The sequence below is a fragment of the Petromyzon marinus genome, unplaced genomic scaffold (genome assembly GCF_048934315.1).
Source record: "Petromyzon marinus isolate PM22_M1 ecotype Great Lakes invasive population unplaced genomic scaffold, UKy_Petmar_22M1.pri1.0 PM_G_Scaffold_11, whole genome shotgun sequence".
NCBI classification, from domain to species: Eukaryota; Metazoa; Chordata; class Hyperoartia; order Petromyzontiformes; family Petromyzontidae; genus Petromyzon; species Petromyzon marinus.
In genome coordinates this window covers 4,712,458-4,856,636 of record NW_027422662.1, presented here as the reverse complement: position 1 = coordinate 4,856,636, position 144,179 = coordinate 4,712,458, and the positions used below count along the sequence as shown (strand labels likewise).

Genomic DNA, 144,179 nt, shown 5'->3' with positions numbered 1-144,179 from the left:
GTGTATGTATACACACAGTGTGCGGGTTGACTGAATGAGGCGGTGTCCAGGTCTGGCTCAGGTGTCACTCGCCACTTGACGGTTAGCCGTGATGGAGACTCAAATTCGGGCGGTGGAGTTCATCGCGCACCGCGCTCACCGCGGCGACAACCGCTCCACCCCACGCGTTATGGAAAGCAACCCAAATAACGCGACTTGACATCCAGATTAAAATTTTCACCGAAAACTTTCGCGGCTGCAGGAATTACATTATTCCTCATTTGCCGTCTGCGTCTACGTGACTTTACCGAAAGAACCGAGAATATCGATGTGAAACACAACACACGATTCGCAATAGCTAAATGGTTTGCGCCTCGGTACATGCTAATTTGTGTCCCATTGTCTCTGAAACCCAGTCCCTCCATTTCTGGCTATTTAAGGCCTCGGTACAGAGCTGCTTCACCTCTTAACTGTGTGCGTGTCTCCCCCCATAGGTCTCTCTACGGTATGTATTCTATCACTATCTTAAATTTCACGCTCAACTTACAATTTAACAATCTTTGAAATAGCGTATTCAACTAGACCATGCACTAATTGTGTTTTAACCGACCGTCTGTGTTGCTTTACATAGTTTCCAAATTTTGCTAAACCCTGTTTGATTTAGTGTGATGCTCCATCTCTCTGTATCCCCTGGTATATCTGTGTCAATTCCCTCTACTTAAGGTCTGTATATATATCTGCGGTTATGTGTTTCCTCTACCTGATGATGATTGCTCGTGTTGCGATCGAAACGTCGTATGTTATGTATTTCATTTTTTCTTATTTCTACGTGACTTTACCGAAAAAAACAAAGATTAATTCAGTGGATGTGTGTTCGATGCGACGGCGGTGTTGGCGCGTAGGGGGCTGCGTATTTGTGGAACGTCGTCGGTTCAGACTCAGAGTTTGCTGCCAGCGGCGGAGACCGCTGTGGCTCGCAGCTGTGGGCTTGTCGGAGCAAACCCCAAACTTGAGGGGGCTTGCCCCACTTCCTCCTCCCTCGGTGGCCGTACCAGACGAGAGCCGCTGACTTCTTTGCCAATGGAACCCATTTCAAAGCGTCTCTTCTTCTGCTGCTGCTGCTGCTCACCCAAGCATTGCCGCCACCCTTCCCAGATCGGTAGCTGCGAGCTCGTCGTGAAGATCCCTCATTGCTGCGACGCGAAAGACGACCACGATTACAAACAGCGTCTTACAACGACAATGCAACTGAAGATGTGGACAGCGGCGACTGGACGCATTGGCAGCTCAGGATGCGGCACGGGAGAGTTTGATGTGTGCACGACTGTGTCTCGCGTTATATATTAATACACACGCCTACTCGGGATGTGTGTTTTAAGAGAAAAGGGCCTTTGTGGTGCTCGGTTTTTTTGTTATTGCCTCTGACGGATTATGGCCCAAGTCGACCTTCGACTTTCATTTGAATGTTCAACCTCTTGACCCCGAGGAACACAATACGCAGTTAATACCGCTCAGCTTGTACAACAATAGCCTCGCATTTACAGTTGTGTTTGATCAACCTCTTGACCCCGAGTAAGACTATACACAGTTAATCCCGCTCAGCTTAAACAACAATAGCCTCGCATTTACAGTTGTGTTTGATCAACCTCTTGACCCCCAGTAAGACTATACACAGTTAATACCGCTCAGATTGTACAACAATAGCCTCGCTTTTACAGTTGTGTTTGATCAACCTCTTGACCCCGAGTAAGACTATACGCAGTTAATCCCGCTCAGCTTATACAACAACACCTCGCTTTTACAGTTGTATTTGATCAACCTCTTGACCCCGAGTAAGACTATACGCAGTTAATACCGCTCAGCTTGTACAACAATAGCCTCGCATTTACAGTTGTGTTTGATCAACCTCTTGACCCCGAGTAAGACTATACACAGTTAATCCCGCTCAGCTTAAACAACAATAGCCTCGCATTTACAGTTGTGTTTGATCAACCTCTTGACCCCGAGTAAGACTATACACAGTTAATCCCGCTCAGCTTAAACAACAATAGCTTCGCATTTACAGTTGTGTTTGATCAACCTCTTGACCCCCAGTACGACTATACACAGTTAATACCGCTCAGCTTGTACAACAATAGCCTCGCTTTTACAGTTGTGTTTGATCAACCTCTTGACCCCGAGTAAGACTATACGCAGTTAATCCCGCTCAGCTTATACAACAACACCTCGCTTTTACAGTTGTATTTGATCAACCTCTTGACCCCGAGTAAGACTATATGCAGTTAATACCGCTCAGCTTGTACAACAATAGCCTCGCATTTACAGTTGTGTTTGATCAACCTCTTGACCCCGAGTAAGACTATACACAGTTAATCCCGCTCATCTTAAACAACAATAGCCTCGCATTTACAGTTGTGTTTGATCAACCTCTTGACCCCGAGTAAGACTATACACAGTTAATCCCGCTCAGCTTAAACAACAATAGCTTCACATTTACAGTTGTGTTTGATCAACCTCTTGACCCCCAGTAAGACTATACACAGTTAATACCGCTCAGCTTGTACAACAATAGCCTCGCTTTTACAGTTGTGTTTGATCAACCTCTTGACCCCGAGTAAGACTATACGCAGTTAATCCCGCTCAGCTTAAACAACAATAGCCTCGCATTTACAGTTGTGTTTGATCAACCTCTTGACCCCCAGTAAGACTATACACAGTTAATACCGCTCAGATTGTACAACAATAGCCTCGCTTTTACAGTTGTGTTTGATCAACCTCTTGACCCCGAGTAAGACTATACGCAGTTAATCCCGCTCAGCTTATACAACAACACCTCGCTTTTACAGTTGTATTTGATCAACCTCTTGACCCCGAGTAAGACTATACGCAGTTAATACCGCTCAGCTTGTACAACAATAGCCTCGCATTTACAGTTGTGTTTGATCAACCTCTTGACCCCGAGTAAGACTATACACAGTTAATCCCGCTCAGCTTAAACAACAATAGCCTCGCATTTACAGTTGTGTTTGATCAACCTCTTGACCCCGAGTAAGACTATACACAGTTAATCCCGCCCAGCTTAAACAACAATAGCTTCGCATTTACAGTTGTGTTTGATCAACCTCTTGACCCCCAGTAAGACTATACACAGTTAATACCGCTCAGCTTGTACAACAATAGCCTCGCTTTTACAGTTGTGTTTGATCAACCTCTTGACCCCGAGTAAGACTATACGCAGTTAATCCCGCTCAGCTTATACAACAACACCTCGCTTTTACAGTTGTATTTGATCAACCTCTTGACCCCGAGTAAGACTATATGCAGTTAATACCGCTCAGCTTGTACAACAATAGCCTCGCATTTACAGTTGTGTTTGATCAACCTCTTGACCCCGAGTAAGACTATACACAGTTAATCCCGCTCATCTTAAACAACAATAGCCTCGCATTTACAGTTGTGTTTGATCAACCTCTTGACCCCGAGTAAGACTATACACAGTTAATCCCGCTCAGCTTAAACAACAATAGCTTCACATTTACAGTTGTGTTTGATCAACCTCTTGACCCCCAGTAAGACTATACACAGTTAATACCGCTCAGCTTGTACAACAATAGCCTCGCTTTTACAGTTGTGTTTGATCAACCTCTTGACCCCGAGTAAGACTATACGCAGTTAATCCCGCTCAGCTTATACAACAACACCTCGCTTTTACAGTTGTATTTGATCAACCTCTTGACCCCGAGTAAGACTATACGCAGTTAATACCGCTCAGCTTATAGAACACCTCGCTTTTACAGTTGTATTTGATCAACCTCTGCGCACCTTATTCGTACGTAAATGGAATTGTAAATCCACATGAGGCAGGTAGGACTTGTGACAGCCTTTATTATGAACGAGCTTTACTACCCGGCTTCGCCCGAGACTTGGATTATCGTCTTGGATTAATTTAATATTCCCTTTTATTTCAGTGGAAAACCCTGAAAAAACATTGATGCCTGCAAGAAAGAAAAACATCCTAAACAAATCAATTTAACTAAATCGGATGTCTTTCACTCAAGGAAATTGAACCTTAACCAGGCAACTCGGAAGGGGAATGACGTGGCGAGCTGAAAATTGTCGCGTTCCCTTAGAAATTCCAGACGGCGTAAGCTGTGCAAATTTCATGACGATTTAAAGCTTTCGTGACTGCAAGGATTCATCTTCTTTGGTTCTTTCGGTAAAGTCACCACGTAGAATGAGAATAAAATAATAAAAAAAATAACAATAAAATTCTCACGACGTTTCGGCCACAACACAAGTGGCCCTCTTCAGGTGAAAGGAACAGACCTGTCGTCCGACCTGAAGAGGGCCACTTGTGTTGTGGCCGAAACGTCGTGAGAATTTTATTGCGTTATTTTATTAATTTATTAATTTATTATCATTCTACGCGGTGACTTTACCGAAAGAACCAAAGAAGAAATTTCATGATGTCGGAGTGTCAGCGTTCGAGAGTTTTTGCCGCTTCGCACAAACAGATGAATCTTTATTTTATTTCATGCAGGGCCACCACCTTGTGCCACACAGGGGCAGCTGCTACTTGGGGATGCTCTTCGAGCGTCTCAGACGAGATACAAAACTCCGAGTTGCTGAGGCGATTTATCAAGCACCGTGTAAAAGCAATTATCATGATAACATAGTGAATGCTTGGGGGCGTATTGGCTCTTGCTCCTGGTCAGAGATCTCCCCAACCCACAGGTCCACAAAGACTGGCCGCTCGCTCTTACTCTGCAGGTTGAACCTGTCTCAAGCTCTAGATTTAAAGCTTTCGTTACTGCTAGGATTCATACTCTTTGGTTCTATTGGGTAAAGTCACGTAGGTGAAAATAAAATAACAAAAAATCACGACGTTTCAGCCACAACACAAGCAGCCTTCATCAGGTGAAGGGACGAGACTGTCTGAAGGACAGCGCTGGAGTGGAAGAAGCCACGCTTAGATCACGACCTTTAAGCTATGTGAGAAGAAAAAGATCACGCGCCTTGACAAAGGAATTAGCATATAATTTAGCATTGAAATGGCTCATTGAAATAGCTAAGTTAAAGTATACACATCCGCAGAGGTACCCCTTGACAAAGGAATTAGCGCTGGAATGGAAACCCACCCACACAGATTCCTACTTGAAATCTGATTCCCACCACCACCCAGCCCAAAAGAATTCTCTCATCAAAACTTTATACCATAGGGCTCATTGCATTTCGGACCAACACCACCTGACCAGTGAATTAAAACATGTACACCTGGCCCTCAAAAGGAATGGTTACTCTGACCGTACCATCCGCCAAGCTGTCTCTCCCTCCATACAGAAACAACCACTTGATACTCCGGTCAAAACCATCACACTTCCATATATAGCAGGTGTTACTAAAAAGATTTCCAAAATTCTAAACAAACACAAGATCCAGGTCCGGTTCAATACAGTACACAAAATTCGTGATCTGAGCCCATCCGTGAAGGATGTCATTCCTGATTTACAGTACCTCGGGGTTTACAAATTGAGTTGTACCTGTGGTGATTGCTAAATCGGTGAGACAAAGCGACATGTCTCTGACCGAATTCGCGAGCACAAATCAGATTTGAAACACGGCAAAACGAATTCTTCTGCCGTGGCTGATCACTGTTACAACGCTGTGGGGGATCACGATATAATTTTCTCCGATACCAAGGTTCTTTGCAAACCCACGGGCTTTTATCAGAGAATTGTTCATGAAGCAATTCAGATCTACAAACACAGACACAATTTCAACCGAGAGGATGTTTCAAATTAAGCAACCATTGGAAAGATGTTCTAAATCGAACTAAACATTAAACTAATTTCAATGGTACAGTATATTTTTCAAGTAGTGGTACCCCAAACTTTCGCAGCTCTTATAAATTCCCCCTTTTCACACCATCAATAGGTAAACTCCCCCCCCCCCCCCCGCGCCAAACTGCAAGTCCACCGGCACGTACACCACCTCTTTCCTAAAATCCGCCAATCAAATGCACATTTTTATGCTAATTTTTTTGTCAGAACACCTTGTTTGCTCGCACACAGTTTAAAGGTCCGATGTCTGAGCGTGGTTGTGTTCCGCTAAATTTTCCTGTTTGATGAGTACTAGGTGCCTCGGTGAATGTATATGCTCTAACTTTAACATAGCTATTTCTGTGACCAGTTACAAGCTAATCACTCAGCTATTTCAATGCTAAATTCGATGCTAATTCCTTTGTCAAGGGGTACCTCTGCGGATGTGTATACTTTAACTTAGCTATTTCAATGAGCCATTTCAATGCTGAATTATATGCTAATTCCTTTGTCAAGGCGCGTGGTCTTTTTCTTCTCACACAGCTTAAAGGTCGTGATCTAAGCGTGGCTTCTTCCACTCCAGCACTAATTCCTTTGTCAAGGGGTACCTCTGCGGATGTGTATACTTTAACTTAGCTATTTCAATGAGCCATTTCAATGCTAAATTATATGCTAATTCCTTTGTCAAGGCGTGTGGTCTTTTTCTTCTCACACAGCTTAAAGGTCGTGATCTAAGCGTGGCTTCTTCCACTCCAGCGCTGTCCTCCAGACAGTCTCGTCCCTTCACCTGATGAAGGCCGCTTGTGTTGTGGCCGAAACGTCGTGATTTTTTGTTATTTTATTTTCACCTACGTGACTTTACCCAATAGAACCAAAGAGTATGGATCCTAGCAGTCACGAAAGCTTTAAATCTAGAACTGCCCCATAGACTCAGCACTGTCCCATAGACTCAGCACTGTCCCATAGACTCAGAACTGCCCATAGACTCAACACTGCCCATAGACTCAACACTGCCCATAGACTCTACACTGCCCATAGACTCAACAGTGCACCATAGACTCAACACTGCCCATAGACTCAACACTGCACCATCGACTCAACACTGCACCATAGACTCAACACTGAACCATAGACTCGACACTGCACCATAGACTCAACACTACCCATAGACTCAACACTACCCATAGACTCAACACTGCCCATAGACTCAACACTGCACCATAGACTCAACACTGCCCATAGACTCAACACTACCCATAGACTCAACACTGCACCATAGACTCAACACTGCCCATAGACTCAACACTGCCCATAGACTCTACACTGCCCATAGACTCAACACTGCCCATAGACTTAACACTGTACCATAGACTCAACACTGCACCATAGACTCAACACTGCCCATAGACTCAACACTGCACCATAGACTCAACACTGCCCATAGACTCAACACTACCCATAGACCCAACATTGCACCATAGACTTAACGCTGCCCATAGACTCAACACTGCCCATAGACTAAACACTGCCCATAGACTCTACACTGCCCATAGACTCAACACTGCACCATAGACTCAACACTGCCCATAGACTCAACACTGCACCATAGACTCAACACTGCACCATAGACTCAACACTGCCCATAGACTCAACACTGCCCATAGACTCAACACTGCACCATAGACTCAACACTGCCCATAGACTCAACAATACCCATAGACTCAACACTGCACCATAGACTCAACACTGCCCATAGACTCAACACTGCACCATAGACTCAACACTGCCCATAGACTCAACACTGCCCATAGACTCAACACTGTACCATAGACTCAACACTGCACCATAGACTCAGCACTGCCCATAGACTCAACACTGCCCATAGACTCAACACTGCACCATAGACTCAACACTGCCCATAGACTCAACACTGCACCATAGACTCAACACTGCCCATAGATTCAACACTGCACCATAGACTCAACACTGCCCATAGACTCAACACTGCCCATAGACTCAACACTGTATCATAGACTCAACACTGCACCATAGACTCAGCACTGCCCATAGACTCAACACTGCCCATATACTCAACACTGCACCATAGACTCAACACTGGTCATAGACTCAACACTGCCCATAGACTCAACACTGCACCATAGACTCAACACTGCACCATAGACCCAACACTCATAGTTCATAGTTCATTTATTTGGTATAGCCCTGTGAGCCATTCGGCTCTTGAATTGGGTGCAACCGCAACAAACAAAAAACATGAACAAGAAAACATCTTAAAGTGACTTTGTGTGACTGTGCAAACAGAAAATACAGGAAAAAAATATCAAAATATTCCTGAAATAGCACCGTACACCAATGCTGTGTGCAAAAATCCCAGTGGGATGCAAGCCAAATAACAACAACAACCACAAGACAACTAAGATTAAGGCCATCAGTCTAACTCCGTACTACAATAAACATTAACATGGCCAAAACAAAAAAACTTTTCGAAATCACCAAAATAAAAGCCATAAATCCAATGTAACAGTGATCATATGTAACAGTGATCATAGGGACTGTGACCGAATTTTTTACAATAAACTACATAAATAAATTATAACACCAAAATCTAGAGCCATATTTTAGGCCACTGAATAGCAGTGGCAGCTAGGGTTGTACAACTCCTCTAGAGCAGTTTTGAGTGAAGATCTCATAGGTAGTGATTCAAGTTGCAGTTTATTGACAATAGCATTCCAGACCCTGGGGGCATCAATAGCAAAGGCCCTTCATCCAGTTTTTGTACGGCAATAGGGAATGGGAAGCTGGTAAATGAGCGAAGACCTGAGGTCAAATTTGTTCTTTGAAACAGAGAGGAGATCCAGTAGGTAGTCTGCGGAATGTTTTGTAAGTACATCGTGAATAAATAAGATCTGGTGCACAAGCCGTCGAACATTAAGATATGTTAAGTTTGACCCAATGTAGAGATCACAGTGGTGAGTCCTATATGGGCAGTTCAATGCAAATCTTAAGGCCGAGTGATAGATGGAATCAAGCTTCTTCAGTACAGTACTTGGGGCTGATTTATACACGATGTCACAGTAGTCAAGTAGAGGCAGTATGGTAGCTTTTATCAATTCCAAACGGAACATTGGGGGGAAGCAATGCTTGTGTCAATACAGAAAAACATTTTTTGTCTTTTTACCAATATAATCAATGTGATTTTCAAAATTAAGTTTTGAATCCAGGATGACCCCAAGATACTTATAGATCTTAACTTGCTCTATTGGATAATTATTCAAGGAATGTAATTGGGGAAAAATAACTTCCTGCTTTAGTTCCGGTGAAAAGCATAGCACCTTGGTTTTGGAGGTATTCAAGACTAGTTTAAGAGAAACTAGCTGATGTTGTAGTTTGTTGAAATCACCCTGGAACTTAGCAATCACGTCATCTGGAGAGCGGCCAGCAATAATCAGTATCGTGTGATCTGCAAAAAGATTTACCCTGGAATGATCCAGGTCAGTGCCCAAGACATTGACATAAAGAGAGAACAAGAGGGGGCCGAAGATGGAACCCTGTGAAACCCCTTTTGTTATCTTAACACTGTTTGACCTCCAACCATCTGTGAATACAGTTTGTGTGCCAGAAAGGAGGTAATTTTTTAACCATTGTACTGTGTTCTCGGAAAAACCGAGGCAACTTAGTTTACTAAGCAGGGTGTTGTGGTCTACTGTATCAAAAGCTTTGGACAGGTCAAGAAAAAGACAGGCACAGTACTGCTTATTATCAAGGCTGTTGTGAATTTTATTCAAAGAGTCTAATGCAGCAGATGTGGTGCTGTATTTTTTTCGGAACATGGATTGTTTTAGATGTAGTAGATTTTTGGTGGACAGGAAACTGATAATTTGGTAGTTCAATAATTTTTCAAAAATTTTCATCAATGAGGACAAAATTGAGATAGGTCGGTAGTTATTGGGATCATCTTCAGGGCCCCCTTTGTAAAGTGGACGGACATAGGAATCTTTCCATTCTAGAGGAACTGATGCTTATTTGATGGACAGGTTGAAAATATGGGCTATAGGTTTGTATATTAGGTGACCAACATTTAGTTGAGCAAATACGGGAAAAACTATCTGCTCCGGTAGAGGAGGACCCTCGTGGGTTAGATCATGTCTCTGAGAGATGTTAACTACCTCGCCTGGTATACAGGAGGTCGTGGGTTAGATCATGTCTCTGAGAGATGTTAACTACCTCGGCACCCCTCGGCACCCCTCGGCACCGCCCCTGGACCCGCCCCTCGGCACCCCTCGGCACCGCCCCTGGACCCGCCCCTGGACCCGCCCCTCGGCACCCCTCGGCACCGCCCCTGGACCCGCCCCTCGGCACCCCTCGGCACCGCCCCTGGACCCGCCCCTGGACCCGCCCCTCGGCACCCCTCGGCACCGCCCCTGGACCCGCCCCTCGGCACCCCTCGGCACCGCCTCTGGACCCACCCCTCGACACCGCCCCTGGACCCACCCCTCGGCACCGTCCCTGGACCCGCCCCTCGGCACCCCTCGGCACCACCCCTGGACCCGCTCCTCGGCACCCCTCGGCACCGCCCCTGGACCCGCCCCTCGGCACCGCTCGGCACCCCTCGGCACCGCCGCTGGACCCGCCCCTCGGCACCCCTCGGCACCGCCCCTGGACCCGCCCCTCGGCACCCCTCGGCACCGCCCCTGGACCCCCCCCTCGGCACCCCTCGACACCGCCCCTGGACCCGCCCCTCGGCACCCCTCGGCACCGCCCTTGGACCCGCCCCTCGGCACCCCTCGGCACCGCCCCTGGACCCGCCCCTCGGCACCCCTCGGCACCGGCCCTGGACCCGCCCCTCGGCACCCCTCGGCACCGCCCCTGGACCCGCCCTCGGCACCCCTCGGCACCGCCCCTGGACCGGCCCCTCGGCACCCGTCGGCACCGCCCCTGGACCCGCCCCTCGGCACCCCTCGGCACCGCCCCTGGACCCGCCCCTCGGCACCCCTCGGCACCGCCCCTGGACCCGCCCCTCGGCACCGCTCGGCACCCCTCGGCACCGCCGCTGGACCTGCCCCTCGGCACCCCTCGGCACCGCCCCTGGACCCACCCCTCGGCACCCCTATGCACCGCTCCTGGACCCACCCCTTGGCACCCCTCGGCACCGCCCCTGGACCCACCCCTCGGCACCCCTCGGCACCGCCCCTGGACCCACCTCTGGACCCACCCCTCGGCACCCCTCGGAACCGCCCCTGGACCCACCCCTCGGCACCACCCCTGGACTCACCTTTCGGCACCGCCCCTGGAGCCACCCCTCGGCACCCCTTGGCACCGCCCCTGGACCCATCCCTCGGCACCCCTCGGCACCGCCTCTGGACCCACCCCTCGACACCGCCCCTGGACCCACCCCTCGGCACCGTCCCTGGACCCGCCCCTCGGCACCCCTCGGCACCGCCCCTGGACCCGCCCCTCGGCACCCCTCGGCACCGCCCCTGGACCCGCCCCTCGGCACCGCTCGGCACCCCTCGGCACCGCCGCTGGACCCGCCCCTCGGCACCCCTCGGCACCGCCCCTGGACCCGCCCCTCGGCACCCCTCGGCACCGCCCCTGGACCCGCCCCTCGGCACCCCTCGACACCGCCCCTGGACCCGCCCCTCGGCACCCCTCGGCACCGCCCTTGGACCCGCCCCTCGGCACCCCTCGGCACCGCCCCTGGACCCCCCCCTCGGCACCCCTCGACACCGCCCCTGGACCCGCCCCTCGGCACCCCTCGGCACCGCCCTTGGACCCGCCCCTCGGCACCCCTCGGCACCGCCCCTGGACCCGCCCCTCGGCACCCCTCGGCACCGGCCCTGGACCTGCCCCTCGGCACCCCTCGGCATCGCCCCTGGACCCGCCCCTCGGCACCCCTCGGCACCGCCCCTGGACCCGCCCCTCGGCACCCCTCGGCACCGCCCCTGGACCGGCCCCTCGGCACCCGTCGGCACCGCCCCTGGACCCGCCCCTCGGCACCCCTCGGCACCGCCCCTGGACGCGCCCCTCGGCACCCCTCGGCACCGCCACCGGACCCGCCCATCGGCACCGCTCGGCACCCCTCGGCAACGCCGCTGGACCCGCCCCTCGGCACCCCTCGGCACAACCCCTGGACCCACCCCTCGGCACCGCCCCTGGACCCACCCCTCGGCACCCCTCGACACCGCCCCTGGACCCACCCCTCGGCACCCCTCGGCACCGCCCCTGGACCCACCCCTTGGCACCCCTCGGCACTGCCCCTGGACCCACCCCTCGGCACCCCTCGGCACCGTCCCTGGACCCACTCCTCGGCACCCCTCGGCACCGCCCCTGGACCCACCCCTCGGCACCCCTCGGCAGCGCCCCTGGACCCACCCCTCGGCACCCCTCGGCACCTATCGGCACCGCCCCTGGACCCAGCCCTTGGCACCCCTCGGCACCGCCCCTGGACCCACCCCTCGGCACCCCTCGGCACCGCCCCTGGACCCACCCCTCGGCACCCCTCGGCACCGCCCCTGGACCCACCCCTCGGCACCCCTTGGCACCGCCCCTGGACCCACCCCTCGGCACCTCTCGGCACCGCCCCTGGATCCACCCCTCGGCACCCCTCGGCACCGCCCCTGGACCCACCCCTCGGCACCCCTCGACACCGCCCCTGGACCCACCCCTCGGCACCCATCGGCACCGCCCCTGGACCCACCCCTCGGCACCCCTCGGCACCGCCCCTGGACCCACCCCTCGGCACCCCTCGGCACCGCCCCTGGACCTACCCCCCGGCACCCCTCGGCACCGCCCCTGTGACAATTCTATTTAATTACGTTTATTTAAAGTTGCGCATTTTTACGTGACGTCACATTTCTCAAACCCCCCTCCTCCCGCCACCTCGTCACACATCGTCACAAATGTCTGACCCCCCTCCCCCCCCCCATAGGTGCGTGACGTCATTTATGGACGGCCCCTGAACTTGACTTTCTAACATCGGAGGAAGCCCCCCAAACTCAATTGGGTAGCGCTCTAATCCCGTCGTCTGAAACGTGCCGCTGTTTTGCCGCTTGCACGAAGCTGGCCCGTGGTGAACACCTTGGCTGGACTCACCCACAGCAACATTTGGGCTACTCGTGCTGCTAGTGGGGCAACGAGAAAAAGCATGTTGGCGCCAACAAAGTTACAGGCCATTGGCATGTTTGTACATGATGTGTATTTATTTTAAAAAAAAAAAATTAATATATCGTCGTAGGAAGGAGATATCACTTGATTAAAAACATTGCTCACGTATGTCTGGTAAGTACGATGACGATGTACGGTGGCAGTTCAGTACTATGTTCTTGTATATATGGCTTCTGGTTCATGTATATATGGCTTCTGGTTCATGTATATATGGCTTCTGGTTCATGTATATATGGCTTCTGGTTCATGTATATATGGCTTCTGGTTCATGTATATATGGCTTCTGGATCATGTATATATGGCTTCTGGTTCATGTATATATGGCTTCTGGTTCATGTATATATATGGCTTCTGGTTCATGTATATATGGCTTCTGGTTCATGTATATATATGGCTTCTGGTTCATGTATATATATGGCTTCTGGTTCATGTATATATGGCTTCTGGTTCATGTATATATGGCTTCTGGTTCATGTCTATATGGCTTCTGGTTCATGTCTATATGGCTTCTGGTTCATGTCTATATGGCTTCTGGTTCATGTATATATGGCTTCTGGTTCATGTATATATGGCTTCTGGTTCATGTGTATATGGCTTCTGGTTCATGTTTATATGGCTTCTGGTTCATGTCTATATGGCTTCTGGTTCATGTCTATATGGCTTCTGGTTCATGTATATATGGCTTCTGGTTCATGTATATATGGCTTCTGGTTCATGTCTAGATGGCTTCTGGTTCATGTTTATATGGCTTCTGGTTCATGTATATATGGCTTCTGGTTCACGTATATATGGCTTCTGGTTCATGTATTTATGGCTTCTGGTTCATGTATATAAGGCTTCTGGTTCATGTATATATGGCTTCTGGTTCATGTATATATGGCTTCTGGTTCATGTATATATGGCTTCTGGTTAATGTATATATGGCTTCTGGTTCATGTATATATGGCTTCTGGTTCATGTATATATGGCTTCTGGTTCATGTATATATGGCTTCTGGATCATGTACATATGGCTGTGGAAGATTTGCGGGCGTGCTTAGACTGTACTGACTGGGATATGTTCACGACTGCTACCAATAGTCTGGATGAACTCACAGAGGCTGTGACGTCCTACATCAGCTTCTGTGAGGACTGCTGTATCCCAACACGTACCAGGGTGAACTTTAACAACAATAAGCCCTGGTTCTCAGCAAAGCTCAGAAGGTTGAGGTTGGAGAAGGAGGAAGCGTTTAGGAGTGGAGATAGAGACAGATTCAAGGAGTCGAAGAACAGGTTTAGCAAAGCGGTGAGAGAGGCTAAACGACTGTACTCAGAGAGACTAAAACACCAGTTCTCTACAAACGACGCTGCTTCTGTCTGGAGAGGGCTCAGGCAGATCACCAACTACAAACCCAGAGCCCCCCACACCACTAACGACTCCCGCCTAGCCAACGACCTGAACGAGTTCTACTGTAGATTTGAAAGACAATTGGACTGTCCTGAACCACCCCTTCCAACCCAAGAGGCCCCATCCCCCACCAATACTACAGTGACGACTATCTCCTTTCAGGAGGGAGAAGTTAATAGACTTTTCAAGAGGCAGAATCCACGCAAAGCAGCCGGGCCGGACTCTGTCTCTCCAGCCACCCTCAGGCACTGCGCTGACCAGCTGTCTCCGGTGTTCACCAACATCTTTAACACCTCCCTGGAGACATGCCATGTACCAGCCTGTCTCAAGTCCTCCACCATCATCCCTGTGCCCAAAAAGCTAAGGCCAACAGGACTAAATGATTACAGACCGGTCGCCCTTACATCTGTGGTAATGAAGTCTTTTGAGCGCCTGGTCCTGGCACACCTCAAAGCCATCACAGACCCTCTCCTGGACCCCCTTCAGTTTGCCTACAGAGCCAACAGGTCTGTGGACGATGCAGTTAACATGGCCCTCCACTTCACCCTACAGCATCTGGACGCCCCAGCATCCTACGCCAGGATCCTGTTTGTGGACTTCAGCTCTGCCTTCAACACCATCATCCCTGCCCTGCTTCAGGACAAGCTCTACCAGCTGAACGTGCCATACACCACCGGTAAATGGATCACAGACTTCCTGACTGACAGGAGGCAGTGCGTTAAGCTGGGAACACAAGTCTCTGGCTCCAGGTCCATCAGCACCGGAACTCCTCAGGGCTGCGTCCTTTCCCCTCTGCTCTTCTCCCTGTATACCAACAGCTGCACCTCCAATCATCTGTCCGTCAAACTATTGAAGTTTGCGGATGACACCACCCTCATTGGGCTGATCTCTGGTGGGGATGAGTCTGACTATAGGTGGGAAGCTGACAATCTGGTGACCTGGTGTAGCCAGAACAACTTAGAGCTAAATGCTCTAAAGACAGTTGAGATGGTTGTGGACTTCAGGAAGAATACAGCACCACTCACCCCCATCACCCTGTTAGACTCCCCAGTCAAAATTGTAGAGTCCTTCCGCTTCCTGGGCACTATTCTCTCCCGGGACCTCAAGTGGGAATTGAACATCAGCTCCCTCACCAAGAAAGCTCAACAGAGGATGTACTTTCTACGGCAGCTGAAGAAATTCAACCTGCCAAAGACAATGATGGTGCAATTCTATACAGCGATCATTGAATCCATCCTCACCTCCTCCATAACCGTCTGGTACGCTGCTGCCACTGCCAAGGACAAGAGCAGACTGCAGCGTATCATCCACACTGCTGAGAAGGTAATTGCCTGCAATCTACCGACCCTCGAGGACCTGCACACGACAAGGTCTATGAGGCGAGCGAGGAAGATTATGGCCGATTTCTCCCACCCTGGACACTCTCTGTTTCAGCTACTCCCCTCCGGCAGAAGGCTTCGGTCCATCAGGACCAAAACCTCACGCCATAAAAACAGTTTCTTCCCATCTGCTGCTGGCCTGTTAAACAAGGCCAAGGGCTAACACTGTTTTTAACATTTGATCTACATAACGACACGTTGCTGATATTAACTATGTTTCCCTATTTGTATTTTTAAATTATATCTTAAAGCTATTTTATATTCGATATTTATTTAATTTTATATATTTCAGCCCCTTAATGTTAGACTTTTAACCCTTATTATAGTAAGACTTGTTTAAAACTTATTTAAGATTTTAGATTCCTATATGTTGAATGTATGCACCATCCTGCCAAAGTAAATTCCGTGTCGGTGTGAACTTACATGGCGAATAAAACCCTTTCTGATTCTGATTCTGGTTCATGTATTTATGACTTCTGGTTCATGTATATATGGCTTCTGGTTCATGTATATATTTCTTCTGGTTCATGTATATATGGCTTCTGGTTCATGTATATATGGCTTCTGGTTCATGTATATATGGCTTCTGGATCATGCAGAAACGGCGCATGGTGCCTTCGAGTACTCTAACACGGTAATATGTCACTGCCTTGTGTACTGTATGAAGCACGTGGTTTTTATCCCATGTGGTTTTTAGTAAATGGTTCGCAGAAGCGATTGGTGGCGCGTGGCTGCACGTGCGCGTGGGATGAGGCTGTTGGTGGTACAGTTTTGAGGGGTGTGACCCCCGTTCAAGAGATAACTATACCATCTCCTTCCTCGCCCCAAGCCACGGCTAAACAACGAGTCGAGCCAGAGTCACGATCCAGACTTGGTCCTGTCACGCACCTCTCAGGGCGAAGTTGCACCACAGGTGAGCCTCGGTGCTGTAATCAAACCCTAGCTGCCACTGCTATTCAGTGGCCTAAAATATGGCTCTAGATTTTGGTGTTATAATTTATTTACGTAGTTCATTGTTAAAAATTCGGTCACAGTCCCTATGATCACTGTTACATTGGATTTTTGGCTTTTATTTTGGTGATTTCGAAAAGTTTTTTTTGTTTTGGCATGTTTTTGTTTATTGTAGTACAGAGTTAGACTGATGGCTTTAATCTTAGTTTTCTTGTGGTTGTTGTTATTTGACTTGCATCCCACTGGGATTTTTTGCACACAGCGTTGGTGTACGGTGCTATTTCAGGAATATTTTGATATTTTGTTCCTGTATTTTCTGTTTGCACAGTCACAAAATCACTTTAAGATGTTTTCTTGTTCATGTTTTTGTTTGTTGCGGTTGCACCCGATTCAAGAGCCGAATGGCTCACAGGGCTATACCTAATAAATGAACTAACTATGAAATGAACTAAGCCCACACCACTGGCTGCATGCCCAGGGGAATGGCCAATCGTCAAGAAAAATGCTTTGGGGGGCATTGTGTTATGCTGGTGTGTTGGTTTCAGTTACATTTCTTTGGACGATTTACCATAAAAAAACCATCGTTGTGTAGACTTGCCACTCACTACCAGTCTGAACGGATTGCTCTGCTATGTTGGTCAACTTCGGTGATTTTATCTCCTGCATAACATTTCAAATGAACGTGTGTAATAAGTATGTTAAGATAAGCATTTATTCCTATGCTTATTTCATTTACTTATTTAGCATGTTGACATTTATTTACAAACAGATCTTTTTTTTTAATTAATCGACCTATTGCTTATTTGGGTTAATAGTATTTCGTTAAAAAGCATACTATTTTTTTTTGCTGTGAATCACATTTTAAATATATGTATACACAATGCTGGGTATGTTATTGTTAGAATGTTTAATAATTGCACCACACAGTGGAATGCAAACCTATAATTTGTCAATACATAAAAAAAAAATATTTGTTACAAGTTAAAACGGAATGCATTTAAGAAAAAAAACACAAATGTAGTTTGCTTGTTAATAATTAATGAATATTAATATATTTTTATTTAAAGCTTTCGTAACTGCAGGGGTTCATATTGTTGGTTCTTTCGGTAAAGTCGCCACGTAGAAGGGAAACAATAAAAAATATAAAACAACAAAATTCTCACGACGTTTCGACTGCAACCACAAGCAATCAGCATCAAGCGTGAAAAACCACAGCGGGAAAATTTTCATTTTATTGTTTCCCTTCTACGTGACTTTACCCAAAGAACCAAGAACATGAATATTAATCGTATATTAAGGACACTCTTAATAATGCAGGGATAGTAGATGAGACATCGCCCTGCATGCTAAACACCCCGTCTGTTGGGCTATGGAGACACCGAGTTAATGGAAGTACATTAAGTAGGTTCGTGACCTACTATCTATACAGATGTTTGAGTATCAACCCTCTGTGTAGTGCAATGGTAATCTCTGTGTAATGGTTTTGTTTCTCATAAGCAAGGGAACTAAGTTTAAAAAAAATTGGACAAATGTCCCGAGGCATCATTTGATAAAACACTCCATGAGTGCTGGGGTAAACGTGATGATGGGAAGGAATTTGAATGCTGACCAGTGTGAAGGAAGAAGCCGACATAGTTGTGTTGTGACTTGCAAAATGTTGGTTGAACGTTGCATGGATTAGACAAAACAGTCTGCTCAACTCAATCTTCCACATTGATGCGGAAACAGAGACAACAACACCAAGTTGGTCCTAAGTAGTTCAAGAAAAAAAACATTCAAGAGCCTTCACTTCAGTTTAATTTCGTTGTAAAGTTTAGTATTAGGTATGAGAAGAGGTTTTCCCCTTCTTTTCTGGCAACAAAAGATGCAAAGTCTATCGTGGAGGGAGGGGGAAATGGAAAGCTTGCACGCAGTGTATGCTAAGTCGATCCACGTTAAGTCCACCCACATTAAACTACTTCAATGGTACAGTATATTTTTCAAGTAGTGGTACCCCAAACTTTCGCAGCTCTTATAAATTCCCTTTTCACGCCATCAATAGGTAACCCCCCCCCCCCCCCCCGCGCCAAACGGCAAGTCCACCGGCACGTACACCACCTCTTTTCTAAAATCGGCCAATCAAATGCTAATTTTTATGCTAATTTCTTTGTCAGGACACCTTGTTTGCTCGCACACAGTTTAAAGGTCCGCGGTCTGAGCGTGGTTGTGTTTCGCTAAATTCTCCTGTTTGATTAGTACTAGGTGCCTCGGTGAATGTATATGCTCTGACTTTAACATAGCTATTTCTGTGAATAGTTACAAGCTAATCACTCAGCTATTTCAATGCTAAATTCTATGCTAATTCCTTTGTCAAGGGGTGCCTCTGCGGATGTGTATACTTTAACTTAGCTATTTCAATGAGCCATTTCAATGCTAAATTATATGCTAATTCCTTTGTCAAGGCACTTTGTTTTCTTCTCACACAGCTTAAAGGTCGTGATCTGAGCGTGGCTTTTTTCACTCCAGCGCTGTCCTCCAGACAGTCTCGTCCCTTCACCTGATGAAGGCCGCTTGTGTTGTGGCCGAAACGTCGTGATTTTTGGTATTTTATTTTTTACCTACGTGACTTTACCAATAGAACCAAAGAGTATCGATCCACGTTGTCCAGAGTGCACACATCAGGTGGGGCTTACATGGTCCACTGAATGCCAATTGTCCATGGAGTTCGCTTTAACTCTTATTAACTACACCGGGGTTTGGCTACTGTGAAAAAAAACATTTTAGAATCGCTTGGCCTGATTGGAATGGACTTAAAATCACTTAGAAAATATAATATACAGTATGCGAAGTTCCCAGCCTAAAACAATATCGTCATCTATTTGTCCGTAGACCTGAAACGCGGATTACGCACGTGGGCAGGCTCAGCATGCGCTTGTTCCGCCCTTGTTTCAATCCAGTGATGGATGAGGGTCTCCTCATGGCATTCAGGGTCGTGGGGGCTTATTTCACTTTACTTCAACGCTGTTCAGCGAATGTTGGTGAAGGCAGGGAGCATAGACGCAGGAGCATAGTGCAGCACAACACTTTTTATGCAGTTGCTAAAACGCAAACCCCCGCATGTGGGGAATATTGACGTGTAAATGCACATTCTTCCGTCTACGTGTGGAGAATATTTATAAAGATTTTTAAAAACCTGATGCTCTATCGATGATCTCCGCGGGTAGGTGTCTACCGAGTTTTGTAAGGACCCAGGTGAGGAATATTTGCGTTTGTAATCTAAAGGTCACGGACTACCACGCACCATAGGTCACCAATTATGATGCTGAAGACGTGAGTATGGTGAGCTTGACGTACTGAGCTTTTAACAATTTCTGGCAAATGTAAAACCTCAGTACGAATTTGTACGAATTTGCATGTTGACATTTCTTGACAAACAGATTTTTTTTGTTAATTAATCGACCTATTGCTTATTTTGATTAATAGTATTTCATTAAAAAAGGAAAACTTTTTGGGAAATTTTTTGTCGGCTGCGAATCACAATTTAAGTAAATACATGCATACACAATGCCGGACGTGTTATTGTAAGAACGTTAAATAATTGTGTCGTGACATGGGGGCATGTCACACCGCATGGTGCCGGGCCCGTGGCGTGTAGTTTGAACAACGTTACCGTCCTCTTGCCCCGACGTTATCTGCTCGCCACACAGAGTCGTGAGCAGCGATGACACCGGTACGGAGGGATATAAAGGGGGGCACGTCCATAAATGACGTCACACGATTTGGCCGATTTTTGACCCCCCCCCCCTCCTCGTCACACGGCGTCACAAAAAGTCAGACCCCCCTTTCAAATATGACGTCACAAAGCTCTGCCCCTCCCCCCCTAAACCATATTTTCATTTTGAAAATAAAACACGCGGCAAATCACTTTAAACTATTGTCATTGCAGTGCGTATTTAATTATTTTATGGTCTGCCTACCAACGAGACGACTTTACCGACAGAACGAAAGAGTGTGGATTCCTGTAGTCACGAACGCTTCAACTCGAGATTGTTTGCTTCAACATTCTCCCATAGAGAAGCAACTCACTCACTCAACCACCCACTCACTCACCCACCCACTCACTCACCTACCCACTCACCTCACCCACCCACTACTCACCCACTCACTCACTCACCTCACACACCCACTTACCCCACCCACCCACTACTCACTCACTCACCCACCCACTCACTCACCCACTCACTCACCCACCCACTCACCTCACCCACTCACTTAGCCCACCCACCCACTACTCACTCACCCACTCACCCACCCACTCATCCACCCACTCATCCACCCACCCACTCAACCACCCACTCACTCAACCACCCACTCACTCAACCACCCACCCACTCACCCATTCACTCACTCACCCATCCACTCAACCACTCACCCACCCACTCACTCAACCACCCACTCAACCACTCACTCACCCATCCACTAAACCACCCACTCACCCATCCACTCACTCAACCACTCACCCACTCACCCATCCACTCACCCACCCACTCAACCACCCACTCACTCAACGACCCACTCACCCATTCTCCCATGGAGAAGCAAAATGCTCCTTCGTGGAAGAAATAAAAGGTGGCCTTAGTCAATTTAAATAATCAAATAGTGAATAATGAAAATGAATCAAAAGTAGCTGTGACAATTCTATTTAATTACGTTTATTTAAAGTTGCGCATTTTTACGTGACGTCACATTTCTCAAACCCCCCTCCTCCCTCCACCTCGTCACACATCGTCACAAATGTCTGACCCCCCTCCCCCCCCCCCCCATAGGTGCGTGACGTCATTTATGGACGGCCCCTGAACTTGACTTTCCAACATCGGAGGAAGCCCCCCAAACTCAATTGGGTAGCGCTCTAATCCCGTCGTCTGAAACGTGCCGCTGTTTTGCCGCTTGCACGAAGCTGGCCCGTGGTGAACACCGTGGCTGGACTCACCCACAACAACATTTGGGCTACTCGCGCTGCTAGTGGGGCAACGAGAAAAAGCATGTTGGCGCCAACAAAGTTACAGGCCATTGGCATGTTTGTACATGATGTGTATTTATTTTAAAAAAAAATATTAATATATCGTCGTAGGAAGGAGATATCACTTGATTAAAAACATTGCTCACGTATGTCTGGTAAGTACGCTGACGATGTACGGTGGCAGTTCAGTACTATGTTCTTGTATATATGGCTTCTGGTTCATGTATATATGGCTTCTGGTTCATGTATATATGGCTTCTGGTTCATGTATATATAGCTTCTGGTTCATGTATATATGACACTTTTGTGAGGAGCAATGTGGATGAGGTTGGTCTAGTTAATTGTGTGAACGTAGCTCCTTGAATTTAAACGTGCCCCATTTGTTGCAAAGTGTAAATCTATACAATTAATTGTGCAACCGCCAAAGGTTTTTACAGTGGGGAAAATTACCGGTAAAAACGATGTTGCAGAGTTTCACCCTTACCAAACCCCAACTCCCTGGAATTTTGACAATGCAATAATCTATTTGTCGCATTTGCATTGTCTGCATTGAATTACATTTTGCCCAAGTACGCAAAATGTATCGGCGTAACATTTGCGCGCATTTCAATTCCCACTGGCGCAATTCTACGCGTGCATTTTACACGTTAGAACTGGTTACAGTAATAATAATAATAATTGCGTTACTTGCTCTCAGTATTGAAAATACAGCGACACGTTCGCCGGCGTTGTTGGCGCTTTCAGCACCAGCTCCACGCCGTGGTTCTCACGGTGAAGTCGCACGGTGGGTAGAAACACAATAATAGATCACGTGACGTTTCCATCGCAACACGAGCAAGCGTCTTGTTCTTACCTGCTGTGCGACGACGTTGCCGAAAGAACCAGACGGCATGGATTCCTGCAGTCACGAAAGCTTAAAATCAAGAGTCATTACACGCTCGTTATGGAGACGCGTGCAATGATACTATTTTGTTCAATGTTTACTTTTCTAAGGCCGCCTTTCAGAACAAATTAACTATATGGATGCCTCTAAATTAAGGGAATATATTTACGTGATCAATAACTTCCCCCCACCCCCCATAAAAAAACGGCGGCCCAAACGGATCCGTAGAATGTGGCCAAATTCCCTTTCCAGTTTACTAGACGAACAAATCTTTAATTTTTCCCGGTAATGCCGACCGAGCTAAATGACCGCTTTTTCAGAAGTTGACCGGGCGATCACAAGCGACAGTCTCAGTTCTCATCCTCCTGCTTTACGGTGACTACATCCACCAGGAGGTCGCCACCTGGAGTCGAACCCTGACCTTCACGCTCCACCGTTATCTCCTCTTCACACTCCACCATCACTCCGGGCCACGTAGCGAAGTTGTCATTTTCTTCCGGTTCTTGTTTCATGAGAGATGGGCTCATGGCAGCGGCGCTGTGGCAATCGCTTTTTGTGTGTCAATGAGTGCCGTTCCGTCCACAGGACACCGACTGTTGGGGTACCTCGACACCAAATCGGGCCGCATCTACCGCTTGCCTGTAAATTCCCCGCTTATCTTTAACTAGAATTGTTTAAAAAGACCAGTGGATACCTTCTGCGAGCACAGGCAAAGGTTTGTTAGGTATTGTGTTTACATGATGGATGTATTTGCAATGTTATAATGTGCGCCAGGTGTAAAAGTAATGCACGTTGGGCAATTATTTTTAAAAGTGCATAATTCCGGTGGCTTATCGGAAGTCAGAGCGTTCCAGACGGCGCAAGGGCCCGCCAGAAGCCGCTGATGTGAGGATGACCACCGGAGTTTGCGTGACGGTGGTTTTTTGCTCTTTGACGAGACCAGCGAGGTTACTGCGGCTAATTCGTGGCAAAGCGCTTTGCGTGTTAAATGAGTGCCGTTCCGTCCACGGGATACCGACTGTCGGGGTAACTCGACACCAAATCGGGTAGCAACTACAGCCCGCGAAACACGGAGGGGATGCCACGGAACCCCCACGCGGAGAGGCGCGCCGGCCGAGCGCTTGGTCCGGGGCCGTGCGAGCGTGGCGTGGCTGGAATCTGGGGTGACCGCTTTGTACCCACGGATAACGCTACGGGTCTTCTCGGTCGACGCTCGCATCCAACATCTATTTAACTCTTTACGCGCAATCTCTGTAAACTTATTATATATGCAGGGCTTGGTTTCTTTAGAGCGTATATGCTGTCAGTTTCCTGCCAAGTCAACTGCATTTTCATAAGTTTAGAACGGCCAGGTATAATTGTATTGGTATTAGTTTTTTTACAGGATCTGATTGGTTGTTTGTATGCACGTGGTGGATTGTAGAGAAACCTTTCCTAAACCCACTTGCTCACCCTGTGCTTGGTTGACATCTAAATTTACACCAATAAAATATACATGCAGTAAAACCTTGGATTGCGAGCATAATTCGTTCCGGAAACGTGTTTGTAATCCATCAATAAAATATACATATACTCGTATATCAAAGCACTCGTATATCAGTTGTGATCACGTGACGCTCCGCAGACAAAGCGTGTACTGTACGTACTGCTCGTATTGCAAGACCTCGCTCGTTTATCAAATTATTTACTTAAAATTTTTGCTCGTCTTGCAGACCAAGTTACTCGCAATCCAAGGTTTTACTCTGCTGTATGCAAAGGGGAGATAAAGGAGACAGTTTCTCCAACGTCAATCAGTGAAATGAACACGTGTTGCAGAGACAGCAATTCATTTGGTGGCAGATCTGGAGCAACTCTAAAGCAGTGTCTGTTGTGTCAATCAGTGGCCCCTCGCAGATAGAAAAAAAAACGAAATCCAGGCCCTCCATCGTTTCTCCAGGAATTGATCAGAGATCCCTCCAATCACAACTCAAAGCTTTTCATCACATAATAAACAAGGATCTATTTATATTCTTGGTTCTTTCGGTAAAGTCACGTATAAGGGAAACTTCTACGAGACTTTACCGAAAGACCAAGAATATGAATCCCTTCAGTCACGAAAGCTTTAAATCAAAATTTAAAGGCTCTATTTGACAATGTAAATCAAGTAGACGCCTTGTAGGTGCAATGGCCGAAGGGCTTTGTGAACCGATGTTTTTTCAGCAGCAAACTTTGGACCAATTTAGATTTTCGGATTCTCAACTGCAGGACGTGGCCCGTAAAAAAGGTCACTGGGCTAATCAATGTTATGGGGTCAGCGGCATTCTCGAGCGAACCCCGCGGATGATCGCGGTCAGTGCTCGCTGCATGTCCTCGTGAAATGTTCTCAGGCACAAATCGCCTTGCTGCTCAATCCATCAGCGAGGCGGCGGCAGTAACAGGAGCACTTCACCCCCTACACTAACAAAGGCGGAACAAAGAAGTGGCGAGTAAACTTTGTTTAAATCAAGCCGACGCTTTATTTCTATCTCACCATCGTCGTCATCATCATCAAACAGCAGCAGCGGCCAACGCAAAGATCGTGATCGCAATCATCGCGATCATTTATCAGTCGCCGTATTTCACGTGCGACTGCGGCCTCTTCTGTCAACCCGTCTGCACCGATTTGAGCAACGCGATTTTTTTTGTTGCTCCGAAGTTTTCTGATGATGATTAAAAAAATGTCCCTGGCACCCCCACCCCCACCTGACAGCGTGAACCACCACCACCACGACAAGACTGCACGGGAGCAACTCCTCAGTGCCCAGGGGCACCGTAGCACTGCGCCCTTTCACCCCGGCCGCTGTGGGCCACCCTCAGTCTGCGGGAGTGAGTAGAGACACTGGAGTGTTCTAGATTTAAAGCTTTCGTGACTGCAAGGATCCACACTCTTTGGTTCTATTGGGTAAAGTCACATAGGTAACAAAAATAAAATAACAAAAATCACGACGTTTCGGCCACAACACAAGCAGTCTCGTCCCTTCACCTGATGAAGGCCGCTTGTGTTGTGGCCGAAACGTCGTGATTTTTGTTATTTTATTTTTTACCTACGTGACTTTACCCAATAGAACCAAAGAGTTTAGAGACAGAGTGGTTCGATGTTCAATTGCAAATGCGGCCGTCATTCCTGTACAAAGTGGTGGAATGTTGACCACAATCGAAAATGAATTGGACCTTTTAATCGTCTGATTATCTTTTTAATGTAAAACAATTACAATTTTGGCATGACATCATTCACGTGTCTACATTGCTATTGTAAATAAAAGGCTACTCATCTTGTTTCAGAACAATACAGACAAGATGCAAAAAAGTGTTACCAAAACGGAATGCCGAATTTATATTCGTCGCGTTGACAGCTAACAAAATCCATTTAAGATGTTAGAGAAGTAAATTAACGTGTACAGCGGAAGAAATCTGGGATGCGAATCCCATGCGTGAAGATGAATTTCTAAATGATCTACCGTGTTCTTTCGTTGCTGTCATTCTGTCAATCGCAGGAAGCGCCTGCTACGTAAAATGAACGCGTTCGGTGGTTACACAAAACTAGTTAAACCCCACGTAAACTATTACAAACAAACTACATTCACGTCCATCACGCCGACTTTTGGTCAATGATGACCTGGACACAGGCCCAGGCACGGTCCACAAAACTACGATTCAGTTTAGCGGCAAGAGAAGCACGTGCGGGACGCGGCCTGCTCGGCATTCTGGGTAGCTGCGTGAAAAAACGAAGTTGTGCATGTCACGCGGCGGTCTCTCCGGCACTGCGAGCTCGGCTCGTGATGGTGTCACTGTAGAGAGTGGAGCGTGATGGTGTCGCCGTGGAGGAGAGTGGAGCGTGATGGTGTCGCTGTAGAGAGTGGAGCGTGAGGGTGTCACTGTAGAGAGTGGAGCGTGATGGTGTCACTGTAGAGAGTGGAGCGTGATGGTGTCACTGTAGAGAGTGGAGCGTGAGGGTGTCACTGTAGAGAGTGGAGCGTGATGGTGTCACTGTAGAGAGTGGAGCGTGATGGTGTCACTGTAGAGAGTGGAGCGTGATGGTGTCACTGTAGAGAGTGGAGCGTGATGGTGTCGCTGTAGAGAGTGGAGCGTGATGGTGTCGCTGTAGGGAGTGGAGCGTGATGGTGTCACTGTAGAGAGTGGAGAGTGATGGTGTCACTGTAGAGAGTGGAGCATGATGGTGTCGCTGTAGAGAGTGGAGCGTGAGGGTGTCGCTGTAGAGAGTGGAGCGTGATGGTGTCACTGTAGAGAGTGGAGCGTGATGGTGTCGCCGTGGAGGAGAGTGGAGCGTGATGGTGTCGCTGTAGAGAGTGGAGCGTGAGGGTGTCACTGTAGAGAGTGGAGCGTGATGGTGTCACTGTAGAGAGTGGAGCGTGATGGTGTCACTGTAGAGAGTGGAGCGTGAGGGTGTCACTGTAGAGAGTGGAGCGTGATGGTGTCACTGTAGAGAGTGGAGCGTGATGGTGTCACTGTAGAGAGTGGAGCGTGATGGTGTCACTGTAGAGAGTGGAGCGTGATGGTGTCGCTGTAGAGAGTGGAGCGTGATGGTGTCGCTGTAGGGAGTGGAGCGTGATGGTGTCACTGTAGAGAGTGGAGAGTGATGGTGTCACTGTAGAGAGTGGAGCATGATGGTGTCGCTGTAGAGAGTGGGGCGTGAGGGTGTCGCTGTAGAGAGTGGAGCGTGATGGTGTCGCTGTAGAGAGTGGAGCGTGATGGTGTCACTGTAGAGAGTGGAGCGTGATGGTGTCACTGTAGAGAGTGGAGCGTGAGGGTGTCACTGTAGAGAGTGGAGCGTGATGGTGTCGCCGTGGAGGAGAGTGGAGCGTGATGGTGTCGCTGTAGAGAGTGGAGCGTGAGGGTGTCACTGTAGAGAGTGGAGCGTGATGGTGTCACTGTAGAGAGTGGAGCGTGATGGTGTCACTGTAGAGAGTGGAGCGTGATGGTGTCACTGTAGAGAGTGGAGCGTGATGGTGTCGCTGTAGAGAGTGGAGCGTGATGGTGTCACTGTAGAGAGTGGAGCGTGATGGTGTCGCTGTAGAGAGTGGAGAGTGATGGTGTCGCTGTAGGGAGTGGAGCATGATGGTGTCGCTGTAGAGAGTGGAGCGTGTCGCTGTAGAGAGTGGAGCGTGATGGTGTCGCTGTAGAGAGTGGAGCGTGAGGGTGTCGCTGTAGAGAGTGGAGCGTGATGGTGTTACTGTAAAGAGTGGAGCGTGATGGTGTCGCTGTAGAGAGTGGAGCGTGATGGTGTCGCCGTGGAGGAGAGTGGAGCGTGATGATGTCGCTGTAGAGAGTGGAGCGTGATGGTGTCGCTGTAGAGAGTGGAGCGTGATGGTGTCGCTGTAGAGAGTGGAGCGTGGTGGTGTCGCTGTAGAGAGTGGAGCGTGAGGGTGTCACTGTAGAGAGTGGAGCGTGATGGTGTCACTGTAGAGAGTGGAGCGTGATGGTGTCGCCATGGAGGAGAGTGGAGCGTGATGGTGTCGCTGTAGAGAGTGGAGCGTGAGGGTGTCACTGTAGAGAGTGGAGCGTGATGGTGTCACTGTAGAGAGTGGAGCGTGATGGTGTCGCCATGGAGGAGAGTGGAGCGTGATGGTGTCGCTGTAGAGAGTGGAGCGTGAGGGTGTCACTGTAGAGAGTGGAGCGTGATGGTGTCGCCGTGGAGGAGAGTGGAGCGCTCGTTGATCACTGCACCGCGACACGAAGGAGATGCACCGTGCACGTTTTTCTCCGTTAGCCTGAATAACAAAAGCCAAATGCATTGGTCCGTACCAACCGTGGCCTTGAAATGCAAAATGTTATAAAGAACAGCTTTAAATTGGCATAGGAACTAGTTGCCTGTTGGTAAATATTAAGGTAACAGACAAACCCTTCAAAACGTACTAACACAAACTAATTTGTATTCAAATGTGAAATGTTGCAGGCACGTGGAATCCACGCACATTGCCTGGTCCGGAAGATGGTGTGTGTGTGTGTTGCGCTGGGGATGGTGTGTGTGTGTAGCTGGGGATAGTGAATGTGTGTAGATCTGGGGATGGTGTGTGTGTGTAGCTGGGGTTAGTGAATGTGTGTAGATCTGGGGATGGTGTGTGTGTGTGTGTAGCTGGGGATAGTGAATGTGTGTAGATCTGGGGATGGTGTGTGTGTGTAGCAGGGGATAGTGAATGTGTGTAGATCTGGGGATTGTGTGTGTGTGTAGCTGGGGTTAGTGAATGTGTGTAGATCTGGGGATGGTGTGTGTGTGTGTGTAGCTGGGGATAGTGAATGTGTGTAGATCTGGGGATGGTGTGTGTGTGTGTGTAGCTGGGGATAGTGAATGTGTGTAGATCTGGGGATGGTGTTTGTGTGTGTGTAGCTGGGGCTAGTGAATGTGTGTAGATCTGGGGATGGTGTGTGTGTGTGTAGCTGGGGTTAGTGAATGTGTGTAGATCTGGGGATGGTGTGTGTGTGTAGCTGGGATTAGTGAATGTGTGTAGATCTGGGGATGGCGTGTGTGTAGCTGGGGTTAGTGAATGTGTGTAGATCTGGGGATGGTGTGTGTGTGTAGCAGGGGTTAGTGAATGTGTGTAGATCTGGGGATGGTGTGTGTGTGTGTGTAGCTGGGGTTAGTGAATGTGTGTAGATCTGGGGATGGTGTGTGTGTGTAGCTGGGGCTAGTGAATGTGTGTAGATCTGTGGGTGGTGTGTGTGTGTGTGTAGCTGGGGTTAGTGAATGTGTGTAGATCTGGGGATGGTGTGTGTGTGTAGCTGGGGATAGTGAATGTGTGTAGATCTGGGGATGGTGTGTGTGTGTGTAGCTGGGGTTAGTGAATGTGTGTAGATCTGGGGATGGTGTGTGTGTGTGTGTAGCAGGAGTTAGTGAATGTGTGTAGATCTGGGGATGGTGTGTGTGTGTGTAGCAGGGGTTAGTGAATGTGTGTAGATCTGGGGATGGTGTGTGTGTGTGTAGCTGGGGTTAGTGAATGTGTGTAGATCTGGGGATGGTGTGTGTGTGTAGCTGGGGCTAGTGAATGTGTGTAGATCTGGGGGTGGTGTGTGTGTGTAGCTGGGGTTAGTGAATGTGTGTAGATCTGGTGGTGTGTGTGTGTGTGTGTAGCAGGGGCGGAGTCCCCGTTCAAAGCCTGAGTGCCGGAGCTTGGGGATAGTGAATGTGTGTAGATCTGGGGATGGTGTGTGTGTAGCTGGGGTTAGTGAATGTGTGTAGATCTGGGAATGGTGTGTGTGTGTGTAGCTGGGGTTAGTGAATGTGTGTAGATCTGGGGATGCTGTGTGTGTGTAGCAGGGGTTAGTGAATGTGTGTAGATCTGGTGGTGTGTGTGTGTGTAGCTGGGGTTAGTGAATGTGTGTAGATCTGGTGGTGTGTGTGTGTAGCAGGGGTTAGTGAATGTGTGTAGATCTGGTAGTGTGTGTGTGTGTAGCTGGGGATAGTGAATGTGTGTAGATCTGGTGGTGTGTGTGTGTGTAGCTGGGGTTAGTGAATGTGTGTAGATCTGGGGATGGTGTGTGTGTGTGTGTAGCAGGGGTTAGTGAATGTGTGTAGATCTGGTGGTGTGTGTGTAGCAGGGGTTAGTGAATGTGTGTAGATCTGGTGGTGTGTGTGTGTGTGTGTGTAGCTGGGGCTAGTGAATGTGTGTAGATCTGGTGGTGTGTGTGTGTGTAGCTGGGGCTAGTGAATGTGTGTAGATCTGGGGATGGTGTGTGTGTGTGTGTAGCTGGGGCTAGTGAATGTGTGTAGATCTGGTGGTGTGTGTGTGTGTAGCTGGGGTTAGTGAATGTGTGTAGATCTGGGGATGGTGTGTGTGTAGCAGGGGTTAGTGAATGTGTGTAGATCTGGTGGTGTGTGTGTGTGTGTGTAGCTGGGGTTAGTGAATGTGTGTAGATCTGGTGGTGTGTGTGTGTGTAGCTGGGGTTAGTGAATGTGTGTAGATCTGGGGATGGTGTGTGTGTGTGTGTAGCAGGGGTTAGTGAATGTGTGTAGATCTGGTGGTGTGTGTGTAGCAGGGGTTAGTGAATGTGTGTAGATCTGGTGGTGTGTGTGTGTGTGTAGCTGGGGTTAGTGAATGTGTGTAGATCTGGTGGTGTGTGTGTGTGTGTGTAGCAGGGGCGGAGTCCCCGTTCAAAGCCCGAGTGCCGGAGCCGGGACTCCTCGGCGTCGCCGCGGCCCCGGCCTGCGCTCCGTCTTGTGCAGCGGGTCGAGCTCCTTGAAGGTCGCCGCCCCCTCTGGCTCTCCTTCATCCTCATGCACCTCGTCTGATGAACACCACCAGGGCCCGGTCAACCGCCCGCAACGGGCAAAACCACAGAGCGCGTCCCGCCAACAACGCAGGGCCCGCCGATCGACGCGCCGCCGAGCACGGGGGGCCCCGCTCCTCCACCGGCCGCCTCCGCCGCGCACTCAAAATCCGACGCGGACGCCCCCGCGGGGCGGCCGAACACGAGACGGCGGAGCGAGGAATGTGGACTCAATGGGTCGTACACGGTCGCGCGTTGGCCATCTTTGTCCACGAGGGGTACGGGTGAAAGGAGAAACGCCCCCCCGTACGGCAAAACCGGTTCACGCGAGCTGACTTGGCCGACTCCAGCAGCAGACAGAGAGAGAGAGTTGACCGCCGTGAGCTCGTCACTCCGACCGGATGATTAAAAAAACGACCTCGGGGTAAAATCGAGCGACAAACCTGCGTCGGCCGCTCCGCGGGCCACGATCGACTCCAGCTCCGTGGTGCACCTGTCCAAATGCTCCACCGCCGATCGCAGCTTCTCGCCGACTGCATGGTGAAATTCCCGACACGCACGCCAACACGCAAACACGCCCAGGCGGGGGATCATCAGGGATGCTCGTGGAATCGTCCTCCGCGGAGCCTGGAAGCCCGGAACGCCGTTTTCCCATCGCGACAAACCACCAATGCACCGGAACGAGACGAATTATTTGGCGATGCTGCGCAGAGCACAGCCTAACAAAGAAAAACCTCGCGTTAGTCACGGCCTCAAAACGTATCTACGTAACGCGACGTTTCAGGCAACGGCCCTCCTTCACAGCGCTGAGAAAGCGCCGGTAGAGGTCGCGTTAACAATTGCACGTCACCCTGCTGCGCACCGTGGCAAACCGGCCGTGTGGCTCAGTGTTGGAGAGAGGGGGGGGAGGCTCGCGATGGCTGCGAGTTCAAATCCTGGTTGGCGCTTCCTCTCCTCTCCCCGCGTGAACCGCCACCTCAAGGTGCTTGCGCCGACCTCTAAGGCCTCATCATTGCAAGCCTCCTCCGCGGAGGCAGAGCCGCGCGCGATGGCCCGCTCGGTCAATCCGAGGCCTCTAAGGTTGCGTTCGCATAAGCGGAGGGGATTGCCGAGAGGCGTCAGGGTCGGGATGTAACCCGCGACCTCCTGTATGCCGGGCGAGGTAGTTCACATCTCCTAGCCACCGAGGCGCCCCATCACGAGGCACCGCGACCGGGTCTGAGTGGCATCGCGGGTTTGGTGTTGCCCTGATGCGGTACTGGAGACCCGGCACCAAGGGGTCCGTGATCCGATGTGAAGATGCGGTGCTCTCACCGTCTTCGGATTGACGACCACACGGATTAATTTGCTCTGTAAGGTTCCATCTGCCACAAGATGGGACCGCAAATCGCATTTATGTTTAGGGAGTTAATCAAGTAAACGGTGTTCAAAGTAATCTCTTTAAAAAGGAGTTAGGAGCCTTCACTCTGACAGGATACAGTTTTGATTACAAAGCGACGCTTCTCCAAGATCCATCATCAGCGGATGCGATTAATTAATAAACCGCATCCGCACAGAGCGGGGGCAGAAGCAGATACCTGATGCAGAAATGGAATATTAAAAACTCTCCTGGATGCGACTGTGGACACGTAACGACGCAATTCCCGATCATCCAACAAATACGCAGAAGACATCGTTACAGCGATACACCCGGTGTTCCTGACGCGATTGTCCGGCTTGACCCCCCATGCACGTCAAATTGTGCACGTTGCTCTGCATCCATATCGGCAGCCGTACGAATGGAAAATAAAAGATCGCCGTGATCAATCCACCGCCGAGTGAAGGCCTCCCGGGGCCACTGCCACCGCCCGCGCAATCCCGCGGTGCAACAATCTCGATCTCGTCGCTCCGGTGGACGCGACCTCTCTCTCTCTCTCGGACGCAATGTCCCTTCGCCGCTTGCTCCGTTATCGGCGTCGACCATCGGGTAACCGTCGTTCCTCCCGGTCCGTTGACGACGCGTCCTGCCCAAGCCCCCCAAGCTCGCTTCTCCTAGCAGCAGCACTTTGGATGTCTTTTGCTGGTGTTTTTTTAATACTTTGCCCAAGCTTTGATAAATACAAATACAAATTATCACTTTTGATTTAAAGCTTTCGTGATTGCAGGAATTCATATTCTTGGTTCTTTCGGTAAAGTCACCACATAGAAGGGAAAAAATAAAATAGTAAAAATATAAAACAATAAAATTCTCACGACGTTTCAACTGCAACACAAGCAATCATCGTCAGGTGTGAAAACCACAGCAAGAACATTTGAAAAAAAAAATTATTGCTGTGGTTTTCACACCTGATGATGATTGCTTCTTGTGTTGCAGTCGAAACGTCGGGAGAATTTTTTAAAAAAATATTTTTATTGTTTCCCTTCTATGTGGTGACTTTACCGAAAGAACCAATAATACAAATGATCACTTATTTATATTTAGTGAATTGCTTAACCATCTTCTCAGTGTTGCACTCCTATCGGTTTTTATTGCATTGATTGCTGTTGTAACTGGCTGACCCAGCCCCCCCCCCCCCCATTCTGGACATCCGCGGGAAAGAGCTTCACAGCTCACCGGATTCCTCCTTGCAGTCTAAATTAAGATTCCGATCGGACGCGGCGAGCAGGAAACCGAGGAGGACATCTTGGTAAAACAAATCAAGGCGAGCGGATATTTAAACCCCCGATAGCCGTGCACGCGACGAGGAGGAGCAGCGACCCTTACCATCCCAAAGCACGCCGGTGCGCTGCTCGCGCTCCAGCAGCTCCACTCGCTTCATCGCCTCCCTCAGCTCCTCCCGACGCATCTCCAACCGCGCGCCGGCGCGCCCCCGGCGGCGCGGCCCTTCCGACCGCCGGAGCCCCGCCGCCGCCTTCCGCGTCGCCGGATCTACCAGGCGACGGAACTCGACGACGTAGGCGTGATACCGCTCCGTCCCGGACGCGTGGCCCCGGGACCCGTAGTGGCCGCTCGCCGAGACGCCGGACGCGCCGGCGGCGGCGGCGGCGGCGTCGGCGTCGGCGTCCCGCTCCTCGGCGAAGCTCACGCCGCACACGCCGCAGCGCCCCTGGGTCAGCCGCGCGGGTCTGAGGACCGTCTGTCCCGTGGCTTCCTCCCTCAGCCCGGCGCTCAGGGCCACGGCAAACTGCAGGGCCCGCCGTGCCGCTCTCCACCTGCGCCGAGCCTTCAGCCGCGTCCGCTCCTCCGTCTCCCGCCGCGCGGCCAGATGACGCAGCAAGAGCAGCTCGCTCCGCTCCTCGTCCTCGTCCTCCTCCTCCTCCTCCCCCCTCTCCTCGCCGCCGTCGCCGTTCGGGAACCGCCCCGGGCTCGAAGCGGAAATCCCCGGCTCCCCCGGGTCGCGCTCAAATCGCTCGGGGAATCGGGAGGCCGACGACCCGCGGCGGAGGAAGAAGCCGCACCTCCGCGAGCTCCACACGCAGTCGTAGAGACGATCGCCATCCCTCTGCCGCAGAAGCGCGTCCAGGACAGCCGCCACGTCGCCGGGTCCTTTGGCCGCGTCGGCCGCTTCCAGGCAGCGCAGGAGACGCGGCGGCAGCCTGTCCCGCCTCTCGGGCGGAAGGCCCTCGCCGGCGTTCCTGACGGCCGCGCGGATGCGGGACTGGAGCTTCGCCCTCCTCAGGATGTGGACGTTAACGAGCATGACCAGGCACAGCACGACCAGGCGCTCCGCTGCCCCCGACTCCACGCAGGGGTCATCGCCGCAGGCGTCGAGCAGGAACTCGTTGCGCTCGCCGCACACCATGAGGGCCAAGTGGTCGACGTGCCTCAGCACTCTGTCGTGGCCGGAAGGTTGCTGCTGGCCTCTGCCGAACTCATTAATAGCCTCGAAGACGTCACGGTGATGTTTCGCCTGAAGGGGGGAACGATGAAACAATCTTGATTTTAAGCTTTCGTGGCTGCAGGAATCCACACTCCTTGATTCTTTCGGTAAAAGCCCACGTGGTAGGTAGAAAATAAGACGAAATAAAACGAATCGCGACAACAGGTGGGACAACCACAGCAAGAAAGAATTGCTGAAGTGGGCGAGAGGTCTGCCGTGACAAGAGGTCATATAGGTAAGAGAGGGGGGAGGAGAGAGAAGCGCTAGGGGAAGAGAGGACCTGAGACCGGGGGGGAAGTGGGCAGGGCTGGGAGTGGGAGGCTGGGGAAGCTGGAGATGCGGATATGAAGGCAACAACCATGAAGCAGTTAAGTTTTTTACCTGGTTAATAACATCCTTCCAATGATTGCTCAATTTGTATCCAAACCTTAACTGCTTTATGGTTGTTGCCTTCATATCCGCATCTCCAGCTTCGCCAGCCTCCCACTCCCAACTCTGCCCACTCACCCCCCCCTCTCTCTCCCCCCTTGCTCCTCCCCCCTCTCTTACCTATATAACCTCTTGTCACGGCAGGCCTCTCGCCCACTTCAGCAATTATTTCTTGCTGTGGTTGTCCCACCTGCTGACGGACGCCTGTTGTTGTTGTTGCGCACGAAACGTGATTTAATTTATTTTATTTTCTAACCACCACGTGGACTTTACCGAAAGAGCCACAGAGTGACAATTAAACGGCGTGAGAGAGCGAGCGTCCGGAGCATCGCGCTCACGTGCTCCGTCAGCGTGGGTCACGTTGCGAGAGCCGTACGATGATACAATCGCACCAAAACGCGTCGCCAACTCTGTGCCTGAGTTGCCGTGGCCAATCTCCTCGTTGAGTTTTGGGCTCGGAGGCGGTTGCTGAATTTGGTTGTTGCGGATTGTCCGTCAGCTTACCGGTGAGCCGCAACTTTAAAAGTTTGCGTGCCGCGCCCGACGTTCAATTTGTTTGGCCGTGTGCGGCGGGTGCGGTGTTTCTAATGACACGCAGTTGGCCAGATCAACAATCGATTACGATTCAATACACGCCAAGACTCCGTCCACACACACACACATACACACACACACATACACACACACACGTACACACATACACATACACACACATGCGCCTATCTGCTTGGTGCCGGCTGTTATAGCCACATCGTGGGCGCTTAAACTTTTCGATCAACGGGGACGGTTTTCTCACGATCAAATTCCGTTCATGTCGGATCATTCTCAGCAGGAGAGAGCCACCGCAACCCCCGCGTTACAGAGAGACGGACGGACGGACGGCCGGACAGAGTTGACGCACGACTAACTTTCACTCTCCGTTGGAAAAGCCTCACGGAAAAACGTCCGGGAGGTAAATATCCGCGAGGCGCCCCCCCCGGTCCGCGCGTGGCGCACCCACCCGCGGGTTGGGCGGATGCATCCAGCTCCACAGGTTCAGCGCGGCGAGGTAGCCCTGCGGCAGGCAGACCGTGTTCACGTCGGGGTGCGCGCTCGCGTGGACCGCGCAGACCAGCACCAACTGCAGCTCCGCCATCGCCGCCGCGTTGGCCACGCTGGGCGTGAGGCCGCCGCCGCCACCGCCGCCGCCGCGACGCTGCCGCCGCGTCCCAATCAGCTTGCGGAAGCGGCAGAAGGCGTGGATCGAGCCCAGCACGTCTCCCCGCGCGAACGCCTTCTCCGCCGATTCCGCGAAGAGGTTGAAAAAGCTGGCGTAGCGTCCATTGGGCAGGACGAGCATGCCGGCGGCGCCGCCCGGCCCCGACCTCTTCCGCTCGACGCGCCGGCGAAACGCTTCTTCTTCTTCTTCTTCGGCGCGCAGGAGCCTGCCGGGCTCCGTCGGAGAATTGACGGCGCGCGCCGCGCGGTACGCCTCGAGCCAAAGGTCGGTCGATTCCCTCCGGCTCTTCTCGCCGCGGGAGGCGACTTCCCGCGCCACGAGCTCGCGCATCGCGGAGCCGACGTGAGGGTTGCTCCGTATCGGCGCCAGGATGTCCCCGCAGGACGCCGGGCTCTCCGACAGCCCTCGCGGGTGGAAACGGCTGGGGAACAGCAGGGCGAGGAGGTCCTCGCAGTCAGCCAGCTCTGGCTTGGGAAGGAGCGCCTCCACAAATTTTGCCGCTTCGGGGCTCCGGGACTCCAGTTGCGGGATCGCTTCCAGGAGAATTCCGGACAGCGTCACCAGGTGAACTTTGCTCGCCACCAACTTTTTCAATTCCGCCCCGCCGGCCGCGCCGCCGTGCGTGCCGCGGCAATCTCGGAGCGGGCACGCCCCTCCCGTCGGGTGGCGCCCGCAGACCCCCGGCGTCTGGCGCGCGCGGGACTCCGCCGCCCGGGCGAGGCGCTCGCAGCGACCCAGCAGGTGCCGCGCGAGGACGCGGTCCGCCTCGGGCGTGGGCACGCGCGGCGGCTCGCCGTCGCCGTGCCTCGGGCCGCCGGGGACGTCGAGGAACCTGGAGCCCTCCTGCGTCAACACCCTGCAGGTCCCCTCGCTCCGGCTCAAGCCGTAAAACTCGCAGCTCTGCGCCAGCCACTGCTCCCGATGAGCCGCGGCCTCCCCTGATCTCGCGCCGCCGCCGAGGAAGCTCGCCACGAGCCGCAGCAGGGGCTGCAGCACCTCGAGTATGATGGGGACGACGTGCGGCGACCCCCCGCCCTCGACGTCCAGCAAAGCCGCGGTCGCTTCGGCAGCGCCCACGACCACGTCGGCCTCGAGGAAGAGCGTGATTGCTTCACGCAGGAGGTCTTCGTCGCTTTCCAACTTCCCAAGCATGTAGCAGGCTTCGGCCTTCCCGCTCACAAAGTTGTTATTCTCGCACGTTTCCCTCACGCTCTGGAGTTCTGCTTTTATTTCGCGCAAAGCTTCCTCCTCCTCCGCCTCGTCTCGTCGGCTGGCGCGTGCCCGCAACGCCCGCAACGCGGCACGGGCCTTCGCCAGGAGGCACTCGCCAGCGAATTGGCTCCCGGGCCTGGCGAGCCGCAACGCGTCGGTAATCATCCCGTGTTCTCGAAGCATCTTCCCGGCTTCTTCGACCCTGCCCCTCTGCTCGAGGAGGGCGACGGCCTGGGCCAAAAAGTCGTTCATCCTGAGGAAGGCGAGCTGCTCCTCAAAGGCGACGCGGGACAGCGAGCTCATCATCGCGCCCTCGTTGCCCCGCTCCACGTGACGCCTGGCGGCCACGAAGCGGAGCTCGCGCCACTTCCACGGGAAGTCCACGGGGGCGAGGCCTCCGTCGGGGCTCTGCTCGGCCTCACACCTGGGCGCACCGCACCGTGGCACGGGGGGGGGGGGGTCCAGAGTGACGGTGGCACCACGCCGTTCAACACTTTTAAACGTATGGCCGATCACGTTTTGATTCCATACAGCCCCTTCGCTAAGGTGCCCAATGGAGAATTGGCAATGATACATACAAGTGTTTTTTTGGGTTAGGTCGCTTAATTATAAACGTGTCCACATTAAGCCGGCCACCACCTGACACAGCCAATTGGTAATGTTTGGCACGTGAACGGAACGTGGCAATTGGTTACTAGTACAGCACACCGGTGTGTTGGGAGAGTAAATCCAAAACAACATTCATTTACAATCTGACTACGATGTTTCGCCAGCAATTACAACTAGCATCATCAGGCGACAGCCAGATTTATGGAAAAATCCTGCTGTTTCGCCTGATGATGCTAGTTGTAATTAATGGCGAAACGTCACTTGGATTGTAAATGTGGATTTACTCTCCAACACACCACCGGTGTGCTGTACTAGTAACGAATTGGCGTGTTCTGTTTAACGACACATTTATATTTACGCAATTTAACCCCAAAAAACCCCTGTATTATGAACGATATTGGTCGTGAAAGCCTACGTGTTGGAAATCGAACGGTGCGATGAGTAGCCCGTGAATATGATGAGTGCAATAAACGATGATGAAAGTGACAATCAGTAGTTGATGATGAATGAGTGTGATGAATGGGTAGGGAAGTTGGGAAGAGAGATCGTGTAAAAGATGGGGAATGGATGGGGAAGGGGAGTTGAGGGTAAGCAAGGGGATATTCGTCAGTTTTTAGAGAAGAGTGAAAAATAACGACGCTGATTGTTTGGCGATAATGCGCAAACCGTGGTTTCTCAATCATCCAGCTGTAAAAACACGCCAAACAATCTCTCAGAAACTTCACGAACTGTCTAACCGTTACAACAACTGATGCAGCGCCAAAATCGAAGCGTACCAGATCGCGCAGCGACACACGAGGACGACGACGACGGTGGGTTGTCGTACGACTTTAACATGCGAAGAGGGCAACCTGGTTGAGCGGATGAAAGTCGCGCGATTGAAATGCAACCCGGGGCACGGGCGGAGTACAAACCGTTCAATGAGCCTCGCGGCCTCGTCGTAGCACGAGCTCTTCATGTACCACCCGACTGCCTCTCGCACCTACTCGCACACCACGTGCAGCACGCGAGGTCAACACGAGGTCAACACGAGGTCAACGCCGGGTCAACACGAGGCAGTCCGACAGCGCTGCTGCTGCTGCTGTCCTCGCATTTCGACGTCATCGTTCGGTCACTGGGCGACCCATCGGCTCGCTAACACTTGAGAACCCGCATTATTCACAGGTGGCTGCAGCCCGGATTCGAATCCGGTTCTTCTCAGGGGTGGCCATCGCAGCGTTTGGGAACTCTTTGAGCCACCCGGCCACTTGGCCCCTAGCCCTGTATCATTAACGAGGCTCCAGCTCGTGCCAGGCAGCTCGGGATAGGCAACACTCGGTGAGCACGTGACACAAAGCCACGCCGTCCTTCAGGACGTGCCTCCTGCGTCGCTTGGCAATTGTCGCGATATCAATAATGGGGCAGGATCCAATGTCGTGGCTTATAATAACGGGCGACGTACTTAAGATGATGAATAACTTTTGATTTAAAGCTTTCATGACTGCAGGGATTCATATTCTTGGTTCTTTCGGTAAAGTCACCACGTAGAAAAGAAAAAATAAAATAGTAAAAATATAAAACAATAAAATTCTCACGACGTTTCGACTGCAACACAAGCAATCATCATCAGGTGTGAAAACCACAGCAATATTTTTTTTCCAAATTTTCTTGCTGTGGTTTTCACACCTGATGACGATTGCTTGCGTTGCAGTCGAAACGTCGTGAGAATTTTATTGTTTTATATTTTTATCATTTTATTGTTTCCCTTCTACGTGGTGACTTTACCAAAAGAACCAAGAATATGATGAATAACGTTTACAGGCGTGGGATGAAAGATGGTAAGGGGGGGGGGGGGGGTGGTGGTGGTGATGATGCCGGAGGCTCACCTTGCCGAGATGCTCGCACAGCCTGCCGCAGAGGGGGTAGCTCTTTGCGTTCTGCAGGCACTTGAGCGCCATGTGGGGCAGGCCACACTCGAGGTACGTTTTGGCCAGGGCAAGGTAGTCCTGGGCCTTGCTGCTCGCAACACGCGGGCAGCAGCAACAGCAGCAGAGGGGGAGCGTCGTTGCATACCGAGAAGCGGCGACGTTCTGTGGTGCTCAAGCCTGGCTCGGTATCCTTTAAAGCAGACGTGGGAAAAGTACGGCCCCCGGGCCCTATACGGCCCGTTGGGCTTTTTAATCCGGCCCGCCGAACTTGTCCAAATATTATTATTAAATTAAATTTTACCTTTCTCCTGTAATGCCCCCAGTTTCCCCATTAGATGGCGCACTTTGACCGGGAGTGTGGTGTATAGGCCCTATGTTCGTGCAATTTGTTAAACTGCCTTGCAAATAAATGCTTTGCTACCTGTTAAAGGCCAAATCCTTTCACGTAATGATTTTTAACACGTAATTTTTATTCAGTTCACACAAACACTCCATCCATCTGTTCCTGGCCCGGCCCCTCTGTCAAATTTTAGAAACCATCGTGGCCCGCGAGTCAAAAAATTTGCCCACGCCCTGCTTTAAAGTCATGGGCAGTGACAAAGGCTCGCGAGTTAGAGTTACAGTGTTAATGTGCGTCCCATTGTTTAAACAAAACTAAATATCATCGCCGGCTGTGTTCTATCAACCGTTAAATGAAGGCCTCCCCGAGCCGCCGCCATTCCTCATTGTCTAACAATTCAGCAATTAAATCAGCTTCTAGCACAAAAAGCCGGTAATCGTGGCTCCGTCTCCCACGGCGGTCGCCCTTCACCGGCGTTGCGTTCTACCCGGGACAATTTACTCTTTTCCGGTCAACTTGACGTCTCTGATTTCTGTCTCTTCTCTGATCCATGCGTTTTACCTTTTAGTCTCTCAGTGTAATTCCCCCCCCCCCCCCCACCCCCCACCCCCCACCCCCATGTACCTCTGCACACTTCTTTGCGCCTTTCGTAACAAAAAACATTTGGAGGATTGGGAAGCGTGGAACCGACTCGCGGGTGGCACGGAACCGGCTTCCCCGGGCGCTCTTCCCCCCCAGGCGCCGCCGACGCCGGCTTCCTCGCTACCGAGCGCCGACCCCCCGCCTGGCCCTCCGCGAGGGAGCGGCGCAGGTGCGGCCGTACCCGGGGCTCCATCCGCTGCTCTGCGTGCGCAGCGCCGCGTCGTGAGCCAGCGCCAGCTTCTCCTTCACCGCAACCCCACCCTTGCGGTAGCACTTGGCTGCCACCTGGACACAAAGACAAAAATCTGTCGGGGCAAGCGCTGGTTGCGAGCGCGCTACGAAGCTCCGGCACGGCGCACGAGAGGCCGGTTGCCATCGCGCCGCCGTTTCCTTATCCTGGAGGAAACTTCCTTGCGTGGAAGCAAGCGCTTCTGTTTGTTTGCCTGCGTCATCACACGTGCGCGTGTGTGTGTGTGTGTGCGTGCGATTCCTCGCGTCTTATTTTGCGTTGCAAAATATGAACGCCTCCGGTATAATGCCAGCAAGGGTAAAACCTTTTTTTTTATCATCTCAAAACTGGCAAAAGGGTCGCCGTGGAAATGTTTTAGCTCTGCTATGTTCTGAGTGGGCCACCTCTGCCAAAGGCCTTGGGTTACAAGATGTTAAATACCTCGCCTGGGTTACAGGAGGTTGTGGGTTCAATCGCGACCCTGATGCCTGGAGTTTGCATGTCTCCCTCCCTCTATCTCTCTCTCTCTCTCTATTCGTGGACGCATGGAGTTTTCTCCGGGCACTCCGATTTTTCCCTCCACGTTGATCAATGTGCGTTAACAGGATTTGGCTGCTAGATTAGCCAGCGCATTGAGCTTTGATTTGTGGCCAGGTTGCTTCCGAAAAATAGCTCTATAACTCAGTGGGCCTTGCCTGGTCAAATAAAAAAGCTCAGTTTAGTGAAATTGGTAACCGTGAATTCAATAACAAGCACTGGCAAGCGACGGCTGGACTGCCACGCTGAGGCCCAGGTGTCCAGACCGAGCTGTCTCGGCACTCACCTTCCAGCGACGATGCTTGAAAAAGAAATCTCCCTGAGCGTTCCACTCCTCCGGCGTGGAAGAGCGCACAAAGACACCATCATCCAGGCCTGCAGGGCATAAGACAAAGGTCTCCCGTATAGCCTTAACAGACTGTTGGGGAAAGTGCTGTTAAGCGAGCTAAATCTTACAATGAGAGGAGAGAGGCAGGAGAGAGCGTGGAGGGTGGTGGGGTGAGATGAGAGGGGAGAGGCGGGAGAGGACATGGAGGTGAGTATGGTGAGATGAGAGGGAGGAGAATGCATGGAGGTGAGTATGGTGAGATGAGAGGGGAGAGGCAGGAGAGGACATGGAGGTGAGTATGGTGAGATGAGAGGGAGAGGCAGGAGAGGACATGGAGGTGAGTATGGTGAGATGAGAGGGAGAGGCAGGAGAGGACATGGAGGTGAGTATGGTGAGATGAGAGGGGAGAGGCAGGAGAGGACATGGAGGTGAGTATGGTGAGATGAGAGGGGAGAGGCAGGAGAGGACATGGAGGTGAGTATGGTAAGATGAGAGGGGAGAGGCAGGAGAGGACATGGAGGTGAGTATGGTGAGATGAGAGGGGAGAGGCAGGAGAGGACATGGAGATGATTATGGTGAGATGAGAGGGAGAGGCAGGAGAGGACATGGAGGTGAGTATGGTGAGATGAGAGGGGAGAGGCAGGAGAGTGCCTGGAGGTGAGTGAGATGAGAGGGGAGAGGCAGGAGAGGACATGGAGGTGAGTATGGTGAGATGAGAGGGGAGAGGCAGGAGAATGGAGAGTGCCGTGGAGTGAGACGAGTGCTAGTCAGTGGCTGAATGGAGGCTCTTGGGACAAGCAGGATCGTGCGAGCGCCAGTTGGACGGCCGATCGGCTCGGGAGCCGGCGGAGCGTTATCGCCGAAGCGGCGACGCGACTCCGCCACCCACCCTCCTCTTCGCCCGGGGTGGCACGGACGAGCGTGACGAGGTTCCTCCCGACGAGGTAGCGGAACATGGGCGTGCGCTTCTCCTCGTGGTCATCGAACACCCACAGGTTGACCCGGGCGCGCGTCACCGCCGTGTACAGGCGCTTGAGCTCGCCGACAAGCACCTGGGGGAATGGATACGGCGCGGTGAGCCGGCGCGCCGGCGTCGCCGCGTGGCCTCGGTAAAACCCCCTTGGCAAGTGGAAACCCTGCCGCTCGGTGTAGCCGCCGCCCTCCGCAGCATGTGTGTGTGTGTGCGTGTCTGTGTGTGTGTGTCTGTGTGTGTGTGTGTCTGTGTGTGTGTCTGTGCGTGTGTCTGTGTGTGTCTGTGTGTCTGTGTGTGTGTGTCTGTGTGTCTGTGTGTGTGTGTCTGTGCGTGTGTGTCTGTGTGTCTGTGTGTGTCTGTGTGTGTGTGTGTGTCTGTGTGTGTGTGTGTCTGTGTGTGTCTGTATGTGTGTGTCTGTGTGTCTGTGTGTGTGTGTCTGTGTGTGTGTGTGTCTGTGTGTGTGTCTGTGTGTGTGTGTCTGTGCGTGTCTGTGTCTGTCTGTGTGTGTCTGTGTGTGTGTGTCTGTGTGTGTGTGTCTGTGTGTGTGTGTCTGTGTGTGTGTCTGTGTGTCTGTGTGTGTGTGTGTCTGTGTTTGTGTGTCTGTGTGTGTGTGTGTGTCTGTGTGTCTGTGTGTGTGTGTCTGTGTGTGTGTGCGAGAGACGCGCCGAGTGTGCGGAGGCGCCCGGCGCGTAGCGTCGAACGTCTTTCACGCCGTACGTAGCCAACCGACCTTCGTAGGAGGCGCATGGGATGAAGAACAACGAAACTAAACAATGCGAGAAGCGGTCCTGAAGAAGGAGGGGCGTTTCAGAGAGCTGTGGAAGCGCACCCTGAAGGCGCGCGATGCGGCGGCCGTCTTTGTTCAACGGGCCAGCCAAAGGCCGCTGCAAGGGTGGGGCGGAGTTTGCGGCGATGGTTTGCGCTCGGTGACGAGATCAGCGATGGTTTTGACACAAACCGTTCCAGCTTGCCAATTTTCACGAGGGTACAAAAAAATGAAACCCCGCGCCAATTTTCACCCCGGGGGATTCTTCAAATGCCTTTTCATCGAACAATGTCGATGACGGCAACGGTTTGCGTTTGACAGAGTGCCACCTCCCTCCTGTACGCTGGGTCGTCCCAGAGTGCTGTACACCTTACATCTATCTATATTCTTGGTTCTTTCGGTAAAGTCACCACCACGTAGAAGGGAAACAATAAAATTATAAAAAAATAATTAAAATAAAATTCTCATGACGTTTCGACTGCAGCACAAGCAATCATCATCAGGTGTGAAAACCACAGCGAGAAAATTTGAAAAAAAGTGGTGCTAACGTTAAAAATAACCGCCACTTGTTTCAAATTTTCTTGCTGTGGTTTTCACACCTGATGGTGATTGCTTGTGTTGCAGTCGAAACGTCGTGAGAAATTTATTGTTTTATTTTTTTTATTGTTTCCCTTCTACGTGGTGACTTTACCGAAAGAACCAAGAATATGAATCCCTGCAGTCACGAAAGCTTTAAATAAAAAATCTTACATCTAATCTCAGATGAGGTCAAGCGCCAATTCACAAGGTGACTCGGCACTTGACCCGCCAACAGGCATGAGTCTGCCAGTCGCGGGCGATGATTATTGCCACATGTAATCACCACTGAGTAATCGCCTGGAATATTTGCTCAATATGCTCATCAGTTCTAAGAAGCTAAGCTGGTATTTGGGCCTGGCTAGTGCTTCCACGCGTGACCGCCATGCATAACACGTGCTGGAGGCCGCAGAGCTCCGTGATGAGCAGCAGTGGGAGAGGTGTAGCAACATCAAATTGTTATACTGCGCTTCCATGCTCACACGTCTAAGCTCCCCGACTTCGTCAACCGACGTTGACCGGCGTGGTGAAGTATGGTCAAATCACCCCCCCCCCCCCACCACAGCCCGCCTGGCCAATGGGGAGGCCCTCATCCAGCAGCGGAGTGACGAGACGGACGAATGTGCGCACGGGGTTCAAGCGCTGCTCCGAAGTCGACTCGGGTTTGTGAACGTCAGGTGGAGAGGCCCTGTGGGGGGGCGAACGCTCGGCACGGTCAGCGGTGTCGGTGGAGCCGGCTTTGTGTGCGGCGGCAACGACGTCAATAACCGGACGACGCGTCCCGTTCAACCAGATCTGTTGCCGCCGTGTGAAAAATAAAGTCGCTTTTAAAAACTTCCTGTCTACCGCAAGGCACTCTGGGAATGCGCGATCTGAGAAGCGTTGCGTGACGAGGAATGTGAGAAGTGCTTTCACGTGGAGGACAGGGATGTGCGGGTGCCACAGTGGCGAGATGTTAACTATCTCGCGTGGTACAGAGAAGGTCACTGGTTCCATCCCCAAGCCTGGCACCTGTGTATTTGGAGTTTGCCTGTTTCTCCCCCGTGGGCACGTGGATTTCTCTCCGTTTCCACATTTAGAAACATGCATTTGGAGTATTTGGCTGAGGAAAAATGAAATCCACATCATAAGTTAATTCACTGAGCTATGATTTGTGGCCAGGCCACTTCTGAAAAAGAGCTGTGTAGCTCAGTGGGCCTTGCCTGGCATGATTTGCCACAAGTACTGTGTGTGGTGGTTAATGCAGACTTGATGCCTTGCAAAATGTTTCTATTTTTAAACCTCCTGTTTAATTTCCCAGAAAGGGTTAAAACCTTTTCTTATTTTTAATTATGTAAAAAAAACATCTTTAAAATATCAACGAAGGAGAGGTATCGTCCGCTTGCTTTGTGTTGTGCAGCGATAGCTGGCCAGACAAGCGAGCGACCGTTAGCGAGGAGCCGACCTTGTGGGCAATGGGGTCAAAGTTGAGAGGGCGGGAGCCGGGCAGCAGCACCTCCTCCTCCAGCAACGTCTCCTCCAGCGGCCGCGGCGAGGGCACGGTGCCGGCGTCGTCGCTGCGGGCAGGCGCCTCGTACGAGTTCACCACCCGCCACTCCTTGGTTGCCTGCGCACGGCCCCCCCCGCGGGCGTAAAGAACGCGACCGGAGCGAGGAGGGTCGGCGGGGACGCGCGCACGCCAGACGCACGAGCGAGAGAACGAGACGAGCGGAAAGAGTTGAGCCGGCGTGACCAGAAGGAGGGCGAAGACGTGCCGCCAGGGCATGATGGCCGCACCGAGGAGTCCCCTGACAAGGAGGGAAAGGTGGCAATATCGGGGACACGTGCAACGGGCACCAAGCGGAGGCCGTGGGGGGGGGGGAAGCTCGCCTCCGAGTCGGAGAAGAAGTTGTAGAGGAGAACGTCGTCAAACTCCAGCCCCTTGGCCTCGTAGACGGTGAGCACCAGGCCCAGGCTCAGCTCCTCTGGGAGCTGCTCCTTGGCTTTCTCATTACAAACCAGGATCACCTGTCGCGCGCAAGAGGCAAAGGTACCCCCTGTAGCGGCACCACGCAAGACTATTGGGGCGAGTGGCTCTGCTGAGCACGAGGGGGGTGGTGGTGGTGGCCAGCACCACGTCCGGCCGCCTTTGTTTCCCGAGCGCTGAAGTTTACACGCCGCACAAGATGGTCCTTTAAGGCTGAATCGACCAGTAATGGAACCCAGGTTTCCGGCTGATATCCACTACACCATGCGTGTTTACCTGTGTAATGACTCGCGTGTAAGGGGGCATACGTGCACACTCACAAGCAGACGATAACAATGCGCTACGTGTAGACGAGCCCTAACCTGCACCGAGCACTCCTTACGCTCGAGTACGGGCTCGGCTTGGAACTGCGAGGCTACATCTGAACACTAGCACGGTTGGTTACGTACGGAGGCGAAAGAAGTTCAACGTACGTTACATCCAGAGGTATCTCGGTAACAAATCGTTCGGGCCCATTTCTCAAACGAGGGTGCCATGCGCTTCGTACGCGAGTGGAAAGCTAAGACACGTACAAACCGCTGTTGCTAACTGGTAACTGATCCGATAACCGGCTTGAGCAACGATTACCGGTTATGAAAGTCTAGGAAACGGCAACCGATTCCAGTGGAACTTTTAAGTAACGAATGCACCGATTGGCGCACACGCGGACGTACAAACCTCACGGCGGCCTAGATCACCCCTCGGTTACATTTGTCCTAGTTACTGGGTCGAAAAGAGATAGAGGGGCAAGCCCTGCAATTGATTTATTGCTCATGCCACTTCCGGAAGAAGGGCTTCCAATAGAGGGTATCTGGCATTGTCTCCTAAGCTAACGTCTTGGAAGGAGGAGGCGTACCCTCACTTGATCCCACCACGCGTAACCTGCCAGTCGACTGCGGTGCGCCCGTGTATATTGCAGAGTGGATAGTGGGGGAGGGGAGGGATTTGAAAAACCTGCTCCATTGTTGCAGCTGCTGTGCCCCGGAATCAACGACCGCTGGATTGCAAGTCCAGCGTGCTGCCTATGACACCCACTGCGGCAGGCAGCTCCCTTCGTTGCCGAGTTTAAAAGGTTACGTTTACTGCTGCAGATATCTACACGTGCCGAAAACCGGTTCAGACCGCTTTATACCGGTTTCATACCGGTTTCCACCAGGTTGTACACGGATTACAGATGACAAAAAAAACAAAGCCGACCTCCGCCGCCCAATGGCAAACAAACCTGGTGCGCCCCGAACTCTATGGGCTGGGCGCGGCGCTGGTGGCCTCGCAGCAGGATGGCCAGGTCCTCGGAGCTGCACGAGTCGAGCAGGACGGGCAGCGGCCCCGCGAACAGCCCCTGGTCCCGTGGCAGCCAGTCCAGCGACTCGGGGAAGAAGTGCTGGAGCAGGTCCACGACGCTGGAGGCGAACGCCAGGATGCCTGGCGCGAAGGGACGCGGGGGGCACGTGGGAGAGGAAGGACCGGCGGTGGTTACGTGGGGGGGGGGGATCGTGCGGAGGCCGCGTGTTAACGGACCAAGTGTTTAAACTCGTGGTCCCGACCTGAGAAGAAGGCGCGGCTTGACTTTGCGCCGAGGTTGTCGCGTTTTTAATAGCATTACGAGAACCGGCGATACTCAGCAGCAGTAACTAATTGGCACGTTTTGATTACGTGACAAACCTTACCAATTTGCTGTGTTGGGTGGTGGTGGGTTTAATGACGCATTTTCACATTTACGCAATCTAATAATGGTTGCGAAAAGCCTCCATGTTAAACTATCTGCTGCAGGCTTCACCGTTCAATGAGCCCGACTAGTTTTGCTCCCGGCTGCATTCACGGAAGGGCGGCGGTGTACGGCAAAAAAGGGCCCTTCCCCAATAACCACAGCGGATTCATTAGATGCCGGTTCAGAGCCCGAGTCCAACCAGCTCGCTCAAGCCGACTCTGCCACACGGAGCCAAGGAGAGTCACCGAACACGGGCGGACGCCCCCCCCAACGCAAGGGCGCGTACCTCGCGCCGGGGACATCCGCAGACCCGGACCTCGGTGGCAGCGACGGCGGCTCGGCGTGCCACCCGCCTGCCCCCCCCCCCCCCGCCCAGGCGCAGGCCTGCACGTGTTCGCGGGCGCTCACCCGAGTGCGAGCGGTAGTTCTGGCAGAGCTCGTACAGACGCTTGGGCTTGCGCACGTCGATGCGCGAGCGACGCGCCGCGCCGCCGCCGCCGCTTGGCGGGAGGCTGGCGAAGTGGAAGAGCGAACGCAGCTCGCTGAAACGGAACGCCACGCCGCGCACGATGCTCTGGGCCGTGTCCCCCGTGAGGAACATGGCGTTGGGGTCGGCGCAGCAGCGCATGAGCAACGCCAGCTCGGCCTGCGCACGGGACACGGTGGAGTGGTGGTGGGTGGAGGGGGCGAAGGGGGGGCGGCGGTCGCAGGTGACGGCGCTCGGTCAGTCGGCACCTACTTTGCCGTCGTCTCTCCACCGTCAACGTCCTCCCGCTGCTGGGCAAACACCTCCCGGCGGTGTCGGCGGCTCTTCGCCGTCGCTTCTCCGAATCGCGTCGTCTGTCTACACCGCTTTCTCCTTCCTTGGAACCTCTACTCCGCCGTTAGTCTCGCCCGTCAGTCCCCCGACGTCCTAGCCGGATGTCCCGGCCCAGGGTCTATCTCAGCGTTTTTATTTTGTGGGAGACGTTTGTTCTGCTCTTTTTGATTCCCAAGTGTTGCTTCACACTTTGGCCCGTCGCTCCTGGTTATTTTCACTAATGGCGTGCTGTACACCTCCCTAACCTTGCTATTTAGTTATGGACCCGGTGAATGCTCTGTGGGTCACCGTGGTGGAATACAAGAATCCACACGTGCGCAATGCAGTTTAACACGTCACGTAGGCTTTCGCGACCAATATCATCCGTAATAGAGGTTTTTGGGTTAAATCGCGTAAATATATAAATGTGTCGTCAAAACAGCCAACTAGTAAGGATTGTCACGTAAACAGAACGTGGCCAATTCATCACTAGTACAGCACTAGTGTGTAGTGTCATGTATAGTAGTGTAGTGTATAATGTAGTGTATAGTGTAGTGTATAGTAGTGTATAGTGTAGTGTATAATGTAGTGTATAGTAGTGTAGTGTATAATGTAGTGTATAGTGTAGTGTACTAGTACAGCACACCGGTTGTGCGTTGGAGAGCCAAGCCACAACATTTACAGTCTGAGTACCGTGACGTTTCGCCAGTAATTACAATTAGCTTCATCAGGCGACAGCCAGATTTGTGGAAAAGTCTTACTGTTCCGTTCCTTATATAGAGGCATAGATGTGTTGACCACGCAGCTGGTCTCTTGCACAATTGAGGGGGGGGGGGATTACTGAGGCAACGTACATTATGCATGTGCATTATGCGAGGCCTTTGAACTTGTCCTTCCTCTTTATTATTCATTGTTTATTAAAATAGCCCTACCAATGGCAATCCCTATTGAAGTACGCTGCTCTTTGTAGGCACGCATTTAAATAACGTGTTATTTGATGATTCGCTAACCACGCAGCAATAAGGCAGTAGCGAATCATCAAGCTCGTCCCTTGGTGTGGACCAATCAGTTTCAAGGACAATTCCACATATATTATCATAGTGTGTGTTTTTTGTTTGCATTTTGACTGCAGGTATTGTGGTTAATGCAGTAACATTAATCCTTGTAAAAAGGTTTCAGTTTTGTTGCCAGAAAAAAAAGGGGAAAACCCTATTATTTTATTTTGGTACTGGCAAAGGAGGTCTAATGATGTAAATTCTGATCTCGTCCGAAATTCTTATCTAGGTACCAATTTTCATAATTTTTCAGATGCATCCAAAAATCAGGAACACATCTCCAAATGTGCCCTGAGATCTGGAGATCTGTAAAAAAAAGAGCTTTATAGTTCATATTCTTGGTTCTTTCGGTAAAGTCCTTTCATTTCGGGTCTTAATTGATTGTTCACGCTTACGGTGGCTTTCAGACCGCATCCATTATTTTCGTCTCCCCCCTCCTCTTTTCCAAACATAGATGGACTCGTCCATCTGAACAAACTTGTCAAATTGCTCTGCGTGGTGCTGACGTTAAGAAAAAAACGCCACTTTTTTCAAATTTTCTTGCTGTGGTTTTCACACCTGATGATGATTGCTTGTGTTGCAGTCGAAACGTCGTGATGGTTTTATTTTTATTATTTTATCGTTTCCCTTCAACGTGGTGACTTTATCGAAAGAACCAAGAATATGAATCCCTGCAGTCACGAAAGCTTTAAATCAAAATTTAGCTTCATAGCTCATCGGATTCCTCCAATGCAAATAAACGTTCCGATTCCGACCGACTTAACGCGTGCACCGGCACGGTTGATTTTGCACCTGCGTGAAGTCCTGGATCTCGTCCCCGTAGAGCTCATGTATTGACCAAGGCGTGACCTCGAGCCGGCAGAGGCGAGAGTAGATGTGGAACACCAGGTCCTCCTCGTCAAAGAAGCACCTCTGGGACTTGACGTGCTGGTAGGCGCGGAACAGCCGATGCACCTCGCCACGGTCCCCGGTGAAGTTTGGCGCCCGCTTCCGGCCCAGCTCCTCGTAGTGCTCCAAACCGAGGACCCCGTTGGGGCTCTGGAGGGCCTCCACGGAGCCCTTTACGAAAGACTTGATCTCCATCCACACCGTGGCAGGGTTATACGGGCTCTTCCCCTTCACCATGGCGGGCCAGATGTCGCTCGTGAACACTTCGTACGTCACGAACTTCCTGGGGTCCTCTTTTTTGGATTCGTGAAGTTTGCCGATGTCCGCCCGGTGGTCTTCCTCGTCGTCAGGATCCTCTTCCATCGCGTCTTCTGTGTCGCCGAGGCCCAAAATGTCGTCGTCCATGGACCACCCGCGGACGGCTTCCTTTAAGCTCCCGTCTCCGTTCCTGGCAAAGAACGGGTTCGCGAGCGACGCGTCGAGCAGCAGGAGGAGTTGTCGCGAGTTCAAGAAGAGCGGAAAGTTCTCGTCTTTGACGTCCTGGAGCCTGTACACGCCGCTGATGTCAACGGGCGAGTAGTGCCGGGTGCCGGCGGTAGATTTGGACAGTTCCACAAAGTTCCTTTGCGCCTCTCGAGACAGCACGTGGTTCTTGGTGACAAACAGCTGATGAAGATGTTCACAAATTGGAGCGGCACCTCCCTCAGGCTGGTGACTTGCGAGCCGTGCGGCACCGAGCTCGGCCGCAGGTTCCAAGAAATCATTTCCTCGGTCGACGTCGAAAAGCTCTGAAGCATGGAGGCAAGCTTCTCGTTCCGGCTCGCGCGTTCCCTTTCGGCCGGTATCACCCACACAGCCGTTCTTCACGGGGCAGTCAAACGCAACGTCCTCCCCGACTCCCGCGTCGTCCGGCAACGGAGGCGGCGGAAGCGCGGCCTTCGGGATCCACGGCTCTCCCCGGAGCGCGGTCGTCTGCCAATACCTGTCGAACGTGTTCCACAGCCGGTACATCAGGCACGTGGTCTTGCCGGTGCCCGAGCGGCCAACGAGGATGATGGCTTCCGAGGGCGTGGGGTTCAGGTTGATGACCGCGTGCTCCAGCTCTCCCACGCGGAACGGGTATTCGATCATCTGCTCGGGGCAGCGCAGGACGTTGAGCGCCACGGTCGTGCCGAAGGTGTGGAACTTCTCGATGTTGTACTCGTTCTCCGTCGTGCTCGCCGGAGGAAAGTAATCCCGGGCTTCCGCCGACACGGGCCGGGCACCGGCGGAGCCGCCCGCCTTGACGAAGAGCAGCGGGTACCTCCGCCGCACGTTCTGCTGCGAGGGGAACGATGCTCGCTCGATGCCCTTCAGCTTGCGGCGGAGCGAGCAGGACGTCCCACGGTCGCAGGAGGAAATGATCCTCTTTATTCTGTGGTCGAGTTGCTTGTGATCAAGGACAATGTCCCAAATGCGGATGATCTCGCTGTAGACTTCTCCAGTCGTCTCTCCTCCCGAAGCAGACTCTTCGGAGCCGGTGATTTTCTCGGGCTTGGCACTGCAACGTGGCGAAAAGTCGATCGCCAATTCCCAAAGCAGCCTGGCGGCCCTGTCTACCCTGGCCTCAAACAGCCTGATCTCGCTGGACTCGGCGACGCCTTTCACTTTCTTGATGCGGTGAAGGTGCCAGTCACCGTTGCCCAGCGAGTAAATCACCCTCACGATATTCCTCCTCGCGGCGCGCGGGAGGCTCTTGTCGTTGAGGGTTCTGAGGGCGTCGCGAGTGCACTCGATCTCCCAGGTCAGCGATTCGAAGTCAGGGCCCACCGTGCCGTCGTCACCGTCGTCGTCGCCGCCGCCGTCCCCGACACCGTCATCGTCGCGGGCGTCTTCGCCGTCGGACAAACCGTCCGCTTCGTCGGGCGCGTCCGGAGGGCCGCCGCCGCCGCCGCCGCCGGCTTGGCGTTCGGCGACGCTCGGGGGCGGCTCGGCGGCCGTCGGCGCGGGAGACGCCGGCTCCGCGGATCTCGCCGCCCGCGTCTCCGCGGGGTCGTACTCCTCGATGAGCCCTTCGATTTCTCGGGCCAAGGCGTCTCGGGCCAAACTGACCGCATCCTCCTTCGCGGCGTCCACTTTTTCCACGCCGTCGTCGTCGCCGTCGTCGTCCTCCCCCGCCTCCTCGACCGTTTCGCCCACGGGATCGGAGGCGAGCGCCTCGGGCCCGGCCGCCCTCCTGCGCTCCGGCGGGCGCCTGCGTCTCCCGCCGTCGCGTCCGCTCCCGCCGCCGCCGCCGCCGCCTTTCTGCTCGCGGGCGAGGCTGTTCCACGTCCGCACGCGGGGGTCTTTCGGCCCGACGCCCCAGAACGCGCGCCTCCCCGCCTTGTCGCGGCACGCGCCGTCGACGCGGCACGCGGCGAGCAGGCGCAGTATCTCGTCGTGGCGCTTCGAGGGCGGCGAAGAGAAGACGAGGTGCAGCAGGGAGTTGCCGCCCGCGTCCCTCGCGTTGACGTTCGGGGCTTTCTCCAAGAGCAGCTTCAGGACGCGCAGCCCCTCTTCGTCTGGCGACAGATAAAAAAAACACGGCGCAAAGCGATAAGCAGCTCCTGAGAAACGCGGCTCTCTGCGCCAATCGCCCGGAGGCGCGCCTCCCGACCCTGTCGGTTCTCGCGAGCTAAGCAGGCGCCGAGCCCGCGACGTGGCCCGGGTGGCGAACCGACGTGCCGGCCAGTTTGCCCGTAGACGGCCGCTCACCGCCACGTGGCGGAGTTAGACTGATGGCCTTAATCTTAGTTGTCTTGTGGTTGTTGTTGTTGTTATTTGACTTGCATCCCACTGGGATTTTTGCACACAGCGTTGGTGTACGGTGATATTTCAGGAATATTTTGATATTTTTGTTCCTGTATTTTCTGTTTGCACAGTCAACACAAAGTCACTTTAAGATGTTTTCTTGTTCATGTTTTTTGTTTGTTGCGGTTGCACCCGATTCAAGAGCCGAATGGCTCACAGGGCTATACCAAATAAATGAACTATGAACTATGTACTGTAATAAAGAAGTTGCCTATCCAAAGTGTCTCCAGAACCCACCACACAAAACGGCGCAAAATTAATTAAACATACGTGCAATACAATAGCACCCCTGGGTTAACACACACTCTTACGCGTTTCCCACTTGCGCACCTCGAAGAATCACCGCGCACTTCTTGCTACTTACCATCAATGCCCTTGTGAAGGATGAGGATCATCGCGGCATGCAAGGGGTTGGCGCCGATGGAGGCGGGCTTCGCGCCGTGGCTGAGGAGCCACGTGACCAAAACGGCGATCCACTTCTCTTGACCCGGGGCCAGCAGCTGTGGCAAGAGGACACTGGTCAAAAAGTACACGGGAGGGCCCTCCACACGCCAGTTCACCACGGGTCTCCTCCCTTGAAACCGTTCTCGCTTAGGTTAAGTCAAAAGTGATTTGCCTACCCCAAATTAGTTGAAGCGGTGCTCATCTGCTGTTTCACGGCCCTAGCCAGCGGTGTAAACTCTGCGTTTCTACGGTGGGAGGGCGAGTCGATCCACACGCCAACTGCCGCTGACATCCTCACAAAGTGGTTGCTCATTTTAAAGTTTTGATTTAAAGCTTTCGTGACTGCAGAGAGAGATTCATATTCTTGGTTCTTTCGGTAAAGTCACCACCACGTAGAAGGGAAACAATAAAATACGTGACTTTACCGAAAGAACCAAAGAAGATGAATCATTGCAGTCACGAAAGCTTTAAATCGAAATAAAATTCTCACGACGTTTCGACTGCAACACAAAAGCAATCATCATCAGGTGTGAAAACCACAGCAAGAATTTTTTTTTTTTCAAATTTTCTTGCTGTGGTTTTCACAGCTGATGATGATTGCTTTGTTATCAAACGGTTGAGGGGTGATGATGATGGGTGAAGTGAACTCCCAACCAGGATTAGAACTCACAGCCCTCTAACTGGGAGCCGTTTGCTCTGCCACTGAGCCACCCGGCAGGTTGCTTAGATCACAATCACCGCCTAATAAGACACGGATGAGAAACGCAGAGAGCCACTGGGAAAACACCGGAAAATAAAAGCTGGAAATTACGCAAAAAATCACAGCGAGACATCCGTTGGAATGCACCGAGAGACAGGGAGAGGGAACAACGTCGATTAGAGAATAAGCACGCGTTAGAGGCTGCTGTATATTTGACTTTTCCAAAAAAGATTTTAAAAAATGCGATCTTGTCTGTCCCTTGTAGACATTTGTGTGTTATCTTTGAGTTCCAAGAGTTAAAAAAAACAGATGCATCAAAAAATAAATTAGCACAGTAGTTGGAAATCGAACAGGCTTGGTGGCTTGGAATGATAACAAGTTCACGTGAACCTGGGAAACTCCTTCCTCGAGCACAGGCATCACCAGAGAGGCCATACCCTGCTGTTTGAACTGTGCCCAAGACAGGGAACTGGCCACACTCAGTATCTGAACATTAATTTAGAATACATCCTGGTGATTGGAGTCGAAACGTTGATAATGACAGCCACCGCATATGAATATTCTTGATCATGGTATTAAACTTAACTTTGATGAGGACATACGACTACATGGTAATGCAGCTCAGGGTAAAAAAGGTTTTGACTATTTTGCATGACCTTATGAACAATCACCGACAGGTTGAGTCAGCCTACAGTGCGAATGCACTAGTGGCCACGGAAGGTAATGACAAGGGTATCAGTTATGAGTGTGAAGGGACTGGTGGCTACAGGAGGTAATGACAGGGGTATCAGTTGTGAGTGTGAAGGGACTGGTGGCTACGGGAGGTAATGACAGGGGTATCAGTTGTGAGTGTGAAGGGACTGGTGGCTACGGGAGGTAATGACAAGGGTATCAGTTATGAGTGTGAAGGGACTGGTGGCTACAGGAGGTAATGACAGGGGTATCAGTTGTGAGTGTGAAGGGACTGGTGGCTACAGGAGGTAATGACAGGGGTATCAGTTGTGAGTGTGAAGGGACTGGTGGCTACGGGAGGTAATGACAAGGGTATCAGTTATGAGTGTGAAGGGACTGGTGGCTACAGGAGGTAATGACAGGGGTATCAGTTGTGAGTGTGAAGGGACTGGTGGCTACAGGAGGTAATGACAGGGGTATCAGTTGTGAGTGTGAAGGGACTGGTGGCTACGGGAGGTAATGACAGGGGTATCAGTTGTGAGTGTGAAGGGACTGGTGGCTACGGGAGGTAATGACAAGGGTATCAGTTATGAGTGTGAAGGGACTGGTGGCTACAGGAGGTAATGACAGGGGTATCAGTTGTGAGTGTGAAGGGACTGGTGGCTACGGGAGGTAATGACAGGGGTATCAGTTGTGAGTGTGAAGGGACTGGTGGCTACAGGAGGTAATGACAGGGGTATCAGTTGTGAGTGTGAAGGGACTGGTGGCTACGGGAGGTAATGACAGGGGTATCAGTTGTGAGTGTGAAGGGACTGGTGGCTACAGGAGGTAATGACAGGGGTATCAGTTGTGAGTGTGAAGGGACTGGTGGCTACGGGAGGTAATGACAGGGGTATCAGTTGTGAGTGTGAAGGGACTGGTGGCTACGGGAGGTAATGACAGGGGTATCAGTTATGAGTGTGAAGGGACTGGTGGCTACAGGAGGTAATGACAGGGGTATCAGTTGTGAGTGTGAAGGGACTGGTGGCTACGGGAGGTAATGACAGGGGTATCAGTTGTGAGTGTGAAGGGACTGATGGCTACAGGAGGTAATGACAGGGGTATCAGTTGTGAGTGTGAAGGGACTGGTGGCTACGGGAGGTAATGACAGGGGTATCAGTTGTGAGTGTGAAGGGACTGGTGGCTACGGGAGGTAATGGCAGGGGTATCAGTTGTGAGTGTGAAGGGACTGGTGGCTACAGGAGGTAACGACAGTGGTATCAGTTGTGAGTGTGAAGGGACTGGTGGCTACGGGAGGTAATGGCAGGGGTATCAGTTGTGAGTGTGAAGGGACTGGTGGCTACAGGAGGTAACGACAGTGGTATCAGTTGTGAGTATGAAGGGACTGGTGGCTACAGGAGATAATGACAGGGGTATCAGTTATGAGTGTGAAGGGACTGGTGGCTACGGGAGGTAATGACAGGGGTATCAGTTGTGAGTGTGAAGGGACTGGTGGCTACGGGAGGTAACGACAGTGGTATCAGTTGTGAGTGTGAAGAGACTGGTGGCTACAGGAGATAATGACAGGGGTATCAGTTATGAGTGTGAAGGGACTGGTGGCTACGGGAGGTAACGACAGGGGTATCAGTTGTGAGTGTGAAGGGACTGGTGGCTACGGGAGGTAACGACAGGGGGAGTCAGCTGTGAGTGTGAAGGGACTGGTGGCTACGGGAGGTAATGACAGGGGTATCCGTTGTGAGTGTGAAGGGACTGGTGGCTACGGGAGGTAACGACAGGGGTATCAGTTGTGAGTGTGAAGGGACTGGTGGCTACAGGAGGTAACGACAGTGGTATAAGTTGTGAGTGTGAAAGGACTGGTGGCTACAGGAGATAATGACAGGGGTATCAGTTATGAGTGTGAAGGGACTGGTGGCTACAGGAGATAATGACAGGGGTATCAGTTATGAGTGTGAAGGGACTGGTGGCTATGGGAGGTAATGACAGGGGTATCAGTTGTGAGTGTGAAGGGACTGGTGGCTACGGGAGGTAATGACAGGGGTATGACCAGAAACATTCTACGGCCACATCGCAAACTCATCGACCCACCTGAAAGAGGGAGTAGAGACTCACTAATGACGCCGGCTCCACTCCCACCACAGAATTTAGGGGTCGGAGGTCATCGGGCGTACACGCCACTATGTACATCTCCTGTTATTTGCACACCGGACACAAATAAAAACCAACATCACCCACACACGTTCCACGACAAGAGGGCTATCCCCCCCCCCCCCCCCCCAAGCATTAACGTCGGCCAGGTTAAAACCAGCACGAGTCGTTGGAAAACACCGCCGTTAATTCGAACAGGGCACGATCACTACGGGAACTGCGCGTGCATCGAACGGATCGCGCAACATTAAAACGCCGCTCGTTGAGCGTTCGCGCGCGTCTAAGACGGCGCGAACGCTGCGCGTGCCAATTCACACGCGCCAAACTGACGGCAGAACGGAGCGCCGTAAAACCCCCGTCGTTGTGCCGTACGATGCTCCAGGGTGCCCGCAAACGTCGCCTTGCTCTCAGCAGACGCGTGACACGATCCCACGAGGCCGAGCGGGAGATGCCGCCGCGCCCGTAGGGGCATCAGACACGACTGGCGTGCGCGACTCGCGGTCGGCCGCACGTGCCTTCCAGAGGCCCTGCTCTGCCATCTCGCGCAGCAGCTGTTGCCACACTTTCTCCGTGTGCAGCAGCGGTTCTTCTTGAAGCATGCGCAGAACCCCTACGAACAGGCTCTTGTTGTCGGTCTTGCCTGCGGCCAACACAGACAGAAAGGCCACCAAGTCAAGCGTGGGAGCATACGTAAAAGACAAAAACGTAGCAATGTCACACCGTAGGGTGTAAAAACGAAGGGAACATTTACGTGAAAAAAACTTACCATTTGTGTGTGCGCGTGTGTGCGCGTGTGTAAACGTGCGTCAGCTGCTGGTGAGAAAAGTGGCGTTCGTGTGCGTGTTGATCATACGTCCATGTGTGTGTCAGCTTCGAGTGAGGAATGCGGTGTTCGTGTGTGTGCGTTCCCAATGTGTACAAAATAACAACGCGCACCGTCCACTTACAGCACCTTGAGATGAAATCACATTTAGATGCACGCTACACAGATCCACATTATCTAGGAGGTGACCTCTGTGTCTAAAACCACACGTGCCTAAGAGATCAAATCACATTTAGATGCACGCTACACAGATCCACATTATCTAGGAGGTGACCTCTGTGTCTAAAACCACACGTGCCTAAGAGATCAAATCACATTTAGATGCACGCTACACAGATCCACATTATTTAGGAGGTGACCTCTGTATCTAAAACCACACGTGCCTAAGAGATGAAATCACATTTAGATGCACGCTACACAGATCCACATTATCTAGAAGGTGACCTCTGTATATAAAACCACACGTGCCTAAGAGATCAAATCACATTTAGATGCACGCTACACAGATCCACATCATCTAGGAGGTGACCTCTGTATCTAAAACCACACGTGCCTGTGTTGCGGTAAGTGTGCCCACAAACCGTATGACATTGCGCCTAATGATCCCAAGGCATACTAACGGTTCATGGCCTTGAACATTTCCATGAGGAATTCAACGGTGAGGTTGACAGTGTGGCCAGAGGAGACAAGCAGGACAGCCAGGCCATGTTGCAGCGCAGCGACCGCTTCCTTTGCCTCGCCCAGCCCAGCGAGCGCCGTGCCCAGCTGATAGTAACCCTGCACACAAAGACAAAGATCCCCCCTTGGAGCCTCAACAGACTTTTGGGGAAAGTGCTGTTTTGCAAACCACCTATGAAGACCAGCGTGGCACACGAGGGGGTGGGTGGCCAGCACCATGCTGGGCTGCCCGTGTCTCCCTAAGTTGCGATTATTTACACAATGCACCAGGTACTCATTTGAGGTCGAATCGAACTCGGCGGAAGCCTAGGAACGGTTCGGATAATGGTCACTGGTGTTGGCAATGAGTGTGGGATTGTTTCCTGAAAAAAACTTTCTATGAAATTGCAGTTCATGTGGGTAGGCAAAGAATTTACCTTGTTTTTTACTTTAAATTTTACTGTGCAACACAGTATAGTAATTAATAAATACATACACTATATAGTTTATACAGTACGGTACTGTAAATTGCTCTGTTATGCTAAATTATCACCATTTCTTGAGACTCCTGGGTAGGGCTAGGCCATTTTTCGACTTACGATGGGGGGGTCGTCGTAACGCATCTCCGTCGTGAGTCGGGGACTACCCTGTACACCGGGGCAAGGGCCCAGGACAAGTGTGGATATCTCTCACAACAGTTTTAACTGTGGGTGGACATTGAACACAGGTGGTGGGGTCGTTAAGAGCAACGCGCTAAACCGCTGAGACGCTTACTCCACACGTAACACGATCGCCTTCGCCGGGGCTGTGCCAGCCTTAGAGAAGGTGCTTGGTCGGAGCACGTGCACCAACAGCATATGCAGGTTATCTAGGAAATATTTGATACGTGTCTAGATTTGTGTCTGTCTCTGTGTGTCCCTCCCATCTCTCTCTCTCTGTGTGTGTGTGTGTGGCTGTGTTTCCCTCAACTCCCCGTCTGCGTGACATCCCACATTGCTGTTGAGCGGGCCTATCTCTCCCTGGGGGCTGTAAAACAAATTCCGTTGGGGGGGGCCACATGATGGCACAACTTCCAAATGCATTTGAAAAGCAGTTGGCAATGCCAAAAGGATTATACCAAATATGAATTAACGTAGCATCTGACCAGCGTACATATTTACACAGACGACAATTCGCGTTGTTGACTATGATGATGACTCGTGCAAAGGTGTGGCTTGCCGCCTGCAATGAATACCTTGCACCATTGCCGGTCAGCGTCGATGGACTTGCACGACATGGTCACAGCATCTTCGAATCTCCCCAACTTGACGTAAGTCATGGCCATGTTGCAGAAGAGCAGGGAAACAACTCTGCCAGGAGTCACACGTCAGCTGTCGCTTAATGCCACGACTCGGGGTTTGTTTCACTGAAATCCACTCGCAGCGATTAATGAATGAATGTCATGATTTACAGCAAAGGTCTCTAGTTTTTTTTTTAAAGGGCATTTACTGCCAATGCAACAGTTCATCCCACGAAAGCACAAACACCTCCTGGCATAGGCCTGGCCTACAAGGGGAAGCATTATCACCCGTTATTACATCTCGGACCCAGCTGATGCCTGTCTCTATGTGTAGTGGTTGGTGGCACTGTGCCATGAACTCAGTTACCCGGGTTCGATTCCCAGTCACGGCCACCACCAGTGACGATTATCTGAACCGGTCCTGGGCCTCTCCTAGGTCGACTCAGCCTCAAATGAGTACCTGGTGTGGTGTGTAGTAAACATCGCCACTGGGGAGACAAAGGCGGTCGGGCGTGGTGCTGGCCACCCACCCCCTCTTGTGCGGTGCCGGCTTCGTAGGTGCTCGCTAACAGCACTTGCCACTACAGTCTGTTAAGGCTACACGGGGGATCTTTGCCTTTGTATTTTGTCTTGCTGTCTCTCCTGTATCTCTGTATTCCTTTGTCTACCCTCGGTGCCTGTCTCTATTGGTAGTTCTCTTCACTTTAAGTTAATTTCACGAGTTATTTACTGTGGGTACTTTATTTAATGCAATTACATTGATTGTTTTTGGTCTCAGCCAAGAATGATTGGTACAAGTCTAGGCCTAGCCTAATGCATGGTAAATAAACAGTCAAAAGTGACTACTTTCTGTTAAAACAATTACTATTAAAATGTTTCGTGGTATTCCTTTGTCTACCCTCGGTGCCTGTCTCTATTGGTAGTTCTCTTCACTTTAAGTTAATTTCACGAGTTATTTACTGTGGGTACTTTATTTAATGCAATTACATTGATTGTTTTTGGTCTCAGCCAAGAATGATTGGTACAAGTCTAGGCCTAGCCTAATGCATGGTAAATAAACAGTCAAAAGTGACTACTTTCTGTTAAAACAATTACTATTAAAATGTTTCGTGGTATTCATAAACAAGACGGAAGCTTGTGTTGCCTCCGAAACGTCGCGATTTCATTTTTAGTCGTTTTCATTATTTTATTTTTTTACCTAACGTGGGACTTTACCGCAAAAAAACAAAGAGCACGAATCCTTGCAGTCACGGAAAGCTTCAAATCAAATTCTAGATTTGAAGCTTTCGTGACTGCAAGGATTCATAACTCTTTTGGTTTCATTCGGTAAAGTCGCGTAGATAAAATGAAATAAGACAAAACAATTAAATCACGGACGTTTCGGAGGCAACACGAGCTTCCGTCTTCGGGTGTAAAAGTCAACGCAGAATATCTGTGTCGGGAGCACAGTTCAGAGACGACCTGGATTATATATACACAGGTTAAGGGAGGGGCTGGGATAAGTTACCCCTTTGATAGCGATCAAAGGAGCACTTGCCCTGAAACGTGAAGCAGGCGTCTTCTTTGGTTCTATCGGTAAAGTCACATAGAATGAGAATAAAATAATAAATTGATAAAATAAAATAACACAATAAAATTCTCACGACGTTTCGGCCACAACACAAGCGGCCTTCATCAGGTGAAGGGACGAGACTGTCTGGTAGGACAGCGCTGGAGTGAAAGAGCCACGTTCAGATCACGACTTTTAAGCTGTGTGAGAGGAAACAAAGCGCCCTCAACTTTAGCACCACGGATAGCTACGGGCCCCGTTCAGACGGACGAGTTCATCCATGGTCGGAACAGAGGAGGGGAGAGAGAGACAGCTTAGAGTCGCGGCATCTCTTCAGAAAGGTGAGAGACTCGATTAGTTGAGCCTTCTTATCCCAGGCGGTTGAGGGAAGGGGGGGGGGGGAGGAGTCAGCAAATCAAAGTTCAAATAAAATCCCGACTCGGGATGGTTGCGCAACAAGCGCCGAGTCTCCATCGCACAACGCACAGCAGCTGCTACCTCGCGACCGCGTTCCTTGACCCTGTAACAATCTCACGTTGTGACCTCCAGCCGATCAGCGCCACCACATTGATTATTCTTCTTTGGTTCTTTCGGTAAAGTCACCACCGTCACCACGTAGAATGAGAATGAAATAATAAATTGATAAAATAAAATAACACAATAATAATATTCTAACACGACGTTTCGGCCACAACACAAGCGGCCTTCATCAGGCGAAGGGGACGAGACTGTCTGGTAGGACAGCGCTGTAGTGAGAATATTATTATTGTGTTATTTTATTTTATCAATTTATTATTTTATTCTCATTCTACGTGGTGGTGGTGGTGGTGGTGACTTTACCGAAAGAACCAAAGAAGATGAATCCTTGCAGTCACGAAAGCTTCAAATCGAAATTTAACCACGTTGATTATTATTATTGTCAACGCCGGGGCAATCCCGTGACGACGTACGCGTGTGACCAAGCTGAGATGTCACAAATTCCATTTGGAACCTGCCCGTTAGATGTCACGATATGCGTCTGCATTTGACGATACCTGCCGACAGAGGCGGAGTGGCAGAGTTGCAGGGACAGAGCCTCCTCGTAGATTTTGAGGGCTTCAAGGTAGTAGCCCATGTGAAATAAATCCTTCCCCATCCGATTCATTACGATGGAGAGCGCATCCACTTCTTCTACAAATTCAGCCTGCACACATCACCCAACACAACATCAACACATCACCTGCACACATCACCCAACACTACATCAACACATCACCTGCACACAACATCAGCACATCACCGACAAACATCACCTGCACACAACATCAGCACATCACCTGCACACATCACCCAACACAACATCAACACATCACCTACACACATCACCTGCACACATCAGTACATCACCTGCACACATCACCTGCACACATCAGTACATCACCTGCACACAACATCAACACATCACCTGCACACAACATCAGCACATCACCTACACACATCACCCAACACAACATCAACACATCACCTACACACATCACCTGCACACAACATCAGTACATCACCTGCACACATCACCCAACACTACATCAGTACATCACCTACACACATCACCTGCACACAACATCAACACATCACCTGCACACAACATCAGCACATCACCTACACACATCACCCAACACAACATCAACACATCACCTACACACATCACCTGCACACAACATCAGTACATCACCTGCACACATCACCCAACACTACATCAGTACATCACCTACACACATCACCTGCACACAACATCAACACATCACCTACACACATCACCTGCACACAACATCAGTACATCACCTGCACACATCACCCAACACTACATCAGTACATCACCTACACACATCACCTGCACACAACATCAGCACATCACCTACACACATCACCTGCACACAACATCAACACATCACCTACACACATCATCCGCACACATCAGTACATCACCTACACACATCACCCAACACTACATCAGTACATCACCTGCACACATCACCTGCACACAACATCAGCACATCACCTGCACACATCACCTGCACACAACATCAGCACATCACCTGCACACATCACCTGCACACAACATCAGCACATCACCTGCACACATCACCTGCACACAACATCAGTACATCACCTACACACATCATCCGCACACATCAGTACATCACCTGCACACATCACCTGCACACAACATCAGCACATCACCTGCACACATCACCTGCACACATCAGTACATCACCTACACACATCACCAAACACTACATCACCTGCACACATCACCTGCACACATCACCCAACACAACATCACCTGAACACATCACCTACACACATCACCCAACACAACATCAGCACATCACCTGCACACAACAACATCAGCACATCACCTACACACATCAGCACATCACCTGCAGAAACAACATCAACACATCACCTGCACACATCACCTGCACACAACAACACCAGCACACTACATCACCTACACACATCACCTACACACATCACCTACACACATCACCTACACAATTCACCTGCACACTACATCACCTGCACACTACATCACCTGCACACAACATCACCTGCACACTACATCACCTACACACTACATCACCTACACACTACATCACCTACACACTACATCACCTACACACAACATCACCTACACACAACATCACCTACACTACATCACCTGCACACAACATCACCTACACACTACATCACCTACACAACAACATCACCCACACACCACACCACCGTGTGAACCACGTGGTGCACCACCACCACCCCCTCTCCTCTCTCCCCGTGTGCGCCCTCCTACCTGGCTCATCGTTGCCTGCTGACGGGTTCCGCCGATGCCAGCCATTGGCGAGGTTACACGCGAAAAACTATTCCCTCGCGTGGCGGTGCCGGCGGGCTGATAGGAGGGGGAGGTCCGACGTTTCGCGCCGCCGGGCCCGGGGTGACGCGACCCCCACGCTCGTTTGCGACCACGTGCGAGGCCTTAGCAGGGCGCGTTTAGAAAACGTAGCGCGGATAAGGCGACCACGTGACAGCGAGGCTAGAATTCCGTAGAACTGATAAGTGCTGCCCCTCCCCCGTAGACTCCTGTTAATACGCACTGTACTTTAACACGCGCAAGAGTACTGTACCTGCCCCCCTGTTACAGTCGTCCACAAACCCCCCCCAGCTTATAACCAATTTGGTTTCGCCCTCCCCCCCAGCTTGTAACCAATTTGGTTTCGCCCACCCCCCCAGCTTGAAACCAATTTGGTTTCGCCCACCCCCTTAGATAGTAACCAATTTGGTTTCGCCCACCCCCTTAGCTAGTAACCAATTTGGTTTCGCCCACCCCCTCAGCTTGTAACCAATTTGGTTTCGCCCACCCCCCTCAGCTTGTAACCAATTTGGTTTCGCCCTCCCCCCCAGCTTTTAACCAATTTGGTTTCGCCCACCCCCTCAGCTAGTAACCAATTTGGTTTCGCCCACCCCCTCAGCTTGTAACCAATTTGGTTCCGCCCACCCCCTCAGCTAGTAACCAATTTGGTTTCGCCCACCCCCTCAGCTTGTAACCAATTTGGTTCCGCCCACCCCCCTCAGCTTGTAACCAATTTGGTTCCGCCCACCCCCCTCAACTTGTAACCAATTTGGTTTCGCCCACCCCCTCAGCTAGTAACCAATTTGGTTTCGCCCACCCCCTCAGCTTGTAACCAATTTGGTTCCGCCCACCCCCCTCAACTTGTAACCAATTTGGTTTCGCCCACCCCCCCCAGCTTGTAACCAATTTGGTTTCGTCCTCCCCCCCTCAGCTTGACACCAATTTGGTTTCGCCCGTCAGCGTCACGATTTTGGTTCCACTTCACTTTGTAAGATCTCGGCTGGCCTTGGGAGTTTGCAGCTGAGGGAGTTTGCGACTGAGTGAGTTTTTTTTTAAACTTCCATCTTAATCCACCCGCACTTTTAAACATTTAAAACAAACAAAATACAAAATGTACCGACCGAGATTAATCGATTAACCCCTCGTTTTAAAAAGCGATCGAAACTAAAAAAAAGCCGGCTTCGGGGCCTGCAAGTCTGGGGGCCTTTAGCCGATTTCTTCCCTTCAATCGATCGAATGATCGATCGATCGAACTCGTGGTGGTGGTGGTGGTGTTTAACGTCGTTCGCGTGGACATCGTGAAACAACACGCCACGTGAACACAAAGACAAAGATCCCCCGTGTAGCCTTAGCAGGCTGTAGGGGGCAAGTGGTGTTAGTGACCCCCTTCACATTCTAAAGATAAACACGTGTACACACAGTGTACACACAGTGTACACACACAGTGTACACACACGTGTGTACACACACTCAGTGTACACACACTCAGTGTACACACACACACACGTGTATACACACACGTGTACACACACAGTGTACACACACACAGTGTACACACACACACGTGTACACACACACAGTGTACACACACACAGTGTACACACACACACAGTGTACACACACACACACACGTGTACACACACACGTGTACACACACACACAGTGTACACACAGTGTACACACACACACGTGTACACACACACACGTGTACACACACACAGTGTACACACACACAGTGTACACACACACACGTGTACACACAGTGTACACACACACAGTGTACACACACACACATGTAGCAAGAACAACAACAATAACAACAACACTTATTTGCCCTCTGCTCGTCTCGTTGTGATCGTGCATGTGTCCGATTTGCTTGTGTTCACCGCCTTTGTATTCCTCAACTGTGTTGCTTAATTTTATTTTACGGGAAGCATATTAAGATATATTCTTAGTTCTTTCGGTAAAGTCACGTTGAAGGGAAGCAATAAAATATATCTAAAACAATAAAAATAATATGAATTACTGCAGTCACGAAAGCTTTAAATCTAAATTTAAGCATATTAAGAGTTTACATTTTAACGTAAAGTAACAAGAAAATGTTGACACTCGTGAGAACTTTCAACGAGAAATGTGTCTCTGGGGAAGGATTCCAGAGGCACGCGTTGACCAACGAAGGCGGACAAGTGGGGAGGAGAGATAATCTTTTTGACTTTGTGAAGATATTAACATCACGTTTGTTATCATGTTGCAAGTGTGTTAACCGTTCATTTATTTGGGTTGATAGTATTTCATTAAAAAGCATACTTAATTTTTTTTTGCTGTGAATCACATTTTAAATATATGTATACACAATGTTGGGCACGTTATTGTTAGAATGTTTAATAATTGCACCACACAGTGGAATTAAAACCTTTAATTTGTCAGTACGTAAAAAAATATTTGTTACAAGTTTAAACGGAATGCATTTAAGAAAAACACACGAATGTAGTTTGCTTGGAAATAATTAATGAATATTGATATATTTTTTATTTAAAGCTTTCGTGACTGCAGGGATTCATATTGTTGGTAATTCGGTAAAGTCACCTGCACGTAGAAGGGAAACAATAAAATAATAAAAATATAAAACAATAAAATTATTGTAAAACAATAAAGTTATTATTCTTGGTTCTTTCGGTAAAGTCACCACCACGTAGAAGGGAAACAATAAAATAATAAAAATATAAAACAATAAAATTATTGTAAAACAATAAAATTATTATTCTTGGTTCTTTCAGTAAAGTCACCACCACGTAGAAGGGAAACAATAAAATAATAAAAATAATAAAACAATAAAATTATTGTAAAACAAAATTATTATTCTTGGTTCTTTCGGTAAAGTCACCACCACGTAGAAGGGAAACAATAAAATAATAAAAAATATAAAACAATAAAATTATTGTAAAACAATACAATTATTTTTCTTGGTTCTTTTTGTAAAGTCACCTGCACATAGAAGGGAACCAATAAAATAATACAAAATATAAAACAATAAAATTATTGTAAAACAATAAAATTATTATTCTTGGTTCTTTTTGTAAAGTCACCTGCACGTAGAAGGGAACCAATAAAATAATACAAAATATAAAACAATAAAATTCTCACGACGTTTCGACCGCAACACAAGCAATCATCATCAGATGATTTTATTGTTATTGTGTTATATTTTTATTATTTCATTGTTTCCCTTCTAACGTGGTGGTGACTTTACCAAAAGAACCAAGAATATGAATCCCTGCAGTCACGGAAGCTTTAAATCAAAATTCGTTCTTTTTTTTCTATTAAAAGCGACAGCCCCGTAATGTGTTAACATTTTTGTTGAAGCCCTCTATTGTATATTGTGTGCCGTTGTATTGATATGGGCAAGGATAACTTAGGCGACTATCTCTGCGAGTCTCGGTGAAATCCCCTAACCCCCTTCATCTCGTGAAACGTCGTGGGAATTGTATCGCGTGATTTTATTATTTTATTCTCATTCTCTCACGTGGTGGTGGTGACTTTACCGAGAGAAGCAAAGAAGACGAATCCTGTATCATTATCACTTAGGGGCCGCCCATAAATGACGTCACGCACCTATGGAGGGCGTCAGACGTTTGTGACGATGTGTGACGTAGGGGGGGAGGAGGGGTTGAGAAATGTGACGTCACATCAAAATGCGCAACTTTAAATATCTATATTCTTAGCTCTTTCGGTAAAGTCACGTTGAAGGGAAACAATAAAATAATAAAAATATATAAAACAATAAAAATTCTCACGACGTTTCGACCATAACACAAACGGTCGTCATCAGGCGTTATGGTCGAAACGTCGTGAGAATTTTTATTGTTTTATATATATTGTTATTTTATTGTTTCCCTTCAACGTGACTTTACCGAAAGAGCTAAGAATATGAATTACTGCAGTCACGAAAGCTTTAAATCAAAATTTTAATATCTACTTAATTAAATAGAATTGTTATAACGGCACTAATTTTGAATAATTTTCATTATTAACTATTTGATGTTTTAAATTTACTAAGGTCACCTTTTATTTATTCCATGAAGGAGCATTTCGCTTCTCCGTGGGAGAATGGTGATGCATACATTTAGTAAAAAACATTTTGAATGATTGTTATTAAAAATTTTGATTTTAATGATTCTACCAGGGCTTTTCATTCTGTGGAATGAATATGTAATTGATATTATTGTACTCTCCATTTTGCTTCGTTCTACTGCAAAGTTTCAAGTATTTTTTTAATAGAATTACTTTTAATATTTTATAATTCTACAAATGTTTTCTCCTACAACATCAGAGTGCAGCGCCACATTAAATACGCACTACAATGACAATAGTGTAAAGCGATTTGAAGCGTGTTTCATTTTAAAAATGGAAATATGGTTTGGGGGGTGTGGGGGGCAGAACTTTGTGACGTCATATTTCAGGGGCGTCTACTTTGTGACGCTGTGTGACGAGGGGGGCAGGGGGGGGGGTCAAAAATCGGCCAAACTCGTGTGACGTCATTTATGGACGGCCCCTTATGGGAACATTGCTTTTGACATACACGATTTTGAGATAGGCGTGCTTTTCGCGTATGCCAAGGAGTGCCTGTGGGGAGCGGTTAGTGTAGCGGTTAGTGCGCCGAGCTACAAACCTGGCGACCCGGGTTCGATTCCCACTCACGGCCAACACCAGTGACGATTGTCTGAACTGCTCCCGGGCCTCCCCTAGGTCGACTCAGCCTCAAATGAGTACCTGGTGCGATGCGGAAACATTGCCACGAAGGAGACAAAGGGTGGCCGGGCGTGGTGTTGGCCACCCACCCCCCTTGTTTGCTGTGCCGGCCTTCATAGGTGCTTCCCTAACAGCACTTGCCCCGACAGTCTGTTACAGGCTACACGGGGAGGGGGTCTTTGTAATGGAACAAATTCTGAATTAAACTCTAAGAGACAGGGACAGGAGCGTGTGTATGTTGAGCGTCTTTCGCACCGTACGTAGCCAAACCGTGCTGACCAGAGGCGTGGGGGAAGGGCAACGAACTTCAACGCAAAATCAGCTTCAAAGAAGTTTGTTTTCGGCATAGAGAAAGCACATTGATTAGAGAACGTACGAAAAGGTAAGAGACACATTGTCAAGAGAGAGGCGAGCGGGATTGTGCGGGGCGTTGGCGTTCTAAGGCACGGCCAAGGGCAGTGTCAGAGAATGTAAGTGTGTGGGCACGTCTAGTAGAACCTCTTTTGCACTGCACGTAGCCACCCGTGCTAATCGGGACAGCGGCCCAGCCAAGAGGAGAAAACGTGCCTGAGACCATCCCACTGCCGAGTTGGGAGCGATGAAAATCGGCTCATTCATTGGTTACGTTTTTTTGAAGCCAGCTGGCCAGGCGTTAGGGCAAAACGGAGCCCAACCTTTCACCCAGGCAACTGGCGAGCACGGACTAAGCTTGTGATTCGCATGCACTAACCTACGTACCCGCTCACCTACCCACCCAACCTATACAAGACAAAGATCCCCCGTGTAGTCTTAACAGGCTGTTGGAGGAGGTGCCGTTAGCGAGCACCTATGAGGGCCGGCACGGGTGGGTGGCCGGCACCACGCCTGATCGCCTTCGTCTCCCGAGTGGCGATGTTTACATACTGCATTCGGTAATCATTTGAGGCTGAGTCGACCTAGGAGAGGCATATGATCGGTTCAGATAATTGTCACTGGTGTTGGCCGTCAGCGGGAATCGGGTTCGTAGCGCAGCAGCGTGCTAACCGCTACAGTACCGCTCCCCATATCTACCTGTGCACCTGCCTGCCCACATGCATGTCCACCTACATGCCTACCTACCTGCCTGCCTGCCTCGTCACGCACTCGCAAACCCACTCATATACTTGCCCACCTACACGCCTACCCGTGCGCCTGCATGCACACCTATCCGTCTACCCGCTCGCCCACCCACCCACCCACACACCCACACGCCCACACACCCACCCACCCACCTAACCCGCCCGCCCACCGGTAAATTAACGCTGCCCCCCACGTTCCTCGCTGCGTTTCGGTAGCAAGGGGGGGGCCGATGCAGCGCCTCACCATGCGCAAGAAGGAGACAGCGGAGGTGGCGGGCGCCGAGATGTCATTTGCGCTGTCGCAACGGGCGTGCCACGCCGCCCGTGTGCTTCTGCAGCGCTTCCCCGACACTGGCTCTGACCCAGGTTCGTTCCCGCTTTGGAGTTGCCGGCGACGTTTTTTTTTTCCGTGGTGCTCCATTGGTGCCCTCTATCAACTAATCTATTCAGGCATTATTTTACCGGGTAAGGCTGCGCTGCGTAGCCATTTATCAGCAGCGACCTGGCCACAAAATGATTGCTCGAATGAAGTGGCTTATCACGTGGACGTTCGCAGCAGCCAAATACGCTCAACGCACGTCGATTCGAGAGAGACACCGCAAACTCCAAATATACAGCAGCAGATGTCGTGGTTGGGATCGAACCCACAACCTCCTGTATACCAGGCGAGGGAGTTAACATCTCCTAGCCACCATGATGATGATGAGGGAGAGAGACACAGACTCCAAATATACAGCAGCAGATATCGGGGTTGGGATCGAACCCACGACCTCCTGTATACCAGGCGAGGGAGTTAACATCTAGCCACCATGATGATGACGAGGGAGAGAGACACAGACTCCAAATATACAGCAGATGTCGGGGTTGGGATCGAACCCACGACATCCTGTATACCAGGCGAGGGAGTTAACATCTAGCCACCATGATGATGATGAGGGAGAGAGACACAGACTCCAAATATACAGCAGCATATGTCGGGGTTGGGATCGAACCCACGACCTCCTGTACACCAGGCGAGGGAGTCAACATCTAGCCACCGTGGCACCCGTGACGCTGATGCAATTCGACGCGTGTCACTCACAGGGGCGAGACGCGAGGCGAGCAGGCCGAGCGGACGGCTCAACGACGGGATCGCTCAGGTCCCGCCACCGCGGGGGCGATCGGAGCTGGAGGCGTTCCGCCAGACCCTCCCCGTGGCCGCGTTCCGGGAGCAGTTGCTGGGCACCATCGCCAAGTCCAACATCCTGCTGGTGCTGGGCGAGACCGGCTCCGGCAAAACCACGCAGGTGCTCGCAGCACAGTCCTAGAACTCGGCGCTCCTTCATTCAGCATGTCGGGCTCATTTCCCCAGTGACCACCACCACGACGAGCGGGGTGAACGTGGATTATTTTTTATTTTTTTACCCCCGAATTGCGATCTTGAGGACTGCCTCCGATCACCGCTTAACACTCGGCGCGCGCCGCCGCCCGTGTCGTCCCCCACCCCCCCCGGCAGATCCCTCAGTACATCCTGGACGAGGGCAGCCGCCTGGGGTCGCCGTGCCGCATGATTTGCGCGCAGCCGCGCCGAATCTCTGCCGTCGCCGCGGCCGAGAGGGTGGCGGAGGAGCGAGGGGAGGGCGTCGGCCAGACCGTCGGCTACCAGATCCGGTTGGAGAGCAAGTGCGTGTACGCGTGTTGGCGCTTCCGTTGTGCGCGCGTGCGCGTGTGTGTGTGTTCTGTTGTTTTTGTTGTTGTTGTTGTGTTTTCCCTCTGGGCCGTGTGCTATTGTAATTTTTCTCGTCGTTTCATTCCAACTGTGCTAGTCGCGCCCCCACGATTAGCGCGGTCGGCTGCGTACGGTGTGAAAGACGTTCAACGTACACACGCGCACATGCACACATACGTTTGTTATTGTGTACTTTTACCGCTGTGTCCTGTCGTGTTTCTCCCTGCCCTGCGCCGTGTCCTTTCGTTGAGTTGTGTGATTTTTAGGGTTGTGTTCGGTTTGCGTTTCTCCGTCCTGTCTGAGCTCTGCAGTGACACAACTCTACGAAAACCGAGCCGGTGCAACAATATTTACGGCACATTTATTTTTGGTTAGGCAACGAAGAAATTATCTTGACAAAAACAGCTGTCGTGAAATCCTTCCTCTGCACGATGCAAGCCAAACAACAATTTGCCATGGGTATGGGTGGGGGTGCAGAACAATTGTCACAAGGAAATTTAGCATATCGCTTTATAGGCATTGTATACGATTGCTGAATTTGTGTTGATGGAATTGTTCTTCAACTCAACTGTCGGTGGTGAGCTGAAACAATCTTGTTGGGCGCACAGTGAAACACTTTTACCACCATGTGGTAATTTAATTGGTTTGGCTGTGTCGGCTGGTGGGGGGAGGACTTCACACACGTTGGACCATTGAGCACGGTTGGCTACGTACGGTGGTGCGAAAGAAGTTCAACTTGCATACCTACGTTAAATTTACGAATCGTAATATTGACTGACAACCTAGATGTTAGGTTAACAGGAAAACACCATGTATGTATTTGAGATCCCTTATACCTCAGCTTATCACTCAGCTATTTCAATGCTAAATTCTATGCTAATTCCTTTGTCAAGGGGTGCCTCTGCGGATGTGTATACTTTAACTTAGCTATTTCAATGAGCCATTTCAATGCTAAATTCTATGCTAATTCCTTTGTCAAGGGGTGCCTCTGCGGATGTGTATACTTTAACTTAGCTATTTCAATGAGCCATTTCAATGCTAAATTATATGCTAATTCCTTTGTCAAGGGGTGCCTCTGCGGATGTGTATACTTTAACTTAGCTATTTCAATGAGCCATTTCAATGCTAAATTATATGCTAATTCCTTTGTCAAGGGGTACCTCTGCGGATGTGTATACTTTAACTTAGCTATTTCAATGAGCCATTTCAATGCTAAATTCTATGCTAATTCCTTTGTCAAGGGGTGCCTCTGCGGATGTGTACACTTTAACTTAGCTATTTCAATGAGCCATTTCAATGCTAAATTCTATGCTAATTCCTTTGTCAAGGGGTGCCTCTAGCGGATGTGTATACTTTAACTTAGCTATTTCAATGAGCTATTTCAATGCTAAATTCTATGCTAATTCCTTTGTCAAGGGGTACCTCTGCAGATGTGTATACTTTAACTTAGCTATTTCAATGAGCCATTTCAATGCTAAATTATATGATAATTCCTTTGTCAAGGCGCTTAGTGTTTTTCTTCTCACACAGCTTAAAGGTCGTGATCTGAGCGTGGCTTTTTTCACTCCAGCGCTGTCCTACCAGACAGTCTCGTCCCTTCACCTGATGAAGGCCGCTTGTGTTGTGGCCGAAACGTCGTGATTTTTGTTATTTTATTTTTTACCTACGTGGTGACTTTACCCAATAGAACCAAAGAGTATCCCTCATTAAAGGTCGTGATCTCAGCGTGGCTTCTCTCACTCCAGCGCTGTCCTCCAGACAGTCTCGTCCCTTCACCTGATGAAGGCCGCTTGTGTTGTGGCCGAAACGTCGTGATTTTTGTTATTTTATTTTTAACCTGCTACGTGGTGACTTTACCCAATAGAACCAAAGAGTATCCCTCATACCGTCGCGTTCCGCACGCGGCGTTGCGCGCAGGGTCTCGCCAAAGACGCTCCTCACGTTCTGCACCAACGACGTGCTGCTGAGGACCCTCATGGCCGGAGACAGCGCCACGTCTACCGTCGTGACGCACATCATCGTGGTACGTGCCGAGCTACAGTCGATCCACCACACACCGGTGCTCAAAAGTTTTCTTTTCAGTCTAATCTAGATTTGAAGTTTTCGTGACTGCAGGGGTCCACGCCCCTGGGTTCTCTCGGTAAAGTCACCGTGGTAGGTAGAAAATGAAATGAATTAAATCACGGCGTTTCGGGCGCGCGCACACGCAAGCGTCAGTCAGCAGGTGGGACAACCACAGCAAGAAAGAATTGCTGAAGTGGGCAAAAGGGCTGCTGCTGCTGTCACAAGAGGCTATCGAGGCCTGTAGATGTGGTTGTCCCACCTGCTGACGGACCCTTGTGTGTGCGCTCGCTCGAAACGTCGTGATTTTAATTTATTTTATTTTATTCGGTCTAACCCAAGATGTGGCCAGTTCCGGTTTCTGAGTTTTTGTTCGGTTTTAGTGTCTCAATCATTGGATTGACAACGGACTGTATGTACATGGTGAAGTTTAATTATTGTTATGAAGCTGGTGCTGATGCTGTTGCTACTGGTTGGTTAAAGGTGATGATGGTGGTGATGCTGGTAGTGTTGTTGCTGCTGCTAAGGGTGGTGGTTATTGATGGTTCTGCTGGTGGTGGTGATGGTTAAGGGTGGTGATGATGGTAGTGATAATTGTGGTGGTGGTGGTGATTAGGGGTGGTGATGATGATGGTGGTAGTGCTGGTGTTGGTTCTGGTGGTGGTATTGGTGGTGGTTCTTAAAGAGTGGTGCTTGCCACCCACCCCCTTGTGTACCGTGCCTGCCTTCATAGGAGCTACTCGCTTACAGCACTTGCCCCAACGAGTCTGTTAAGGCTATACGGGGGATCTTTGTCTTGTCAGTTGGTCATGATAGATTTTTGTTAACTGGTGGTGGCGAAATTGACAATGGTGATGATGGCGGTGGTGGTGGTTACATTGACGATGATGATGATGATGGCAGCGTTGGCGGTGATGTATCCACTAGGACGAGATCCATGAACGCGACCGCTTCTGCGACATCCTGCTCATCAAGCTGCGCGACATTCTGGAGCGGCAGTGCAACCTCCGCGTCGTGCTGATGAGCGCCCCCCTCAACGTCTCACTCTTTTCAGAGTACTTCGGCGGCTGCCCCGTCGTCAGACGTGAGAGACGGCTAAATCCATCCGTCGGTTGAACACGTAGCGGTAGGCTTTCGCGACCAATATTATCGATAATGTATTAGAGGTTTTTTTGGGTTTGATCGCGTCAATGTAAATGTGTTGTTAAACCCGAGGGCCAATTTGTAAGATTTTGTCACGTAAAACAAAATATCGTTACTAGCACGGCGCACCGTTGTGTTGGAGGAGTAAACCCACAACATTTACCATTGGAGTGCGACATTTGCCGGTTGTAATTACCGAACGGTAAATGTTGTGGGTTTACTCCTCCAGCACACCGGTGTGTGCCGAATTAGCAACTCGTTGGCCACGTTTTGTTTACTTGACAAACCTCGCTAACCGGCTGCTGCGTCGGGTGGTGGCGGGTTTAACGACACAACATTTATATTCACTCGATCTAACCGTGCGTCGGCGGCGGCGGCGGCGGTGGCGGCGGCGGGCCAAACGCAACGGCGATGTTGGACGTGGCGGTGTGCACGCCATGTTGCCTCTCGTCCGTGGGCCAGTGCCTGGGAGGCTTTTCGAGGTGAAGCGGTTCTTTCTGGAGGACATCCTGCCCACCACTGGTTACAAGTCTAAGGAGATGGAGAGACGCCAGAAGGAGAAAGATCAACGTACGTACAGCCGGCAAAAACCACCCCCCCCCACCACCCGCCCGCCCCCCGCATTGCTTGAGAGAGCCTCCCATTGTGTTGAGGCGGCGATCTCCAACTGTATCGGAATCAGGAGAATATTGATAGCGGTAGGAACCTCCTGGTTACACCACCAGCCCACACGGGGATTATTGTTGTTGTGTCCGTCCGTCGTGCATCCAAAAATGGGAGAGGTGGGGCTGGGTGGAGAGGGGAGGGTGGGGAGGGGCTGGGTAGGGAGGGAGGGGCTGGGTAGGGAGGGGAGGGTGGGGAGGGGCTGGGTGGGGAGGAAGGGGCTGGGTGGGGAGGGTGGGGAGGGTGGGGAGGGTGGGGCTGGGTGGGGAGGGGAGGGTGGGGCTGGGTGGGGAGGGGAGGGTGGGGAGGGGCTGGGTGGGGAGGGTGGGGCTGGGGGTGGGGGTGGGAGGGGTGGGGCCGGGGGGGCAGGGGCTGGTCACCCCGTGGTGCCCTTATAAAACTCAACGTTTAACCTACTCACGCCGGCTTGTGCCCGCCCTCACAGTCGGGCATATTTGCGGAATACACCACGGAGCCGCCGTTGACCCTGGTCGTTGACCAAGCAACCCAACGTTCCTACCGGCTCCCTCCGCAGGAGAATGTGTTTGTTCATATTGGAGGAATCCAATCAGCCAATGTCAACTGGGCTCTTCCGTCGCTCTTCTTCTTCATCATGATTGTGCAATCGCATCGCCACCGTAGCCGTGTTGTTATTATTAACACTGTGAATGTTGTCGTTATTGTTGTGTGTTGTTGTTGTTTTATAAACTGTCGTCCGTGTCGTTGTTATTATTATTAACACTGTGAATGTTGTCGTTATTGTTGTGTGTTGTTGTTGTTGTATAAACTGTCGTCCGTGTCGTTATTATTATTAACACTGTGAATGTTGTCGTTATTGTTGTGTGTTGTTGTTGTTTTATAAACTGTCGTCCGTGTCGTTATTATTATTAACACTGTGAATGTTGTCGTTATTGTTGTGTGTTGTTGTTTTATAAACTGTCGTCCGTGTTGTTATTATTATTAACACTGTGAATGTTGTCGTTATTGTTGTGTGTTGTTGTTTTATAAACTGTCGTCCGTGTTGTTATTATTATTAACACTGTGAATGTTATCGTTATTGTTGTGTGTTGTTGTTTTATAAACTGTCGTCCGTGTTGTTGTTATTATTATTAACACTGTGAATGTTGTCGTTATTGTTGTGTGTTGTTGTTGTTTTATAAACTGTCGTCCGTGTTGTTGTTATTATTATTAACACTGTGAATGTTGTCGTTATTGTTGTGTGTTGTTGTTTTATAAACTGTCGTCCGTGTTGTTATTATTATTAACACTGTGAATGTTATCGTTATTGTTGTGTGTTGTTGTTGTTTTATAAACTGTCGTCCGTGTTGTTGTTATTATTATTAACACTGTGAATGTTGTCGTTATTGTTGTGTGTTGTTGTTTTATAAACTGTCGTCCGTGTTGTTATTATTATTAACACTGTGAATGTTGTCGTTATTGTTGTGTGTTGTTGTTGTTTTATAAACTGTCGTCCGTGTTGTTGTTATTATTATTAACACTGGGAATGTTGTCGTTATTGTTGTGTGTTGTTTTATAAACTGTCGTCCGTGTTGTTGTTGTTATTATTATTAACACTGTGAATGTTATCGTTATTGTTGTGTGTTGTTGTTTTATAAACTGTCGTCCGTGTTGTTGTTATTATTAACACTGTGAATGTTGTCGTTATTGTTGTGTGTTGTTGTTTTATAAACTGTCGTCCGTGTTGTTATTATTATTAACACTGTGAATGTTGTCGTTATTGTTGTGTGTTGTTGTTGTTGTTTTATAAACTGTCGTCCGTGTTGTTATTATTATTAACACTGTGAATGTTGTCGTTATTGTTGTGTGTTGTTGTTTTATAAACTGTCGTCCGTGTTGTTGTTATTATTATTAACACTGTGAATGTTATCGTTATTGTTGTGTGTTGTTGTTTTATAAACTGTCGTCCGTGTTGTTATTATTATTATTAACACCGTGAATGTTATCGTTATTGTTGTGTGTTGTTGTTTTATAAACTGTCGTCCGTGTTGTCGTTATTATTATTAACACTGTGAATGTTGTCGTTATTGTTGTGTGTTGTTGTTTTATAAACTGTCGTCCGTGTTGTTATTATTATTATTAACACTGTGAATGTTGTCGTTATTGTTGTGTGTTGTTGTTTTATAAACTATCGTCCGTGTTGTCGTTATTATTATTAACACTGTGAATGTTGTCGTTATTGTTGTGTGTTGTTGTTTTATAAACTATCGTCCGTGTTGTCGTTATTATTATTAACACTGTGAATGTTGTCGTTATTGTTGTGTGTTGTTGTTTTATAAACTATCGTCCATGTTGTTGTTATTATTATTAACACTGTGAATGTTGTCGTTATTGTTGTGTGTTGTTGTTTTATAAACTGTCGTCCGTGTCGTTATTATTATTAACACTGTGAATGTTATCGTTATTGTTGTGTGTTGTTGTTTTATAAACTGTCGTCCGTGTCGTTATTATTATTAACACCGTGAATGTTGTCGTTATTGTTGTGTGTTGTTGTTTTATAAACTATCGTCCGTGTTGTCGTTATTATTATTAACACTGTGAATGTTGTCGTTATTGTTGTGTGTTGTTGTTTTATAAACTATCGTCCGTGTTGTTGTTATTATTATTAACACTGTGAATGTTGTCGTTATTGTTGTGTGTTGTTGTTTTATAAACTGTCGTCCGTGTCGTTATTATTATTAACACTGTGAATGTTATCGTTATTGTTGTGTGTTGTTGTTTTATAAACTGTCGTCCGTGTCGTTATTATTATTAACACCGTGAATGTTGTCGTTATTGTTGTGTGTTGTTGTTGTTGTTTTATAAACTGTCGTCCGTGTTGTCGTTATTATTATTAACACTGTGAATGTTATCGTTATTGTTGTGTGTTGTTGTTTTATAAACTGTCGTCCGTGTTGTTATTATTATTAACACCGTGAATGTTATCGTTATTGTTGTGTGTTGTTGTTTTATAAACTGTCGTCCGTGTCGTTATTATTATTATCACTGTGAATGTTATCGTTATTGTTGTGTGTTGTTGTTTTATAAACTGTCGTCCGTGTCGTTATTATTATTATTAACACCGTGAATGTTGTCGTTATTGTTGTGTGTTGTTGTTGTTTTATAAACTGTCGTCCGTGTTGTTGTTATTATTATTAACACTGTGAATGTTGTCGTTATTGTTGCGTGTTGTTGTTGTTGTTGTTTTATAAACTGTCGTCCGTGTCGTTATCGCTAATGTCTGGTGGGGCCACGTGATGGCTTGTCAATTCCCACTGAAGTGTTGTGTTAGGCCATGTAACGATCTGGCCAAATCTGTGTCGTCAAGACCCCCTCCGCCACCCCGAAGCAGCCAAACTAATTAGACCGTCACGTGCTGCAACAGGCGCTTCACGATGTGTCTGTTGTCATTGTTTCAGTTGTCCCACCGGTGAGTTGAAGGACAATTCCCGTAGCCGGATTCAGCGATTTAGATACGCGGCGTTTCGCTTGAAGCTACGTCAGGCGTTGCCGGGACGGTACCCAGGAATTCATATTCTTAGCTCTTTCGGTAAAGTCACGTTGAAGGGAAACAATAAAATAATAAAATATATATGACAATAAAAATTCCCACGACGTTACGACCGTAACACAGGAAGTCCGAATAATCGCATCACCTGACCGGGCTTCTTCATAGCTGCCATGACCTGTGAAGGTGTAGCGCCATGGATGGAACGGTACCTCGAACAATCAGGGGAGGGACTGCAGCACCAGCCCAAGAGCGGAGGGGCTGCTGGGGGCTCAGGATCCCCAGATAGTTGTCGTTGTTGTTGGCTTGCACCACATTGTGATTTTTTTGCTGGCAGCGTTTTAATAAGTTTTTTTTGTGCGCGTGGAATATTTGCTTTGTTGAATTCCAGGATGTTTGTGTTGCGCGTCGTCGCTTTGGGATGTTCCGCGTTCAAATTTAGTTTGTTGCGGTTGCACCCGACTTAAGAGCCGCATGGCTCACAGGGCTATACCCAATACATGAAAATGAAAAATGAAAAAAATTAAAAAGGGCCGGGACGCTGTGCGGGCCGGTGGTGGGACTCTGGGCCAGTGGTGGGACTCTCAGCCGGTGGTGGGACTCTAGGACTGCCGGGGCCAAGGAAGCCAGAGTCTAGACCCGCACCTTGGCTGGGTCGGGTCAGGCGTAGCCTCCCCTAGGGTCATCATAGCCGGAGGAGCCGAGAGCGTAGCCAGTGTCAAGGCACGCTAGGAGTAGGCCGTGTCCCCTAGGCTGTAGCAGTGTATCAGGAGGACTGCTGGGAGTACCGTGTTGTCATAAAGAAGTTGCCTCTCCGAAGTGTCTCCGGAACCCACTACAAAGGCGTGTACACTGCTGTGTGTGTGTGTCTCTGCCTGCGTCTCTGTTTGTGTGTGACCCTCGTGGTGGGGAGCGGCGGTGCAGCGGTCAGCGCGACGCTGCGCTACGAACCCGGCGACCCGGGTTCGATTCCCGCTCGCGGTGATTATCTGAACCGGTCCCGGGCCTCCCCTAGGTCGACTCAGCCTCAAATGAGTACCCTGGTGCGGTGTTTAGTAAACATCGCCGCTGGGGAGACAAAGGCGGTCGGGCGTGGTGCTGGCCACCCACCCCCTCGTGTACCGTTGCCGACCTTCATAGGTGCTGCTCGCTAACAGCACTTGCCCCTACAGTCTGCTAAGGCTACACGGGGGATCTGTGACCTTTGACCCTCGTAGCCAATATCAGTGGCGGTTATCCGAACCAGTCCTGCACCTGCCACAGGACCAGTCTTGCACGGTGGGCGCCACTGTGGCTAGGAGATGTTAGCTACCTCGCCTGGTATAGAGGAGGTTGTGGGTTCGATTCTGACCATAACACCTTTATATTTGGAGTTTACATTTTCTCTCTCTCTGTGCTCGTGTGGATTTTTCTCCGGGTCCTCTGGTTTTTACTCTCCGCATTTGTAATCAACGTGCATTTAGAGTGTTTAGCTGCCGCTATAAATGTCCACTTGGTGACAAGCCGCTTGCTTGAGCTGTCATTTTTATGTGGCCAGGTCACTTCTGAAAAAGCTACGTAGCTCAATGGGCCTTACCTGGTAAAAAAAAAAGTTTTTCCTTGTTATTTCGGTCGACTCAGCCTTAAAATGAGCACATGGTGCAGCATATAGACAACCACCACCTTCTCTTGCGCCGTGCCAGCCTTCACATGCGCTCGCGAACAGCACTTGCCCCAACAGTCTGTTGAGGCTTTATACCGGGGGGGTGGGGGGTGGATCTCTGTGTCTGCGTGTGCGCAGTGGAGAGCCAGCAGAACAATCTGAGCGAACGGTACGAGGAGGAGACCGGACCGAGCGTGCCAGTGCGCGGTGCCAGCGTCGCACTCCTCACGGATCAAACCAAGATTCTCAACATCGAAGGGGGGGAGAGCGCCTTCGAACAGGAGGTATGTCGTGTGGAACGCTGGGGTGGGGGCGGGAGATGTTAACTACCTCGCGTGGTATACGGGCGAGGTAGGTGCTCGCTAATGGCGCTTGCCCCGACAGTCTGTTGCAGGATATGTGACGATTATCTGAACCGCTCCTGTTCCTCGCCTAGATCGACTTAGCCCTCAAATAAGTACCTGGTACGGTGCGCCAGCATCGCCGCTCGGGAGACAAAGGCGTGGTGGTGCTGGCCACCTGCCCCCTCGTGCGCCGTGCCAGCCTTCGTATCGGTGCCACTGGCGAACAGCGCTTGCCCCCAACAGTCTGTTTCGGCTACACGACGGGGATCTTTTGTCTCTTGCGCGGACAGGCGGAGCGCGACGGCTCCAAGCTGGAGCCGTGGCTCGTCAAGGAGATGGACGCGTGCATCACCAACATGTGGCTGCACAGGGACGAGGACGCATTCACGCAGCTGCTGCACCTGCTGATCAGCGAGCGCGTCAGCGGTGCGTGCCGGGGCCAGCGTGCCAATGGAACAGGGTGGCCTGGGAAATACCCTCCCTCCCTCCCCCCCACCCCCCACCCCTTCCTCCCCTCCCAACTTCTTCCCCCGTTAAACCGGTAGCCCTTTCCTGAATCGGTTACCACCTCGGTGGCTAGGAGACGTTAACCACCTCGCCTGGTGTGCAGGAGGTCGTGGGTTTAATCCCGACCCTGACGCCTGTTGCTGCTGCTGTATATTTGGAGTTTGCGTGTCTCTCTCCCCGTGGTCACGTGGATTTTTCTCCGGGTCCTCCGGCTTTTCCCTCCACATTTGGAATCAACGTGTGTTCAGGGTACTTGGCTGCTATAAATTTCCACGTCGTGATAAGTCACTTTTACCGAGATGTCATTTGCGACCAGGTCGCTTCTGAAAAAGTGCTGTGCATATATTGTTCCGTGTTCTGAGAGTCAGGAATCGGTAAACCGTTTTTTTTTTTATCGGTGGAACGGTTTGCGACGGGTTGCGTCGATTGGCCCACGTGCGCTGTGGCCCCGGTCGAAGTTTGGCCTTGTTTCTTATTTAACAGATTAAGGTGCAGCCCCGCTATTGCTGGCTTGCTTGCTTGTGCCACTGTTCTTGAAAGAGCCTACACTGAAGAGGGCTCTAGGGGGCGGGGGTGTTGTTTGGACAGGCGGTGGTGAAGGTGAGCGGTTGGGGAGGCTGGGCAGGGGCGGGGGGGGCTGTGATTTAATAAACTTGCTTCATCGTTTAAAATGCCGAATTGGAAGGCCAGTACTGCCAACCATTACAGCTCGGAATGCTCCCTACGTGTGAGCGTCAGAATTCGAATGGTCGAATAAATTTGTTGCTGCACACCTGCCGCTGAAGCTGCTTCTGCTGCCCCTGCCACCGCCGCTGCCGCCGCCGCTGCCGATGATGATGATGATGATGATCGTCTCTCTCCTGGGCAGTCGACTACAGGCACAGCGAGAAGACCGCCACGCCGCTGATGGTGGCCGCCGGCCGCGGCCTCATTGACATCGTGGAGCTGCTGCTCCGGATGGGGGCCGACGTCAACTTGAAGGACTCCAACGGCATGTGAGGGCACACCTGCACCCCCATCCCCGCTTGATCGCAATCGGGCGTTGACACAGCCCCGGTGGAAGGTTGTAGCGGGTTCTCGGAGACGACTTGTGGAGGCAACGCGTTTGTTCAATAAACGCTTTAACAGCAACGGTCTCAGCCTTCGCTAAGGCTGCAGCCATTTTTACTCATCACCTAGGGAGGTGCAGCCTCTGGACGATCGCGAATTTACACCGGACTACAGCCCTCAGCTCCTCCGGCTACGAGTGACCTAGGGGAGGCTCCTCTGACCACTGGCCCACTCGGACACGACCCTTAACAAGGACGTCGGGCCGCGGGTTGCCAGAGTCTCACACCACTGGCCCACAGAGTCCCCGCCCTTACAAGGACAGTGGGGCTAGGGGGTCCCCAGGGTCCTGGCCAGCTGCTGGTCTTCTGGCTTCTGTCTTGGACTGGCCCCGGACACGTTGAGAGATCCCGGCTTTTATACACCTCCCCTGTGTGTCAGCCTCTGGCCACGCCTCCCTTCCAGAGAGTTCCGAGGGGGGGGGGGAGGTCCCGGGGGATCCTAGAACACCCCGCAGCCCCCTCCTGCTTTTGGGCTGTTAATAACCGGGGTGGCCTGCCGGATGCGAATTGACAAAACCTTCAGCAAGCGGCGAGCGGACCTAACCGCTCGGCCGCGTCTCCGCCGTTTGTTCCCCCGTCGCCCGACATCCGGCCTCGTGGTGCCTGACGCCCATCTCGTCGCGAGCAACATCCGCCTCTCCCCCTGGTTTAGTGGTTTTTGGGTCCGACAGACGGTCAAGCGCTGGTGCGGCCTCCCCTCCGCAAGATGCGCCGCCCCGTGCTCGTTTTCCCGGTTCGGCGCAATCGCCCGGTGTCGCCACGGTCGAGACGACCCCCACCCCACCCCCCCCCACCACCCCCGCCCCCCAAATGCCCTTGCCGTAGTTTCTTTTTTTTCATTTCCGCAGGAACACTTTCGACTGGGCGAAGAAATTCCATGAATCGGACGTGGTGGAGCTCCTGGAATCGTCTGCGTACGTTATCGGCGATGGCACCGCCTTATTCGGGCAACCGGTTTAATGTAATTCATTGTAGAAAACGGGGGCCTGGATTCGATGCCTGACTCGGGATACTTTGTCCGTGTTGTTGAGTTTGTGCGCTCCCTCTCCACGGCTGTCGTGGATTTCCCCTCCAGCTTCTTTGGTTTCCTCTCAAAGCTTAAAAGCGACAAAAAATTAACATACCTCGTCATTAGCATTGGTCACGCATCCCAGTGCTGAGAAATGTATCCTGCACGTTACTCAATTGGGGGGTGTCGCGCGTGACGGCAATATTTCTTCCGTTTATTTTTGAATGAAATAACTCGGCGGCATCTTCATGGAAAAATTGCCTTGAGACTCAGTGAGGATTTCCTGGGTACTTAACAGTCGCAAAAAGAGATCGTCATGTTTCAATCCACTGGAAGAATGCCTCTCAAATACGTCTCGTCTCTCACAACCTCACGATGCAACAATCTACCCCAGAGACAAGTCTTTCACAACCTCACGATGCAACAATCTAGCCCAGAGACAAGTCTCTCACAACCTCACGATGCAACATTCTACCCCTGAGACAAGTCTTTCACAACCTCACGATGCAACATTCTACCCCATAGACAAGTCTCTCACAACCTCACGATGCAACATTCTACCCCGGAGACAAGTCTCTCACAACCTCACGATGCAACAATCTAACCCCGGAGACAAGTCTCTCACAACCTCACGATGCAACATTCTACCCCAGAGACAAGTCTCTCACAACCTCACGATGCAACATTCTACCCCGGAGACAAGTCTCTCACAACCTCACGATGCAACAATCTACCCCAGAGACAAGTCTCTCACAACCTTATGATGCAACATTCTACCCGGGAGACAAGTCTCTCACAACCTCACGATGCAACATTATAACCCCTGAGACAAGTCTCTCACAACCTCACGATGCAACAATCTAGCCCGGAGACAAGTCTCTCACAGCCGCACGATGCAACATTCTACCCCAGAGACAAGTCTCTCACAACCGTACGATGCAACAATCTACCCCTGAGACAAGCCTCTCACAACCTCACGATGCAACAATCTACCCCAGAGACAAGTCTCTCACAACCTCACGATGCAACAATCTACCCCTGAGACAAGTCTCTCACAACCTCATGATGCAAAAATCTAGCCCAGAGACAAGTCTCTCACAACCTCACGATGCAACAATCTACCCCAGAGACAAGTCTCTCACAACCTCACGATGCAACAATCTACCCCAGAGACAAGTCTCTCACAACCTCACGATGCAACAATCTACCCCAGAGACAAGTCTCTCACAACCTCACGATGCAACAATCTACCCCTGAGACAAACCTCTCACAAACTCACGATGCAACAATCTACCCCAGGAGACAAGTCTCTCACAACCTCACGATGCAACAATCTACCCCTGAGACAAGTCTCTCACAACCTCACGATGCAACATTCTACCCCTGAGACAACTCTCTTACAACCTCACGATGCAACAATCTAATCCCGGAGACAAGTCTCTCACAACCTCAAAATGCAACAATCTAACCCCAGAGACAAGTCTCTCACAACCTCACGATGCAACATTCTACCCCAGAGACAAGTCTCTCACAACCTCACGATGCAACAATCTACCCCTGAGACAAGTCTCTCACAACCTCACGATGCAACAATCTACCCCGGAGACAAGTCTCTCACAACCTCACGATGCAACATTCTACCCCTGAGACAAGTCTCTCACAACATCACGATGTAACAATCTACCCCGGAGACAAGTCTTTCACAACCTCACGATGCAACAATCTAACCCCAGAGACAAGTCTCTCACAACCTCACGATGCAACATTCTACCCTGGAGACAAGTCTCTCACAACCTCACGATGCAACATTCTACCCCTGAGACAAGTCTCTCACAATCTCACGATGCAACAATCTACCCCAGAGACAAGTCTCTCACAACCTCACGATGCAACTATCTACCCCGGAGACAAGTCTCTCACAATCTCACGATGCAACAATCTAACCCCGGAGACAAGTCTCTCACAACTTCACGATGCAACAATCTAACCCTGAGACAAGTCTCTCACAACCTCAAGATGCAACAATCTATCCCGAGGACAAGTCTCTCACAACCTCACGATGCAACATTCTACCCCGAGGACAAGTCTCTCAGAACCAAACGATGCAACAATCTGCCCCGGAGACAAGTCTCTCAGAACCTCACAATGCAACATTCTACCCCTGAGACAAGTCTCTCACAACCTCACGATGCAACAATCTACCCCTGAGACAAGTCTCTCACAACCTCACGATGCAACAATCTTACCCCGGAGACAAATCTCTCACAACCTCACGATGCAACAATCTGCCCCGGAGACAAGTCTCTCAGAACCTCACGATGCAACAATCTACCCCAGAGACAAGTCTCTCACAACCTCACGATGCAACATTCTACCCCTGAGACAAGTCTCTCACAACCTCACGATGCAACAATCTACCCCGGAGACAAGTCTCTCACAACCTCACGATGCAACATTCTACCCCAGAGACAAGTCTCTCACAACCTCACGATTCAACAATCTTCCCCAGAGACAAGTCTCTCAGAACCTCACGATGCAACAATCTACCCCTGAGACAAGTCTCTCACAACCTCACGATGCAACATTCTACCTCATAGACAAGTCTCTCAGAACCTCACGATGCAACAATCTACCCCGGAGACAAGTCTCTCACAACCTCACGATGCAACAATCTACCCCTGAGACAAGTCTCTCACAACCTCACGATGCAACATTCTACCCCTGAGACAAGTCTCTCACAACCTCACGATGTAACAATCTACCCCTGAGACAAGTCTCTCACAACCTCACGATGCAACAATCTTACCCCGGAGACAAATCTCTCACAACCTCACGATGCAACAATCTGCCCCGGAGACAAGTCTCTCAGAACCTCACGATGCAACAATCTACCCCAGAGACAAGTCTCTCACAACCTCACGATGCAACATTCTACCCCTGAGACAAGTCTCTCACAACCTCACGATGCAACAATCTACCCCGGAGACAAGTCTCTCACAACCTCACGATGCAACATTCTACCCCAGAGACAAGTCTCTCACAACCTCACGATTCAACAATCTTCCCCAGAGACAAGTCTCTCAGAACCTCACGATGCAACAATCTACCCCTGAGACAAGTCTCTCACAACCTCACGATGCAACATTCTACCTCATAGACAAGTCTCTCAGAACCTCACGATGCAACAATCTACCCCGGAGACAAGTCTCTCACGATGCAACAATCTACCCCAGAGACAAGTCTCTCACAACCTCATGATGCAACAATCTACCCCGGAGACAAGTCTCTCACAACCTCACAATGCAACAATCTACCCCGGAGACAAGTCTCTCACAACCTCACGATGCAACAATCTAACCCCAGAGACAAGTCTCTCACAACCTCACGATGCAACAATCTACCCCAGAGACAAATCTCTCACAACCTCACGATGCAGCATTCTACCCATGAGACAAGTCTCTCACAACCTCACGATGCAACATTCTACCCCAGAGACAAGTCTCTCACAACCTCACGATGCAACATGCTATCCCGGAGACAAGTCTCTCACAACCTCACGATGCAACAATCTACCCCTTAGACAAGGCTCTCACAACCTCACGATGCAACAATCTACCCCAGAGACAAGTCTCTCACAACCTCACGATGCAGCAATCTACCCCGGAGACACATCCACGCGACCACGGGGAGAACGTGTAGACTCCAAATATACAACGCGTCACGGTCGGGATTTACCTGGCACTTGCACAAGGGCTAATTTTCACCACGCTGTGGCCATGTCAGATGTTCCGTCCGGCACTGAAAATCAATGTTAGAAATTGTTTTTATCGTTAAAAAGGTTTACACGAGTTTGAGACGTGATTTGACTATTTTTTAATGAGTGGGCTTGGGCAGGATGAAGATGAGAACACGACCGGCCAAGATACACATTCACCGTGGAGATTAAATCAGTAATTTGCAGGTGCCTGGATAGATTCATGCATTGCAGGACCATTAGCGATGGTGACAGCTTGGGATGTCCCTGATCCAGCTGTAGATCGATCATGGCTTATTATTAATACGTGGCCAACGCTCTTAAATCTCCCTCACTGCCCCTGTCCACCCAGCAGTGTGAGGCGCCACGGTGGCTGGGAGATGTTAACTACCTCGCCTGATATACAGGAGGTCGTGGATTCAATCCTGACCCTGACGCCTGCTGTATATGCCCTCCCCGTGGTCACCTGGATTTTTCTCCGGGTCCTTCGGTGTTTCCCTCCACATTTTTAGAAGCACGCGTGTTAGAGTGTTCGTCTGCTGTACATTTCCATGTGATAAGCCGCTTCGTTGAGCTATCATTTGTGGCCGGGTCACTATTGAAAAAGAGCAATGTAGCTCAGTGGGCCTGCCTGGTAAAATACAAAAAATACTTTTAGTTGAATTCACCACCCCCCTGTTTTTTCTCGCCCGGTCTCCCAGGGCTTCGGTAGGCGAGCCCGGGCCTGACCAGAGCAAGCTGGCGAACGCCAGCACCGGGCTTAGCCCCGAGTGCCGTGAGCTGCTCGGCGTCTACCACCACACCTTGGACGATGACGACGACAAGGTGGACCTCGATCTCATCCTGCACCTCCTCAACCAGATCTGCCAGAGCTCCAGCGATGGTGGGTGCCATCCACCGCGCCCCGGCCGGACGACAGCGGCGATGGTGATGGTGGTGGTGATGATGGTGGTGGTGATGGTGGTGGTGGTGATGGTGGTGGTGATGGTGGTGGTGGTGGTGACGGTGGTGACGGTGGTGATGGTGATGATGGTGGTGGTGATGGTAGTGGTGATGATGGTGGTGGTGATGATGGTGGTGATGATGGTGGTGGTGGTGATGGTGGTGGTGGTGACGGTGGTGATGATGATGATGATGGCGGCGATGATGATGATGGTGGTGGTGGTGGTGGCGGTGATCGTTATTATTATGATGGGAATGATTTGCTGTTGACACAACTGCCCTCCATCACGCTGCGAGCGTCTCGGAGCGATTTGCGCTTTTCACTGGTGACATCTCAACAAGACTTTTGAAAGGGCAACCCCCCCACCACCAGTGGCAGCTGTCCCTGTGCGCCACGAGGTGACACGGCACCTGGCCTGTGAGCGGGGCATTAGTCTGGCCAACAAGAGGCAATGATCACCGCTTTGTATAATCCCAGAGAAGTAATTTGCAAGGGTGTTTTTAAATTCTACAAATAATCATCATAACACCGGCATGCAGTTGGCGAACATCTCTGCTGTATAGCTGGGGAAAGGAAGTGCTGTGGTCCTCCCAGGCAGCGGCGGATCCAAGCCAGCACTTGGATCAATTTCATGTTCACGTGCTATGAAGAAGAGCTGTTGCCCGAAACGTCGCCTATTTCATGTTTGATGGCCACGTACTGAATAAACTTTTCAAGAGTAAATCACGCCTTCAAATGACAGACAGACAGAGAGAACTCGTGCATTGACTCTTTCAACCTCAGCTGATAGAGCTTTAAACAAATACCGTTGAGCTCTTTGCTGATGTTTGTTGTTGGTGCTGCTGTTGTTCAGGAGCTGTGCTGATTTTTCTGCCGGGCTACGATGAGATCATCACGCTGCGGGACCTCATTCTCTGGGACGACAAAAGATTTGCGGGGCAGAGCCACAAGTGAGTACGCTTTACCCACCTTCCCGACTCTGATGGGTGGCCTGCCGCTGCGGACGTGCGTGCGTACGCGTCCGGGAGGAGGTACGGCTCGTGTCCTACATACAGCTCGGCGGCGTTTTTTGGCCCTGTTAGCCGCCCGCTTGCACGCATGGCCACTGGCGCTCGTGCCGTGCGTACGAGGGGCCCTTGACGACGGCGATCGTCATCGTCGTCGTTTTCTGACTGTGAGCGCCTTGTGAAGGTTGCTACCTCGCACGCGGAAACACATTTCTCTCAACTCTCTCGGCGACCGCGAGACCCTTCTTCCGTTCAGCTCCGTCCGTGATATTTTACCGAAGAACTCTGCTCAAGAACGCTCCTAGTCGCGTCCCATTGGTCAGATTGCTCGTGGAAATTTTTTTTTTTCTCATCGAGGCAAAGGACGGGCCCCGTCGCGTCTCACTGCGACGCACGTAGTACACACCGTCAACGTCAACTAAACCGGTCGTGAAAAGCAAGAGGGTAGAAAGATGGGGAGCAGTCCCGCTGCCCCCAAACCAGACTGGTCCCCACTGAAAGGGGTAAATTGTTCACTTGATTCGCTGCCTTGACCCGGCTTCTTGCATTTGCAAATTGCGCGTATTACGAAATAATATGGAGCAGGTAGGAGGGTGCGACGTTCACCTCCCTGGCCTCGTGAATGCAGGAGGTCGTGGGTTCGATGGCGACCCTGTGACCCCTGCTGCGTATTTGGAGTCTGCGTGTGTCTCTCTCTTCCCGTGGTCGCGTGGAATTTTCTCCGGGGTCCCTCCGGTTTTTCCCTCCGCGTTTAAAATCACCGTCACGCATTCGGAGCATTTGGCCGCGGCGTGTTTTCCGCGCGATAAGCCACTTTGCCGAGCTGCCCTTTGCTTTTAAGAAAGAGCTGCATAAGCTCGGTGGGCCTTGCCTGGTGAAATAAAAAAAATAGTTTAGTTTAGACGTCGCCCAGCAGCTCACCGCTCGTTTGCAGAGGTTCACGTTTTGGGAATCCAGCGGCCCGCCCCGCTTGAGTCGCTACTCGTCGGCCGCCGGGCGGCGTTTAAAGAGCTCCGTCGCTTGTTGTGGCAGGTACCACGTGTTCACCCTCCACTCCAACATGCAGACGTGTGACCAGAGGAGAGTTCTCAGGAGCGTGCCGCCGGGAACCCGCAAAATTGTGCGTATTTTATAATGTTGTCTCCTCTTCTAGCCTTGGTCGCTCCCATGTTGGTCCACCGGGGTGGGAGCAGGACGGCGGTAACGCGCGTGCCTCACAGCGAGAAGAGCCTGGGTTCGACTCCCGACTCAACCCCCCGTCGTGCATTGGGTTTCCTCCGGGTTGTCGGAGTCTTTTCTCCCGTAGCAAAAACAACAAAAAAACCTGCACACCAAACTCTTTGGTTCTATTCGGTAAAGTCACGTTCAAAAAAACAACAACAAAAAATAATAAAAAATTCACGACGTTTCGGTCCCACAACACAAGCGGCCTTCATCAGGTGAAGGGAGCAGACTGTCTAGAGGTCAGCGGTGTCCTCTAGACAGTCTGCGTCATCCGTACCTGCAGCGGCTCTCGAAGCAGCTCGGGGGCCTGGAACTCCGGCATGTTCCGGAAGCGCACCTTGCTGAACAGGTGGAAGCAGATGCCGGGGCGACACCTCCCAGCCCTGCCCCGACACCATCGCAATCATTGAAGACTTGGTTCATCAAGGACTAAACACTGAGGTACCCCCCTGAACATAGATGGACTAGTCCTTCTAAATAAACTGCCAAATCGCTGCGCGTGGCGCTGACGTGTTTTTATAAATAAACAAATACACCGTTTAAAAATAAATAAATTAATGCGAACCGACACACCTGATGACGACCGTTTGTGTTATGGTCGAAACGTCGTGAGAATTTTTATTGTCTTATATTTATTTTATTGTTTCCCTTCAACGTGGTGACTTTACCGAAAGAGCTAAGAATATGTCATTAGCCCGTGCGTGTTTTCTCGTGCACGTGTGCGTCGCTCTGTCTCACGGTGCACATTCCCAGCACGAGTGAGGCTGTGAACACGCAAAATACCCGACAAGAAGCCAACAGTCGGATGAGGCTGTCGCGTTGTTCTTAAGAGCCGGCTGCGTGGAGCGCTTCGCCGAGACGGCTGAGAATCCTGGGTTTCACGACCCGATTTTTTTGACCGCCTGCGATTACACCGCGGTGCGCACAGCTGTGGCGACTTGATGGTTTCGACCCCGGCTACCGATGGCCGTACAAACACACCCCGTCACATTTACCCCTGGTGCGCGTTTTGTTTGTATGTAATTACATCCCGGCTTAATTACAACCGACCTCTGTTGCTAGTCTATGGTTTTCTGTGTGAAGGTGCGTGTGTCTCTGTGGGGCCCCACGGTTACGAGATGTTAACTACGTCGCCTGGTATGAAGGGAGCGCGTGGGTTTAATCCCGACCCTGACGCCTGCTCTATGTTTGCAGTTTGCGTGTTTCCCCCCTTGGTCGTGTGGATTTTTCCCTGGGATCTCCGGTTTTTCCCTCCGCGTTTAGAATGAGCACGCATGCCGAGTATTTGGCCGCTATTAGTGTCCACGTGATAAGCCGCTTTGTTGAGATATTATTTGTGGCCAGGTTCTGAAAAATATCTCTCTAGCTCAGTGGGCCTTACCGGGTGAAATAGAAAGTTTAGTTTTAGTTTGCAGAAGAGTGGACGAGGCTTTCCTGGGGAAACAAGGATCTACGTATCACTACAAATGTAAATTTTTATTTAAAGCTTTCGTGACTGCAGGGATTCATATTCTTGGTTCTTTCGGTAAAGTCACCATGTAGAAGGCAACCAATAAAATAATAAAAATATAAAACAAAATTCTCACGACGTTTCGACTGCAACACAAGCAATCATCATCAGGTGTGAAAACCACAGCAAGAAAAAAAAATTATTGCTGTGGTTTTCACACATGATGATGATTGCTTCTGTTGCAGTTGAAACGTCGTGAGAATTTTATTGCTTCATTTTTTTATTATTTTATTGTTTCCCTTCTATGTGACTTTACCGAAAGAACCAAGAATATAATACAAATGTACTTATAGTAATTTACTTGTTTATCCAGGAGCTGTAGGACTCTTTTTCGGGAGGGTCCTGTAATTGAGTTTTTATTTCAAGATATTTTTTTAGCAAATCGGCGATGAGTCGTGTTTATTATTCACGTGTGAGAGGAAACGGGAGCACCCGAAGAAAACCCACGCCTTGCGCGAGGGGGCAACGCTCTATCCCCGCACAGATGGAAACAGATGGAGATCAGTCCACTTTGCTCTACTGCCTTGTGGCGTACCAGGGGTACGGCTCCCCCTCGACTCTTGCGGCCGGGGAGTTTTAGAACATTGGTGCCGCAATCAACTTCTTTCTTTAAAACTGCTTTTTGTTTTGAGTTTTTTCCCTTTCCTTCACCCTTCACCTCCAATTAGCAAGGTTGGCTACGTACAGTGCGAAAGAAGTTCAACATGCACACATAAAGGGACTCCTCTGCTTACGAATGTTCGACTTACGAACAAACCCGGTCCGTATGTCCAGTTGCCTATTCGGACCGAGAGTCGCGAGCTCAACTGCTGTGCAATTGACGGCGGTGGTGGCTTCTGCATCTGTAGAACGCGAAGAGCCCAGTGGCACCCACATCTGACGGGAGGTTACACAACTTTTAAAGCCATTCCCGGTGCTCAGCGCGCAGTGCCGTACGACGCCGTTAGGAATCGACAGGGGTACAGTTGGCACTTACGGACAAATCGACTTTTACGAACAGACCCCCGGAGCCTATAACTCGTCCCCTAAGTAGAGGAGTCACCGCCCACAACCCTCGCCGCTGCTGCCTCGAAAACGCCGGGCGATTGATCCTCGTTCACGCCCTCCGCTCCGCTCCCCTCCCCCCCCGCCAGGCGGCGAACCTGCTGCTGCGGCTGCGGCAGAAGTGGCGCGCGCTGTTCGCGCGCCGCATGCGGGAGCCGTCGCGCGCCCCGTCGCAGGCGGACGAGGCGACGGTGAGCGCCGTCGTCGCGGCGCTGGCCCGCGAGGACGAGGCCCTCGGCCTGCGGCGGCCCGCCGGCATCGGCCGGCGGCCGACGATGCCGATCGCTCCCGCGGCGAGGTTTTCGCCCCCGGCGGCGGCCGCGGCGGCGGCTTCGTGGATGGCCGATCGTTGCCGGATGAGTGGCGGTGGTGGTGGTGGTGGTGGTGGAGCCGGTGGTGGTGGAGCCGGTGGTGGTGGTGGTGGTGGAGGTGGGGCCGAGACAAACCGAGGAGTTGCTTGTGACCAAGATGTGAGGCCATGATCGTTTTCACGTTATTTATTGGGCAGGGAGGTCGGTGGCAGTTGTGTAGATAGCAACGATCTGTGGGTCTCTGTGTGAATGTAGAGGTCTGTAGGTCTCTAGGTGAGTGTAAATAGACCTCTATATACATCATTGGCTTAGATCGTCAATTCGCTATACTTGCAACGTGGATGTGAGAGGTCGTGTCACGTCCGTGGCTTGACAGGAGAAATAAAAACACGATTACATATCACTCTGAAACCAGTTCAACACGTAGTCAGTAGGCGTCCGCAACCATTATTATCCGTAATTATGATTTTAAGGTTAAATCGCATCAATATAAATGTGCCGTTAAATCCGCCACCACCCGACACAGCCAATTAGTAGGGTTATTCATGTAAACAAAGCATGCCAATTCGTTACTGGTACTGCACGCCGGTGGTGTGTTGGAGAGTAAACCCACTACAACATTTACAATCCGTTACTGGTACTGCACTCCGGTGGTGTGTTGGAGAGTAAACCCACTACAACATTTACAATTCGTTACTGGTACATCACACCGGTGGTGTGTTGGAGAGTAAACCCACAACAACATTTACAATTCGTTATTGGTACTGCACACGGGTGGTGTGTTGGAGAGTAAACCCACTACAACATTTACAATTCGTTACTGGTACATCACACCACGGGTGGTGGTGTGATGGAGAGTAAACCCACTACAACATTTACAATTCGTTACTGGTACATCACACCGGTGGTGTGTTGGAGAGTAAACCCACTACAACATTTACAATTCGTTATTGGTACTGCACACCGGTGGTGTGTTGGAGAGTAAACCCACTACAACATTTACAATTCGTTACTGGTACATCACACCGGTGGTGTGTTGGAGAGTAAACCCACTACAACATTTACAATTCGTTACTGGTACTGCACACCGGTGGTGTGTTGGAGAGTAAACCCACTACAACATTTACAATTCGTTACTGGTACTGCACTCCGGTGGTGTGTTGGAGAGTAAACCCACTACAACATTTACAATCCGTTACTGGTACATCACACCACGGGTGGTGTGTTGGAGAGTAAACCCACTACAACATTTACAATTCGTTACTAGTACTGCACTATGGTGGTGTGTTGGAGAGTAAACCCACTACAACATTTACAATTCGTTATTGATACTGCACACCGGTGGTGTGTTGGAGAGTAAACCCACTACAACATTTACAATTCGTTACTGGTACTGCACACGGGTGGTGTGTTGGAGAGTAAACCCACTACAACATTTACAATTCGTTACTGGTACATCACACCGGTGGTGGTGTGTTGGAGAGTGAACCCACTACAACATTTACAATTCGTTACTGGTACTGCACACTGGTGGTGTGTTGGAGAGTAAACCCACTACAACATTTACAATTCGTTACTGGTACTGCACTCCGGTGGTGTGTTGGAGAGTAAACCCACTACAACATTTACAATTCGTTACTGGTACATCACACCGGTGGTGGTGTGCAGTTCGGGGCTTTGTGTGTGTAAGTTTGTCCGTGCGCGGAGATGAGCCGCGTCAGCTCCTCGCACTGCAAACCCTCTCTTGAGTCCTCTGCCCAGCGGTGGGAAATCACGGCCGCCTTATATCTTGTCGGATCCATCAACTTTCTTCCTCCCTGCCTGGTGCCTTCCAATTCTTCATGCAGCAGACTTCTCTCAGTGCCTCTTTCCCCAACATCCCCCAAACCCTTCGAGAATTTTGAAAAACTTTAAAATTTTATTTCGAACTGTTTGTCGTGTTTAGTTTGCTTGTCCTTCACCCGCACTTACGATTTGCGTGGTTTGGCTGCGAACGGTTGCGAAATAAATTTTGATTTAAAGCTTTCGTGACTGCGGGGATACATATTCTTGGTTTTTTCGGTAAAGTCACCACCACGTAGAAGGGAAACAATAAAATAATACAAATATAGAACAATACAATTCTCACGACGTTTCGACTGCAACACAAGCATGATGATGATTGATAATGATTGCTTGTGTTGCGGTGCGAAAGAAGCTCAGCGTGCACACAGCTTCCTTTCGTCCAGCTGTCACCTCTGAGAATATGCCCAATGCACGTGCGTAGCCCTTCCTGGATCGTCGGCGTCACACACACACACACAAAGCGTCGCCTGTTTCATCGCACAGCGCATCGTGACACAGCGTCGTCATGTGCAGCAGCATCAACAGCAACCCTTCTAGAACTTCCTATCACGTGGTTTGTGTCCATACCACGTGTTTAGCCCCTCTTCTGTATTGTCGTCGTCACACGCACGGCATCACGGCACGCGGCAACATCACCAGATCGCGTAAACTATAAATGCGTGTTGTTACACCCACCACCACCACCCGACACAGCCAATTAGTAAGGTTTGTGACGTAAACAGAACGTAGATTTAAAGCTTTCGTGACTGCTAGGATCCATACTCTTTGGTTCTATTGGGTAAAGTCACCACGTAGGTATAAAAAATAAAATAACAAAAATCATGACGAGGCTGTCCTCCAGACAGTCTCGTCCCTTCACCTGATGAAGGCCGCTTGTGTTGTGGCCGAAACGTCGTGACTTTTGTTATTTTATTTTTTACCTACTACGTGACTTTACCCAATAGAACCAAAGAGTATGTAAACAGAACGTGCCAATTCGTCACCAGTACAGTCTCACACCGGGCGCTGTGTGCCGGAGAGCAAAGGCCACGACATTTACAATCTACACCGCGACGTCGTTTCGCCGGCAATTGCAACCGGCGTCATCGGGCGACGGCCAGATTCGCGGAGGAAACTTTTCCCAAAGGACTTCCTCCACGCAGCGCCGCACCGCTGAGAACGTGCCCCAATCCACGTCCTCCTCGCCCTCGCCCAGATCGGCTGCTGCTGCTGGCTGGCTGCTACGCCCCACGAACGAACCCCTTCGGCCGACGCGAACCCTCTCGCGGTGTGCCGTTCACTCGTTTGCCTGCCCGTCCGCTCTCGCCGGTTTCGCCGCCCGCCGGCTGAAGCCTCCGTCTCTCCGCGAGCGAGCGCCGCTTCGTCGCGAAGAGCGGCAACGTGCGCAGCCTGGAGTTGTCGCAGCAGAGGGCCGTCTGGCCGACGAAACTGAACGGGAGCGTTTTCCCGTTCGTGCGCCGTCGTCCACCTCGTCTTCTCCGTGCGGGGCTCCGGACGCTTCCAGGTTTGGCAGGGGTGGTGGTGGTGGTGGTGATGGTGGTGGTGGTGATGATAGTGGTGATGGTGGTGGTGATGGTGGTGATGGTGGTGGTGGTGATGGTGGTGGTGATGGTGGTGATGGTAGTGGTGATGGTGGTAGTGATGGAGGTGGTGGTGATGGTGGTGGTGATGGTGGTGATGGTGGTGATGGTAGTGGTGATGGTAGTGGTGATGGTGGTAGTGATGGAGGTGATGGTGGTGGTGATGGTGGTGGTGATGATAGTGGTGATTGTGGTGGTGATGGTTGAAGTGGTGATGGTGGTGGTGATGGTGATAGTGGTGATGGTGGTGGTGATGGTGGTGGTGATGGAGGTGATGGTGGTGGTGATGGTGGTGGTGATGGAGGTGGGTGGAGGGGCGGCGGAGGTGGATCGTAACGACCCGGACCAAACTGGACATATCTGTCAAACGGATCTTCGTAGATCTCATCGGAATCCTCCCGCAATTTAAATAAAGATTCTGGATTGTGAATTGTTCGGTACATTTGGTGTTGTTGGCGCTGTTGTCGCAGTGCAGGGCCATCACGAACGAAGGCAACATGTTAACTACCTCGCCTGCTACGCGGGAGGTCGTGGGTTCGATCCCGACCCTGACGCCTGCTGCTGCTGCTGCTGTATATTTGGAGTTTGCGTGTTTCTTCTATCTCTTCCCGCGATCGTGCGGATTACTCTCCCGGGTCCTCCGGTTTTTCCCTTCCACATTTAGAAAAAGCTTAGAGCATTTGGCTGCCGCAAATTCCCACACGACGAGTCGTTTCGTTGAGCGGCGCTAACTCGTTGGCCGGGTCGCTTTCTGAAAAAGTGCCGTGTGGCTCAGCGGGCCTCTAAACCTGGTAAGTAAAAAATAAAAAAATCCGTTAAAAACCACAAAAAACACGACGCGCCGTAGGGCCGACGCACGACGAGCCGAGCGGCCCCGGGTTGGGGCGTGGCGGCGGCCGTGTTGCCAGGGCTACGCACGGACGGTGTCGGAGATCGGCAAGGAGCGGTGTCGGAGACCGGGGGCTCCCCCGCGCTGGGCGGAGCCGTTTCGGGTGCTGCGGCTGTACCTGGGGCAGAATCCCCTTCCGGCAGGTGCAGCACCCTGCTCAACCCGTGGTGTAACAACAACAACAACAAGAGGGTGCAGGTGAGCCGTGACGGGCAGGTGAGCGCCCGTTTCCCCCCCTTCCCCCCATGTAGTTCGAGAAGCTTTCCACGGCTGTACCGGAGGAATTTAAACCGGCTCAGACCTCCTGTAAATTACGTGACGTGTGTGGTCCCTCCCCCACCCCCGCCCCCTCTCTCTGAAGCCATTCCACAACACACAGAGCTCTTTGCAGCGCACGTCTGGCTCATTCGTTCTCTGTCTTCCCTCCACTCTCATCATCGTCATCACCCTCTCGTCATTCCTTCTCCCCCTCCTCTCTCCCTGCCTTTCTCCCTCATCTCTTCCCGCTGTCCGTCTTGAGCCATGCCCCTCCTCTTGGCGAACCTCCGTCCTGACATCGCTTCCCTTTTCGCGCACCGCTTGATCCTTGACCGTACACACCCCGCACATGCTATCCTTGACTCTGCATCCTTTCCCGGTAGTGTGCCCTGGGTCAAATCCATTCCGAACGGAAACATCAATACGGGCTAAAAAAAATAGGTATTTGGGGCGGCAAATGTCACTCGGATCGCCGGCTGCAGACATTTGAGAAAATTACGGCCGTCCCAAAAATTGTCGCCTCTAGGCGAGTGCTAATTGCATTCCCACAGAGTGTCGGGGTACAAGTTTCTCCGTGCACTGTTCTCCCGGGGGAATATGGCAGCAGCGAACAATGATTGCTGGTGCGCTGATGATTCCTAATGCCGACGAAACCGGCCTACTGTTGCGTCCTCGTTTCACCGCCGTCTGTCAGGACGGCCACATTTTCTCAGCTCTCTTTGAGTCGGTGATTTTAAACGGAAAGTTGGCACACGTTCAGTTACCACCTTTTGTGTGGTTACATCTGCGCATGACGGTGGTGGTTGTGATGGCGGTGCCCGTGATACAGTCGGTGGTGGCACGTGTGGGGAGCGATACTGTAGCGGTTAGCTATACGGGGGGTGAGGGTCTTTGTTGTCTTTGTTGGTGGCACGTGTGTGACGGTGATGATGGGTAGCGGTGCTTGTGACGGTAGTTGCGGTGCGTGTGGTCGTGGGTTTATTTCTGCGATTGCGATGATGTCGTGGGAGGGCACGTGGCGGCGGTGACGTTGGCATGACGTGGCGTCGTTGCTGAGGCCGACTATTTACCACTCTGGGAATGTCCATCACAGGAGCTCGAGACTCGGGTTGGAGAACAGCTGCTCAAATTGTGGGACAGATGGCCCTGTGTCGCCGGTGATGGTGGTGGCGGCGGCGGCGATGGCGGCGGTGTCGTGGGTGCCTCTGGCACCGCTGGCGGCGCCGACGACGACACGGCGGAGCTAATTGGAAGCAGAGCAACACGCACCCCGGCGGCGGATGGGACCCCCCCTCTCCTCGAGGGCTGTGGTAATTTTTGTATTTTTATTCCCGTGAAAATAAGCAGCGACGGAAACCGATAAAAAACGCCCCGCATTTTAATTCCCTTTACGAGTTGTGGCACGTGGCGGGGAGAGACACCGGAGAACCCGGAGACAACCCATTCGTACGAGAGAGTCACACTCACAGATGTCAGCGGCAAGGTTTGTGTGTGTGTTTTTTGAAATGCACCGCTGTCCTGTCACCTCCCGAATGCTTCTCAGGCACAAGCCCACAGCACCACCTCCTCCTGGCATCCCCCGGTATTAAGCAAGCCCTGAAACCTGCCTCGCTTTGGAGAATCGCACGCCAAAAAATGACCTCATGTAAACATCCAAACTACGAGTGGCATTGTAAATGCTCCCTCGTATTCATTCGCACGTTCTGCTCACTTGAAACAATCCGCGCTGGGCTGCACGCGGGTCCCTGCGCCGTGTTCACGGGCTGTGCCCGCCGTGCGTCTGCCCCGCACGGCGATGCCCGACGTTTCGCGGCCGCGTGGCGGGAGCTTCCCCCGGCGGTGCGTAAATTTTTGCACCGTACGTACGTTGGGCTCCTTTCGCACCGCACGCCGCCAACCGTCGCCAATCGGACGCGAGGAGATTTCGTTCGCTGTGTTTTATTTGTTTTTGTTTTTTCCCAGCGAAGGCCGCAGCAAGTCACTCCCCTCTGCAGATGCCGAGGTGCTAACCGGCGGCCCCGCCAAACGGACGCGCCGCTCTCGCTGTGTGCGCGTGGGCGAGTCCTGCGGCACGGGGGGGAGCGATGGCCAACAAGCAAGCGATGATTTATCCGGACCGGTGCTAGGCCCCCCTCCCCAGGAGTTCCTGGTGCCGTGCGTAAAAAGATCGCCGCGAGGGAGACAAAGGCGGTCGGGCGCGTGGCGCCGGCCACCCACCCCCCCCCCTACTCGTGTAGCCTTGACGACTTTCGCAGGCGCCGCTCGCGAAACCGCGCTCGCCCCGACGGCCCGCGGAGGTCCACGCGGGGGACCTTTGTCTTGGGGGGTGCCGGCGGAGGGACGGCGGGTGGCTCTTTGTTAGTGGGACTAAAATAACAAAAGTGCGGATTCCCGCGAGATGGACACGTGGGCGTCCCGCGCGGTCTGCTCGCTGAATCGTGAAGATGCGCCGAATGACCTCCGTCGGATTGTGCGCGTTTACATTGTGGTCGGCGAGCGTCTCGCCGGTTGCGCTGCTGCTGCTGCTGCCGCACGGCTTGCCCGTTGCTTTTGCCGAGTTGTGCGATTGTCCGACGGTTCGCTCCGCGTGCTCCAAATGTTGGGCATCGAATGCGTGTGTTGTGCTTTGCGCGAGTAGCGTGGAGGGGGAGGAGGAGGCGGAGGCGGGTTAGGCTCTGTTGCCGTGACTGCGGTGCGTCTGTGAGCGAGGCTGATCGCCTCGAGGAGCCAAATCGGTCGATCCTCTTGGGAGCTGTTTATTTTTGCCGCTTTTGAAAATGTGCGAAAAATTTAAATGAGCAAGAAAACGTTCGTGAAGTATCAGTCGCGTGACAAGCCAAGAATGTGTGTCCCGTGTGTGACGTCACTCCACGTGCGCACCCCTCCCCAATAACCAATGAGGGGGTGACGTCACTCCACACGGGGCAACCCCCCCCCCTCATTAATAATCATGAGCTGAACAATTTTTCTCTTGAATATGTCAGATTTACTGTCCTTGGGACGGACAAACAAGCTCGTTAACAATATGAGCCGGTACACGGTAAGCCCTCGCTCGGCACGTGTTCACACCGCGACGCGTTTTCTCTGTAGCGCCGTGCTTCCACGAGATGCTCTCTGGAGGCCCTGAAGCCAGCTGCATCAAGTGCAGCGCTGCATCACTCCACGTGCCTCGCCACAACACGGCCGTCGCCTTAACAACATTCAGTCGCCCCGTTGCCAACAAGAGGGGGGGCCCAACACAGGCATCGGTGGCTCATCTATTGACGGATCTCTCCTCGCGACGCCAGGCGCGTTGGTGGTGTAGCTGTCTCACGCCGGACTCGCGGGGTGTCACGTGCGGTGTCACGTGCGGTGTCACGTGCGGTGTCACGCGCGGCGTCACGCGCTGTGTCACGTGCGGTGTCACGCGCGGTGTCACGTGCGGTGTCAACGTGCGGTGTCACGTGCGGTGTCACATGCGGGGTGTCACGTGCAGTGTGTCACGTGCGGTGTCATGTGCGGTGTCACGCGCGGCGTCACGCGCTGTGTCACGTGCGGTGTCACGCGCGGTGTCACGTGCGGTGTCAACGTGCGGTGTCACGTGCGGTGTCATGTGCGGGGTGTCACGTGCAGTGTGTCACGTGCGGTGTCACGTGCGGTGTCACGCGGCGAGCGGAGTGCGCCGGGGAGCACAGGCGGAGCGTCCATTGTCCGTCCTGGTCTGCGAACCCCTAACGCCTGGTGTCTGCGCGCCTTCGCGCGCTCCGCGCGGGGCCTCGCGGCGCACCTAGCCTGGCACGGGTAAGGGTAGTGTGAAAAAAAAATGCGACGGCCGTTATTCGGTTCCCTTCTACGTGACTTTACCCAAAGAACCGAGTCTATGAATCGCTTGCAGTCACGAAATCTTTAAATCAAAAGTGCCACATTGCCAAGCCAGTTGAACTCAATCATGCCCCGCATCAATAATCATGAATTAGGTCAATGTTGAGAATCCCAGACCCCATCCTCCACGCTCGCCCGAGAAAACTGGCTGAGCGTGTCTGGCAGGGGATGGCAAGCCGTCACCCGTCTCTTAGGGGCTAGCGATGCAACAACCGTGGGGGGTGGGGGGTATGGAACTTGATGATCGCGAGTATTTGTAGGGGTCCGCGACCCACGACCTCCTGCGTACCAGGCGAGGTAGCTAACATCTCGTCAACCATGGCGCTCCCACACTGCTGAGATGTCTGGGAGTAGCCATACTTTTACCCCACCGAACGTCACCTGCCGATCGACTTAACTGCGTGGACAGAGGTCGAGAGCGGTGGGGGTAGGGGAGGGAGATTTATAATCCCTGCCCGATGATTTCAGCTGCCGCACCGGGAGGTCAAATCTAAGCGACGACCTCTCTGGACTGCCAGTCCAGCTGCTGGCCACTGGCACAGTGGCCAGCAGCCCCCGTGACTCAGTGCTGTCAACGTCACGTTTCAAACCCGGAATGCAATGACATTGGCGAACATCAATTCGTGGCTAATGTTTATTCCTTAAAATGGCACAGGGGAAGTCAAATCGAGGAAATATTCAAATCAAGATGTTATGCATCGTGTGTGTGTGTGCGTGTGTCGGGTTCCACATCTGACTTTGCATTTTGAAGTTGGCCTGGTCTGTGAGTTGTCTGGAGCGTCAGCACAGCACGGGCTGTCCACGTCTCCAATGACAATGTCTGGGAAGGCAACCCAATTTCTGATAAGCAAACATTCCTGCCGTCAAAACAGATTTGAAAAAGGGAATCTGTAGGAAAATGCATTAGAAAGATATTAACTTATAATTAAAACTCAATATCTCATTTAATTGATTGTTCACGCTTACGGTGGCTTTCAGACCGCATCCATTATTTTCGTCTCGCCCTTCCTCTTTTCCGAACATAGATGGACTCTTCCATCTGAATAACTGCCAAATTGCTCTCCGTGGTGCTAACGTTAAAAAAAACGCCACTTAAAAAAATGTCTTGCTGTGGTTTTCACACCTGATGATGATTGCTTGTGTTGCAGTCGAAACGTCGTGAGAATTGTATTGTTTTATATTTGTATTATTTTATTGTTTCCCTTCTACGTGGTGACTTTACCGAACGAACCAAGAATATGAATCCCTGCAGTCACGGAAGCTTTAAATCAACATTTAAGAAGAATATGACAATATTGTTGTTTCTAGATTTAAAGCTTTCGTGACTGCTAGGATCCATACTCTTTGGTTCTATTGGGTAAAGTCACGTAGGTGAAAATAAAATAACAAAATTTTCACCTACGTGACTTTACCCAATAGAACCAAAGAGTAATATTGTTGTTGCGGATTCCTCGTGCTTGCAAGGAAAACACAAAACATTCGTGCAGGAGTGCCAGCTTCGTTATGATTTTGCTCCTTACTCGTCGAGTCGGTGACTCACTCCCACCACGTGGCCAGAAATAAAGCTGTAAAATAAACGGATTACTTTAAGAAGAGACAATAAAGTCCGATGGCCCCTTCTCTCGGGCATCACCACCCCCACCCCCCACATTCTAGACAGGTCGTTGCATCGCCAGACAGCGTGATGGGAACGGCTTGTGGGAGGCCTCTGACCCCGCAGCGGATAGGTCATGGCTCACAATGAGCAACAGCTGCACGTGCTCCCATGAAGCGTACGTGACAATTCTTCGTGGGTTCTAAACTTCCGTGAGTAGTAACAATACCAATACGTTATGAGACCTCCTTTGCCAGAAACAAGATATAGGAATAGGTTTTACCCTTTTTAACTGGCACAAAAACTGACACCTTTATTCAAGGCGTCATGTTTGCAATGACCACAACACAAGCAGTCAAAATGCAAACAAAAAAGACAACTCTGATAATAATATGCACTGTCCTTGAATTTGATTGGTCCACACCGGAGACAGCTTTTCTTAGAGCCTAGTCTCCATTGGTGTTTTGTGCCAGTTAAAAGGGTAAAACCTATTCCTATATTCCAATACCAATAGGCCCGTCATGAGAAGACTCGCACGCGACAAATTGTACGCGCCCTACGAATATTTAAAAGGCTATACAGCACAGGGCAGTGTGGGCATTTCATTGCATTGCAGCGTGTGGCCAGCAACACCTGGTGCCGGTGTCTGGCTCATGAAGATGTTCGAGGAGCAGGAGACTCACTGCCACGTAGATATATTTATGTTTTTAGATGAAGCCCTGTGCCATTGATTACGAGGGCGATTAGACGGAGGGCATCGAAGCCTCCTCCTTGTTTGCACAGTCACACAAAGTCACTTTAAGATGTTTTCCTGTTCATGTTTTTTTGTTTGTTGCGGTTGCACCCGATTCAAGAGCCGAATGGCTCACAGGGCTATACCAAATAAATGAACTATGAACTAAAAAAACACGGGTTTCTGGCACGTTATTACGTCTCACGGAGTCTATCTCGTGACCAAAATCGTGTTTATCAAGCAGTGTTTACACCTGCTGTTTATCCCACTATTGGAATAACCTGAGAAACGTGTTCAAACCTTTGTAGAGTATTAATTAATGACGTCACTATCACCCCTCCGGTGCAGTGACGTCAGAGAGTGACGTCACTGCACGGCGGGCGGGGACGGTGACGTCATGTCCCCCTGGGGTATTCAAGGTTGGGCACCCGTGACGTGAACGAGGTGGTCGCGAGGAGCCAGAAAAGTGTGAAGTTGGAAGCTGTGACCCAGGCTTAGGGGGAGATTGGCACCAGGCTAGGGTAGCCTGCGGGTGTGCTAGGGACCTCCCCAGTACCCTACCCCTGGGGGAGCGATGGGACCCCGGGGTAGGGGGAGATTGGCACCAGGCTAGGGTAGCCTGCGGGTGTGCTAGGGACCTCCCCAGTACCCTACCCCTGGGGGAGCGATGGGACCCAGGCTTAGGGGGAAATGAGCACCAGGCTAGGGTAGCCTGCGGGTGTGCTAGGGACCTCCCCAATACCCTACCCCTGGGGGAGCGATGGGACCCCGGGGTAGGGGGAGATTGGCACCAGGCTAGGGTAGCCTGTGGGTGTGCTAGGGACCTCCCCAGTACCCTACCCCTGGGGGAGCGATGGGACCCAGGCTTAGGGGGAAATGAGCACCAGGCTAGGGTAGCCTGCGGGTGTGCTAGGGACCTCCCCAGTACCCTACCCCTGGGGGAGCGATGGGACCCAGGCTTAGGGGGAAATGAGCACCAGGCTAGGGTAGCCTGCGGATGTGCTAGGGACCTCCCCAGTACCCTTCCCCTAGGGGAGCGATGGGACCCCGGGGTAGGGGGAAATTGAGTCATTGAGCCATCGGGCTACCATGAGAGATTCGTTCATGAGGCTATCCACATATACAAACACAGAGACAATTTCAACCGAGAAGATGGATTCTGGCTTAGCAATCATTGGAAGGATTTGATAAACCATTTCGGATCATAATTGATTGTTCACGCTTACGGTGGCTTTCAGACAGCATACATTAAATTTTCGTCTCCCCCCTCCTCTTTTCTGAACATAGATGGACTCGTCCTTCTAAACAAACTGTCAAATCGCTATCCGTGGTGCTAACGTTTAAAAATAAATAAATACAAACCGCCACTTCTTTCAAATGTTTCTTGCCGTTGGTTTTCACACCTGATGATGACTGTTTGTGTTACAGTCGAAACGTCGTGAGAATTTTATTGTTTTATATATATTTTATTGTTTCCCTTCAACGTGACTTTACCGAAAGAACCAAGAATATGAATCCCTGCAGTCACGGAAGCTTTAAATCAACATTTAAGAAGAATATGACAATATTGTTGTTTCTAGATTTAAAGCTTTCGTGACTGCTAGGATCCATACTCTTTGGTTCTATTGGGTAAAGTCACGTAGGTGAAAATAAAATAACAAAATTTTCACCTACGTGACTTTACCCAATAGAACCAAAGAGTAATATTGTTGTTGCGGATTCCTCGTGCTTGCAAGGAAAACACAAAACATTCGTGCAGGAGTGCCAGCTTCGTTATGATTTTGCTCCTTACTCGTCGAGTCGGTGACTCACTCCCACCACGTGGCCAGAAATAAAGCTGTAAAATAAACGGATTACTTTAAGAAGAGACAATAAAGTCCGATGGCCCCTTCTCTCGGGCATCACCACCCCCACCCCCCACATTCTAGACAGGTCGTTGCATCGCCAGACAGCGTGATGGGAACGGCTTGTGGGAGGCCTCTGACCCCGCAGCGGATAGGTCATGGCTCACAATGAGCAACAGCTGCACGTGCTCCCATGAAGCGTACGTGACAATTCTTCGTGGGTTCTAAACTTCCGTGAGTAGTAACAATACCAATACGTTATGAGACCTCCTTTGCCAGAAACAAGATATAGGAATAGGTTTTACCCTTTTTAACTGGCACAAAAACTGACACCTTTATTCAAGGCGTCATGTTTGCAATGACCACAACACAAGCAGTCAAAATGCAAACAAAAAAGACAACTCTGATAATAATATGCACTGTCCTTGAATTTGATTGGTCCACACCGGAGACAGCTTTTCTTAGAGCCTAGTCTCCATTGGTGTTTTGTGCCAGTTAAAAGGGTAAAACCTATTCCTATATTCCAATACCAATAGGCCCGTCATGAGAAGACTCGCACGCGACAAATTGTACGCGCCCTACGAATATTTAAAAGGCTATACAGCACAGGGCAGTGTGGGCATTTCATTGCATTGCAGCGTGTGGCCAGCAACACCTGGTGCCGGTGTCTGGCTCATGAAGATGTTCGAGGAGCAGGAGACTCACTGCCACGTAGATATATTTATGTTTTTAGATGAAGCCCTGTGCCATTGATTACGAGGGCGATTAGACGGAGGGCATCGAAGCCTCCTCCTTGTTTGCACAGTCACACAAAGTCACTTTAAGATGTTTTCCTGTTCATGTTTTTTTGTTTGTTGCGGTTGCACCCGATTCAAGAGCCGAATGGCTCACAGGGCTATACCAAATAAATGAACTATGAACTAAAAAAACACGGGTTTCTGGCACGTTATTACATCTCACGGAGTCTATCTCGTGACCAAAATCGTGTTTATCAAGCAGTGTTTGCACCTGCTGTTTATCCCACTATTGGAATAACCTGAGAAACGTGTTCAAACCTTTGTAGAGTATTAATTAATGACGTCACTATCACCCCTCCGGTGCAGTGACGTCAGAGAGTGACGTCACTGCACGGCGGGCGGGGACGGTGACGTCATGTCCCCCTGGGGTATTCAAGGTTGGGCACCCGTGACGTGAACGAGGTGGTCGCGAGGAGCCAGAAAAGTGTGAAGTTGGAAGCTGTGACCCAGGCTTAGGGGGAGATTGGCACCAGGCTAGGGTAGCCTGCGGGTGTGCTAGGGACCTCCCCAGTACCCTACCCCTGGGGGAGCGATGGGACCCCGGGGTAGGGGGAGATTGGCACCAGGCTAGGGTAGCCTGCGGGTGTGCTAGGGACCTCCCCAGTACCCTACCCCTGGGGGAGCGATGGGACCCAGGCTTAGGGGGAAATGAGCACCAGGCTAGGGTAGCCTGCGGGTGTGCTAGGGACCTCCCCAATACCCTACCCCTGGGGGAGCGATGGGACCCCGGGGTAGGGGGAGATTGGCACCAGGCTAGGGTAGCCTGTGGGTGTGCTAGGGACCTCCCCAGTACCCTACCCCTGGGGGAGCGATGGGACCCAGGCTTAGGGGGAAATGAGCACCAGGCTAGGGTAGCCTGCGGGTGTGCTAGGGACCTCCCCAGTACCCTACCCCTGGGGGAGCGATGGGACCCAGGCTTAGGGGGAAATGAGCACCAGGCTAGGGTAGCCTGCGGATGTGCTAGGGACCTCCCCAGTACCCTTCCCCTAGGGGAGCGATGGGACCCCGGGGTAGGGGGAAATTGAGTCATTGAGCCATCGGGCTACCATGAGAGATTCGTTCATGAGGCTATCCACATATACAAACACAGAGACAATTTCAACCGAGAAGATGGATTCTGGCTTAGCAATCATTGGAAGGATTTGATAAACCATTTCGGATCATAATTGATTGTTCACGCTTACGGTGGCTTTCAGACAGCATACATTAAATTTTCGTCTCCCCCCTCCTCTTTTCTGAACATAGATGGACTCGTCCTTCTAAACAAACTGTCAAATCGCTATCCTTGGTGCAAACGTTTAAAAATAAATAAATACAAACCGCCACTTCTTTCAAATGTTTCTTGCCGTTGGTTTTCACACCTGATGATAACTGTTTGTGTTACAGTCGAAACGTCGTGAGAATTTTATTGTTTTATATATATTTTATTGTTTCCCTTCAACGTGACTTTACCGAAAGAACCAAGAATATGAATCCCCGCAGTCACGAAAGCTTTAAATCAAAAGTACAGTAAAACCTTAGGATCGCGAGCACAATTCGTTCCGTAAATGTGTTTGTAATCCAAAGCACTCGTACATCAAAGCACTCGAATATCAGTTGTGATCACGTGATGCTCGGCAGTACAAAGCGTGTAAACGTGCTGCTCGTATTGGAAGACCCTCGCTCGTTTATCAAATTAAGATTTACTTACAATTGTTGCTCGTCTTGCAAAACACTCGCAGACCCAGTAAACTCGCAATCCAAGGTTTCACTCTATCCGTTTGATATCCATGCATTTTTAAGTGAAGGCAAGTGTACAAAAGGGTGCAAAACAATAATAATGGGCTTTATTTAGATGTTCCGATAAGAAAAACATATATACTGTGGTATATCAAGTGCTGTAATGAATGCTTTTACAGCTGCTAAGCCCGCTTTCAGCTACACGCCAACTGCAAAAGACCAAGTTTATTAGCCATGCAAAGTAAGCAAGAAAACCCCACGTTTTAAGGACATTCATAAAAGGTTACTAAATATAACTTGTGCACTTATTGACATGTACAACTTTGTACAAAAAGTTACTCGTGCTAAATCTTACAAAAACCCTGGGTAATTATATAGCAACTTTTTGGTGCCTACATTTTCCATGTTATATATGAAAATATATAACAAAAACAACGATTTTTTTTAAAATAACAAACATGAATAACGCCATGAAACAGCATTAATGGCAGTCTTTGCAAAATTGAGGCATCATTTGTGCAGAAATGTCTATTGAGGTATAACAACCATTCCCATCAACTCAAACCTTGGCAGTCAAATATTCAAAGGCATCATGTTGCGAACGAGGTCACAGTGGATACAAAATCACGAAATAGCAAAGTGGCTAAACTGTGCTGGTTGCCAGAGGCTTTAGTCCAATATCAAAACAAAAGTTACCTTTGGTTTAAACTCTTTAAACAAGACGCAAATCAAGACCGCTTGGCCTGTGAGTTCCTCGCGCTTTCCAGCCTCTTCAGTAGCTCCCGCTGTCGAATTTTCAGCTGCCGTTTCGTCTCCTCGAGTTGCTCCTCCTGACGCCGCAGGGTGCGCGAGTATTCCGTCGCTTTCTGCAGGATCTGCAGCGTGCCCGCCTTGCCGTTGTGCGCCAGCTCCGGGACTTGATCACGCAGCCGCAGGAAGCCGTTCCTGATGTCGCGACGCCGCTGCCGCTCGAGGTGGTTGTGCGTGCGCCACCTGGCCCGGTACGACGGGGGCGGCACGGCGGCACCAGCGGGGCGCGGGTCGGGGCCGAAGCGTTTGGCGGCCGGGGGATTCTCCGGCGGGGGAGCGGCGTGGTTGTGGTGCTGGTGCACGAGCGGGATGTGGCCGCGCGATGCGTAGGCCGGGGTGGATCGCTGCTGCTGCTGCTGCTGGTTGTACTGGCGGACCGTGTTTGTGTTGTACACGGCGCGTACCGCCACGCTCTCCACGGTCACCACGTCAATCTCTCCATCTTCCTCATCGTCGTCGTCGTCTGCAGAAGGGAAACGTGTACACGTCAGCAACGCAACGTAGAAGAATTCAACATTATAAACCTAAACTTGCACAGGTGCACGACCTGTTGAAATGGTGCAAGGACACACGCAACATTCGTGTAAGTTAACTTGACAACTTTAAGTTTATATCCTTAGTTCTTTCGGTAAAGTCACGTTGAAGGGAAACAACAAAATAATAAAATATATATAAAACAATAAAAATTCTCACGACGTTTCGACCATAACACAAACGACCGTTTGACTTTACCGAAAGAACTAAGAATATGAATTACTGCAGTCACGAAAGCTTTAAATCAAAACTTTAAGTTTGTTGCAAACGAAGATGAACAAGCTAACACACGACCCAATAAAAAAACACACAACACAAAGCACCGTGCAAGTCCGCAGGGTCCACCACGGCCGAGGTCGCCACGAGCGGGACGGAGCAGGGCCCCGCTCCGCCGACCCCCGCGCGGCCGCCCTCCCCGGGGCTCCCGCCGCCGGGACCCGGCTCCGGGGGCACGGCGCGGGAGGCCGCGGGCAGGCGCGCGGAGGGCAGAGACGCGCCGCCGGCGAGGCCCCCCAACTTCTCGGCGGCCGGCTTCTCGGTCGCCGACTTATCCGGCGTGGCTCCGGCCGAGTCCAAGCCGCTCCACATGCAGTCCCGCAGCACCACGGCTTCCGCGCCGTGGATGGGGTCCGATAGGGCGCCGGGGCCCTCGGCGTCGTCGTCGTCCGGCGAGCTGGCGGTGCCGCCGTGGCACGGGCCGCCCGAGGGCAGCAACGGCGTCGGGCGCGCCCAGTTCGGCGGCAGGGGCGGCGTGGGCAGGAGCTCGAACTTTTTCCAAATGTCCTCGCCGGGCGCCGTGGACTGGTTGAAGTCCCAGGCGCGGTCATCGTCGTCGTCGTCGTAGAAGAAGTCGAAGAAGGGCTGGCAGCGGTCGAAGTCGCGATCCCCGCCGGCAGCCATCGCGTGCGGGGCCGCGGCCGCACCCGGCGCCGAAGTTTATTGGCAGCATGCAGCCCCGCGGCCGCCCTTCTGCGTCCACATGTGCCGCCGCTACTTTCGTCACGCGACACGCCGGGGAGGGGGTTTGTATTACACCCTCCTTGTTGATGTGGCGCTTAAAAGTATTCAGCAGGGGGCCGGTCTCGCCTGTAAATAAGCAACAAACAATAAAGAATGCAGCAGCGTCGTTAACAAAGCGAGCAAACATTTCACTCAATACGTCATCTCCATATATGTAAAAGGCAAAGTTGTGATTGTGTGTGTCTGTTCAAAATGTTTAGCGTACTTCCCCACATGCAACAAACTTGAAATTTGCCATGTGGGTACCTTCCAGACTGTACACCATGCAAACATTATAAAAATACACTTTATTTTTTTTTAGGGGAGCTCAATAATGCTTGTTTGTTTGCACGGCAAGTGAGCTGTAACGTCAAATCTGTCACGTGACCCGCGCATGTGGAAGCCTAACGCATTGTAGCGTAGTGGTTAGCGCTACGCCGCGCTACGAACCCGGCAACTCGAGTTCGATTCCCGCTCACGGCCACCACCGGTGACGATTATTTGTACCGGTCCTGGGCCTCCCCTAGGTCGACTCAGCCTCAAACGAGTAATTGTTGTGGTGTGTGAACATCGCCACTGGGGAGACAAAGGCCGGCCGGGTGTGGTGAATCCAAGTCCCGGGCGAAGCCGGGTAGTAACAGCTACTAGTGCTGTTAATAATTCACATTTCAATTTCATTAAGTGGGTTTACAAAATAAACCACGTGCCTACGCGGTCGTGCCAGATTTTAGGAAAGTGAACAACAGTTCAAAATTAATTCCAGCGTTTTACACAACTATTTTTTTTAAAAGGGGGTATTCGTTGAAAAGTCAAAAGTTGCCTCGATCGGAGGAGTGCAAGCGAGAAGGTCACAGACTGCCCAAAAATTCAGCGAGCCGCGTCTCGCACGCCGCAAATGCAGCGCAGCATTTAAGAATAAAGGGCACAGTAGAGTTGGGAAACAGGGCCGCGAGAAATGGATTAATCTCACCACAACAACACTATCCTGTAATTGGCGGAGAGTTCAGTTTTTCAGTTTCATTTATATTGCTAGAGCCCTGTGAGCCATTCGGCTCTTGAATTCGGGTGCAACTTTGGTGCCACCGCCAGCGGAGCAACTCGGGCCGGCGCTACCCTCTCCTCGCACCACCCCCCCCCGCCCCCCCCCCCACGAACTCACGCACGCCCCACTAAACACCCGCATGCACCCCCGTAGGGTCGTGAGGAGGGATCGCCTGGTGCGATGGGTTTTCACCCGAGGACGCCCCCAGCAGGGACGTCCCGCGGTTTCCCCGGACCGGGAGATTGGCCGAGCCCCCCAGAACCGGATTACACGGGCCCCCCCCCCCAAAAGGGGGGGTAGAGCTTTACAGGCCGGCCGCGATGAAGCACGCGCAGCACGGGGGACGGTGCCCAAAGGCGAGCACCCTGCGGCGGTGTAAACAGTGGGGTGGGAGGGAACAGCCCCTAGGCATATAGGAGGATTCAAGAGAAAGGATTTGATTGGACGCGCGCAGGATGGCATCACGTGACCCGGGGACTAACGGGCTGTGAGGACATAAGGGGGGAAGGAGGGCGAATTGGGTTGACGCGTTGTGCATGAAGAGGGTGTAGGCGCAGCTTCCTTGTACCGAAAAAACAAGCTACGCCTTAACTTGTCGGAGCAAAAGAGTCTTGGCGCATGTTTGAGGCGTCTTGAATCAAGCCGTTTCTTTATTTCTCAGTTGCACAAAAATGGGCGTTTTCTAAAGTTATATCATCGCCTGTTCACGTGCTGTATCATCCCTGTCGCACGGTCAAACGACTGTATCCACTCGCTCCCCACCGGCTCTTCCCGTAGCCCCCCGTTTATGCTGTGAAAACCGGAAGTGACGTCATGGGTTCAACCAAAGGAGCGTCTAACCACAGGGGGGATTTCTACACAGTTGGGGATATTCCAAATCAAAATATAACCAGACACACCTGATGACGACCGTTTGCGTTATGGTCGAAACGTCGTGAGAATTTTTATTGTTTTATATATATATTTTGTTATTTTATTGTTTCCCTTCAACATGACTTTACCGAAAGAGCTAAGAATATGAATATAACCAGTCCGTCAACAAATGTGTGACGGACGTACATCAAATGTATATACGGAAACAATAATACACTCGCTTTCTGTCTCATGGCTCTTACAGAGGGGTAAAGAGCGGTGGGACAGCGATCGGGCGCACTGCTGTGTTGTGTGGGTGACTCCGATCAGTGTGGGTACGGCGCGCGCACTTACAAATAAATAATTAAATTGATCATTAATTGATTCTGAGCGCCTGCTGCTTGTTGACACAACGGCTTAGTACAATAATTAATTAATTACAAACAGCTGCGAGCGGGCGAGTTAACAACATTACGTCATCTGCGTGGGTAGGACGCGTGAGTGGGTGGGAGGGCTGTGGCTTTTACACCTGATGATGATTGCTGTGGCTTTCACACCTGATGATGATTGCTGTGGTTTTCACACCTGATGATGATTGCTGTGGTTTTCACACCTGATGATGATTGCTGTGGTTTTCACACCTGATGATGATTGCTGTGGTTTTCACACCTGATGATGATTGCTGTGGTTTTCACACCTGATGATGATTGCTGTGGTTTTCACACCTGATGATGATTGCTGTGGTTTTCACACCTGATGATGATTGCTTCTTGTGTTGCAGTCGAAACGTCGTGATTTAATTGTATTGTTTTATATTTTTATTTTTTTATCGTTTCCCTTCTACGTGGTGGTGACTTTACCGAAAGAACCAAGAATATGAATCCCTGCAGTCACAAAAGCTTTAAATTAATGTCATTATTATTCTTAGCTCTTTCCGTAAAGTCACGTTGAAGGGAACACAATAAAATAATAAAATATATATAAAACAATAAAAAATGGTTTCCCTTCAACGTGACTTCACCGAAAGAGCTAAAAATATGAATTACTGCAGTCACGAAAGCTTTAAATCAGTAAAAATGTGTTGTTATTATTATATTTTGGTACTGGCAAAGGAGGTCTAATGATGGTCACTGCATCTTACGCGCTTCTGCGGCGGTCTGCAACACCCTTCCGATATTAGGAAGCAACTGGAGCTATATTCACTTTTTAAATCTAGATTGAAAACTTTATTTGGCTAGAACCGCTTTGTGTGCCGTGTTAGTTTGTTGTTGTCCTTGCCCGCCCGCTGCCCACACCTCCGATGAGCATGGTTGGCTACGTACGGTGCGAAAGTAGCAGCAGCGATCCGCCCCGGCCTACACATCGCGCGGCCACATCCCGCCCGTGCACCAGCAGCACCACCAGCAGCAGCACCACCAGCACCACCAGCAGCAGCACCACCAGCAGCAGCACCAGCAGCAGCAGCAGCACCAGCAGCACCACCACCAGCACCACCAGCAGCAGCAGCAGCACCACCACCAGCAGCACCACCACCAGCAGCACCACCACCAGCACCAGCAGCAGCAACAGCACCACCAGCAGCAGCAGCAGCACCAGCAGCACCACCACCAGCACCACCACCACCAGCAGCAACAGCAGCACCACCAGCAGCACCACCACCACCAGCACCACCACCAGCACCACCAGCAGCAGCACCACCACCAGCACCACCAGCAGCACCACCACCAGCACCACCAGCACCACCAGCAGCAGCACCAACACCAGCACCACCACCAGCACCACCACCAGCACCAGCAGCACCACCACCAGCACCAGCAGCAGCAGCAGCAGCACCACCACCAGCACGACCACCACCAGCACCAGCAGCACCACCACCAGCAGCACCAGCAGCAGCACCACCAGCAGCAGCAGCACCAGCACCACCAGCAGCAGCACCACCACCAGCACCACCACCAGCACCACCACCAGCACCACCACCACCAGCACCAGCAGCACCACCACCAGCACCAGCAGCAGCACCACCACCAGCAGCAACAGCAGCACCAGCAGCAGCACCACCAGCACCAGCAGCACCACCACCAGCACCAGCAGCAGCAGCACCAGCAGCAGCACCAGCAGCAGCACCACCACCAGCACCAGCAGCACCACCACCAGCACCACCAGCACCAGCAGCAGCACAACTACGCCGCTCACTCGCCGGAGAATCCCCCGGCTGCCAAACGCCTCCGCCCCGACGTGCACACCGCTGGTGCCCCCACGCCGCCCCCGTCGGCACGCGGGGCCCTCACGCAGAGCCGGGGCGGTGTTGGTTGGGCCACCTCGTCTCGTGCCAAGTCGACGGGCTGCCGCAGCCCTCGGAGCTCCGACTCGGGGAGTAACCACCACCATCACCATTACCACCACAATCACCACCATCACCATTACCACCATTACCACCACAATCACCATTACCACCACAATCACCATCACCACCACCATCACCACCACCACCATTACCACCACAATCACCACCACCACCATCATCACCACCACCACCACCATCACCACCATCACCATTACCACCACCATCACCATCACCACCACCACCACCATCACCACCACCATCACCACCACCATTACCACCACAATCACCACCACCACCATCACCACCATCACCATTACCAACACAATCACCATCACCACCACCACCATCACCACCATTACCACCACTATCACCACCACCATCACCACCACCATCACCACCACCTCCATCACCACCACCTCCATCACCATCACCACCACCATCACTACCACAATCACCATCACCACCACCATTACCACCACAATCACCACCACCATCACCACCACCTCCTCCATCACCACCACCACCATCACCACCACCATTACCACCACAATCACCATCACCACCACAATCACCATCACCACCACCATCACCACCACCACCATTACCACCACAATCACCACCATCACCACCACCACCATCACCGCCATCACCATTACCACCACAATCACCATCACTACCACAATCACCATCACCACCACCACCATTACCACCACAATCACCATCACCACCACCATCATAACCACCTCCTCCATCTCCACCACCACCACCATCACCACCACCATTACCACCACAATCACCATCACCACCACCACCATTACCACCACAATCACCATCACCACCACCATCATAACCACCTCCTCCATCTCCACCACCACCACCACCATCACCACCACCATCACCATCACCACCACCACCACCACCACCATTACCACCACAATCACCACCACCACCATCATCACCACCACGACCATCACCACCATCACCATTACCACCACAATCACCACCACCATCACCACCACCATCACCACCACCATTACCACCACAATCACCACCACCACCATCACCACCACCATCACCACCATTACCACCACAATCACCACCACCATCACCACCATTACCACCACTATCACCACCACCACCATCACCACCACCATCACCACCACCTCTATCACCACTACCTCCATCACCACCACCACCATCACCACCACCACCATCACCACCACCATCACTACCACAATCACCATCACCACCATTACCACCACAATCACTACCACCACCATCACCACCACCTCCTCCATCACAACCACCATCACCACCACCATTACCACCACAATCACCACCACCACCATCACCACCATCATCACCACCATCACCATTACCACCACAATCACCACCATCACCACCACCACCATCACCACCATCACCATTACCACCACAATCACCATTACCACCACCATCACCACCACCATCACCACCACCACCATTACCACCACAATGACAACCACCACCATCACCACCACCATCACCACCATCACCATTACCACCACAATCACCACCACCACCATCACCACCACCATCACCACCATCACCATTACCACCACAATCACCATTACCACCACCATCACCACCACCACCATCACCACCATCACCACCACCTCCATCACCACCACCTCGATCACCACCACCATCACCACCACCACCATCACCACCACCATCACGACGACAATCACCATCACCACCACCACCACCATTACCACCACAATCACCACCATCACCATTACCACCACAATCACCATTACCACCACCATCACCACCACCATCACCACCATCACCACCACCATCACCACCACCTCCATCACCACCACCTCGATCACCACCACCATCACCACCACCACCATCACCACCACCATCACTACCACAATCACCATCACCACCACCACCACCATTACCACCACAATCACCACCACCACCATCACCACCACCTCCTCCATCACCACCACCACCATCACCACCACCATTACCACCACAATCACCATCACCACCACAATCACCATCACCACCACCATCACCACCACCATCACCACCACCACCACCATTACCACCACAATCACCACCACCACCATCACCACCACCATCACCACCATCACCATTACCACCACAATCACCATTACCACCACAATCACCATCACCACCACCATCACCACCACCACCACAATCACCACCATCAACACCACCACCACCATCACCACCATCACCATTACCACCACAATCACCATCACCACCATCACCACCACCACCACCACCACCATTACCACCACAATCACCACCACCACCATCACCACCACCACCATCACCACCATCACCATTACCACCACAATCGCCATCACCACCACCACCATCACCACCATTACCACCACTATCACCATCACCACCATCACCACCACCATCACCACCACCTTCATCACCACCACCTCCATCACCACCACCATCACCACCATCACCACCACCACCATCACCACCTCCATCACCACCACCACCATCACCACCACCACCATCACCACCACCATCACCACCACCATTACCACCACAATCACCACTACCAGCACCATCACCACCATTACCACCACTATCACCATCACCACCACCATCACCACCATCGCCACCACCATCACCACCACCACCACCACCACCACCATCACCACCACCTCCATCACCACCATCACCACCACCATCACCACCTCCATCACCACCACCACCATCACCACCACCATCACCACCACCTCCATCACCACCACCATCACCACCACCACCATCACCACCATCACCACTACCATCACCACCATCACCACAACCTTCATCACCACCACCATCACCACCTCCACCACCACCTCCATCACCACCACCTCCATCACCACCACCATCACCACCATCACCACCACCATCACCACCACCATCACCACTACCATCACCACCACCATCACCACCACCACAACCTCCATCACCACCATCACCACCTCCACCACCACCTCCATCACCACCACCTCCATCACCACCACCATCACCACCATCACCACCACCACCATCACCACCTCCATCACCACCACCACCATCACCACCACCACCACCACCATCACCACCACCATCACCACCACCATTACCACCACAATCACCACTACCACCACCATCACCACCATTACCACCACTATCACCACCACCACCATCACCACCACCATCACCACCACCTCTATCACCACTACCTCCATCACCACCACCACCATCACCACCACCACCATCACCACCACCATCACTACCACAATCACCATCACCACCATTACCACCACAATCACTACCACCACCATCACCACCACCTCCTCCATCACAACCACCATCACCACCACCATTACCACCACAATCACCACCACCACCATCACCACCACCATCACCACCATCACCATTACCACCACAATCACCACCATCACCACCACCACCATCACCACCATCACCATTACCACCACAATCACCATTACCACCACCATCACCACCACCATCATCACCACCACCACCATTACCACCACAATGACAACCACCACCATCACCACCACCATCACCACCATCACCATTACCACCACAATCACCACCACCACCATCACCACCACCATCACCACCATCACCATTACCACCACAATCACCATTACCACCACCATCACCACCACCACCATCACCACCATCACCACCACCTCCATCACCACCACCTCGATCACCACCACCATCACCACCACCACCATCACCACCACCATCACGACGACAATCACCATCACCACCACCACCACCACCATTACCACCACAATCACCACCATCACCATTACCACCACAATCACCATTACCACCACCATCACCACCACCACCATCACCACCATCACCACCACCATCACCACCACCTCCATCACCACCACCTCGATCACCACCACCATCACCACCACCACCATCACCACCACCATCACTACCACAATCACCATCACCACCACCACCACCATTACCACCACAATCACCACCACCACCATCACCACCACCTCCTCCATCACCACCACCACCATCACCACCACCATTACCACCACAATCACCATCACCACCACAATCACCATCACCACCACCATCACCACCACCATCACCACCACCACCACCATTACCACCACAATCACCACCACCACCATCACCACCACCATCACCACCATCACCATTACCACCACAATCACCATTACCACCACAATCACCATCACCACCACCATCACCACCACCACCACAATCACCACCATCAACACCACCACCACCATCACCACCATCACCATTACCACCACAATCACCATCACCACCATCACCACCACCATCACCACCACCACCATTACCACCACAATCACCACCACCACCATCACCACCACCACCATCACCACCATCACCATTACCACCACAATCGCCATCACCACCACCACCATCACCACCATTACCACCACTATCACCATCACCACCATCACCACCACCATCACCACCACCTTCATCACCACCACCTCCATCACCACCACCATCACCACCATCACCACCACCACCATCACCACCTCCATCACCACCACCACCATCACCACCACCACCACCACCATCACCACCACCATCACCACCACCATTACCACCACAATCACCACTACCAGCACCATCACCACCATTACCACCACTATCACCATCACCACCACCATCACCACCACCATCACCACCATCGCCACCACCATCACCACCACCACCACCATCACCACCACCATCACCACCACCTCCATCACCACCATCACCACCACCATCACCACCTCCATCACCACCACCACCATCACCACCACCATCACCACCACCTCCATCACCACCACCATCACCACCACCACCATCACCACCATCACCACTACCATCACCACCATCACCACAACCTTCATCACCACCACCATCACCACCTCCACCACCACCTCCATCACCACCACCTCCATCACCACCACCATCACCACCATCACCACCACCATCACCACCACCATCACCACTACCATCACCACCACCATCACCACCACCACAACCTCCATCACCACCATCACCACCTCCACCACCACCTCCATCACCACCACCTCCATCACCACCACCTCCATCACCACCATCACCACCACCACCATGACCACCACCATCACCACTACCATCACCACCACCATCACCACCATCACCACCACCATCACCACCACCATCACCACTACCATCACCATTACCACCACCATCACCACCACCACAACCTCCACCACCACCTCCATCACCACCACCTCCATCACCACCACCTCCATCACCACCATCACCACCACCATCACCACCACCATCACCACCACGATCACCACCACCATCACCACCACCGTCACCACCACTACCATCACCACCACCACCACCTCCATTACCACCACCATCACCACCACCATCACCACCACCATCACCACCACCTCCATCACCACCACCATCACCACCACCACCATCACCACCACCTCCATCACCACCACCCCCATCACCACCACCATCACCACCACCTCCATCACCACAACCATCACCACCACCACCATCACCACCACCACCACCATCACCACCACCACCATTACCACCACAATCACCACCACCACCATCACCACCATCACCACCATCACCATTACCACCACAATCACCATCACCACCACCATCACCACCATTACCACCACTATCACCATCACGACCACCACCACCACCACCATCACCATTACCATCACCACCACCACCATCACCACCACCATCACCACCATCACCACCACCACCATGACCACCACCATCACCACCACTACCATCACCACCACCATCACCATCATCACCACCATCACCACCACCACCATCATCACCACCATCACCACCACCTCCATCACCACCACCTCCATCACCACCACCTCCATCACCACCATCACCACCACCACCATGACCACCACCATCACCACTACCATCACCACCACCATCACCACCATCACCACCACCATCACCACCACCATCACCACTACCATCACCATTACCACCACCATCACCACCACCACAACCTCCACCACCACCTCCATCACCACCACCTCCATCACCACCACCTCCATCACCACCATCACCACCACCATCACCACCACCATCACCACCACGATCACCACCACCATCACCACCACCGTCACCACCACTACCATCACCACCACCACCACCTCCATTACCACCACCATCACCACCACCATCACCACCACCATCACCACCACCTCCATCACCACCACCATCACCACCACCACCATCACCACCACCTCCATCACCACCACCCCCATCACCACCACCATCACCACCACCTCCATCACCACAACCATCACCACCACCACCATCACCACCACCACCACCATCACCACCACCATCACCACCACCTCCATCACCACCATCACCACCACCATCACCACCTCCATCACCACCACCACCATCACCACCACCATCACCACCACCTCCATCACCACCACCATCACCACCACCACCATCACCACCATCACCACTACCATCACCACCATCACCACAACCTTCATCACCACCACCATCACCACCATCCACCATCCACCTCCATCACCACCACCTCCATCACCACCACCATCACCACCATCACCACCACCATCACCACCACCATCACCACTACCATCACCACCACCATCACCACCACCACAACCTCCATCACCACCATCACCACCTCCACCACCACCTCCATCACCACCACCTCCATCACCACCACCACCATCACCACCATCACCACCACCACCATGACCACCACCATCACCACTACCATCACCACCACCATCACCACCATCACCACCACCATCACCACCACCATCACCACTACCATCACCATTACCACCACCATCACCACCACCACAACCTCCACCACCACCTCCATCACCACCACCTCCATCACCACCACCTCCATCACCACCATCACCACCACCATCACCACCACCATCACCACCACGATCACCACCACCATCACCACCACCGTCACCACCACTACCATCACCACCACCACCACCTCCATTACCACCACCATCACCACCACCATCACCACCACCATCACCACCACCACCATCACCACAACCATCACCACCACCACCATCACCACCACCTCCATCACCACCACCCATCACACCACCATCACCACCACCTCCATCACCACAACCATCACCACCACCACCAACACCACCACCACCACCATCACCACCACACCACACATTACCACCACAATCACCACCACCACCATCACCACCATCACCACCATCACCATTACCACCACAATCACCATCACCACCACCATCACCACCATTACCACCACTATCACCATCACGACCACCACCACCACCACCATCACCATTACCATCACCACCACCACCATCACCACCACCATCACCACCATCACCACCACCACCATGACCACCACCATCACCACCACTACCATCACCACCACCATCACCATCATCCACCACCATCACCACCCCACCATCATCACCACCATCACCACCACTCCTCCATCACCACCACCTCCATCACCACCACCTCAATCACCACCATCCACCACCACCACCATGACCACCACCATCACCAATACCATCACCACCACCATCACCACCATCACCATCCACCATCACCACCACCATCCACCAATAATAATAATTATAGAATAATATAAGAATGATAATAATAACAAATAACACCACCACATCCATCACCACCACATCCATCATCACCATCACCACCACCATCACCACCACCATCACCACCACGATCACCACCACCATCACCACCACCGTCACCACCACTACCATCACCACCACCACCACCTCCATTACCACCACCATCACCACCACCATCACCACCACCATCACCACCACCTCCATCACCACCACCATCACCACCACCACCATCACCACCACCTCCATCACCACCACCCCCATCACCACCACCATCACCACCACCTCCATCACCACAACCATCACCACCACCACCATCACCACCACCACCACCATCACCACCACCACCACCATTACCACCACAATCACCACCACCACCATCACCACCATCACCACCATCACCATTACCACCACAATCACCATCACCACCACCATCACCACCATTACCACCACTATCACCATCACGACCACCACCACCACCACCATCACCATTACCATCACACCACCACCATCACCACCACCATCACCACCATCACCACCACCACCATGACCACCACCATCACCACCACTACCATCACCACCACCATCACCATCATCACCACCATCACCACCACCACCATCATCACCACCATCACCACCACCACCATCACCACCACCATCACCACCACTACCATCACCACCATCACCACCACCACCACCACCATCACCACCACTACCATCACCATCACCACCACCATCACCATCATCACCACCACCACCATCACCACCATCACCACCACCACCATCACCACCACCACCACCATCACCACTACCACCACAATCACCATCACCACCACCACCACCATCACCACCACCATCACCACCACCATCACCATCACCACCATCACCACCACCATCACCACCACCACCATCACCACCACCACCATCACCACCACCATCACCACCACCATCACCACCACCTCCATCACCATCACCACCACCACCGCCATCACCACCACCATCACCACCACCATCACCACCACCTCCATCACCACCACCATCACCACCACCATCACCACCACCTCCATCACCATCACCACCACCATTACCACCACTATCACCACCACCATCACCACCACCATCACCACCACCATCACCACCATTACCACCACTATCACCACCACTACCATCACCACCACAATCACCACTGACCTGAGTGTTCCTGCGTGACTTCTGCATGACCTTGAGTCTCTGGTGGAGGTCGTAGACGTCACTGGATCCCACGGACTTCCCCTTCGCTTCCAGACGGCAAACTCTCCCACTTTCTCCTGCAACATCATCAACATCATCATTGTCGTCAACATCTTCAACATCAACATTGTCAACATCATCACTGTCGTCAACATCGTCAACATCATCATTGTCGTCAACATCGTCAACATCTTCAACATCAATCAACATTGTCAACATCATCAACATCATCATTGTCGTCAACATCGTCAACATCTTCAACATCAACATTGTCAACATCATCATTGAATTGACACGGGGAGACAGAGAGAGACACGGTGAGACAGAGAGAGACACGGGGAGACAGAGAGAGACACGGTGAGACACAGAGAGAGAGACACGAGGAGACAGAGACACGGGGAAACAGAGAGAGATACGGGGAGACAGAGAGAGACACGGGGAGACAGAGACACGGGGAGACAGAGACACGGGGAGAGAGACACGTGGAGAGAGACACGGGGAGACACGGGGAGAGACACGGGGAGACACGTGGAGAGAGACACGTGGAGAGACACGGGGAGAGAGACACAGGGAGCGAGACACGGGGAGAGACACGGGGAGAGAGACACGTGGAGAGAGACACGTGGAGACGGAGAGAGACACTGTGAGAGAGACACGGGGAGAGACACGGAGAGACACGTGGAGAGAGACACGTGGAGAGAGAGACAGGGAGACACGTGGAGAGAGACACGTGGAGAGACACGGGGAGAGAGACACGGGGAGAGAGAGAGAGACACGGGGAGAGAGACACGGGGAGAGGGAGACACGGAGAGAGACACGTGGAGAGAGACACGGGAAGAGAGAGACACGTGGAGAGAGACACGGAGAGAGAGACACGTGGAGAGAGACACGGGGAGAGAGAGACACGTGGAGAGAGACACGGGGAGAGAGAGACACGTGGAGAGAGACACGGAGAGAAAGACACGTGGAGAGAGACACGGGGAGAGAGAGACACGTGGAGAGAGACACGTGGAGAGAGACACGAGGAGAGAGAGACACGTGGAGAGAGACACGGGGAGAGAGACACGTGGAGAGAGACACGTGGAGAGAAAGACACGTGGAGAGAGACACGTGGAGAGACACGTGGAGAGAGACACGTGGAGAGAGACACGTGGAGAGAGACACGTGGAGACACGGGGAGAGAGACACGTGGAGACACGGGGAGAGAGACACGTGGAGAGAGACACGTGGAGAGAGACACGGGGAGAGAGAGACACGGGGAGAGAGAGACACGTGGAGAGAGACACGGAGAGAGAGACACGTGGAGAGAGACACGTGGAGAGAAAGACACGTGGAGAGAGACACGTGGAGAGAGACACGGAGAGAGAGACGTGGAGAGAGAGACACGTGGAGAGACACACGTGGAGAGAGACACGTGGAGAGAGACAGGGATGTGTGTACTTCAGGTGTACCGCACACACTGTATGCACTGTAAGTGCACGTCACGAACTGTACGTACCGCAAGCACAGTGCACACTGTACGTGTTGTTGCGACTGCACTGTACACGCCGTGCTTGCTGCTGAGGAGCAGACAGCGATCCCAGCGAAGCGAAAGTGGACGAGCGAGACCACGCCCATGGGGCGGTCCGACCACGCCCATAGGTGGCAGAGACCACGCCCACGGGGGGCTCCGACCACGCCCATAGGTGGCAGAGACCACGCCCATGGGGACAGCGCCAACGCCCACGGAGACAGAGACCATGCCCACGGGGGGGGGGGGGCAGAGACCACGCCCACGGGGGGCAGCGACCACGCCCACGGGGGGGGCAGAGACCACGCCCATGGAGGGCAGCGACCACGCCCACAGGAAACACGATCACGTAGCAATTTGGCTGCGTTCCAACCCGCTCTGAAAAATTCAGGGATTTTATATCGTTTAATAATACCAACAACAACAAAACTACAACAACAACAAGTTTATCCCGCAGGTGAGGTCTCTGGAGAGCAGGAGAGAAGTCTCGTGGCTGGGTGAGATGGTGGTGGGGCAGAGTGGTTAGATTATTGAGTTCAGATGATGAGAAAGTTACAAGTGCTGAATTATTTGTGTGTTTAAAACCACGTGTGAGCAAACTACGGAGACCCAGGGCAGGGGGCTAATTGGCAAAAGTTGAGTGGCTTGGCTTGAGTGAGATGGCGGGTGGGTGGGTGCATTAACCTGTGGATGATTGAGACGCTGGGTGGGTGAATCAACGTGTGGTTGAGTGGATGATTGAGACGCTGGGTGGGTGATTGAGACGCTGGGTGGGTGAATCACTTTGAGTGGTCGCGTGAAGATGGATGAGCGCTGAGTCGCTGGGTGGTGGACCGAGCAAAGATGACGAATTTGAGAGCCACGAGGTGTCAGGGGGAGGGGCTTCAGGGGGAGGGGGGTCAGGGGGAGGCGGTTCAGGGGGAGGGGGGTTTAGGGGGAGGGGGGGTTTAGGGGGAGGGGGCTTCAGGGGGAGGGGCTTCAGGGGTCTTCCGGAGGCTTCTGGGCGCTGTTGATTGGGCCCGAGGTCTCCATCTTGCTGCTGCGAGGTGTGTGGTGTGTGTGGTGTGTGTGTGGTGTGTGTGGTGTGTGTAGTGTGTGTGGTGTGCGTGTGGTGTGTGCGGTGTGTGCGGTGTGGTGTGTGTGGTGTGTGTGTGGTGTGTGTGTGGTGGGTGTGGTGTGTGTGTGGTGTGTGTGGTGTGTGTGTGTGGTGTGTGTGTGGTGTGTGTGTTGTGTGTGTGGTGTGTATGTGGTGTGTGTGTGGTGTGTGTGTGGTGTGTGTGGTGTGTGCCCAGGCATGGTGTGTGTGTGGTGTGTGTGTGGTGTGTGTGTGGTGTGTGTGGTGTGTGTGGTGCGTGTGTGTGGTGTGTGTGGTGTGTGTGGTGTGTGTGTGGTGTGTGTGTGGTGTGTGTGTGTGTGTTGTGTGTGTGGTGTGTGTGGTGTGTGTGGTGTGTGCTGTGTGTGTGTGGTGTGTGTGGTGTGTGGTGTGTATGTGGTGTGTGTGGTGTATTCGTATTTTGCTCGTTGACCCAGGAAAGCCTCACAACCAAGACTTTTTTTTGTCAGGACGGGGTCCTTCCAGGTTTTTTTACAGCAGGTAGGGGATGACGTCGCCGATGCTGCTGCGTGTAACCCCGTTGAGTGATTTAATACGGGAGGTGCCAGAGTCAGGAATCGAACCCAGGCCTCCGCTTGTTTGGGCACGAGAGTGTCACCACCGTGTGTCGCGACGTAACTTCTACGTCCGCGCGTGTGCGGCGCTCACCCCAGGTGCGAGCGAGGGGCCCGATGGCGGACGGGGACCTGATCTTCATCAGCCAGCCGCACGGCTCCGCCCTGTGCCGCCTCCTCAACCAGCAGCGGCTGCGCGACCAGTCCTGCGACTTGCGCATCGTCGTCGGCGGTGAGCGTCGCTCTCCCGCACCGCCGCCGCGTCTCCACGCCGCGCCCGTCGTCACCCGCCGACGTTCTCGCACCGTTGTTCACTTGCCCACCCCCCCCCCCAACCGCAGACGAGGTGTTCCTGGTGCACGCCGGCGTGCTGAGAGCGGCGAGCCCGTTTCTGATGCGCGCGTTGGCGCCGTGCGCCGCGGCCGGCGCGTCGTACGAGCTGCGCGTGCCGGGGCTGAGCGCCGCCGCCTTCGAAGACTTCCTGACCCTGCTCTACACGGGGCACCTGCGGGCGCCGCCCGCTCGCTTCCGCGCCGCGATGGGGTACGCGCGCCGCCTGGAAGTGCGGTTCGTGACGGACAGCGAAGACGACGACGACGACGACGACGGCGGCCCGCGCGAGCCGGCGGTTCTACGGCCCTGCGGGAACCGCTCGGACGACGGGAGAGCTCCGGCGACGGCGGCGGCGCCGGGGGCGCCCGGCGCGAGGGGACGGCGGCGCGACGGGCGCGTTTGCCGGGCGTCGGTGGCGGAGCAGGCGAGGCTCAGGCAGGAGAGGTACGACAGGAGGAACGCCGTCGGCCTGGCGGGCGGTCGCGCGGAGCCTCCCGCGGAGCCGCCGCTGAAGAAGGGGGCGGGAGCGAGCGCGACAGGCCGCCGGCACCGGCGGCGGGCGCTCCCCGACGCCGCGTCGGTCGAGCAGCGGAGGCCGGACGAAAGCGACGTTTTCGCCGGCGACGGCGGCGGCGACGACGACGCCGCCGCGGAGGGGTGCGTCGGAGCGACGGTGCCGAGGGACGGAGGCGGAGCGGGGCGTCGCGGCCACGCGGCTGGCCCCGGCGGATGCGACTTCGCCCGTGGCGACGCGGGAGGCGGAAGCGGCGGAGGTCTCGACGCGGGGAGAGCCGGCCGAGGCAGAGGCGGGGGTGGCTTCGACTGGGGTGGCGTCGACTGGGACTGTACAAGCGGAGGCGTCGACGACGATGTGGAGATCGCCGCAGCGGCGGCGGCTGACCTCGTCGCAGGTGACGCCGGTGGTACCCTGGTCGGCGAAGCGGCCGCCGCTGTCGCGTCCGTCGTCGATTGAGTACGGGGCCGGTTGCGGAGACTGCGGCGATTGTTCGGGAGGTCGCATAGGCGGTGACGGTGTCACGGTGGTGGTGGTGACGGTGTCACGGTGGTGGTGGTGACGGTGTCACGGTGGTGGTGGTGACGGTGTCACGGTGGTGGTGGTGACGGTGTCACGGTGGTGGTGGTGACGGTGTCACGGTGGTGGTGGTGACGGTGTCACGGTGGTGGTGGTGACGGTGTCACGGTGGTGGTGGTGACGGTGTCACGGTGGTGGTGGTGACGGTGTCACGGTGGTGGTGGTGACGGTGTCACGGTGGTGGTGGTGACGGTGTCACGGTGGTGGTGGTGACGGTGTCACGGTGGTGGTGGTGACGGTGTCACGGTAGTGGTGGTGACGGTGTCACGGTGGTGGTGGTGACGGTGTCACGGTGGTGGTGGTGACAGTGTCACGGTGGTGGTGGTGGTGGTGGTGACGGTGTCATGGTGGTGGTGACGGTGTCACGGTGGTGGTGACGGTGTCACGGTGGTGGTGGTGGCGGTGGCATCGCCGGCCTGGAAGCCACCTCGGATGAGACTGCACCGCCCAATTGGGCACGCCTCTGCATCGACCCGATCGAGAAAACCGGGAAATCCGCGATGAGTCTCGTCGCCACAAACGACGGCCACCACCGTTACCCATTACTCCGAAGCCGAATTTTGCCGCTTCGCCGACATCGTTGCCGGAATCGCCACGACTGCCACCACCACCACCAGCAGCAGCACCGACGGTGTCACCGTCACCGGTGGCGGAAGCAACACCGCCTCCGGCATCGCTGCGCCACCGTGCGATGGCTTTCGACGACAGGCGCACCTCCGACGGCGTCCACGTGCGTGACCGATCCAGCTGCGACGACCTGCCCGCGGTCATGGTGGAGGTGCAGCTGCCGGACTGGATCCAGCAGGGCCTGACGTCGCTCCGCCGCCACCGTCACCTGCACCACGGTCCATCGGCAAACTTTCCCGACGTCTGCGGAGGTGACGGTGGAGGTGACGGTGGTAGTGAGGTTGCGGCCACGAGCTCTCTGTAGCTTTGTGCGGATGTGCTGACGTGTGGCTATTGGCTGATGTCCGTTACCGCTACCGGGCAGCGCCATCACTACCGACAGAACCATCGCTACTGCCACTATCGCCGACACCACCACCACTATCACGACGGCCATCTCCACGGCCACCACAGTCACCGACGACACCACCACGACTACCACCACTGACGCTGATCACCACTGCCATCGTCTCAACATCCCCCACTCATTGCCATAAGCCAACAAAGAGGGTTTTTGGGTTAGATCGTGTAAATATATAAATGTTGTGTCGTTAAACCCGCCACCACCCGACACAACCAACTAGTAAGGGTTGTCACGTAAACAGAACGTGGCCAATTCGTCACTAGTACAGCACGAGTGTATAGTGTAGTGTATATAGTAGTGTATAGTGTAGTGTACTAGTACAGCACACCGATTGTGTGTTGGAGAGCCAAGCCACAAATGACACATTTATATATTTACGCGATCTAACCCAAACGCCTCTAATATGGATGATATTGGTCGCGAAAGCCTACGTGTTAAACTAATTGCCTTAAGTAGCACCACCACCACCACCGCCGTCGTCGTCGCCATCACCGCTCACCACAACCAGGGCCGGATTAAGATTGTGTAGGCGCCTGGGCTACAGGTACTGTGAGGCCCCCGGTAAAATTTTCAAAAGGAAAACAAAGTAAAAAAAAACGATTATTTTTTTACAAGGCTGACGACAAACAAAATTCAGCATTCACAAACGAAACAACTTTTAACTTAACCTCTGGAAGGCCCTCCAGCTGGCGGAGGCCCCTGGGCTGCGGCCCCTAAAGCCCCCCGTGCCTTAATCCGGCCCTGACCGCGAGCGTGACTTGCCACTATCACCACGACTGCCACCGTCGCTGCTACCGCCGCCGCCGCCGTTAACCACCGCGGTGGGTGGTGGGGGGGGGGGGGGGCGGCCAGGCCCGCGTCCTCCGTGTTGCAAGCCGCTGCCTTTGAACCCACCCCGTGCCGTGGTTTAGAGAAGCGGCTTGGGTGGGCGGGTGGGTTAAGCGTGTCTCGTGATACGGACGACGATGCCGAGAGCTACCTGCTCGGCAAGACGGCTTGTGACGTCGTCTGGGAAATCGTCTTGCGGTCCGCCGTGGTGTGCCGTGTTGCGTTCATTGTAAAACACACGCTCTTTTTGTTGTACTTTGTGTGTGTTATACGTATATATAGATACGTCCTTTGTTTCCCGCATTTCCCGCATTTTTGCAGGAAGGACCAACCTTGTATTTTTGTGGAAAAGCGAAGTGGGGGGGGGGGTCTGTGTTTTTTTTCTATTCGAAACTACCTTGAAAGTTAACCCCTAGTCCACGCCACCTGCGAACGACTGATCCCCCGGAGAAACGGCGGTGCGAAAAAAAAAAGAGATTTATATTTGCCGGAAATGCAATTTTTTTTTTCCAAGTAAAAATTACCACGAATACATTTCAGTTGTAACGGTAAAGGGGGGGCACTCGGTTACATTTTGCAAGTTTTGGGACGTTTTCCCCGCACAGCCCCCCCCACCTCGGCGAGTTGCATTGCTGCGTAGCCTGCCGCAGAGCTAGGAATCTAGTGGGGGTCGTCGTTTCCCCTGCGAAGATTTTGACCGAGAAATGTTTTGAAATGCGTTGCGGTAGGGGTTTTTTTGTGTGTGTGTGGGGTGGGAGGTTTTGGGGGGGGGGGAGACACTGGCTTGGGGAAAAAAAAAATCTGCCGATATCCCAACGGCGGGAGTTTTTGTTGCGGTTTAAACAACCCGCGTGTTTGTGAACGTTGAATTAAAACGGGTTTGTCCGTTGTTTAATGCGTCACCCCCGATGTTGTTTGCGTCACTTAACGCGTCCTGCGGATTTAATGGGGCGCTGTTACCGCCACCCCGTATATTTTCTAAGCGATAGTTTGGGGGATACGTCAAATAACCGAAAGTTCGATTCCCAACACACTGGTCCTGGGCCGACCCAACGTGAAATGAGCGGCATGTGAAAACATCGCTAGCGCCGGGGAGACAAGGCGGCCGGTCGTGGTGCTGCTGGCCACCCACCCCCTCGTGTGCCGTGTCAGCCTTCGCAAGTCGCTTCCTCAGCACTTGCCCCAACAGTCTGGAAAAGCCGGAGGAGCCGCAGAAAAATCCACGCGACCACGGGGAGAGAGAGAAGCAGTCTCCAAAATATACAGCAGCAGCACCTGCAGGTATTGTCAGGGTGGGGATCGAATCCACGACCTCCTGTAGACCAGGCGAGGTAGTCAACATCTAGTCACTGTGATGATGATGAGAGACCCTGTCTCATACAGCAGCAGGCATCGTCAGGGTGGGGATAGAACCCACGACCACCTGTATACCAGGCGAGGTAGTCAACATCTCTTAGCCACTGTGATGATGGTGATGAGAGACCCTGACTCATACAGCAGCAGGTATCGTCAGGGTTTTGGATGGAATCCACGACCTCCTGTAGACCAGGCGAGGGAGTGAACATCGGGCCACCCTCTTCTCAACACCTTACAACGACCCATCCCAACAACCAACATCCACCCCAGCGCTACCCACAAGGCACGTTCCCTCCTGTGGCTGCACTCCATCGTTTTATCTCAGCAGAGGGCCGTCATCCCTTCTAGTGAGGCGTTCTGCCCAAGCTCACACACTCCATTTCTACCCCCCCCCCCCCCCAGGCGTCCAGAACCTTCTTACCCACACTCCCTCGCTTGACCTCTCCACCCGCCACCCCACCCCTTCCCTCCCCACTCTACTCGCCTCTCCCCCCCCATTCTCCTACCTCTTCTCGTCATTTTTCCAGCACAATGCCTATTTCTTCCGCAGCATTTAGCTGGCACAAAGCGGATCGGAGAGGATCAACGCCAACAGCGGTTTTGTAAGAAACACAAAAACATTTGACCTCCTCTCCTTCACTCGTACGAGCGACGCCGCCGTTAGCGATGCCTTCACCGCTCACCTCTCTCTGTCTCTCTCTGTCCACTTGTCCCCACCTACCTCGCCGATGCTCTCCCGCCCTCTGTCTCTCTCTCCCCCACTCGGCGCCAGGTCCTGGAGGAGAAGATGAAGCCGGTGTGCAAGTGCCACGGCGTGTCAGGTTCGTGCACCACCAAGACGTGCTGGACCACGCTGCCCAAGTTCCGCGAGGTGGGCTCCGCGCTCAAGGACAAGTACGACGAGGCGGTCCACGTGGAGCCGGTGCACGGCAGCCGCTACCGCTACCCCCTCTTCCTCAAGTTGAAACGCTCGCGCGCCCACCGTAAGCCTCTCGACACGGAGCTCGTGTTCACCGAGCGCTCGCCCAACTACTGCGAGGAGAACCTGCTGACGGGCAGCGTGGGCACGCGCGGCCGCCTGTGCAACCGCACGTCGCCGCACGCGAGCTGCGCTGCTGCGGCCGCGGGTACAACACGCGCGAGTACACGCGCTCGTGGAATTGCAACTGCAAGTTCCACTGGTGCTGCCATGTGCTCTGCGGCACGTGCAGCGAGAGGGCAGAGGAGTACACGTGCAAGTGACGGCGGCTCGCTGGGAAGCTGGCACCGACTCTTCCGCCCGCTCGATCGCTCGCCAGGTCGATTGTCGGATGTTGCCCCCCACGAGCCTCGCCCCTGGCCAACAATCATGTCCGGACAAAAGTGTCAGCGGAAGTCACTGCCTGATGGAGATGGCTGTCGTTCCGCACCTGGCAGTTGCCCTCAACTCCCCCCCCCCCCACCCCACTCACCACCCCACCCACCGCCACCCTGCGTGATTACCGACGCGGGGGGTCGGGGCTAGGCGGATTCCTGCAAGAGTGAGCTCTGCAATCGGCTCCCAAGCCTGGGACAAAGTAGCCACCGAGATCTCAGCATGATGGGAGAGTGAGGAGTCTGCATGTCGATTGCGAAAAAGCCATCGCTGTTTTCTTTCTCCTCGTGATTCGTCACTGTATATTTTCTCGTTTCGATTATTTATTGAGCGGCGCGGCGAGCGCGGACCTCTGTAGCTCGGTGGCCCTTACCTGCTGACATCAAATAAGTATTAGTTTTTGTTTTCAATACCCCACATGTCTCGCCCTGTGTCCACCCTGTGTCCACCCCGTGTCCACCACGTGTCCACCACGTGGGTGCGCCCAGAGCTGGTCCATCAGCAGGCCGCGTGTGGTGCGGCACAGTGTGGGCACCTCCACCTCCGTCGAGGTGTTTGGCCAGCTTGGAAGAGGGGGTCAAAACACCCTCAAACAACACTGAAGCAATGACACAACGGAGCGATGATGATGGGTGGCCATACTTGTCCTTTGTTTTTACAGTGAAAGAAAACAAAAGTGAGGATGTTTATTTAAAAAAAAGACAATGACGGCAGTGTACCTCGCCTCATCTGTTGTAGTAATTTGCTGCAATACAAATTCAATTACCTATAAAATAAATAAATAAATAGCCTGCCAGTACGCTCGCGCAGCTTAATAACCAGGGTCCAGTTGCTGGGAAGGCTAACCCCCGGCTCCTCGCTCACGTGGGATCCACTGCTCCCCTCTTCCGTGTCCTGGGGAGGGTTACTGCTCACCGACTCCCCCCCCCCCCCCCGTTCGCTGCGGCCCCTCGGGGCATGATTCGTGGCTGGCGCTTAGCCACCTAGGATCAATTCACACAATCTCCGCGCACACTCACACCCACTCACTCGAAATCCGACGTCGCTCCTCTTCCGTGCCACGCCCCAATCACGCGCGCGGGACTCGGGGTCAGGGGTCAGAGGGCAGGGACGTCACTCGCCGATTGGGGGGTTGTCTCGGAGATTTATTTAAAGGGCTGTATGAACAAACTCACAGGCACGCCGCCCGTTCACCCCACCACAAGCTAAACAAAAGGTCGCACGAATAATCTCGCGTGTACACCGCCCGTTAGCCTCACGCACACATTAAACGAAAGGGCGTATGAGTAATCTCACGTGCCCCGGTACGAGTCTGCCGCCGCTCACCACATGCACACGCTAACCACGAGCTACACGCATGGGCAAGCGCAAACACGTGAGTAAATACACCCTCACGCACAAACATACGACGCACACCAACATGCATCCATTCCACCCTCGCAGAAACCACACGACAAGGTTTATTGATCCCCAGCAGTTTATTCTCAGCGAGTCCGAGGCTAAATTACCGGAGTCAGTTTGAGTCAGTAGTGCAGGTCTAACCTATCTCCCGATAGTCTAAGACCCGATCTGTATCGCCTCTTTCAAATCACTCTCCTAAGACAATCTCCCAATGGCCTCGATATCTTACTCTCGGGAACTCACGGTTCGACTCGTACGGAGCTGCTGGGTCGGATCCTCGCTGCACTTCGACTCGTCACACGGACGTTCGAGTGGATGGGAAGTCGACCGCCCCAAGTGCTGGCTTGAGTAGAACACGAACTAACTCTCCCTACCTTCTCTACCCTTTTTATTGTACTCTACATCAAAGATAAATGAGCGCTGATCTGCTGGCCTCCCGTCCAATCAGGTGGCTCGGATTTCCCGCCACTCTCCCCGGACCGGTGCCCTCTCAGACGTCCGCTTTTCACCCTCTAAACAAGCGCATCTGTCCCACCAATCAGAGGACCGGCCCTGTTTTTCCCGCCGTTCATGACTCCGTACTCCCCCCTACCTGCCTGCTGACCCGTGTGTGTTGTGGGTGTTTTCTATCCGCGTTGGCTCAGCAGCCCCGTCGTGGCCACATGATTACAACCCAAGTCACGGCGCCGCGGTGCACGTTAGCCTCGGGGGAGGTCGCCCAATTCCCTGGTCGCAGGAAACCGTAAAGTTTGGTCCCATGTGAGGGCTTCTGGGGGAAAACCTGTCGGCCAGGTGACCTTCCCTCGGGGCTCTATGTGGGGGTGTGTGTGTGTGTTTATGTGGGGGGTGGTGAGGGAAGAGCAGCGTCGGCCCCGTCGCTCGGAGGTGGCGGCGTCGAGGCCATGGAGTCGGCAGGAGGGCTCCGCTGCTGCGGCACCACAATGTCGTTGTCCATGTAGGGAGATGGAGCGCAGTGGATCGTATCGTCTCTATGTTTCGGAATCCGTGTGATCACCCAGTCACATCGCCTACCTCCAGTCACAGCTCCTTAAACAAACTACATCTCCCCAACAAGGCAGCCTTCCCGCTGCCGTGTATTGTGTTTATGGGATAACAGAGGTGTCTATTATCCCATACACCTTGACCAAAACGACAGTGTTGTTTGAGAGCAGCTATTAAAGTCACTGCGGCAAATGAGGTGGTGGCTGGCCGAACCATGACTCGCTGTTTGTCTCCGGCGTGATGATGGATACAGACCAGACCAAGCGGAGGCCATGTACCAGATCGGATTTTGGTTACTGATGTTAAAGTGATTGCGTTGCAAGTGTGGTCACAATGCTTCTGTACGTGCTCACTCCTGAAGCTCGGCGGGTGTGGGCAACTCCACGGGACTGCATTCACTTTAAATCGAGGACATGGGGAACGTGTTTTTCCAGCGCTAATCCCATTTATTCAAAATAAGTGCGCAATTACACACTGAGATGCTCTTACATATTCAGGCATGAAGCACAATGGGCACATTACCTTTCGGTATGTTAATAGACATACGGATTGTACCTTCAAAATTAACAATCGAATGCTAATATCCTTAAAGACAAAGGATTGGATTCTAGGGGGGAGTTATAAGGCGGCTCAGAAGCAGAGCTCAATGCCATTTCGAGAGGAAACTTGATTAGGCTGGACGCTCGACTCGTCGTTCTGCTGATCGCCCTTCTACCACGAGACAACGCAGCCTGGCGTGCCCAATTGCGTGGCGACAGACAGGCGACTTTGCTTCGGGAGAGTTAGTGTGGACATCTTCAGACGGGTTCCTGACATCGATACACCGTGAATCTATTTTCATGGATAATCTTTAAACATGTTCGTCGTCAAATTGGTGTGATTTTCTTGTATTCGACGCGAGTGTCATTCTTGTATTAGCAGTTAACAAAATCAAAACTCAACGCTAAACATACTTGCGGCCGATAGCGTATTTTTGACTCCATTACACAGCTACTGTTACGACGCTCACATGGCGCAGAAACACTCTCCACAGCCCCACGCATTCATGGGCAAGAAGCCATTCCTGTGTACTGTGTGTGGGAATGCATTTGCACATTCTTCAACTCTTCAAGCTCATCAGAAAACACACACGGGCGAGAAGCCATTTCCGTTTTCTGTGTGTGGGAAGGCATTTGCACGGTCATCAATTTTTCAAGACCATCAGAAAACACACACGGGCGAGAAGCCATTCCCATGTTCTGTGTGTGGGAAGGCTTTTGCATGGTCATTAATTATTCAAGACCATAAGAAAACACACACGGGCGAGAAGCCATTCCCATGCTCTGTGTGTGGAAAGGCATTTGCACAGTCATCAAAACTGAACAGGGTATCAGAAGATCCACGATGATAGGAAACTGAAATCAAACGTTGAACTTCAAGGTGCTGCAATGAAACCTGAAGAAGATTCCACCTTCGATCCCATGCAGTTGGATCCCGAGAGATGGCTGGATGTAATGGAGTGGCTCGAGAGTCAAACCGAGAGCTCGGAATGACTGAAAAATAATGTTGCATGTGGTTTACCTAATTAAGCTGTATTGAGTACATTTGTGTGTTTATTTTAGACCAAGTAATACATTACAATTGAATATATCCGTAACCATGGGGACATGATGTCACCGTCCTGCCCCCTGTGCATGACGTCACCATACGTGACATCATCGTACCGGAGGCGAGCGTGACATGACAAAAAAATCAGCCGACCCGGCTGCAACCATTACATAAGTGGAGCCCCGGCAACCCAGATAGATAGACATTAATGTAACAACAATGGTAACCGACACGCAAGAACGGGCAGACACGCATCAATCAGAAAACCGCGGTGTCTTAGAGCGTGTCCGTGTGGCCGGTCCATCTGCATGGCTCAAGTCCAACTTCGGAGAACAACAGGTAGAGCAGGAGTGACGAACAGGCGCTCCACTCCACCTTCAAGTCCACATCCGGTCAGCACGACCGGTGACTCCAAGCGTGGCAGGCACCGGAAATCTGTGATGAGAGGGAGAACCCAACCTCCTGAGGCACAGCACCATAAAACGCGCCTCAGCATGTCGGACACGACAGCCACCCGGCCCCAGGGAGTAGAGAAGATTGTATACCGCCCGGCGGGAGAAAAGAAAACAAAAATATATAGATTCCGACGCGTTGGATGCACAACCAACACCGGTAATCGAACCGAAATCACACAATCACCCCATGGATGGCAGGGTCCCACACCACCCTGCCACCGTCCCATCCATCAGGTGGTGAGAAGGCACCCATTTACACACACCAATTAATATTCCGGACGTCTGTCTACGTCCCGGGTCGAGAAGTCATACTTCAGGGTCGACCCATGTACTGGGCAAAGAAGTTGCACTTCAGGGTTGCTCCAGTATCTACATTTTAAAATGTATATATAAAATCGACATGACACAAAAAATATGCCTGCTCTTGCCCAGAAATGGCGACCGCACGCGCGAACCGCATCTTCGTGGTTTCCCGCGCTTGCGTCCCAGCAGCCCTCACTGAGGACCACCACAGACATTACATGTCACCTGTTAGCTACCATCCTAAAACCGCGCGCGTCGGCCATATCGGGGGGAATTTCCATGTTACCACCCCACAACCTTCCCAACGCAGCGTCACAACCAGTTGCACGCGTCGGCCGTATCGGGGGGGAATACCACGTCACCACCCCACCGCCTTTCCGACGCGGTGTTACATTGGAACAGTTTCACGTGTCAGCCGTATCGGGGGGAATTTTAAAGCACGTTTCTCTCCAAGACTCGCATTGCAGCATTCGGTTGTACACAATCGAGCGGAGAGAGCGATGCGATCTGGAGGCAATCCACAGCCCAACGCACCCCTGATCCACACAGAACCCAAGGGGCACCCTCGAACCCACCAGCGAGTTCGAACCGCACCGGTCATGTATATTTCAAAAATCCCACACAACCGCAACCATGGGATTTCCACGGGGCTTCGGCACAAAACTCAAGAACCACGCAACACTCAGTCATTCCACCCACAATCGCAATTTTGCAACATCACAACACATACAAATGTTTTAAATTAGGATCCCCCCATGAATCAATCCAATGCCGAATGGTCCAAATAATCGACGATGCCGTGCAATGCGGTACATGCAGTATATGCAGTATACGCAGTCCGTACATTGTCAATCATTTGGAGCAATGCTCCATCCAGTCCGCACATGGCAACACACACAAGCAATACTCCAGACAATCCGTACATAGTAAATAATCACAAGCAAGTACCCAACAGTCCATACACTATTCTTAGTTTTTTCGGTAAAGTCACGTTGTTATTTTGTTGTTTCTCTTCAACGTGACTTTACCGAAAAAACTAAGAATATGAATTACTGCAGTCACGAAAGCTTTAAATCAAAATTTAAGTCCATACACTGTTAACATTCTCGAGCAAGGATCCATAAGTCTATAAATTGATAACAATCACGAACAAAGCTCCATATGGCCTGTACCTTGGCAACAATGACGATCAAATCACGAGCGAAGCTCCATACAGTATACACAATAACAACCGCGACTCCGCAACAACAAAAACGATGTAACAACGCGAGTCGTTAACACGGCAACCCACAGGATGTTAATGGGGCTCGGGACACCCGACAACAAATTAATCATTAACTGCCCCCTGAAGATAACGATCCCGACGCCATAATTAACAACAACCACTGTTACAAAGCAGACACCCGCCACGCACACAACCTGACTAACACGCTCCGCAACCCAGCGAGGTAAAAACAAAACACACGCGCAAACGCAACCCGGCGCACGCGAGATGGGTGAAGTTATTTTTTTTTTTAGGGCCGGGTGCTTATTGTCATGTCACGACTCGCCTGTGAGGCTGTGACGAGCAGAGGACGCCAGGGTGGAGACTTTAACACCGTGAAAGATCTTGGACGGTGAGCGTGGCATCCTCTTGCGACCCGAACCGGCCCCCCGCACTCGAACAGAAGATGGGGACGTCACCAAGATGGCCGGAGATCCCCTCCCGCCGGTGTAGAAAATGACGGGAACATGTTATTGGCGGTGAATGGCGGCCACTCGTGCAGCGTTTCTTGGGTTTCCCGCACGCACGGGAACAGCGGCAATGGAGCCGTCTCCCCGCGGCCCCGGCATCCCGTGAGCAGTGCCGCCGCCCCAAGCAAAACAATAAAATAAAAATAATCGGTGGGGTGGCGCTGTGCTGCGCGGCGCTCTCACCCAGGTGGCGGCGGCAGCGTGGAGACGCAGCCCCCCACCCGCTGTACACCGCCAGGCAGTGGGTAACCGGGCCGCAAACCCCCGGGGCCACGTGGGGAATCTTCCCTCGCCGTCCTCCTCCATCAAAGACGTCTTGGTAAGTCGTCGTCTTCTTAACAGGTTTTACTTCTGACACCAGTTGTTGAGGCGTCAATGACGGCTCGGAGGCAGATCTTCGTGCAGGGGCTTGCGCCAGTTGTTTTATTAAAGACTTCTCTTCGCACACGACTCTGTGTACTGCCCACTCACCGCTTACACTCCACACCCCAGGGGAAGGGCACTGGGGAGATCCCTAGCACACCCACAGGCTCCCCGAGCCGGGTGCTAATTTCCCCCTACCCTGGGTCCCAACTTGCAACTTCACATGTTCCTGTCTCCCCGCAACGACCTCGAACCCGTCACGGGTCCCAACCTAAATATCCCAGGGGGACATGATGTCACCGTCCCGCCCCCTGTGCATGATGTCACCATACGTGACGTCATCATACCGGAGGGCGAGCGTGACATGACGTTACTAACTACTACCCTACAGAAGTATTAGAATTACACCGTGGTCATATTAGAATCGCACTTTGCTAATATGTATGTATAGTGTACGTGCATGTGAACTGTGCTCGTATGTACGTAGTATGTATGTATGCCATTTGGCCTTGCGAACCAGGGGTCAGATATGCGAACTCTGGGGTGCGAGATTAGGATCGATTGAAAATTATTAGAATAACACTATGGTAGTATTAGAATTACACTGAGCTAGAGTGTATGTTATATGTAGATGCGCATTGGGAGTAATAAATGCATCCTGTGAGGTGCGTGGTTTAGATTAGCATCAAAATAAGTAACAATGTGGTCCTATTAGAATCTCACTATCTACTGCTGCTGTTTTGCGGGTGGCGGCTTCCGATTCTGGCTCTGCTATTCCTTTCCTCGCCTGGATGGTGCCGCGGGACGCAGCATCTCTTCCGACAGGCGTTGCAGCAGCTGGGTGATGGCATCCGAGAGTTTGTCAACTTTCTGTTCAAGTTGAGGCCGTCTCCCTCGTGGTCTCCTGTCTCCGGGCGTGCTGTGGGTTTCCCATGGCCGATGTGGAGCTGCATGTTGAATCGGGTGTAGACGTTATTTTAGCAATATATTTAAGGACAGTGTTGTGTTTAGAATGCGTCTAGACAAGGAAGGTGACTTGTTCTGCACGGGCAGCCCAAATGATTACAATTTCTGTCATTAAACAATTTACTCTTGAGTAGCATTCGTTTAGCCCCGCTGTTACGAACCTAAACGCAGTAATGTTGAAACAAAGTAAACTTTAGTCGCTCACATCTCAGCTCAGACATGATCATCGCAATTATTTCCAAAGACGTGTGGGGTCCCGCAAAAGTAGTGCCCGGCCACAAATAGCGGGAATCAGAATTGGGTGCATCACCCTCGCAGGAAGGTGGTGTTCCGTGATGGGATAACGTCTTTGATCAAAGACTCTGATCAAACGCATCCGATTGATGCCCTTGATCGATGCTTTGCTCAACTCTGACGCTGTTAACTCTCACATAATAAGCTCTAACAGTGTGAACACTGCAACCTATACACTTCAACCTATCCATTGTAACGGTATTAAAATAAATACTATAAGCTGCTAAAGTTTTGAATAACATAAATGTAGGTGCGGGATTGTAATCGCATGAGAATAATTTGAATCACACTGTGTGCGTAATGGCATCATACAAACATGGTTCCTCCAGTCTATCATATTTATTTCAATACAACACGTATTTACAGTCAATATTAACAGCTGTGCACGTTTATTGCTCGAACTGCCTGGTTGCGATACACCTGACGGTCAAAAAGGTGACGCATCTGTGGGCTTCAACTCACCGCCTTATCTGCAAACAACCAGCCGTTAGCGGCACAGTGCTAAGGTGCCAAGGAAGCATCCATCGTGTGGCCTGAGCGAGAGCCCGCAGCAAGCACTCATGAGGTGTTGGCCAGGCTTTGGCTACACGCAGGTTCAGCGCTGCTGAGAGTGAAGCCTCCTGTAGACACTCACTACAGGGCTTAACAGTCACCGACGGTCGATCTTCATTGGTATGCACGTCAATCCAACTCCGCGGAGACATTTCCACACGTTCCTAAATCCTTTACTGGAGAAGAAGGTTCTACAGATCACCCCTGGTGCGTTCTAAACAGCGCTGCAACTGTGATTCTGTGAGAAGCCTTAGGCTACTGCAAGTGGCTATTTCTAACCCCCACAACGAGCACAGCCAAACCTGGACGAATTTCTCAGCCTAGGTCTATTAAAACGGTGCAGTAAACTGCCATAAGGTTCACCACAATACCTGTACCACAGCTCGGCACAAATACATTTCTGCCATCCGAACACAGATGCCGATTCCCGGACTGCAGGATTCAAACCTCGGTCCATTTTTGCCGCGAGGCACAAATGCCGCAAATTTCCCCCCACTTCTGATGAGCACAGTTGCCTACGTACGGCACGAAAGAAGTTTGACGTACGTCCAACTGTGCTGCCACCCTGCCACTCCGAACACGGCAGTGACTGCTTCACATCGAGAAGACGCCGATCGTTTCAATGTTGAAGACAATGTGTGAGCTAGAGAGACGACTTCACATCCCAATGCGGGTGGATCGAACCGATCGCGCGTCGTCCGGGGGCTGTGGCGGCGGGGGGGAACTCGATGCAGAACAAACCGTCACAGTCCCTGTGGCCACTTATCCACCCACTCCCAAAGTCCGCGGGGCCGCTGCCCTGACCAGCACATGCAAGCAGCATCTTCAAAGTGGGTTTGGAGTCGTTTTATTTAGAGAAGCCGGTGGGGGGGTGGGGGGGCTGTAGCGAGACTTGTAGTATGATGGTGGGGGTGGTAGGGGTGGTGGGGGAGCGATGGTGGTGGGCAAACATTGAGGGTGCGAGAGGGCCGACGATGGCGGGGGGAAAAGGAACACGGCACAGACCGCGGGGCCGTCATCTGGGGCGCCGTTCTGCGTTTATACTTTGCGCAAAAGTGCATGTCTTTTTGTCAACCTTGTGGTCTGGGCAATACTCGGCTGTTTTTAACAACTCAAAACGCTAACTAAAAACTTTCGGGAAAAACCACCCACTAATTATTCACAGATATTTATTTCGTTAAAAAAAACCCATCAGCTCTGTGTTCAATGATTACATTATTAAAGCACTATCCAAACGTCTTCACCTCAAGTATTGTGATATGGAGTTCTTTAACCCTTTCAGTGCAGGCGTTGGCCGCTGACTGGTTGGGCTAGAGCTGGCCCAACCAACGCTTCTTGTCGAGGAACTTAAATGCGGCGACTACAGCGGGCCCAGCTGTGTTGATGAGAATGTCCTACAGAGGCCGATGTGAGCACGATGCTACG

General features: G+C 51.9%; 4 protein-coding genes across 4 annotated transcripts; 2 read left to right on the top strand and 2 right to left on the bottom strand.

Moving 5' to 3' along the window:
* Window positions 1–27,444: 27,444 nt before the first annotated feature.
* Window positions 27,445–65,142, bottom strand: LOC142908977 (TPR and ankyrin repeat-containing protein 1-like). Its single transcript, XM_076059663.1, has 21 exons — window positions 64,833–65,142; window positions 63,037–63,185; window positions 60,409–60,523; window positions 59,138–59,294; window positions 58,210–58,334; window positions 57,635–57,736; window positions 54,098–54,233; window positions 50,809–53,444; window positions 48,571–48,808; window positions 47,677–47,876; window positions 46,226–46,456; window positions 45,894–46,055; window positions 43,024–43,186; window positions 42,093–42,181; window positions 41,222–41,325; window positions 40,017–40,146; window positions 39,066–39,133; window positions 36,112–37,966; window positions 33,566–34,712; window positions 31,266–31,355; window positions 27,445–30,840 (listed from the first exon to the last, which is right to left on the bottom strand). Exons 1-21 carry the CDS (start codon window positions 64,875–64,877, stop codon window positions 30,707–30,709), a joined length of 8,076 nt encoding a protein of 2,691 aa, XP_075915778.1. The 5' UTR covers window positions 64,878–65,142; the 3' UTR covers window positions 27,445–30,706.
* Window positions 65,143–65,846: 704 nt separating this feature from the next.
* On the top strand, window positions 65,847–101,463 carry LOC116958729 (3'-5' RNA helicase YTHDC2-like). Its single transcript, XM_076059662.1, has 19 exons — window positions 65,847–65,929; window positions 70,952–71,101; window positions 71,819–72,021; window positions 72,231–72,397; window positions 74,361–74,466; window positions 75,432–75,588; window positions 76,110–76,217; window positions 81,596–81,741; window positions 82,092–82,227; window positions 83,177–83,303; window positions 84,266–84,331; window positions 88,882–89,063; window positions 89,977–90,073; window positions 91,163–91,250; window positions 93,998–94,337; window positions 98,553–98,749; window positions 99,885–100,101; window positions 100,754–100,793; window positions 101,430–101,463. The coding sequence occupies exons 2-19, from the start codon at window positions 70,966–70,968 to the stop codon at window positions 101,461–101,463; spliced, it is 2,547 nt and encodes an 848-aa protein (XP_075915777.1). The 5' UTR covers window positions 65,847–65,929; window positions 70,952–70,965.
* A 7,961-nt stretch (window positions 101,464–109,424) lies between these two features.
* LOC116958728 (N-myc proto-oncogene protein-like) lies at window positions 109,425–124,996 on the bottom strand. Its single transcript, XM_076059661.1, has 3 exons — window positions 124,887–124,996; window positions 111,007–111,769; window positions 109,425–110,612 (listed from the first exon to the last, which is right to left on the bottom strand). The coding sequence occupies exons 2-3, from the start codon at window positions 111,581–111,583 to the stop codon at window positions 110,068–110,070; spliced, it is 1,122 nt and encodes a 373-aa protein (XP_075915776.1). The 5' UTR covers window positions 111,584–111,769; window positions 124,887–124,996; the 3' UTR covers window positions 109,425–110,067.
* A 1,787-nt stretch (window positions 124,997–126,783) lies between these two features.
* Window positions 126,784–131,683, top strand: LOC142908945 (uncharacterized). Its single transcript, XM_076059627.1, has 3 exons — window positions 126,784–126,892; window positions 128,203–128,335; window positions 128,445–131,683. The coding sequence occupies exons 2-3, from the start codon at window positions 128,221–128,223 to the stop codon at window positions 129,407–129,409; spliced, it is 1,080 nt and encodes a 359-aa protein (XP_075915742.1). The 5' UTR covers window positions 126,784–126,892; window positions 128,203–128,220; the 3' UTR covers window positions 129,410–131,683.
* The last annotated feature ends 12,496 nt before the right edge of the window (window positions 131,684–144,179 follow it).

Excerpts from the sequence above, each read along its gene's own strand:
- LOC142908977 (XM_076059663.1), bottom strand. The coding sequence starts at position 64,877 with ATGGCTGGCATCGGCGGAACCCGTCAGCAGGCAACGATGAGCCAG. Across the intron at positions 54,234-57,634 it reads GTCTCTACTCCCTCTTTCAG|CTGCTGGCCCCGGGTCAAGA; the intron begins GTGGGTCGATGA and ends CTCTTGCCACAG. Across the intron at positions 42,182-43,023 it reads CACCCCGGGCGAAGAGGAGG|GCCTGGATGATGGTGTCTTT; the intron begins GTGGGTGGCGGA and ends TATGCCCTGCAG.
- LOC116958729 (XM_076059662.1), top strand. The coding sequence starts at position 70,966 with ATGCAGCGCCTCACCATGCGCAAGAAGGAGACAGCGGAGGTGGCGGGC. Across the intron at positions 75,589-76,109 it reads CGGCTGCCCCGTCGTCAGAC|TGCCTGGGAGGCTTTTCGAG; the intron begins GTGAGAGACGGC and ends TCCGTGGGCCAG. Across the intron at positions 76,218-81,595 it reads CCAGAAGGAGAAAGATCAAC|TGGAGAGCCAGCAGAACAAT; the intron begins GTACGTACAGCC and ends GCGTGTGCGCAG.
- LOC116958728 (XM_076059661.1), bottom strand. The coding sequence starts at position 111,583 with ATGGCTGCCGGCGGGGATCGCGACTTCGACCGCTGCCAGCCCTTCTTC. Across the intron at positions 110,613-111,006 it reads GGACCCTGCGGACTTGCACG|ACGACGACGACGATGAGGAA; the intron begins GTGCTTTGTGTT and ends TCCCTTCTGCAG.
- LOC142908945 (XM_076059627.1), top strand. The coding sequence starts at position 128,221 with ATGGCGGACGGGGACCTGATCTTCATCAGCCAGCCGCACGGCTCCGCC. Across the intron at positions 128,336-128,444 it reads CTTGCGCATCGTCGTCGGCG|ACGAGGTGTTCCTGGTGCAC; the intron begins GTGAGCGTCGCT and ends CCCCAACCGCAG.